The sequence below is a fragment of the Mytilus californianus genome, unplaced genomic scaffold, assembly GCF_021869535.1.
Source record: "Mytilus californianus isolate M0D057914Y unplaced genomic scaffold, xbMytCali1.0.p SCAF_2, whole genome shotgun sequence".
NCBI classification, from domain to species: Eukaryota; Metazoa; Mollusca; class Bivalvia; order Mytilida; family Mytilidae; genus Mytilus; species Mytilus californianus.
Window position 1 is genome coordinate 63,869,472 of NW_026262668.1, and position 144,179 is coordinate 64,013,650.

At 32.4% G+C, this 144,179-nt stretch overlaps 2 protein-coding genes, 1 long non-coding RNA gene and 2 pseudogenes across 5 annotated transcripts; 3 read left to right on the forward strand and 2 right to left on the reverse strand.

Annotated features, from left to right (window-relative positions):
• The first annotated feature begins 14,860 nt into the window (after positions 1 to 14,860).
• On the forward strand, positions 14,861 to 62,442 carry LOC127730221 (TNF receptor-associated factor 2-like). Of its 3 annotated transcripts, none has more exons than XM_052238509.1 (10): positions 14,861 to 14,918; positions 45,163 to 45,213; positions 45,822 to 46,001; positions 47,323 to 47,407; positions 49,013 to 49,111; positions 49,905 to 50,066; positions 51,311 to 51,385; positions 52,571 to 52,639; positions 53,624 to 53,635; positions 56,903 to 62,442. In XM_052238509.1, the coding sequence occupies exons 3-10, from the start codon at positions 45,856 to 45,858 to the stop codon at positions 57,929 to 57,931; spliced, it is 1,677 nt and encodes a 558-aa protein (XP_052094469.1). In that variant the 5' UTR covers positions 14,861 to 14,918; positions 45,163 to 45,213; positions 45,822 to 45,855; the 3' UTR covers positions 57,932 to 62,442. The 3 variants fall into 3 exon arrangements, with proteins under 3 accessions (XP_052094469.1, XP_052094468.1, XP_052094470.1); XM_052238508.1 differs by lacking the exon at positions 14,861 to 14,918 and adding an exon at positions 43,034 to 43,163; XM_052238510.1 differs by lacking the exons at positions 14,861 to 14,918; positions 53,624 to 53,635 and adding an exon at positions 43,054 to 43,163.
• A 6,778-nt stretch (positions 62,443 to 69,220) lies between these two features.
• On the forward strand, positions 69,221 to 78,434 carry LOC127729031 (S-adenosylmethionine-dependent methyltransferase Rv2258c-like; annotated as a pseudogene).
• Positions 78,435 to 86,487: 8,053 nt separating this feature from the next.
• On the forward strand, positions 86,488 to 93,316 carry LOC127729056 (uncharacterized; annotated as a pseudogene).
• Positions 93,317 to 97,590: 4,274 nt separating this feature from the next.
• On the reverse strand, positions 97,591 to 102,605 carry LOC127728801 (uncharacterized). Its single transcript, XR_007994378.1, has 2 exons — positions 102,423 to 102,605; positions 97,591 to 98,021 (listed from the first exon to the last, which is right to left on the reverse strand). It is a non-coding gene; the product is annotated as an uncharacterized LOC127728801 (long non-coding RNA).
• Positions 102,606 to 121,765: 19,160 nt separating this feature from the next.
• Positions 121,766 to 128,908, reverse strand: LOC127730224 (uncharacterized). Its single transcript, XM_052238512.1, has 2 exons — positions 127,094 to 128,908; positions 121,766 to 125,764 (listed from the first exon to the last, which is right to left on the reverse strand). Exons 1-2 carry the CDS (start codon positions 128,692 to 128,694, stop codon positions 123,232 to 123,234), a joined length of 4,134 nt encoding a protein of 1,377 aa, XP_052094472.1. The 5' UTR covers positions 128,695 to 128,908; the 3' UTR covers positions 121,766 to 123,231.
• Positions 128,909 to 144,179: the final 15,271 nt, after the last annotated feature.

A 144,179-nucleotide genomic window follows, 5' to 3' on the forward strand; every position in this document is an offset into this window, starting at 1 on the left:
TTTTGAATAATACAAAAATGTATAATGTTTGGAAGTTTGGCTGTACCTGTAGATAACTTATTACGATTAAGATATCACATCCTAATTTTTACGGTGGTGTTGTTTATAAAGAATGTGAAGTTAGATACGACCCGGGTAAACTTATCGTTCCTTTAAATAAAAGTATCATAAAAGGATATCCATTTAACACTGTAATAAGATATTTGAATATTGATTTTATCGGTACAAACATTGCTTATGTTATCAATAAATTAAAACATACATTCTGTCAATACCTAAATTTTGCCATTGCTATCATGGCATTCGTGCTTCTCACTGACTGTCTATGGGCGGTTTTACACTTAATCCGTTGAATATGTATTGATTGATATTTTAGTCTAAAATACCTGATTTGTTTTATTAGTTGTTATCAGCTTTAAACTAAGTTTCAGTTGCAGCGAGTACTAGCAGATCTGTACTTTATGTCTTACGTCCTTTTTTCATTTGGTTTTGTGTGTTTTTGTTTTGTTTTGATTAGTCAATCCTTCTTCAGCTTGTTTTTAAAGTCTGTTCTTATGTTGTGAAGTTACACCACTGTCTCAGGTTAGGGGTGACCATGTCAAACATGTTTAACCACTCCACATTCTGTATGTGCCTCTCCCAAGTAGGGAGCCTGTAATTCAGTGGTTTTCGTTGGTTGAAGTATGTCATATTTGTTTTTCGTTTAATATTTTGTACATAAATATACAAGGCCGTTAGTTTTCTCGTTTGAATTGTTTTACATTTGTCATGTTGTGGTATTGTATAGTTTGCCATGCGTTTTTTTTTTTTTGCTCATTGTTGAAGGCCGTACGATGACCTATACTTGCTAACTTTCAAGTCATATGGTCTCTGGTGAAAAGTTGACTCATTGGCAATCATACAACAACTTCTTTTTTCATATTAGGTGACTAGATAGACCTGATCGTAATTTCTACTAAATTGTCATTCCTTTGTCATCATAACGAAACAATAAATATGGATCCTTTCAATCGCATTTGTGTTATTCTATATAACTTGACATTACGAACATTTGTAAATACTTTTAATGCTAGTACTAAGCAGAAGTAATCTGTGAGAATATCAATGAACTCGTACTATAAATAATTGGGGAAGCTCAAGTCAATAAGATATTTAAGAAAAGTTATGAATAGTACGCGAGTTGTAAGAAATAATGTTCGTCTTAAGATATTTAATTAAGGAATTTTAGTAACATAAAGGGAACGTGCAGTTAGGTTTGTCTTTTGTCCGTCCGTAAATGTTTTATTGTTAATTGGAATTCAGTAGTATCCAGAATCATCCCAGTACAAATTAAAATTCAGATTTAAACTAATTTAAATCTATAACAAATTAGAACTCGTTTCTACAAGTAGAAATTGGGATATCCAGGTTTGTACCAATGGGATCCTGGGTTGTACTACATGAATGTATGTACATTTTTTATAGTTGAAATTCTTTGTAAAACAGAGAGAACACAAGGATGTATCGTAAAATATATGAAAGAAATTGTCACATTAAGAAAAATTGAAATTTGCAACTTAGTGCGACAGAGTTAAATTTGTTTCATTAGTTGAGGAAAACAGTGCAATTTTGAAGTGTTTGCGTATAAGCAAAGAGGTTGAAATAGACGTAACCTTGAAATAAAATTATCAAAAATTAATGTCAATCTAAGGATTGTTTACTATGAAAAGCATAAGATGACGAAGATATCAAGAGAGCAATCGAAGGCATTTAGCCAAAGTGAACAAGGATCTTGGCCGAAATAAAACGACAGAAAAAGACATTCCTCAAAACACTGTATACAGAAAATTAAGTCCTAAAGACACTGAGCAACACATTCAAACTCCACAAAAAAACAGACTGAACTCAATCGACAGGTGCTCCCGAATCGTAAGCACCATTTCAAAATTATAATTCAGAAGATGATATGGAAATTTACGAAGTTTGTTTCCCTAGACTCAATTATAATGAATTCCTCAACGCTCTCAAAAATTTCACATATTCACACATGTGAAAAATTGTAACTTGGAATTATATTGTATCTGTTGTTACTTTTCATCTGGAACAGTAAGATAAAATGCATTACTTGTCTCTGTTCGAGTATTATTTGCTCAACACAATGTCATAAATATAATATTGTAATATATATGTAAAAAAAATAGAAGGTACTGAAGAAAGTTTATTTCAGACTTAAAAACGTATCTTAAATTTCCTGATTTTGTTTTGTAATAAAGTTATTGGTCGTTGCATTTTATTTTCTTTAATTTCGATTACATTCTTGTCCAGTATATTCCTGAATAAAAAAATTGAATTAAAAAATACGAAAACATAAATACAATACAATCAGGAATCATATTCTTACTATAGCTTTCAGAAACATCTTGGATTCTAATAGAAATTTTAGTTCAATTTAGGATCCTTCTAGTTCAAATCTAGATATCCAAATTTCTACCAGTACAGGTATTACATTCTATTTGGTACTTGATCTAAACTGGTATAAATCAAAATTCCAATTTATATATTCATGTACTTTGTGGATTCTGAATCCTACTGAATTCCAATTTGCACTATAACATATTGTTTTTACGATCGGATGATTAGTCCCAGCTAGAGATTGCTCTGACGTCTGACGGTCCCTTTTGTGACTTGTTGGGGCCATATACAAGTCTCTTCCCAAAATGGTCGTCAGAGGCCAGAACAATCTCGTTCTAATAATATCTAAATAAGGAAATGTGGTATGTTGCCATTGAGACAACTATCCACCAAAGTTCAAATAAAGCTGGTGTAAGCAATTATAGGCTTTAATATAGTTGATTGGCTCTAAAAAAATCTAGTTTATTTCATGATTAATGTATTTACATTGACACACATGGAACTTGAAGTTTTTCAGTTCTGCAAATGCAATAAAACCTAATACCAAAGTTGAAAAATGAATTAGCAGATACATTTGGAGCATATGTTGAAATAAACATGGATATATAAAAACGAAGTATGGAAAACTTACTGACATGCATATGTATTTTGAATCATATTATTACATCGCTTAACATATTGGAAATTGAGCACAAAATAGGTGTGGTCAATATCAAATGGAATATAGTTTCCATCATGAGGTAAAAATTCGAAAGTTGATGAAACCTATAGCCAGATAATATCAAAGAGTTGAAAAGATATGAAATGCTGTAGAAGACTAATTTGATTCAATATTGTATTATTTTTTTATTTTCTGAATGCAACGGAGCATATTACAACTGTGATTTTGAAAGACGTTTTAATAATGACCCCAAGATGTAAAAAAATCTTAAAAATTGTACTTGACAACAAAATCTTGTCGTAACTTTCATTATGCAAAATTGCATGACTATATTAAAGAGATGGTATGAAATCCATTGCCTTCAGATCTAGATATTTGTGTACACGAAAAACTCAGTTGGTAGATCAAAAGATAGACATTCGAAGAGTATAGGTACAAGTACATGTGAAAACCGGTCAGAAATATGTGAAATCAAAGATGAGATTGGTAAAACATATAATTGTATAATAGTATTGATGGGTAGTTTGTGAATGTAATACTTGACACGTGTCAACGTAGTATATTTTTCCTGCCTAACAGAAGTTCCCGTAGAAACTTTTTTATAAACAATGCTTTAATTTTATAACTTTTATTCTGTATAGAACAAATACTGTAATATTATAAATATAATAAATATAACTATAATAAAACAGCAACGATTGAAGAGAATACATGACTATTCAAATGATATGCTATAAAATTCGACTGAATGAAAATACTCAATTTTGTGTACTCTATAAGTGCTGTATACATGTGACTTTTGGATCTATTATTATCACAGCTAGGGAACGTTAGGTAAAAACCAGATGTATATTTTTATGTATCAAGTCAACTATTTATAAACGTGGGATATGAAAACCATAGGTTCATTTTAGATCTTGATCTTGATCTTGATAGGAATACGGTGATACATCCAAGGATATTAATACACCGCGCGTGCGTCAAGTAATTTACTTAAGTGGGGCCCCCCTTACAATTTCACTAAAGGTTTTAGCTGGTTCTTCTGCTGTCTGAATTTTGATGAAGATATCCGGTGGTAGTTGGTTCCAGTCTTTAATGGTATTTGGAATGAAACTGTATTTTAATGTGTCTGTTTTTGTTTGAAGTCTAAGGAAATGTTGGCTGTGCATGTTCTTGGTTGTCCTTGATGGTTTTTTCAGTTGGTCAGAAGGTAAGTTTGCTTGACCGTGTATACTTTTGCAGAAAAGGATCAGTCTGTTTTGTGTACGGCGGTCTTTTAGTGATGGTAATTGCAGTTGGTCTAAAATTGCTGTCATACTTCCTGGTTCGTAGTTGTAGTTTGATGTTATAAACCTATAGCTAGCCGCTCTTTTCTGTACATTTTCCAGTTGGTCTTGGAGATATAGTTGATGTGGGTCCCAGGCAGTGCTTGCATATTCTAGGACAGGTCGTATCAGTCCTTTATATGCCTGGAGTTTAACTTCAAGTGGACATGCTGATAGGTTTCTTTTTAATAATCCTAATGTCCTATAAGATTTATTGCATATCTCCTCTATGTGCTTTCCCCAGTGTAGATCATTTGTGATGTTTACTCCTAGATATTTAATAGATGTTAAAAATTGGAGTTCCGTATTTTTGAGAGTGTATTTAAATGATGTAATTTTCTTCTTGCGACTCAATGTCATCATGTTGCATTTAATTGGTTGAAATCTCATACCCCAATTAGTCGCCCAGTTACCAAGGGTATCTATATCTTTCTGTAGTTCTGCACAGTCATCTTCATTTTTAATTTCTCTGTAGCATACACAGTCGTCTGCGAACAGCCTTATTTCTGATGTTACATTTTCTGCTATGTCATTGATATGGACCAGAAATAGGATGGGACCAAGAACCGTTCCTTGAGGTACACCTGATAGGACTGTCGATGTTTTGGACTTAGTCCCATTCACTATCACACTCTGAGATCTTGTAGATAGAAATGCGTTAATCCAATTCAAGATGTTTTTCGGCACGCCATATTTGTGAAGTTTACTTTTTAATAGTTCGTGCGGTACGGTGTCAAATGCTTTTTCAAAATCCAAAATAAATATATCCGTTTGTTTCCTGTTGTCAATGGCAGTTGCCCAGTCATGTATTACGTTAATAAGTTGGGTTTCACAGCTTTGATAGCAACAAAAGCAACAATGAATAAACAAGTTGCTGTTTTTAAAAGAAAGACAATACGTGAATCTTAGAACTTTTTTATTCTAGTTATTAATTCAACTGAATAAGAAATTATATATCAGTGTTTGCATGGTCATTTGTGTGGAAGATAAAAGTTTCTTTTTATTGTAAATCATTACAATTTTGGCATGTTGAGAGAAGTGTTAAATATAAAGCAATGAGGGAGAAAAATAGATTCCCAGACGTATAATTTCTTAAAGAATAATAATGATTCAAAACATGGGGGACACATGAACCTTCTTCCAAAAATTCATAAAATTAATCTAGAAATAAGTAATGCGGCATTGCGAACTGGTCAGCCAGCTAGCAGGACACATTGATGTTCGTTATACCGACCAATCATCAATAAATGCAACTCTCCCGCGAGAGATACTTACTTGATCTAATTATAAAACCATTATTGAAGAGGCATAAATGTTACATTCAAGATAAAAAGATTCCATTAATAAAAAAAGAGTCGCACGAGGTCAAAAAAGAATGCATTCTTATTGCCTATGGTGTACGTCAAGGTACACAAATATGATCATTGATAATTTAGAAGAAACTGTTATCAATGCATTAGAATTAATTGACACACAGGAGAATATGCTTTAAGGATTCTCAACAAAGTAGATTTAACTGCATTTGTTAAATTAGTTTTTAGAAACAATGAATTTGAGTTTAATGTACGTACTGTTATACAAACACATTATAGGAGCGCTCATGGGTAGTATATTTTCACCAACATGCACAGTTCTGCATCTGTCTGTCCTATTCATTAAAATCTTAGATAAGTTCCAATGGAGAGAAAACATCAAATTACACTGTCAATAGGGATGACGGTTTTGTGGTCTTCACAGGCAAATTAGAGCAAGTTGAAGATTTCTTTAACCTAGCAAACGAAATTGACCATCTACTTTAGTTCTAATATGAGGTGTCGACATCTAGTATGACCTATTTAGAGGGTGGTAAAGGGTTATTTTCGTGCAACGTTTTCGGCATTTTTATTTCACGTGATTTCGTGTTTCGACGTTTTATTTCTCGTTTTCTCGTGTTTGTTTTGACGTGCGTGCTTCGTGTTTTCCCTTGATTATTTTCCGTGTTTCGTGTCGGTACTCTTATTTTCTCGTGCTTGTTCCGCATTTGATTAAAAAGTAAACCGGAACTTATTCCAAATCAGCCCAGATATTGTTTTAAATTATAAACTAATTAACTGGTCCCAAGATATTTATTAATAGCCTATTGTATTTCTATGATAAATCGTATGCAATTAGAGGACGCTAAAAAGTGACCACATGCAGGGTTGCCATGTCAATTTATAATAATGACTGCATGATCTCCAAGAACGGCTGAGTAATAACTTTTGTTACTTTTTTCCTAAATATTTACGATTTTATTCCTTGGCTTCGTTTTCCCAGAGTGTTTTTTTTCGTGCAACGTTTTTGCGATTTGTTATTTCACGTGTTTCCGTGTTCAGACCTGAAACATGCACTTATGAGATAAAAACTCAAAAGCAAAAATACAATGGTTTACAAATTAAAAGCACATATATATTAGGTAAATAACTAAAATTAGCACAAAGCAGCAGAAGCACTATAGTTAAGATAACAAAATAAATTTGCCAAGCTGAAAATAAAGCATTAAACCAAAAATAATGAACAGAAATTAACTGGTTTGGCAGGCAAAACATTGGCATGAGCTGCCAGACCAAGAATTTATCAAGTTCTTGAATTGATTTAAAGATGATTGCTTACGTAGCTCATCTGGCAGCTCATTCCAAAGCTTAGCACCCGCATACCTTAAAGATTGTAGGCCATATGCAGTTGTTCTTACATGTGGTAGGTCGGCTGTATTCTGGTATCTGAAAGAGTAAGTGTTTTCCTTTAAGTGTATTAAATCATGGTGGAGATAAACAGGACAATCTTTCTTTATACCGAAGTGTACAAAGGTGATCGATTCCATAGTAATGGATTTCTTGATGTTAAGTCACGTATATTAAAAACACAGAAGCGTATCAATATTTACCAATCACAAGTGCACATCCAAAACACACATAAATTTAAGAGTATTAATTTACAGTGTGTGGATAATAAAAGAAATAATAGTGACATCAGTGAATTGAATAAACATTTAATTAGCTTACAAGATAACTTAATTGATAGAGAATACTGTAAAAAGGAAACATTGTCTTTTAATATTTTACTTGTTTTATTTTCAGTTGAAACAGATTTTTTTTATCTGATTTGTTAAAATGACAAGTATGCATAAGAAAATTTCGGACCAACCATACAAATATTTCGGACCTAATTTCTATTTCAAAAAACAACGGCAGACATTATCTATTAACCAAGCTCTGTTCTTTACCTATAAATAAATTAAATAAAATTTTAGAAGATTGCAACACAATTTCATATTGCAGTCCTAAGTATGAAAGCGTTCAAATCATAATGGCATATTGTTATTCTAAACTGTTTCCCAAAATTGATCGCCCTGAAGATCATAAAAAAACATTTTATTAAAATAAAGTATGTCAATAAAGGTTTTGATTTTGTAAATATTGCCGGTATTTTTAACGACCATTCTGTTAAAGAACAAATTCCTGGATATTTTGATAATACTGAACTCCCTCTTATTTGTTATATTTACAAGAAATCTACCCGAAAATTTGTGTTTAATTATAGACTAGTCTGTAAAGATGTAAATATCAGTGAAAATACACCTCCGTCATGAAATTGTAGCAATTCCGAATACACTTATGGCCCCATTTCCCATGTTATAACAGGAGACCTTAACATCGTTCGCGACCGAGAGTTAAAATCATTCCTCAGTAAAGGACCTAAATATCGTCCCCCGTCAATTATTAATTGGAATGAGTGTCGTAATATCCATCTTCGCTAGCCAAGGGTTATGATCCACTTCCCTTCTCTCCACCCTTGGCGGATTGAGATAGAATTTCGGAGACACAAGGTAATGATTTTCATTGGTTGCAGTCGAAACTCGCTGCATCCAATCAAAAAGCGCCTATGACATGATCACGTGTAAATGTAGAAAGCGTATGTAAACAATTGCCACGTGCTTATTGTGCAACAAGTCTTTACATCCCTTAACATACGACTATATTTAGTGGCAATTTCAATGTTTTTAATCAACTAATAGAAGTTCCTGTGTATGTTTCTTGCACAAATGCATGAATGTCAACGTATATTTTCGTTTCCTGCTTTACATGTACCAAGTGTGTAGAATCTAGACGCTACCGTGTTTTTACCTCCAAATTGAAGAGTTCAAGTGCTACCATTGGTCAAGAATAATGTATTCGGAATGGGCGTGACTTTAATCTACCGATAGATGGCGCAACATTGTTATCACAAATGTTGGCTTAATCTGCCAAGGGTGGAGAGAAGGGAAGTGGATCGTAACCCTTGGCTAGCGAAGATGTGTAATATCATCCACGACTCACTTCGTGCTTACTGTTTGAAATGGATAAAACGGGAAAAAGCCGACAAAAAATCTTTGGACTCTTTTTTTTAATTCAGTAATGAAGACAGTTGATATACGTATACAACATTTTAAAGAACATTTTACTCTTAACAACAACCATAAAAAATCCTATTTCTCGTATTAAAAATAAACTAAAAGAACTAGCCAAGGAATTTGTTTTTGTCCCGGCTGATAAAGCTGCTAATAATATCATTATAGTTTGACGTAAATTTTACATTGAGGTTCTGCAAAAGGAAATCACGAATTCTCCAACATTCCAACTGACTTCATTTTCAGAAAACGATATCTGTAACAAACATAAACTATTAGCTACTTCTTTACAAGCAGAACCAAATACAATGAAAGTCCGAACTATGTACTGGCTTCCGAAGCTACACAAATCACCTTACAAATATAGATTTATTTCGTCTTCAAGTCATTGTTCCACTACTAAATTGTCTATTCTACTTACTAGTACACTTGGTACAATCAAAAACCTGATAATAAATTGTTCAAATAAGGCCTTTGAAAATAGTGGAATTAACTACTTTTAGAGTGTCAAAAACTCGTCGGAAGTACTTGATAAATTGCATGCATATATTGGTGATTTTGAATCTGTTCAAAGTTTTGATTTTTCTACCCTATATACCACTTTGCCTCATATTCTTATTAAGAAAAAATTCACACACCTAATTAAATTGGCATTTAAAAAGTCGGAATGCGAATACATATGTTCAAACTCTTTTGGGTCATTTTTAGTAGCTACAAACAAAAGAGCTATGTCAATTGGACATGCTTTGATACTATATCTGCCCTTGAATTTTTACTTGATAACATTTTTGTTCGCTTTGGAGATTCCGTATATCGTCAAGTTATCGGAATTTCAATGGGGACTTACTGTGCACCACTTATTGCGGACCTGTTTTTGTATTGTTATGAGTTACAATTTATGATTAAAATCAGCAAAGACCCATCGAAACAACATCTGATACAAAAATTTAAAAATACTTTTAGATATTTGGATGATATATTGGCTCTCAATAATGACGACTTCAGTGTGTATACTAAAGAAATTTATCCTGTTGAACTTACTTTAAATAAAGCTAATACTAACAATGACCACTGTCCTTTCCTCGATCTTGATCATTAACGGGAAGCTTAATACAAAAATTTATGATAAAAGAGATGATTTTTCATTTCCTATCGTTAATTATCCATTTTTAGATGGTGACGTTCCCTTGTCACCATCTTATGGTGTTTATATATCTCAACTTGTACGATTCGCTCGTGTATGTAACAACGTATTAGATTTTAGCGAGAGAAATTTATGTATTACTGCAAAATTATTACACCAGGGTTTTCGATATCATAAACTAGTCAAAACATTTACTAAATTTTATCATCGGTATAAGGACATCATTCGTAAATATAACTCAACATGCAGACATCTTATACGTTCGGGAATTTCACATCCAATCTTTTATGGTAATATTCTTTACAAAGCACAAAAATGTCAGTATTCACCTCAAAGGCTAACAAAACCTTTAAACAGACTAATTAAGAAGGATTATAGTTACGATACTGTTGTCAGGTCATTAAAGATTGCATATTTTGGCTTTAATATTGATTCACTTATAGACAGGTTTTTCCGATTATCTGCCTTAGTTTGTGACGCGACTCCTAGGCGTCGTCGTAGTACGATCGCCATTACAACCGTGAAAAAATATAAACAAGATATAGATCTATATGCCCTGACCGCATATAATTAAATGTAAACACAAGAATGTGAAGTCGTACCTGACCTCGGCAAAATTATATGTGCTATAAATAATAAAGTAATTAGATAAGGATTCTAAGTGTATTGCAGGCCAGGTGTCGTGTCCTTAAAATATAACTGTATTTTATATGTTACACGCGGGACATAATAAATTTTATACGAATACTAATCCCAGGTTACATGTCGATTATAATCATTTGGTAATCATACTATTTATAATTATAACGCATACATAAATAAAAAATAAATAGTCTTGACCGGTCGAATGTGATATATCAGCTAGGGTGCAATTTTATCAAATCATAGAAATTTCTGTGGTCAGACCTATAATGAGACAGTCCTAAAATTTAACAATCCACTAATCAGACGGTCCTACAGAGACGAGAGTTTTGTGCTTTTTGCTTGACTCACGTATAATGCTCAAAATTGAGTGACATTTTCGTATTACTTTGGTGTCCGCATGAATTGTGCTATATGCTATCGATGCGTCGGGCCATATGTAGATATAACTTTGCGATTAGAATATGGGCTTAAGAAGTTTTGAACTTTCACGGCCCATGTATTCCTATAGTTTTTATGTGTTCGATTCCAATTTCTTTTGCAGAAAATTACTCGACATACAACTACTATAGTATGTATAGTATATAACATCATGATCTAGCCCGTGCTTAATATAACTGAATGCCATTAAACCACCAAAGACTCCAATATGTAAATTCAAAGCGATGATAAGTTATGTTTTAGAAGCGTCATTTAGTGTTTTGCCAACTCCCCTCCCAACCACTCCAAAACAGAGGTCTCGTAGATTTTCATCCTTAATCCGTATTAGACTCTTATATAAGTCCCCGATGTCCCTTACTCCTCTGTTAACAATATTTTTGTCTGAGTTAATATTGTCGCAATGTCTGTCCATTTTGCAGCATAAAGATACTAAGAAGTCGTCATGAATGAAAAAAGTTCGTCTCTTCACACTGGGTTGATTTGCTTGCAATTATAACTACATGTAGCCTCGGGGTAGGTTTCATTGTTATTAGCTTCATTTATGGTTAATCCAGACATTTTACCGCTTCCACTACAAAAGTTTGGGGGCACGCGCCCTCCCCCCTTTTTTCAAAATCCTGGATCCGCATCTGATGTCGCGGTGGATCTTCTATCCAAAAAGAGGCAGATGCAATGTAGTCATCGGATTAAATTTTATAGATTAATTTAAGTTTTTAACAGTCGTCGGCCAGTGTTATTTTACTTTCATAATAAGTTTTATTTAAAATAAAAACGGATTGTGTGCAGTGGCGCATCATCCAAAAAAAAAATGTCCGGACCATACAAAAACCTGTTTATGCAAAGTTTTTTTTTATGTTTATACGGCTTTGATCCACTCAGGTTTGTTGGCTCGTCTGAAGGCATCACATAAGACGTATATGGAATCAAACGAGGGCAGTAATTGTGCAACTCGTTGTGTAATTCGCATATTGATTTTTTTCCACACCTGAAGTTTTTTACGGTTATTTGTACAACTATTAACTGCACAAGCAATGCTTCCATGTTTTTTATAACTTTCGGCAGCATCCATAGTAAAATAAATCAGAAAATGAAAGAAATACAAATGTAAACAGAAAATCGATAATGTTTTGATCAATACACGTGCGTTATTTTTCACGGTTGTAATGGCGGATCGGTCACGTGAGAGGTTAATGGATGCGCCCATGTTTTCTTTGTCAATTACAGGTAAACCCGTCTATAGGGTCTTTGCATCGGAATTAAACATATTTATTCTAAAACAGTTGTTGGCACGACACGGGTTATGTTCTTCTCATATATTTTATTATGGTATAATAATAAACCCCTAACAGGAGGGATTGTGCCTGATATTCATATGATGAAGACATAATCTTTCAATCAGTTTAATTGAGGTCTGGGGCTGGCATGTCAGTAACTGCTAGTAGTCTGTTGTTATTTATGTATTATTGTCATTTTGTTTATTTTCTTTTGTTTCCTATTCTGACATCGGACTCGGACTTCTCTTATACTAGTTTTACTGTGCGTACTGTTGTGCGTTTGTTTTTTCTACATTGGCTAGAGGTATAGGGGGAGGGTTGAGATCTCAAAAACATGTTTAACCCCGCCGCATTTTTGCGCCTGTCCCAAGTCAGGAGCCTCTGGCCTTTGTTAGTCTTGTATCAGTTTTAATTTTAGTTTCTTGTGTATAACTTGGAGTTTAGTATGACGTCCATTATCACTGAACTAGTATACATATTTGTTTAGGGGCCAGCTGAAGGACGCCTTCGGGTTCGGGAGTTTCTCGCTGCATTGAAGACCCATTGTGGCCTTCGGCTGTTGTCTGCTCTATGGTCGGGTTGTTGTCTCTTTGACACATTCCCCATTTCCATTCTCAATTTTATAATGATTTTATTGTTACAAATCAAATCCCAAAGCCCACTATAACTCATTATGTCGAAGCCACAGAATATCTAGACACAGATGTTTGATACCATATGCATAGGTCGTTATAATTAAATCTTGACCATTTATCTTTCACTTGTTTATCAAGGGTACAACTGTCAACTTTGCTCAAGTCAGTAAACCCTTGCAATGCATAAAATGTAGCTTTACAATAAATATACATGTTTGAAAAGGATCTATAGATTGTATATTATCATATATCAGATAAGTGAATTAGCGATCTGTGAAAATTCTTTATTGTAATGTTTTAAATATCTTAGATACCCCGTATGGAGGTGCTCTTATTTGCAGGAAGCTAATACAGATAAGATGAATAGGTGTTCCGAATGAACAATAATTTAGCTTCCGAAAATTCCTCCATAGACTATATTTTTAACTAATTTATATGCGTGAACCCTCATGAAGATATTACTGAGACGTTGATTGGTTGGGACAATCCAAACTTAGTAAATGTCTTTCAATCCCGTAGAGTATCGGATTTATACTCTCTATTTTATCAATTAGATTTTGTCTGGTCACCAATTAATCATGCATATCGGTACACAGGTAACATTTATCTATGAATAGCCGAATCTCCTGAAGTTTTGTAAACATAAACGTGATTGTTTCACATTCAATCCAGTCGATCACTGTTACGTACATTTTATACATGAAGAAAACTTGAGGAAATCATGGTTATGATATTTCATGATGATAGAATAAATTGTTTGACAAATATTTAAAGCATTTACAACCATTGTTTTAATTCAACTGTACAAAAATATCGACATCTGATCAGTTTCAGATTCAATCTTCAACCTTGTCTTACTTATGTCACTAAATTTCTCGACCTCATCAAATATCATGAAGCTTAAATAAAGACCTATTCTACCTCTCAATACAAATAATAAGTATATGATAAATGCACTCCCAGATCTTTAGGACAGATTTGGGTTGGGTTGAACGTTGTCTTTAGCTCATAGCAGATGATGAAGAACAGGAGATCCAAAAAATATCCAAAGGGGAATATAAGAAGAATAAAAAAAATACTCTCAGACGATGAAACCAATTATACATGAATACTATCATATTTCAGCAGTCATAGGCGGATCCAGGGGGGGAAGGGGGGGGGGGGGGGGAATTGGTTGATTATATAGGGAATTACTGAAGCATGACTGGAGCCCCCCCCCCCCCCTTCCCTTAGGTCAGTCAGCGGGCCCCCCTTAGAAAAAGTTCATATATGAGTTCGAATCCAACAGAGGGGCCCCTTTTGTGGGAAAAAATTGGTTGATTATATAGGGAATCACTGAAGCATGACTGGAGCCCCTCCCCCCCCCCCCCTTTCCCTTAGGTCAGTCAGCGGGGCCCCCCTTAGAAAAAGTTCATATATGAGTTCGAATACCGGCGAGGGAAGAACAAAAAAATTGCGAATGCAAATTTACAGATCTAACATTGTTGGACTGATATTTAGACGAGTTGTATATATATATATATATATGCTATATGAGAAAAAGAGAAATAAAAGAAAATTATAAATTTCAAATACGATAATACTGTTGCTATTTTAAAAGAACGGTCTCTCACAAAATATTATGTCAATCGTGTGTGTTAAGCTTTGAAGGATTAGTACGAAAAGGACTTATTTGACACCAAACATTAAACGACATACTGCTTCATAACGTGTTTGGTAAAATTTGTTGATTGATTTGCAAGGCTATTCTGAATGAATTAATCTACAAAGCGAGAACACTTTCCACTTTCATCAGCAAAGAGACGGCTAGCTTTTTTAGAAAAGCTATTACTTGTGTTGATGTCATGGTCAATTCTCATGTTCATGTCTATAAATATCACTGGTTATTTTACAGACATCCATTTATTTATAGATCTTTGATAATTTTGAATCTAAAAATAAACATAATATAGTTCATGTCGATCATATAACTGTATCACAGAAATCCTTGGTTCTACTAGGTGAGTATGTATATATTTAATGTTATGATATAGTAAGTATTAAATATTCTAAAATTCGTGGCTTACTTTTTTAATCTCTAGACATAAAACACATAAAGCCTCGGGCAATATATATGTATAGTACATGATAGTGTATATTTTGATAATAATTTTATTTGCAAATTACTGTACACCTGTACACCCATATGGGTGTAGCCATAGGTGTAGCTAAAACAAAAAATATAATATATTGTTAACACAATAGCCAAGAGTTACAAACATAAAACAAAAACATATAATTATGATAATGTAACTTTTGATCGATGGAAATGGACCTCGATCATTTTCGCAACTCTAGATATTTATTGCTTTATGAAATCACCAACTGGTGTCAAAAGTTGAGATTCAGGGGCCGGTTTCACGAAGCTATCCTAAGACCTGTCATAAGATATATCTTAGGACATGTCTTATGATCCTCTTATGACTATCCTAGGACATATCTCAGACCTCTCCTCGAAGCTGTCTTAGGATGATCTTAGCTAAGATATCCTAAACCTGTCGCAAGTTCTTCAAATTTTTAAATATTAACATGGATTCATGGAAAAATTCATGTAAATGTATTATGTGTTTCCAATAAATCACTTAACGTATTGATTAACATTCCAGAATTAGATATTTTGTAAAATTAATATAAAGCATTAGTTTAATTTATATAAATAATCTATTAATAATACACCAATATGCATATAAAAATTCAAATAAAAATTTGAGAAAAAAAAACAATAAGCTGATGATTATTTGATTTTGTACAAGTGAGTTGAATTCAAGTTTTCACTGTATCGGTTATAAAAAGGTTAAAGGATAAAATCGTGCATTTTTGATATAAATAAATCGAATGTTCATTGTTGATAAATCATTGTTGATAATCCGCCAACCTATAAAGATTTTGTTACGAGTAGAACAAGGAGATTAGATAATCAAATAATAATAACATAATTTGCAAAATTAATATAAAAAATAAGTGTAATTCATAAAAATAAACTTATGACTATCCTAAGACCATCATAAGACACCTCTCGTGTAGTCCTAACTTTATGACCAACTTCAAGAGATGTCCTAAATTAGGACCACTTTGTGAAACCCACTTAGGACTAAGATATGTCGTAAGACCATCCTAAGACATATCTTAGTCCTAAAACAGCTTTGTGAAACTGGCCCCAGGATTAAAAGGTTGTTTTTAAGCTTGAAAAGTGGTTGGTTGAGAATTTGCATGTATAACCAATTTTTAAAATTAACTGATCTCTTAGTTCAGTTCAGTTCAATCTAGAAAAAAAAATAGTATTCGTCATCAATATAAAAAGAAGATGTGGTATGACTGACAATGAGACAACTCTCCACAATAGACCAAATGACACAGAAATTAACAACTTAAGGTCACCGTACGACCTTCAAGTTTATAACAAAATTTACATAACCTTTAGTCTCTGGATATTTTTCTAAATCTTTTTATTTCCACTTCTAGGTTATGGTCACTAACCCGAAATTTAGAGACTAACTTTCTAGTTTTAAAATTTGATCCTTTTAATAATTAGTCGTCTATGTTTATCTCAAATTTTATTTGGCTATAAAGAAATAATTTTGAACTGTCTGTAATTTATTTGAGACCTTTTTGTGTAGACATCATGTGATATCTTTTTAAACTTCATCTTTAAGGAATATTTAAAGCTTTATGCTTAATCAGAAGTTTCAAAATCTGCAGCATCTAACCCTGTCTCTTTAAATATATTTAGAACAAAACTATACCAACTATACCACCATTATGCAGGGACTTCTTTAATCCATAGACTTCTTTTAACAGAGGGTTAATATCATGGGTATGAAATCTACTCAGAACTTGTGGTTAAACAAATGAAGCTTAGAAAATCTGCCCTGTTCTGTTTTGGCTGAAATATTACATGCAGTTTTTTCAGTCCTAGGACATATTTACAGTATTTACAATATACTATTTCATTCTATAGACAAAGTATCACAAATAGAGCCATCATGTTGTTCTGAACGTTTAAATGATTTAAAAATGGAAAAATAATTTCCCATTAACCAGACCTCACTATTATATAAAATATAATATATATTATATAATAAAACAGGTTTATGTAGACATTAAATAGTTTGCATGATAAATTATGTGTAGAGTTAAGTATGTATATATTGATATGGCGCGGCAATTTCTCTTTATTCTTAAACTTAAGGGTCGGAGATTCAGGACAGACTTTCCCTGAGGCTGTCCCTCTTGTAAAGTTGACCCAAGTAGATTTTTCCTCTGATATTCTTAACTGTTAATTTTTATGTATTCCAATTTGTTTTTGCTTGTCATAATTTTAGTCTCTAGGCTACATGATGAAAATCATTCAAGAAACACTTACTATAAGCAACCGATGCATAGGGGATTAATAATTAATTTAAATGAATTATTCGAGAGTCGCCATTGTTGAATATGCACATTGATACAAGGATTTGTATAATCTCTATACAAATCCTTGATGGATCCAAGTGATCGAATTCTATAGTTTAATAATGATAAGAATACCTGATTTCGGTTTTGTTTCTGTTTTGTTTTTGTTTAAATTAATTGTCGTTGGTTCATGACTGCCATATTTGTTTTTTGGTAAATTGTTTTGTTATAAATTAGGTTGTTAGTTTTTTTTTTTTCAATTCAACTGTTTCATATTTTTCATGTCGGGGCTTTTTATAGCCGACTTTACGGTATGGGTTTTTCTCATTGTTGAAGGCCGCACGGTTGTCTATAATTGCTTACATCCACTTCTGGTGGATAGTTGTCTCAGAGGCAATCATATCACATCTCCTTATTTTTATATTCTAACACATGCAAATCATCTATATAAATTTTGTTTCCGTTAACACCAAAAATATCATATTCTGTGTTTGTGCTCGGAAATGTTGGTAAATGGGGACAAATGGAACTTCATCTTTAGCATGAAATCTGCAGGGAATTTGTGAAAATTTATTTTTTTGACTTATCTTTTCGTTGGGTGTGTGTTAAAGCAGATTCTCTAATTTTTTCCCACTTCCCACTTTTTCCCTTCTTTTAACGGTTCCCGCACCTTTTTGTCACATATATCCCACATACCACATTTGTACTCATATATCCCACACACCAACTGTTTACCCCTATATTCCACATTCCCCTCAATTATCTTATGTTATGGTTTATTTTTGGGGTCTTCGGCATCTTTTTGATATCATAAAGCTTCCTCAAGAATTAAACAAATCCAAATGTTGGATATTTAAACAATAACAATATTTAATTTATGTTTTATTAAACCTCCGTATGTTTATTTTTAATCAACACAAATATAATCATGTTCACTTATGATAATTTACAAACCTATCTATCTTAGTTTACGTAAGTGTTTCCAAAAGCAGGAGGTCAGTTTGCTCCTCAATTTTTGGCTTTGTTTCATCTTCACTAATTACATTGTGCTTCTTTCGGTGTTGTATGTGTATTCAGTGTTTTATAGAGTCATATATCATTGGGTGGTCTTTCCAATGCTTGTTTAAACGGTGTTCAAAATTCTTTACGTTCTTTGCAGTCACTACGGTGTCTGGTAGGCTATTCCACACTTCCACTACTCTATTCGTAAAGTAACTTATTTTCTTATGTCTAGTCTGTTTCTGTTTATAACCAATTTCATCGAGTTTCCTCTTGTTGTCGAGCTTGTGTTACGCGTAAATAAACCTTCTGCTACTCTTAGGATATATACTCCTGTTGTTATGTTGTAGGTCTCTATCATGTCGCCTCTTAGCCTTCGAAATTTTAATGTAGGAATTTTAAAGTTTTCAATCGTTTTTCGTATGACAGATCTTTGAGGTAGGGTAAACCGTCATTTTTGTTACTCTACGTTGGACGTTTTGAATTGTCTCGATATCTTTCTTATTGTATGGGTTCCATACACTACTAGCATACTCAAGATGAGGACGGGCCAATGCCTCAAATAGTAGACAGAAGCTTTTATAATCTGAATATTTAAATGTTCTTCTAATAATTCCAACTAGTTGGTTTGCTTTGTTGATTTGTGTCTGTATATGTTTGTCGAATTTCAGTTTGGAATCTATAGTCATTCCTACATCAATTATATCAGATAGTTCAAACAATACTTTTGGATGTATCTGGTCTGGTCCTGGTGATTTCGAGGTATTTAAATTTTAAGTAGTTTGTTGATTTCTTTGGTTTTAAAATTCTCATTTCAGGATTCTTCAACTTAAGGTATATTTTCAATAAAAAAGGGTCAACATTATCCTCTTCTACAGTCAAAACGCTATAGTGAAAAAATCAGCCAATACCTCAGCATTTTCTGTATCTGTGCTTGCAACAAAGTTTTGACCATCCCTTTTTTACACGAGGTTCTGATGCGCTACTTTTAGATTTCCGCTTTGCATTAACGTATTTGCATTAACGTATTAACTGTATGTTATACAGTTTGTTTTCGCAGACTCTGCAATTGACTTCTCCCGTTTACTCTTTCTTTAGAAACTGTTGCTTTTGCCTTGTTTCGAGCTTTAGTGTACCCCCGTTAGCTTTTGTATCTTTGTTATGTCTATATTTTTCTCATGCTCTATCGTTTTTATCCTTTTTGAAAGTCTAGCCTCAGCACTAAGAGATGTTTTAACTTTATTCTTTGAAATATGTTTCATTGGTATGTGTAAATTCATAGCATCAGTCAATTTATCCATAAACGTGCTTACCATATTTTCTGTATCTTTATCAGCTAGTAATTGCTCCCAGTTAACATTCATATGTTCCTTTAGCTTGCCATAATTAGCCTTAAAATAGTAAAACTTAACCCTTTTTGAGTTTTCATACATATGTAAGATAGCAGTTCAAGTTAAAAACCGAAACATTATGGTCACTATGCCCTATCGGGTGTTGGTATTCAATATTATATGTATGTAATTCATGTCACCAACTAATACAAGATCAAGTAATGATGGTTCTCAGTGAAATAATTATTATATTTATATCGGCCCAATGTAAAAAAAAGTCTTCAAAATCTAGATCGCCTTCTGAGAGCTTTGATGACCTTCTTTCACATCTTCATCATCCGTTAGGGTTACATTACATTAGAACTATTCTTTTTCACTTCCTGTTAATTTTCTTAAATGTTTGAGAGATAATGCACTTGACAAGTGATGCATAAATACAGAATGTTCTTCAATATACAGACTGGTCAGTATAATTTGTGATGTAGCTCGTTTCCGTCTTTTTAAACCAGTAATATCGGAACCATTACATAATGAAAATAGGAAATTCCTTCCAGTTCAGCTTTCTAATAGAGGAATCGATGTTATCAATATCAGCAACGTTCTTCATCACAAAAAGGTAACATCTTAAATTCCACTTTATTATGAAATCAGTCTGTTGAACTCTGTTCCTATTGTATTCTACAGTTACACTAAAACCATTGCGCCTAAAGTATTTAACTTTAAGCAAGCATTGCCGGACCTTAAATTAGAAGAATATCTATAAAAAAAACTCTGATATGCGACTTGTTTCCACTCGCCTTATATTTACAGACCCTTTGGTCATGTTTTTACTAAGGGATCAAAAACATAATTCAACATTAACATCTCCGAAAAGTGATATCTCATGGTCCTAAGTTCAGAGAACCCCAATAAATCAATTGGAAACGAGAAGAAGTTGAACTGGAAACTTTGTTAGAATGGGTTAAAGCAATCAGGTTTCTAATAAAACGTCGAATCCGAAAGTTGAGCAACTTTGTGAATGATCGACCAAAGTCCGCATCCAGAGACAAAAAACTGTGAAATGTCTATCATCTTTTTATGTTAAATATGTTGTTGTTCCTGCAGACAAAGCTTCAAATAATATTGTTTTGTATGTAAATCGTTCTACTGCGTGTGTCTTGTAAAAGAATTAGGAATAAATGAGCACTCAGGAAATCCCACATACAAAAACATATCATTTGACAAGAATGAGATTTTGGCGAATTATAAGTCCTTCATGGCTTCAATGAACATTACATTGAACAGCCAATCTGAGAAATTACCTTGTTGTTATATAATGACGGACTTTAAAAACGCAACACTAGATTATTTTTTATTGCCATTTTCAGATATGCCATTTTTGTAAAATAAATGTATAATCATTAATTTAATTTATTTATTTATTGTCTAAAAACAGTTTGCAGTTCGAAAGTTGAAATGATGGCGTCATTTTTGATGTTCAAATCATGTGGTATGCACTGAAACCCTGGTTTTCCCCTTATCAATGCATGTATCACCTGTAACCAATGCCACTATGATTGTCAGAAAGGTCAACCAATTCTGTTGGGCATGTTTTGTACCTTCTGATTTTGCCTCTGTCCCATGCATTACAGTGTGTTTTTGCAATTTAGCGGTTTAAAATTTAAGGCTTTAAAAGTTTTCTGCAGTCAATTCTTTGGCATTTCCGTATATGGGAAACATTTTTGGCATGAATTTGTCTGCCATGGCATTCGTCGACTTGATTAGCAGTTGACGTTGCGGCCGTAAACATGTCTCGCAAATGACGTTGCATAATTTTATTGACGTGGCGTTGTCATTACATTTTGGTCTGGTCATTGATGGTCATCAACAAATCCCGTCTGCCTGTACCGTTGTTGTAATGACAGTAAGACGAGTTTATGACGTGAAATTGTCTGGAAATAGGGGCGTTTCTAGGATATTTGAAAGAGGGGGCGTAGAAGTAAATCTTTGGCCGAGGGGAGCGAGGCGAAAAAATTTTTGGACCTTTTTTTTTGCTAAAAAACATGAAATAATTGTGAAATGCACTAATGTAACGTATCCTGACTTGGATCATGTATATTTTATAGTTAAAGTGTCAGGGTTTGACATTTTTTATGCCGAATTCTCTCCATTAATTGTCTATGGTATATTAAAATGATTGGATGGATCTTAACAGCAGTAGACCAATAACGAGAAATTCCAAATTCTAGGGTATAAGGCGTTACTTATCATTTCAATAGTCCTAGGCCAGGATTTTATGAACGGGAGGCGAAATTACGGTTGCCCTGGTAGAGGGTCCATGGGGAAGCTCAGAAGCTCCTGGATTTCAACAATTTAGCATCAAATTATGAAGTAGCCAGACTGATAAATATCTCTCTATTTTAGATTAAGTTCTGGTTTCGTTGAACGACACACATGATACAAGACAAACAAACACTGAAGTATAAAGTTCTTTCGTTCTAAATATTGTAGGCTTAAATGTGGAATACATGATTGAATATGAAAAATTGATGTCATTGTACTACAGTACTAAATTAAAGCAATCATGTCACTGTCTAGTTCCGATAGGTGGTATATGGTACATAAATAAATATGGTGCTTGAACTTCATGGCAAAATGTAGGTCAATGTCATTAGTAACTCACTAATGAATATTGAAACAATATGATACCACCAAAGGCTATCCAGATGGGAAGTAAAAATGCTATACCAAATATACTTGTTACTAGTATAAATGTACCTTAACGCAAAACCTAAAATGAACACAGAAATACTGACGGACTCTCATTTTCAATGAATGGTTAGACTAGAGTGGATTCATTAGAACCATTTTCATAGTAGGTGTTAAATTAATGAATATGATAAATTGCCATATTCAATACAATATTAGCAAATTACGATATTTTTTTTTTGAAAAGGGGGGGGGGGCGTACGCCCATTACGCCCTCACCTGGACCCGCCTCTGTATAATGCTGTGTCAAATATTCAATCACAATCCAAATTCAGAGCTGTTTTAAGCTTAAATGTTGTGTCCATACTTGCTCAACTGTTCAGGGTTCGACCTCTGCAGGAAAATCCGGTTTGCTGTCACCTCTTGTTACCTATATATTATGGGTGTTTGTTTTACTCACACATTGTTGTCAATATAATGGAATTTTATCACCGGCGACTGTCATACATGTGAGAGGTTTAGCTAGCTATAAACCTAGGTTTAATAATTTTTAACAATTTTCTATATAAGGAATGCCTGTACCGTGTCAGGAATATGACAGTAGTTTTCCGCTGATTCGTTTGATGTGTCTGAGCTTTTGATTTTGCCATTTGATAAAGGACTTTCCGTTTTGAATTTTCCTTGGGGTTCGGTATTTTTGTTTTTAAACTTTTTATAATTTAAAATCATTGTTCTTTTTTTTTATTTCATATAAAACTAAAATAATATTGCATATGAATAATCAGAGACATATGACTCTGGAATAATATTTAAAAATTGGGTATAGGTGGTTAAAATAAGAGTTGTATTAAAAGTAAGAGTTAGTAAAAATCAGATACGAGTTGTTCGAGTAAGAGTTGGCAAAGGTACGACTTGACATGAATCTGAGTTGTCATAGACGATTCGAGCTTTCTATTTTGTAGACGGTCCGAGTTGACTCCGGGCCAAGTTTTAATTTATTTCGCACCCGATCGGAATTAGGAGATATAACTGTATTGTATTTTAAGCTTCGACGGCATCATATGGTGATTTGATGGTCGCAAATTTAGTTTACTGGCGATGCGTTAGCGGAGCCAGTAAACAGGTATTTGCGACCATCAAATCACCAATTGATGCCGTCGGAGCTTAAAATACAATATTGTTATCTCCATTCTAATGAAACTGACAGAAAACAACGTCAAATCATACGTCAAATCATACATTTAAAATCTGTCAAACGTATGGCAAGCCGTTGTGGAATTTATTCCCTATTTATTAATATTAAAAAATCATTTATTAATATTAAATATTATTTTTTAATATTAATAAATCGATTTTTTAATATTAATAAATATTTTTTAATATTAATAAATATTTTTTAATATTAATAAATATTTTTTAATATTAATAAATAGGTAATTTTTAATATTAATAAATGGGTTTTATTTATTAATATTAAATATTCAATTTTTAATATTAAATATTCGATTTATTAATATTAAAAAAATAATTTGTAATATTAAAAAATAGATCCTATTTATTAATATTAAAAAATCATTTTTTAATATTAATACATCATTTTTTAATATTAAAAATTCATTTTCTAATATTAATAAATGGTCTTATTTTTTAATATAAAAAATGAATATTTAATATTAAATATTCAGCTTGATTTTTTAATAGTAAAAAAATCATTTTCTAATATTAATAAATACGCCACCTATATATAAGAGTTGTTTGAGCGCTTTTATATACGATGATCATACGTTACTGCAAGCATGTAGCTGAACTAGATCAGTGGAAAATATGAATAACAAAAATATCTACGAAACACCGGCTTTTATCCTGCTATCAACAAATTGTTGCATAAATAACAAGTTCAAAAATAAAGTTTTGTTTATTTTTACTTGTACAAATAAAGCCTCTTGTACTCCACCTCCATATTGAGCAAACGGTAATGAGAATATTTCTGTTTCTGCCGTGACAGTTCAATTTCGATCAACTTCGTGGTCAGCGGTTAAAACTATGTAGATTTCTTTAAAAAATGTAAAAATTCAGACTTGGATTTAAAAACTAACCATTAAAGCATCAGTTATCAGTCAGGATTCTACTTCGTCAAAATTATCTCCCCATTACGCCAGTTCGTAAAAATGGAAGCCATTATAGGGATGACGCGCTGCCAATTTAGCTCTTGAAAACGATAAGTTTATCCGCATAGCACCATTACGATCCTTATATGCCAGTTGTATTTTAAAAGACAAATGTATCGACTAGCTAATGAGCATCAGTTAATGTACTTGTCTGCATTCAGTCAACTTAAAACTGTTGTCTGATCGGTTGTCAGGTGGAATTTTCGGAAATTTATAAACATCTAAAAAAAATCTAATTTAATATTTCGTGGAAGGGCAGACTAAAAATGTTCAGTGGTTGAAGACTATAAACCCTAGATATCACACACAAAAAATGAAGTTTTTTGGAAGATATGCATTTTTAAGATCCAACTTTAAAGTCTGTCGTCAAGTACTTTTAGTAAAAATTTGCTATTCGAACACACCTACTCTGTTTTTGTGATTCATTAGAAAGGTATTTCACTTGACCTATATATTTCAATTTTTTAGTACTGTGAGTTTTCGATGTTATAAAATCAACCTGTAGCTTTGATATATAAAAATGATAGAATCTAAGCGAGATGATGTATCAAATACTTTTGCTTTTTACGTTTTCAAGACAAAATATTCAACTCAAACACGCCCTAACATAAAAAGGTGCGCTCGATTTTCTCTTTTCGATGCAATTGTTACCCATTTTTTATACGACCGCAAAAAAATTTTGTGGTCGTATATTGGTATGACGTTGGCGTCGTCGTCGTCGTCGTCGTCGTCGTCGTCGTCCGGCGTCGTCGTCCGAAGACGCATTGGTTTTCGCACTCTAACTTTAGTTTAAGTGAATGGATCTCTATGAAATTTTACCACAAGGTTCAATACCACAAAAGGAGGGTGGGGATTGATTTTGGGGGTTATGGTACCAACAGTTAAGGAATTAGGGGCCAAAAAGGGGCCAAAAATAAGCATTTTTGTAACTTCCAGACATAACTTGTGTGTTAGTGTATGGATCTCTCTGACATTGTACCACAAGGTTCCATATCACCAAGGGAATGCTGGGATTGATTTTGGGGGTAATTGCCTCCAAATTTTAGGAATTAGGGGCCAAAAAGGGGAAAAAAACAAGCATTTTTTCTAGTTTCATGACAATAACTTGTGTGTAAGTGTATGGATCTCTCTGACATTGTACTGTAAGGTTCCATATCACAAAGGGAATGCTGGGATTGATTTTGGGGGTAATTGCCTCTAAATTTTAGGAATTAGGGGCCAAAAAGGGGCAAAAAACAAGCATTTTTCTAGTTTCTTGACAATAACTTGTGTGTAAGTGTATGGATCTTGATGAAATTGTACTACAAGGTTCCATATCACAAAGGGAAAGCTGGAATTGATTTTGGGGGTAATTGCCCACAACGTTTAGGAATAGGGGCCAAAAATAAGCATTTTTCTAGTTTCCAGACAATAACTTGTGTTCAAGTGTATGGATCTCTCTGAAATTGTACTGCAAGGTTCCAAACCACAAAGGGAAGGCTGGGATTGATTTTGGGGGTAATTCTCTAGAAATTTGAGGAATTAGGGGCCATAAAGGGGCAAAAAAAAAGCATTTTTCTAGTTTCAGGACAATAACTTGTGTGTAAGTGTATGGATCTTTATGAAATTGTACTGCAAGGTTCCATATCACAAAGGGAAAGCTGGGTTTGAGTTTGGGGGTAATTGCCCTAAATGTTTAGGAATTTGGGGCCAAAAAACAAGCATTTTTCTTGTTTCCAGACAATAACTTGTCTGCAAGTGTATGGATTTCTCTGAAATTGTACAGTTCATACATGTGAACCTCCCGACGGGAGTACAATAATCCCGTTTTCAGTGGTCTCCTCCCGACCTTCCGTTGAAGACAAAAAAATCCCGTGTATGAAATATTTCATGAATGAAAAATTTCAGCCCAACATATCTGGTGTAACTGACATTACTGAAGTTATATTTTACCTGTAAATCAATTAACATGCATAATTATATGGCCTCACTTGTCACCTTGGGTGTCAAACATACTGGTAATAAACGATTTTTACCTCAGGCTAACCGCCGTTGTGTAATAAAACTTTGTTTATTTAAAATGAATGTTGGGTTACTTCCCTTGATTTACCCTGTATTAAGTTACTTTCCTTTAAATAATGTAAATTTTTAAAAGAATATAAATAAAATATAAATTGAACAAATAATCATAAAAGGATGGTAATTAAATGATTTTAAATGTTTTAGGACAAATAAAAAAATAATAATTTGAAAATTATTTGAGGGTTCTATACTTCCTTTCAAGGCTTAAATTGAAATTTATATAATAACTATGACCCATGATTACAGTTTGACTGTGTTACTTATCATGCATTAAAAATCTACTTGCATAAAGATAACAATAGAGATCTACTTTCAGATAGATAAGCAAATGTTCTGATTGCAATGAATAATGGTAAAAAAGATATGATCTAAAAAAATTTAAAGAACATACTGAAAAAGAAGAATGTTAGATTGAACAAGTTGAAAGTTTAAAAAGATAGAGAAAATTTATAAGTACAAAGGTACTATAAACATAATACATTCGGATGGAAAGTTGAAGAAAACACACTTTAACAGACAATTTCTACAGCACACGGTTACATTTACGACAGAATTTATGTCGATTAAATACATCCTGATCTGAGTCCTTATCTCCAAAACTCCTGATCTTAGTTTCACAGTCCATCACATGTATGTGTACTGCAAGGTACCATACCACAAAGGGAAGGCTGGGGTTGAGTTTTGGGGTGATGAATCATAAGGGGGTTCAAAAAATTTGGGGGGGGGATTTTTTTTTCCTTTTTTTCTTTAAAATTTTCCATTTTAAATTGGTTATTTCTGATTTATATATAAAAGCAAATAATAATGATATGGTTTGAATAGATAAATTAAATTTTTTTAAGTTCTTAGACCACATTTATTCTGTGTCAGAAACCTATGCTGTGTCAAATATTTAATTACAATCCAAATTCAGTGCTGTATCAAGCTTGAATGTTGTGTCCATACTTGCCCCAACTGTTCAGGGTTCGACCTCTGCGGTCGTATCAAGCTGCGCCCCAGCGGAGCATTTTATTGGAGTTTTTTCTTGAGTCACATAATGGAAGGGCAGAAACGAAAATTAAGGAACAAATAGATTGATATGTTCTCCGTCCGTGGTATTTTTGTTTGAAAAATCGGAGGTTATGCATTTTTTAAATCCAACTTAATAGTCACCAATGTCGTCGACATGATATCTAATTGTTCTGCTTAATCATGTAATAGATAAATTGAAAACTTATGCAAATTGTGTTTTTATGATAAAATATTTCGTAATTTAGCCAAAAACTGTCATTTTATTTGTTTCTATTAACTTTTAAAATTTGAGTTACTACAGTAAACATTACAGTAGGCATTTATCGCCTTCTCTAACAAAGAGCTTCGATTCTTTTGTTCTATTTCAACTGGGTTTCGCCTGTTATAAATTGTAGGATATAAACAATAATGTACATGTCGGAAATACTAAATGTATGTGTACTCGATCGCTACTAAGAAAGAAGAGAAAACCTGGAAAAGAGTTGCTTTTCGTTGTTTCTAAATCTTGAACAAAATAAGGGACTTATCATTTTTTATCTGGGAGGGGGGATGGTCAAAATGCAAGGGGGGTCAAGTTTTTTTCTGTATGTGGACAAGGGGGGTTCAAATTTTTTTATAAATTCAAAGTGGGGGGATCAATATTTTTTGCGCTTGGAAATAAGTAGTTCACATACTTCAAGAGACAAAATGTCAAGAAGAACATTTCAAGAGTCAAATTGAAATATATTTTTAACACCATTCATATACCGGTACAATTAAGTAAGACATCACAAGACTTTGATGATATAGGAAGCTGCCATTTTGTGTCATTTTGTCCTATATAAAATGCATAAGTGCTTCATAATCCGAATAATTCAGTTGTTATATTTCACTCACGTCGATCACTAAATTAACAAGCATTATTGCCAATGTATCTTTTTGTTTTCATTACAAGAGCCCTTTGGGTCCATTTATACCTCTCACTCCCTCAAAATTTGTACTTTTTTGGCTAATAAATCAAAAATTTGAGGTTACTATCACACATTTATGAATGAAATGTGACAATAAATGAGTAACTGAATTGTTCAAGCTGAAAGCATGAACTATCCATATAAAAGTTTAGCGACTCAATGGAGGTTTCAATAAGGCCATACGTAAAACTTAAGTTTAAGCAGCGTTCAAGAGAGGGACATATAAATAATGTGTTGTTACTGTTTCAAAAAGTTTACTTTTTAATGTATATATTTTACAGAGTTACTCAGAATCAAGTTTTCTTTAATAGCCCAATATAGTTAATGAGAAAAAAAAGTCAGAAAAAGCTACTCAAAGCACTGGCTTGCTCTACCTACTAATATTCATGGAAGAGGCCTCATGGAAGAGCCCTATTTCAAGACAATTTTCCCTCAAATAAGTTTTGGGACTCAATCCACTGAGAATATTTCAATTTCAATATTTCCTTGAAATAACATGTTAAGTGATTCGCATGTTAAAATTTTGGCATGTTTAATAGAGGGGGGATCACATTTTTTAAATGTTTTTACAGGTGTGATCAAATAAAAAGTGAAATATTATGGGGGGGATCAAGAAATTTTGTATGTATGATTTCAAAATGACCAGCCCCCCCCCCCCCCCCCCCCCTCCCAGGTAAAAAATGATAAGTCCCTAAGTTTGATTTTAACAGGTAAATGTAATTACAGGTGACCAGATTATCAAAGCTTTACCTGTTATATTCATGATATTGTTAATATTTGACATACGTTTAATTTCAATAAAACTACCCCCAATAAATGGCAAGCTGACATAACAGGAAAAAAGTAATAAAAGTTATTTTTATGACTATTCAAAACAATAAATTAATTCATACACGAAAACGAAATTTTGAAAGATTTATATTCTTACGGTTGCTGTTTTTTTTTATCTTTTTCTCTAATCTTTTATTCTAATAATCACGTTTTACATTGATTTGCATATTTTAACACAAGACAAAAGTCACAATCCAGTGATAAGAAAACTGTCTTTTTTTTGATTAAATTTAAGAAAGGACTTATCTTTTTAGACAATCAGTTGGGTTTTTTTATTACTGAAATCTATAAAACATTTTTTTTAATAATATTTTATGAAAATACAAGTTAAAACATTACTAAACATAAACATATTAATAAAAAGCTGCCCATTTAATAGAAAAACATGGTAATAAAAAAAAGGTCCCAGAAAATAAGCCTTCTACAATAATTATTGTATATTACCTCGAATGTAGGACAGAAAGTCACAGGACAAAAAGTCACGGACGAAAAGTCACAGGACAAAAAGTCACAATTCAGTTTTGAGATTATTTTTTCTCTGAACAAGAAAACACTAATTTTAAAAATAAATTTTTGATTTTTTTCTTGAACTATTATATATGAAGCAACTTTGTAATTAAAATTTATTCAATAAATATCAATGATGATCAAAATAATTGTTATGATAACAAAATGTCAAAGTGGTTTGGCACTTAAATGGCTTCATGGTGCCAAGAAATATATCATTTGCATGATTAAAATTTAATCATTTTTCACTTATCAAGGCTTATGAACAATTTCCTAAACTTAAAAATGAATAAATGTAAAAAAAGAAATTATTTGAAGATCTGTCTCTTATATATTCAAACAATTGTCGACAAATTATTTGTGACTTTTTGTCCTGTGACTTCCTGTCCGTTTACCTATTACCTCTATGTGGTTAGGTGACGTCCCATAATTAATTTAGAGCTCTTCAAACTAGACGAAGAACATTAAGAAAAAAAAGTTCAGTGAAAATGGACTTCACACTAAACTCCAAAACATATGAATAAACTAAAGTTAAAAAGCATACAAGACTAACAAAGGCCAGAGGCTCCTGACTTGGGACAGGAGCAAAATTGCGGCGGGGTTAAACATATATTGTGAGATCTCAACCTAGCCAATGTAGAATAAAGAATACGATATATGCAAAATATACAAGTGTTCCAAGTCTAGACCACACAAGCGGCGACCAAAGACACCGGTCATCGTTAATTGATGTAAAAAAGGGAGAAATAGAAACCATTTCATCCAAAAGGTATAAAATAAGAGAGTTTATCATAAATACATTTTTCAAGGCCATACATTTCACGGCATGATGATACACTTTTATTACAGTTACTTATCGGGGTTATCTAGACGGCAACAGGTATATTTTCATTTTCATCAAACAGCCCAATGAAACATATTCCCAAAAGACAGCTGTACAGTCCTTTTTTACTGCACCTTTTTTATTGCACCATGTGCACTTTTTGTTCCTCATAGCAATTTAAGATTCGTATAAAGTAAGGACATTTCTGTAGATGCTTTGTTTTTGTCCAAAATAAAATTTGATAAAGCAAAGCATATATTGACATTTCTGAAATAGAGATTTAAAAAAATATTATTTCCTTACAAAAAAATGATTATAGGGTCCTTTGTGGTCCTATGTGCTACATTGTGCTTTTTTTTGTGCTCAAAGGAGGTCCTTTGTGGTGTTTAAGAGACAACAAAAAAACATGCTGTCATAGTGAATTGGAATGTAGAAAAATAAGTCTCAGAAAAAAATAACTGTGTAAGATATTTTTTAATAAATTTGGTTTATAATTTTTAAATGTATAAATGATTTGGTCCATAATAGAGGTCATGCATAACTCTACCTCTACCTCTATAACATGGCCCATGTGATGTGGTGAATCACTTACTTTGGCCTGCAGGTGATAGTTCATGTGGTCTTTGAGACACACCAGACACCTCCTACCATATGCTTCAAAACTTTTACAGGTCTAGTGCTATGGGTAATTTTAGAGACCATGCCTACCTCTACTTCTGGTAACCGTGGGCCACATGGAAAATATCTTAGTTTGGCCAGTGGGGAATAGGAAAGTTGGCATATTTGCCATACCAGGATACCCAAACTCCCATTCTTTGCTGACACACACGTATGGGTCTAAGCTTTAATTGCTTTGAGACATGCCAACCTCTACCTCTATTCCCATGGCCCACGTAGAAAATCTCTTAGTTTGGTCAGCAGGCAATATAAAAGTTGGACTATGTAACATTCCGGGTCCCCATTAACCTTTGCTGACAAACTCGTACAGTTGTAGGGTTTTAAATGCTATATTCCATTTTAGAGACCATTACCATTTTCTAGTACCATGGCCCCAATGGAAAATCTCTTAGTTTTCCCAGCGGGCAATAGTAGAGATAAAACAAGAATATGTCCATAGTACACGGATGCCCAACTCGCACTATCATTTCTATGTTCAGTGGACCGTGAAATTGGGGTAAAATCTCTAATTTGGCATTAAAATTATAGATCATATCATAGGGAACATGTGTACTGAGTTTCAAGTTGATTGGACTCCACCTTCATCAAAAACTACCTTGACCAAAAACTTTAACCTGAAGCGGGACGGACGAACGGACGGACAAACGGACGGACAAACGGGCGAACGGACGCACAGACCAGAAAACATAATGCCCCTCTACTATCGTAGGTGGGGCATAAAAATAAATTGAGGATGGAAATGGGGAAAATGTCAAAGAGACAACAGCCCGACCATAGAGCAGAAAACAGCCGAAGGCCACCAATGGGTCTTCAACACAGCGAGAAAATCCCCCTTCAGCTATGTGCCATACCCCAATCCCCTTCTCTTTCCTGACACACTCCTAAGGGTATAAGTGCTATGGAACATTTTAGAGGCCATACCTACCTTTATCTCTGGTACCTGCTATAACTATAGGACATTCAACAAGTACCTGCCATGACTATATGATATTCAACAAGTACCTGCTATAACTTTAGGACATTCAAAAATACCTGCTATAACTATAGGACATTCAACAAGTACCTGCTATGACTATAAGACATTCAACAAGTACCTGCTATAGCAATAGGATACCCAACAAGTACCTGCTATAACTATAGGACATTCAACAAGTACCTGCCATGACTATATGATATTCAACAAGTACCCGCTATAACTTTAGGACATTCAATAAGTACCTGCTATAACTATAGGACATTCAACAAGTACCTGCTATGACTATAAGATATTCTACAAGAACCTGCTATATATATAGGATATTCAACACGTAACTCCTAAATATATAGGCTATTCAACAACTACCTACTATACCAATATGATTTTCAACAAGTACTTGCTATAAATATAGGATATTCAACAAGTACCTGTTATAACTATAGGACATTCAACAAGTTCATACTATAAAAAATCATATTCAATACGTAACTGCTATATGTCTAGGACATTCAACAAGAGCCTACTATACCGATAGGATATTCAAAAAGTACCTGCTATAGATATAGGAAATTCATCGAGTATCTGCTATAACTATAAGACATTCAACAAGTACCTGCTATATTATATATGACATTCAAAAGGTTCCTACTATAACAATAAGAAATTCAACACGTACCTGCTATATCTATATGAAATTCAACAAGTACCTGCTATAGCTATAGTATAATCAACAGGTACCTGCTATATGTAAAGAACATTCATCAACTACCTAGTAATAATATTGGACATTCATCAACTACTAGTACCTAGTAATAATATTGGACATTCATCAATTACCGGCTTGAACTATGATATACAACAAGTTCCTACTATAACAAAAGGAAATTCAACACGTACCTGCTATATCTATATGAAATTCAACAAGTACCTGCTATAGCTATAGTATAATCAACAGGTACCTGCTATATGTAAAGAACATTAATCAACTACCTAGTAATAATATTGGACATTCATCAACTACCTAGTAATAATATTGGACATTCATCAATTACCGGCTTAAACTATGATATTCAACAAGTTCCTACTATAACAAAAGGAAATTCAACACGTACCTGCTATATGAATAGGACATTCTATGAGTACCTACTTTACCAATAGGATATTCAACAGGTACCTGCTAAAGCTATAGGACATTCAACAAGTACCTGCTATAGCAATATGACATTCAACAAGTACCTGTTATAACTATAGGACATTCAACAAGTACCTTCTACAACTATAGGACATTTAACAAGAACCTGCTAAAACTATAAGACATTCAACAAGTACCTGCTATATCTATAGGATATTCAACTACAACATACTATACCAATAGGATATTCAACACGCCTATTATAGCTATTGAACATTCAACAAGTTTGTGCTATATCTATAGGACATTCAACAAGTACCTGCTATATTTATAGGACATTCAACTAGAACCTACTTTACCAATAGGATATTCATCAAGTACCTGCTATTAATACAGGACATTCAACAAATACCTGATATAACTATAGGACATTCAACAAGTACCTACTATATCTGTTGGACATTCAATAAGAACCTTCTATACCAATAGGATATTCAACAAGTACCTGCTATAGCAATAGGACATCAAACAAGTTTTCATACTATAAAAAAGCAAATTTAACACGTAACTGCTATATGTCTAGGACATTCAACAAGAGCCTACTATACCGATAGGATATTCAAAAAGTCACTGCTATAGATATAGGAAATTCATCGAGTACCTCCTATAACTTTAGGACATTCAACAAGTAACTGCTATTACTATAGGACATTCAACAAGTACCTGCTATAACTATAGGACATTCAAAGAGTACCTGATATGACTATAAGACATTCAACAAGTACCTGCTAAAGCTATAGGATATTCAACAAGAACCTACTATACCAATATGATTTTCATAAAGTTCCTACTATAACAATAAGAAATTCAACACGTACCTGCTATATCTATAGGAAATTCAACAAGTACCTGCTATAGCTATAGTATAATCAACAGGTACCTGCTATAGCTATAGTATAATCAACAGATACCTGCTATATGTAAAGAACATTCATCAACTACCTAGTAATAATATTGGACATTCATCAACTACCTAGTAATAATATTGGACATTCATCAACTACCTAGTAATAATATTGGACATTCATCAACTACCTAGTAATAATATTGGACATTCATCAATTACTGACTAGAACTATGATATTCAACAAGTTCCTACTATAACAAAAGGAAATTCAACACGTACCTGCTATATATATAGGACATTCTATGAGTACCTACTTTACCAATAGGATATTCAATAGGTACCTGCTAAAACTATAGGACATCAACAAGTACCTTCTACAACTATAGGACATTCAAAAAGAACCTGCTATAACTATAAGACATTCAACAAGTACCTGCTATATTTATTGGATATTCAACTACAACATACAATACCAATAGGATATTCAATATTTGCCTATTATAGCTATTGAAAATTCAACAAGTATGTGCTATATCTATAGGACATTCAACAAGTACTTGCTATATTTATAGGACATTCAACTAGAACCTACTTTACCAATAGGATATTCAACAAGTACCTGCTATTAATACAGGACATTCAACAAATACCTGTGATAACTACAGGACATTCAACAAGTACCTACTTTATCTGTAGGACATTCAATAAGAACCTTCTATACCAATAGGATATTCAACAAGTACCTGATATAGCAATAGGACATGAAACAAATACCCGCTTTAACTATAGGACATTCAACAAGTACCTACCATGACTATATGATATTCAACAAGTAACTGCTTTAACTATAGGACATTCAACAAGTTCCTGCTATAAATATAGGCATTCAACAAGTACCTGCTATGACAATAAGACAAGACATTAAACAAGTAACTGCTATATCTATCGGATATTCAACACGTGACTCCTAAATCTATAGGCCATGTAACAAGAACCTACTATATCAATAGGATTTTCAACAAGTACTTGCTATAAATATAGGACATTCAACAAGTACCTTTTATAACTAAATGACATTCAACAAGTTCATACTATAAAAAGCAAATTCAACACGTAACTACTATATGTCTAGGACATTCAACAAGAGCCTACTTTACCGTAAGGATATTCAAAAAGTACCTGCTATAGATATAGGAAATTCATCGAGTACCTGTTATAACTTTAGGACATTCAACAAGTAACTGCTATAACTAAAGGACATTCAACAAGTACCTGCTATAACTATAGGACATTCCAAAAGTACCTGCTATGACTATAAGACATTCAACAAGTACCTGCTATACCTATAGGTTATTCAACACGTAACTCCTTAATATATAGGCCATTCAACAAGAACCTACTATTCCAATAGGATTTTCAACAAGTACTTGCCATAAATATAGGACATTCAACAAGTGACTGTTATAACTAAATGACATACAACAAGTTCATACTATAAAAAAGCAAATTCTACACGTAAATGCTATGTGTCTAAGACATTCAACAAGAGCCTACTAAACCGATAGGATATTCAAAAAGTACCTGCTATAGATAAAGGAAATTCATCGAGTACCTGCTTTAACTTTAGGACATCCAACAAGTAACTGCTATAACTATATGACATTCAGCAAGTACCTGCTATAACTATAGGACATTCAAAAAGTACCTGCTATGACTACAAGACATTCAACAAGTACCTGCTGTATCTATAGGATATTCAACACGTAACTCCTAAATCTATAGGCCATTCAACAAGAACCTGCTATACCAATAAGATTCTCAACAAGTACTTGCTATAAATATAGGACATTCAACAAGTACCTGTTATAACTAAATGACATTCAACAAGTTCATACTATATAAAAGCAAATTCAACACGTAACTGCTATATGTTTAGGACATTCAACAAGAGCCTACTATAACGATATTCAAAAAGTACCTGCTATAGATATAGGAAATTCATCGAGTACCTGCTATAACTTTAGGACATTCAACAAGTACCTGCTATAACTATAGGACATTCAACAAGTTCATACTATAAAAAAAGCAAATTCAACACGTAACTGCTATATGTTTAGGACATTCAACAAGAGCCTACTATACCGATATTCAAAAAGTACCGGCTATAGATATAGGAAATTCAACAAGTACCTGCTACAGCTATAGTATAATCAACAGGTACCTGCTATACGTAAAGAACATTCATCAACTACCTAGTAATTATATTGGACATTCATCAACTACCGGCTATAACTATGATATTCAACAAGTTCCTACTGTAAAAAAGGAAATTCAACACGTACCTGCTATATATAAAGGACATTCAATGAGTACCTACTTTACCGATAGGATATTCAACAGGTACCTGCTAAAGCTATAGGATATTCAACTAGTACCTGCTATAGCAATAGGACATTCAACGAGTATCTGTTATGACTATAGGACATTCAACAAGTACCTTCTACAACTATAGGACATTCAACATGAACCTTCTATACCAATAGGATATTCATCAATTACCTATTATAGTTATAGAACATTCAACAAGTACCTGCTTTATCTGTAGGACATTCAATAAGAACCTACAATACCAATAGGATATTCAACAAATACCTGTAAATACTATAGGACATTCAACAAATACCTTATATAACTATAGGACATTCAACAAGTACCAACTATATATGTAGGACATTCAATAAGAACCTAGTATACCGATAGGATATTCAACAAGTACCTGTTATAGCTATAAGACATTCAACAAGTACCTGCTTTAACTATAGGACATTCAACAAGTACCTGCTATAACTATAGGACATTCAACAAGTACCTGCTATGACTATAAGACAAGACATTAAACAAGTACCTGCTATATCTATAAGATATTCAACACGTAACTCTTAAATCTATAGGCCATTCAACAAGAACCTACTACACCAATAGGATTTTCGACAAGTACTTGATTTAAATATAGGACATTCAACAAGTACTTGTTATAACTAAATGACATTCAACAAGTTCATACTATAAAAAAGCAAATTCAAGACGTAACTGCTTTATGTCTAGGACATTCAACAAGAGCCTACTAAACCGATAGGATATTCAACAAGTACCTGCTATAGCTATACTATAATCAACAGGTACCTGCTATACGTAAAGAACATTCATCAACTACCTAGTAATTATATTGGACATTCATCAACTACCGGCTAGAACTATGATATTCAACAAGTTCCTACTGTAACAAAAGGAAATTCAACACGTACCTGATATATATATAGGACATTCAATGAGTACCTACCTACTTTACCAATAGGATATTCAACAGGTACCTGCTAAAGCTATAGGATATTCAACAAGAACCTTCTATACAAATAGGATATTCATCAATTACCTATTATAGCTATAGAACATTCAACAAGTACCTGCTTTATCTGTAGGACATTCAACAAGAACCTACTATACTAATAGGATATTCAACAAATACCTGCTATAACTATAGGACATTCAACAAATACCTGATATAACTAGATGACAATCAACAAGTTCCTACTATTATTACTGTAGGACATTCAACAAGAACATATTTTACCAATAGGACATTCAACGAGTACCTGCTTTAACTATAGGACATTCAACAAGTACCTGCTATAACTATAAGACATTCAACAAGTACCTGCTGTATCTATATGATATTCCACTAGAACATACTATACCAATAGAATATTCAACACTTACCTATTATAGCTATATAACATTCAACAAGTATTTGTTATATCTATAGGACATTCAACAAGTACCTGCTATATTTATAGGATATTCAACTAGAACCTACTTTACCAATAGGATATTCAATAAGTACCTGCTATAACTATAGGACATTCAACAAATACCTGATATAACTATAGGACATTCAACAAGTACCTACTATATCTGTAGGACATTCAATAAGAACCTAGTATACCGATAGGATATTCAACAAGTACCTGCTATAGCTATAGGACATTCAACAAGTACCTGCTATAACTATAGGACATTCATCAAGGACCTGCTACAAATATTGGACAATTATCGAATACCTTCTTTTAATTGAGGACATTTAACAAGTACCTCATTTGACTATAAGACATTAACAAGTACCTAGACTTTATATACACTGGTATATGTGGTTATAATAGACCCCGCCATGAAAAATGAAACAACGTTACTTAGAAAACTAACGGCTTTTTACGAAATAAAATATCATGACAGACAGGAACCAACGACAACCACTGAACTACGGCTCATGACTTAGACAATGTACCGGAGTAAAACATTAAACATGTATGTGAGAACCCATTAACCCATTAACCTTTGACAGTGGTATAACGGCACAACATAAGAACAAACTATATAAACTCTTGTTTAATCAATCATTATTATATTTGTTTATGATGATAACGCTGTGTATCACACACTATAATCAGCATCCACTTCACAAGGTTTTTTTTCTGGGTATGAATTAAGTTTTATGATAAACTTGATGAAATTTGGATACTACGGAATCATATTTGGGACAAACTAGAATTAAAATTGGCATTGAACTTTTGTTTCAAATTCGAAATTTTGACAAATCAAATCTTATTGAAACATCGAATTTTCAACTTTTCAAATCTCGAAATTTTAGCTATTAGAAATTTTGAAATTTCGGCTTTTAGAAAGTTGAAAGTTTTGACTTTTTGAAAAGTCGAAATTTCAGCTTTATAAAGTCAAAATTAAGACTTTAAACTCAAAATTTCAAGTTTTAGAATCTGGAAATTTCAACTTCTCAGTATTTATATGTTTATATGTTCTAAAACTAGAAAACTGAGGCGCTCATGAGTCGTCCTGAATATGCATGGCATATTTTGCCACTTGATTTACCATTGTTTCAACAAGGCAAAGTCGTTGACCTGCTTTTGGGATACCGAACAGGACTTTTAACCCAATCATAAAACATAGGATGCAAAATGTCCTTAGATGTGACGACCCTATGACAGAGTCGTGGACACTAAATAATGGAATATGGGAAAATAACATTATTTTTTTTTCTGTCAACACGCATGCTCCTTCCGAATTAAACTCTTCAATCTTAAATGTTAATCCATATCATTATTAAAGAGAACAAAACTATTTCTGAATATAAATTGACAAAATGTTTGGATGACGCTTTATTTATTTATTTGCGTCCATGTCATCTCCTCCTAAAATTGTAATAGCTGTGTTTGAATACTTATATTAAAGTTGTAATACTTTTTAAAAAAGACGATATTTCAAGATTTCAAAAGTCAAAATTTCAGATTACAGTCAAAATTTCGAGATTTGAAAAGTCAAAAATTTGAGTTAAAGTCGAAATTTTTAGATTTGACATGTCAAAAGTTCGACTTCGAAACAAATGTGCCCATTTTATTTTTTACTATGTCCCTATATTTTTCTTATTGTTGATGGACGAACAGTTGTCTATAATTGCTTACACCCAATTCATTTGAACTTTGGTGGAATAGTTGTCTTATTGGCAATCATATATTACCACATAACACCTCCTTATTCTTTATATTGCTATAAAGAAATATCGTGTCACTGTACTACTAGTTTAACCTAAACACGTTTCAAATTTTTGACAGAAGAAACAAGGTAACTGTATGCATGGGACTAATAGTTTGTATGTTTGCTTAGTCCAGACTCCAGGTTACGGAAATCGTATTACAGATATTTGAAATGTAAAAAATGGAAGGGTTGAAATTCCGTGTCCTATTTGACTAACAAAAAAATACCTACAAATCGATTATGTTGGCCCAAGTAAACAAATCGATCGAGAATTTAGTCAGTGGTAAACATGAATGTGACACTATGTTTTGATTTTTTCATGAACTTAAATATTGATATGAATAGATCTTTTCAAAGCTCTGATAGGGACAATGCAGAATATTTAACCACGTGGCTATCACCAGAAGAGTAAAAAATTTACATTCAGAGTGGTACACTGAATAAATTCAACAACGGCTTGCCATACGAAAGAGTTGCTTAGTCTATATGTTTGCCAAATATTGGTCAATGCTAATTTGTTTTGTTCCTAATACGCTTCCGTAGGATTGAGTCCATTCACATGGATCAAATTATAATTTGAAATTATTCTGGCAAATTTTATGCACGATTTTAAAAGAAAATTTAATTCAAAATTCAATATTTAATGGTTTATAATCATTAAATAGTTCGAACTTTCCTTAATTGCTTCTCTGGGTCGATATAAGATGGTCCGAGTTGACTTAACATAGTCGGTCCAAAATCAAAATTTCTCCGGACCGACTTGTCCAATAATCATCATTAAAGCGTTTGACAGATAAATGATTGGTTTGCCTTATATTAAACGCTAAGGTAACATTGATGTTGATTTTTTAATATTAAAAAATCAGCGTATTATTCAATATTAAAAATTCATTTATTAATATTAAAATATCAGACTGAATATTTAATATTAAAAAATTATTTTTTAATATTAATAAATGATTTTTTAATATTAATAAATGATTTTTTAATATTAAATATTCATTTATTAATATTAAAAAATGACAGTATTTTTTAATATTAAAAAATCGATTTATTAATATTAAAAAATCGATTTATTAATATTAAAAAATCGATTTATTAATATTAAAAAATCGATTTATTAATATTAAAAAATGATTTTGTAATATTAAAAAATCATTTTTTAATATTAATAAATGATTTATTAATATTAATAAATGATTTATTAATATTAATAAATAGGGAATAAATTCCATAACGGCTTGCCATACAAACGTCGTCTGTGGTGACTCAGGACTGTGCTTGTGTAACAGTAAATTCAGTCCGGTAGTAAAATTTGTCCGCCAGACTTTTCTTCCTAGGTAGGCAAGTCCGTGAACATAATTTTACTAGGAATGTAAGTCCCTGGATAAATTTTCCTAGGAAAATAAGTCCATAGCTAGTAAAATATGTGTCTGGCACTTATTTTCCTGGGAAAAGTTTTATATATCCATATTTTTATTTTTTACTATGAAAAAGGTCCCTTTAAAACTTTATTTCTCAAGACATTCTTTAAAATTAATCAATATTAAAATTAAGAAAGGAACATTTGTAATTATGTACATCATTCAGCCTGGATATCACTTTTCCTAGGAAAAAAAGTCCGTTAAATTATCAAAAAAACACCCATATTTTAATAAAATAGTGAAAATCAATGCACAACTGTTAAACGATTTAAAAACATATAAGAATTAAAAATTCCATTGTTTACATGTAAACTATTTCTTGCATTACAAAATTTCCGATAAAAATAAAGGACATGGACAAAACGTCCTAGGAATATCAATACCCTGGACATGAAATCCTAGAAAATTAGTCTGGGCACATAAATTTTATTCAAAAATTAATGCACAACTGTAAAACAACATTAAAACAAAAGAATTTAAAAATCCTTTGTTTATATGTAAATGATTTCTTTTATTACACATTTTCCTAGTAATATAAAGGACATGGACGTTTTTACCTGGGAATATTAATGACCTGGACATGAATTCCTAGGAAAATAAGTCTGGGCACATACATTTTATTAAAAGATTTTAAAATGTACACTGACTATTAAACAACATTTAAACATATTAAATTAAAAATTCCATTATTTACATGTAAATGATTTCTTTTATTAAACATGTTCCTAGTCAAATAAGGTACATGGACATTTTTACCTGGGAATATTGATGACATGGACATAAATTCCTAGGAAAATTAGTCTGGGGACATAAATTACTGACATCGGACTAAATATACTAGTAAATTCTTTAACCATGGACATTTTATACTAGTAATATTTGTCCGCCCGGACACTTTTTACCAGGACTAATTTTTCTCTTACACTTGCGCATACGTTTTCAAAATTATAAATTAACTGTTTACAAAACTTTGAATTTTTGAAATACTAAGGCTTTTCTACCGCAGGAATAGATTACCTTAGGGAGCTACCATTTGATTTTTATGGGGGGGGGGGGGGGGGGGGGGCTAGGATGGAAAATTTTGTCCTGCCTTTTTATGTTTCCCTCTATTCGGTCCTGCCTTTTTGTTTTTCACTCTATTCGGTCCTGCTTTTTTTTTTAGTTGATCCTGACTTTTTTTTTACATAAATTGTCATCCTGCCTTTTTTTTTGCAAATAATCTCATCCTGCCTTTTTGTTTTCTCAAAACCCCTGTCCTGCCTATTTTTTTTTCAAATTTCATCCTAGCCCCCCCCCCCCCCCCCCCCCCCCCCCCCCCCCCCCCCCCCCCCCATAAAAATCAAATGGTAGCTCCTTTAGCTGTATTTGGCAAAACTTTTAGGAATTTTTGGTCCTCAATGCTCTTCAACTTCGTCCTTTATTTGGCCTTTTTAACTTTTTTTGATTCGAGCGTCACTGATGAGTCTTTTGTAGAAGAAAAGCGCGTCTGGCGCAAATACAAAATTTCAATCCCTGTATCTATGATGATGAGTTTATTTGCATCAAATTGATGCAATGAAAATTGGTGACATTATCCAATCAAAATGAACGTTACAAAACGATGTTGCATTAGAATGTTCATTATCTCCCATGACTGAAACTTTTGTACTTCCTGGTTGAAACTTGTGCTGTAAATTGTTGGGAAGAATAACCTACAGGAGCTACGCTTCTTCATTATAACTCAGGTTACATATCAAAAGCGTATCTAATATTCATTATCTCCCCTCTATGGGATATTTTGTACTTCCTGGTTGAAATTATTTTATGAATTTTCGTGAAGTTTCAAGAATAAACATGTAAAGGAGCTATGTTTCTTCATTTTAACTCGAGGTTTCATATCAAAAGCGTATTAGAAATTCATTATTTCACCTCTTTGAAACATTTTGTACTTCCTAGTCGAAACTTTTTGATGAATATTCAAAAGAATAAAGGAGCAACATTTCTTCATTTTAATTCTAGTTACATTTTCTAACTCAGTAACTGTCTAAAGCGTTCTAAAAATCCAAACTGAAAATGTATGACAAGGAAATTATGATATGACTCAGGTGTTTTATCTCTTCTATTGTTTTATATTGTCCTATGGGATTTTGAGTCTGGAGCTTACATTTTTGTATATTTCCAGAAATGTGGGAAAGTCTAAAAACAGAACAGGTAAATCAAGGACAGTTATTTTTGATACATGACTTTTGATTGATTTAACTTATTGTCAAAATTCAAACTGTATAGTAAAGAACACAGGAACAAGACGAGATATTTTTAGAAACGGCAAGAAATTAGTTCAATCATTTCTATTTGTAACTGGTTACAAATGGGTACATAAATTAATGTTAGACATTTGTAGTTTAGTTATTGAGTTATATATATATATATATATAATTCATTCAGAATATTCATTTACATGTATATCTTGACTGGGTTCAACTGGGTAAAAGTATCATTATAACATATATGGCAAAAATAAATTATATGTCAGTGTAGGGTTACCCGACCGACCCTACTTTTGAGCGCCAACCCTAAGTCATTTTATTCCAGTTGTAAAGTGAAAAATTAAATGAACTTGTGTCAAAAGCAAAGTTAGAGTTGCCAATAAAATAAATCAATTTCCTGATACATCTAAATGGTCACAATCATGAATATGACATCTGTTTTAAGAAATAAACGTGACTCGTGTGATGAAATAAACTCTTTGCTGTCATTTTTTTCCAACCAATAACCAAGGGAAATAATCCAATCATTAAAAATATGGACAAATTCAGTCCATGGACACCTACAATGTAGGACCACAGCAAGACGGACCACACGACTCAAAATCATGTTGCAAAATACAAAATGAAAAAATAAAATAAAATGGAAATTCTGACCTACCTACCCTATTTTTTTAAATGATGTATCCTTAAACAGACATATATATACATTTTGTTTTTGCCTAATCAAAGACATCTTCATATTTTTATATAGAGGTTTGTCTTTACAACTGGTTACAGATGGGCAAGCATTAAATGCAAATTCAAAATATCTGAATTTATAACTACTACATTGTACACGAGAATGGTTACACTTGGTAAAAAGAGTAACATTCACCATTTTATGTTTATTTTACTAATATAATCATATATTTTTTCAAAGAATCTGCAAATTGCTGGGTTACAATGTACATTGGTTACTGTGGATTCATTTATTTTCGTGGGTAGCAATTTTCGTGGATTAAGGAAAACTTACATGTTTGTGGAAATTTAATTTCGTGGTTTTACCGAAGTCTGCTAACAAGCCTATAGACATTTTGTTATTCGTTGAACATTTAATTTCGTGGTTAACTGGTAACCACGAAATCCACGAAAATTGGTATCCAACGAATAATAATGAATCCACAGTACATTCTCTTTTAATGTTTAATTACAATTTTTTTTTTTTAAACAATCTTCATTCAAGTTACACGGTTACAATGGTTACACAATGCATATGGTAACACTTGGTTTCAATGTAAATAAATAGAATCTGCTAATTGCTGGGTTACATTGGTTACATTCTCTTTGAATTTTTATTTTTTAGAAGTACTTTTTTTTCAAAACAGGCTTCATTCCCATGTCCAGATACGGGAAAAACAATGGTTATAATTTAGAATAGAATCTTGAAACTTCTGGATTACATTGGTTACTTTCTCTTTTATTTTATATTTAAAAACAGGCTTCATTCCAAAGTCCAGGGGTTTATAGCTGAAAAATAGTACTTATAGAGGTGAGTAGAAAATGACCATATACATGTACAAATTTACATCTGATTTTCACTGAAAGATCCACATACATGTAACACTAAATGTTAACCCATGTTTAATAATATAAGAGTGTTCCTGATTATCTCTGTTTTTGTTCTTTTATAACTGTAATCTTGAAGAAAAGGTAACATAACTTAATATCACTTCTTTTAGTACATTAAATGCACTACTTACCGGTAAGTTAGTGATTTCAGACTCAAGAAAAAGGTAGATAACTCCTATTTGTAATCATAATCACTTATTCAAATAGTTCCCCTGGTTGTTTAAGCATATTACTTACCATAAATGAATAAGATTGCGTGTACATGGATATCCATTAAAATGAACTGCTTTAAAATGGTCTTTAAATCAATTGGCTTGCAGATTTTCATAGAATTATGCCACTCTTGTCCTAGTTCAATATCGCCACGATATAGCCTTGTTGTGCTAATGCGGCGTAAAGCAACCAACAATCAATCAATCAATCCTAGTTCAATACAGAGTACTCTAAAAAGGAGTGGCCACACAGTTACAAAGATTGGTTTTCATGCTTAAATCAATCAAATTATGTATTTGTTCTTCATTGTTACAGAAAAAAGGAAAGACAAAAATAAAGATACCAAGCTATGCAGGCAGGTTATTCCAGAGATGTATTCTCCTCAGGATTTGATACCAAGTTCCTTTGTAACTACTGTGGTAACATACTAAGGGACCCAGTACAAAGTTACTGTGGACATAGATTTTGCAGAGCATGTATACAAGGTCTTGTAAGGTAAGTCAAAATTCTATATTTGCCTGTTTTTTTTCTTCAAAATACAGACTATTTACAAGTCCACAGGGAGCCTTTTTGGAGTTCTTGACTTACACAGTTACTTATCACCTGTGTGCAGTACATGTATATTGATTATTTTGTTTAGTTCATGAGATAAACAATAAAAGGTTGAGTTATAATTCAAAATCTTTTATCTAACAAGGGGCAAAAATGTTTGAGGCTTGTTTTGGCTTACCAAAACTTGAGAATTTCAAGGGTTGTAAAAAAATTATTTGTGTCTATTAAAAGTAAGTTTTTGTAGAAACATAATGGGAGATTACTCAAATCTTGACAACCAAATTTAAATCTGACAATTTTACTTATACATATACAAGTCCACAAAAGTAACGATACACAAGTTTGAACTCCAATTTATCATAAAATATAATGAATAGGAAAAACTGTTAAATTATCCAGTGAAAAACATTAATTTGCAAAGCAAATGCATATGATTAAAGAATCTGATCAAATTGGAAAGTGAGAAAATACCGTGTTATTGAACACAGGAGTCAAATTTATTTTGTGGAAAATGATGACATAATTATAAGTCTGCACTTAATTTCGAAGATGAGAATTAAGTATTCAAATATCTGCAAAGGCATTCAAAATTTTAAGCAGACCATGTTCAACTTTAAAGTTTTAAGTTCAAATATCGATTTTTGAATATTTAGGTGAAAATACGATTTTTGAAATAACAAAAATTGCAACTACAAAATATTCGCGTATTTGCCTTAAAACAATGGTTTTGATAAGAAAATAACACTCTGTAAATATTAGACGATTTGGGCAAATATTTACCTTGGTACAGTCATGACCGTGTATCCAATTTCATTATATATGGAAAATACATTGCCTTGTATCTTTTCTTTTGTTGACTAGTATATTATACAAGCAAATATTATATCTTCAAGTATATGAAAGATATTTGTATAAGTATGAACATATGACAACTTGGACTAAAGACAAGTCGGACCAAGAAAGCTTGGACCAATTTAAAGACAACTTGGAGCACTTTTAAAGACCCCTCAGATTCCATAAGTATTACCATTGAATGATATAGGAATCACTGTGTTTGTCTGTCCATGCGCCTTGTCGGTGCAACTCCTTCTAAACAGCAATACTTCAAGTTGTTAATAGTTATGCAAGGGTGGGGTGTTCTTTTGAGAGGTCACTTACAGTTCTAATGGCATTTAATGGCATGTGTGTACAAAATATATGCATTTAATAGAAAAGCACAATTTGTACTACTAGGATTTTATTATTTATATGACCTTTTTTGTAGCTCTGGAGATCAAAGAGTCCAGTGTCTTCAGTGTTTACAAGAAGGAAATGCAGATGAAGAATACAGTTTCATCAACCAAGATCAGGTATTAGATTGTGTTTCGTGTGGTTGTGTTAGCTGTATCTAACCACATTATATAGCATTCAAAAGACTCTAAATGATGCTACTCACTTTGTATATTTATCAGTTCCTTTGGGGAACCAACTTATCTTGTGCAGTTTTGATTAGTGTGGGGTCAAAGTAATGCATTAAAGCAAAGGATGGAATTAAGGCTAATTAAGCTCAGTAAGGACGATAAAAGAGATATTCTAAATATACTTACAACTTGTGTCCATTAACTATCGAAGAAGTATGTTGGTAGGGGTAATGTTTAATTTATATATTATATATATGTCAAACTATAGCAAAATCTTTGGCTTAAATTTCGGAAAATTTGGTTTTACTAACCTCAGGTGAATTGAATGCTTAGATACCCGCTAGTGAACTACTGACTTTCTAAATAATGTAAACCCATTTGGGTATTTATGTAAAATGAGAAATATTTGTAACATAATAAAAAAAATGTTATATTATATTGGGTGGAGAGGATAACAAGGGTTCACATGGTCATAGTTCACAATTGGTAACTTAGCTTAGTGTGATTGAGTAAATCATTATCATGATTATTGCCAGGTGAAATGTGGTAATAACATTTTCAGTTACAGATGAAGAAGAGGTTGGGTTGACATTAAAACAACATCATAATAACAAATTTTCATGAAAAACGATATTTAAGAGGTCATGAAATAATTGTAGTTTCATGAAAAAAGTCAATAGCTAATGACAAGATTTTATTTGAATAAAGGGAACTGACATGTACACCAGTTCTTTTTAGATAAATTGTATTAAAATCTCTATCGGTAGTTAAAAGATTTAATTTTGTTTTTGTAAGTCAATGACATACATGTACATGCAGATTAGAAAACTATACCAGAAAATGCATTATGAGAGATATTCATTGTTGTAAAAAACTTATAAATTTGTTTGATCTTGTTGAATCGTCCAAATATTGAAGAATGTTTCCAAACCTTACCAAAAATTTGCTTTCGTTTAGGGCTCTATGACTATGCATTTTTTTCCTCCAAGCAGGTCAAGTTTGATTTTCATTGTTGTAAGAATTACTGTTCTACACTTGCCCAACTTGAATTGTCTAAAAATGGTACAAACAGTTCTAGTAACTCAAGTTTAATTTGGAACAAGAATTTACATATGTTACTTTGCAACATAACTTCCTACTATTTGAACTGATTAACTTCAGGCCAGGTTTGAATTTCACTGTTACCATAGTAACCAATGGTGACATTTGTTTATTTTAAAATGTTGAAAAAATTTCAGGGAGATGTTATTAGTTTGCTATGGGCTATGAAGGATCACACAACTTTCTACTCTAAAATTCAGTCTAAAATTGATTTATCTCTGGTATATGCTTATTTTTAGATATAATTCACTTTGCAATGTCATAAAATATTGAAATCCTCAAGCAGATTTATTTTTTTTATATCAATAAGAATTAATGTAGATATTGTATCCCAGACTATTTATTTTAACATGGATAAACTAATTATCATTCTGCTGTTTGGTTGGGTTGTTGTCTCTTTGACACATTCCTTGTTTCCATTCTCTATTCTTATTGTTATGATCATATTTGTAGATATTTCCAGACATGGCTGTCAAGAGAGAGATGTCTAGTATTGAATCTAAATGTGTAAATCCTGGTTGTAGCTGGAAAGGAAACTTCAAACACTATGAGGTATATATTATCTGTATTCTCATAACACATCTTAACACACGACTGTGATGTGTAGGACAAGGTATTGGTTAAATGTCAGTTAAAACAGCAAGTCAAAAATAGCATTAAGGATGTTAGATGATAAATACAAAAATAAGGTGCCTATGAGACAACTATCAACCAGAGTTCAAATGAAGTGAATGTAAGCAATTATATGCAACTCTATGTCCTTCAACAATGAGAATACTGTATAGTCGGCTATAAAATTTCAAAATTCAGAAAGTGATAAGATGTGAATCAAACATTTATTTCCTAATTTCCTAAATCAGATAAGATTTATAGTGATTATAAAACATACCAAGGTTCCTGTAAATTTAGAAAATTTCTAAGTGCTTTTATTTGTGATTGATGAACAATTGACAAATATTTGAGATTGATCATTACGATTTCAGGAAATGCTGAATACAAATAAAGCTATTAAAATTTAAAATGTGACTGTGCAAATATTTTTATTTGCGAAACTTATTCTGATTCAATTTTTCGCAATAATAAAGTCATTGCAAAAATTTCTGAATTTAAAGTATTGGCAGTCTTGAACCACTTAAAATTGATAATTCAGAAGTTTAAGTTTAAACATATTTTATTGTCCAAAAACATTGACAATAGGATCAGACACAAGTTTTGCAACTTAGAGAGTCTTCTCCATGACAATTCAGAAGAAGTGACATTGTATGGTTATCAATCATCAATATTTTGTATTAAAGGAAAGGAAACTGAAATTTTTTGACTTTTCAAATAACATTGTGTTTGTTAGGCACATTTCAAAGAATGCAAGTACCAAGCCAGTCCATGCACCCAATGTGGGAATCTGATTACTGCATCCAAGTTAAATGACCACATGAAAAACGAATGTCAGATGAGAAGAGTTAAATGTAAACACTGTAGTGCAGAGGTTGTTCAACAAGATTTAGAAACGGTATGTAGGAACAAGTTGTAGGTGAGGTTAAGTACACACTGTGATATTCCTAGATAATTAACTGTCATATTCTTCATTTTTGTCAAGCCTGCAACATTTAGCCAGTCATAGTGATTCTAGATTCCTTTGTTGGCGGCATCAACATTTTGGTTAAAGTTTTTTTAGACATCATCATCATCATCATATCTAACAGGGCTTACGCTACTGGGCAACTGGGTTGAAGAAGTCGCTTTCCCCTTTGTAACTTGGCTTTTTTTCGATGTAAAAATAATAGATATATCATGAATGTATATTATAAATTTCCTGTTGTTGCTTATAATAAGTATTTATCAGAATTCGCTAAACTTCAATTTTTTCTGTCAGACCAAGGACTGACAGAAAGCAAACTTTCCTGGTCTTTCCAAAAATTTGGTGGTCCTTAATTTTTTGGAAATTATAGACTACTTTGTTATGTTAGATATTATGATGGAAAACATTGGACAAGGAAATTAAGATACAAAAAGAACCATTTTTGAGACATACACATATGTATGTTAAGGGTTTAAGGGTTTCCTTTTTATATGTTTTCGGTGCTGTAGGTCAGAATTTTAATATACTTTTTGGAAAAGATTGGTTCACTACAGAGAAAAAAAGGTATTTTCACCGAGTCTGGTTCCGGTATTATAATAATGTTCGCCCTTTACAATATATCAATGAACAAAATGAATGCAGTTTTTCTCAAATGGTCTTTCACGAATTTCGATTATATAATTAAGTGTTTGCAACAAATGAATGGTTGCCGAAAAGTTTTTGAAGAAATCCTCACACAAACAATATGGTCCGAGCCATACTATGTAGTTGGTTAGAAAATCATGAACACACAATTGTTCTTCCCATTATCAATATTCAAGATCTTTAACGTATTTCAGCTGTTTTCATTTTCATGTGCATACGACAAAAGTCACCCACAACTCTGCCATTGAAATTACTTCAACTGGTTCTAAAGTTATGATTTCTGATCACAATAATGCAAGGTAAACCATTGTCCAATGATTTGACAAACTACCAATGTGACGGAACAAACCACAATGACCCTTTTTGTCTGTCTGACAATCTGACCGGTTCAAACGTGAAAAAATGGCGGACTTCGTAAAGTTTTGGCGGTCGGGATCGTCAGGATTTTCACAAAGTCAGTATTTATCAGTGAAAAAAGAAACATAAATATATGAACTTTTTTAGGATATAAAATGTGTATTATTTTGCAGACACACCAAAATGAGTGCCCCAAGTTTCCTCTGAAGTGTGACTCTTGTGGAAAAAAGAAAATACCTAGAGAAAAGGCATGTATATGTTATATAGGTGTATTTTGAAAATTATAAATGTGAAAAAATCCTATCTTTCCTTGCTTAGACCTCACTGGAATAAGGTAAAATATATATAATTGTTGATGTGTGTTAAAGGTATCTCATCCTTAACTTTTGAATAAGTGTTTGCCAATTTTTTCTTGAAAATCCTACATTCCCTTCCCTATCAACAAAATGTACATAGAAAACTTGGCTCAAGTAGGATATATGTATTTTGATGTTTGATTGGACAGATATTCTAGCTACATTTGTTTTAAAACTTTTGATTGGACAATTAAATCATAGGAAGTTGGATCATGTGCATTCATCTTCCACACAATAACTTTTATATATGATGTTCCTAATTGTGCTTGAACAAAAAAACTAACTTAATTCTCATTTGTACTGTGAAGGCCATGTCCTATATATTTTATTTGACTGTCAAATTCATAATAAACGTGACATATTGCATTTATGTAAGGCTTTCAATTTTTTTCCTTAACAACAAATTCACAAATAATTGCTTTCAAAGTATTAAATTTACTTTGATGTGCGTTTTGTGAGGATGCCCTTTTTCCGTGACAATTTTGAGACGCACAAATTTAATATTGGTTGAAAGGGCACATCCTCAGCAGTAGATATTTTTTCTAACAACACTTTCAAATAAACTATAAATATACATTATAAAGGATATTTGGGATAAACATCATTGAGCAAGCAACCTAACAACACAGCAAACATAAGATACTCTTTTGTAAACATATACAAGCGGGGGGGGAAAGATACTTGCATGTAAACAATTACAAGAAGACAAAAAAGATACTAACTTGTTAACATTTACAAGGAAACAAAAAGATACTCACTTGTAAACATAAACAAGCAAACAAAAAACAGATACTCACTTGTAAAAAAGTACAAGCAAACAAAATATACTCATTTGTAAATATATACAAGCAAACTAAAAAATGCTCATTGTAAACAAATGTTTCAAAAATTATACAAAGAAATTCTACTGAACAGTATATTGTCATTACATTAATGATGTTTGCTATTAGTTTATAAAGAGGACGATATCAAATGTAAGAAGTAATATGTTGTGTAAATGACTAAAATATGTAAATATTATAGTTAAATATATCTTAATAAAGCGTTAACTAACTCGTTCATACTTATTTTATGCAGATGCAACAACACATTGACAAAGAGTGTGCCAATCAAAAAATACAATGTCCAGTACCAGCTTGTGAAAAGGTAACTAAAAATTTCATGACTTGAATAAGTGAAGGGGAAAGCAATGACCAGTAAAATGATATTAAAAGTGTGAATCTTATATCTTACGTTCACTTTGTGGCTTTCAGTAACTAGTTTATAACAAAACTGTCAAGTGTTAGACCATGATTGAAAAAAAAAAATTTCCAATATGATTTAAATAGCAACATCATAGTCCTTGATATGTATGATTTTACAGTTCAAATGAATTCATTTCAAAAGCAGTTTGATGGTACTTTTTCACAATCAATGCTGGAGATGTTGAGGATTCACTTCGGCATATTTCTCTGTGTAATCAATAAAAGGTATATAGTGTTGTTAATCAGAGTATTGTTACACCAAATTACCAACAGTCATCTTGTTTCACAGTGATTCATTGAATGCAAACAACAGTCATGACAGGGATTTTTTTAGTTCCTTCCATTGATGCTCTGAATTTTTGTGACATGGGATATCTGTATTCTTCCTTTTTTATTGACATGGTCATTTTACATTTTGAAGGTTATTAGATGAAAACCTTTAATGGCCATTGTTCACACTAGGCTTAAATCTTGTCTGATGGATATGGACTATATCTGGTTTTTGGATATATGATAGGTTAATTTATTTAAATATATGGTAAAGTTTACACTATTTCTAGGCATACTTTGATATGAAAATTATAGGGATATGAATACCAGTTACCCATTTAGCCTGGCTTATACATAATTATTGTGAGTCCTATTAATTGTCAAGTTCATAGATCAAAGGTCATTATATATATAACTCAACATTTAAGATAATCATTTGAGTTTTGTATTGTGCTGCAAATAGAATATTTCTTTAGCAGTATCCTTTATGCATGATTTGAATCAACAATTTCAATATATGAAAATTACTTTAGAGAAGATATTTTTAATAAAGAAGATCAATTAAGTAGAAATGTTTATGTATTATTATTTCCATAAAAAGTAAAATCTATTTCAGCATATAACCAAGGTAATAACTTTATCATGTCCTCTAAACCTTTCATAAATGCTTCATATAATGTCAAATGCATTGCATTTCATAATCTTCTCAGTGAACACTTTTTATTCAACAATTTAGACATCATAACTATAGGGAAAGCTCCTTCTTAACAGTTGTTATTAAGACAGCAAAGTGTCAAATTGAAAAGTGCAAAAAAAAGTTCATCATTGTAAAGATCACAGAGAACAGCATTGATTTATTTTGCAATTTTAACCAATCTCAAGTTTGTCTTCCATTGAAGAAAGTAAAAAAAAAATCAGCATCATAGCAGAAATATTTGACATCACAGGGCAAAAGTGATGTTTTTGTAAATGTCATTAGATCACCTGGCACAAAATTGAGGTCAATTTGAGGAATTTTTTTATGACTTTTTTTCAGTTTATATTAAAAAAATAATTTTAATTCTGTGTGTAAATGTTGACATGGTTACCAATCAATTTATTTCATCTTATGTCTGAAATATTTCATGGCTATACTTCATTCAAGCTTCATCCTCACTACTATTTTTCTAGCTGGATTTTAAACTTTTTTCATGAAGTCTTATGAAAGCTGGTATGTTAACATGACATTTCTGGATTTTGAGGATGAATAATTCTATGATTCTCTATAACTCCAGTATGCTTATGTATATACGACTTTCACATTCAGGTATTTTCCCTTTACATTTCCTAAGTCACAGTGCTTATTACTACATCACAGTAAGATTATATTGTTGAATGACGAATTTTAAGTTAATTGACCTCTGGTCAACTGGTGTAACTCATTTAAAAATAGAGAACTAGAAAATGGTCTATGAGTGTTCACTAATAGATTACTAATAATTTAAATATTTGAAATTGGCCTTAATCAGTTTAGCATATTGTAAAATGAAATTTGCTTGTTAATATCGCCTGTAATTTTTATGCATCCTTCAAACATATCTAACAGGGCTCACACTACTGGGCAAATGGGTTGAAGAAGTCGTTTTCCCCTTTGTCACTTTGATTCAATAACTTAATATGAAAGTATGGTATGCTGGTATCTGTATGTCTGTCTGTTGGTTCAATTACATCTAGTGATAAATCAAGTTTGCTTTGTCAGATTCTAATGTTACAAAAAAAAAAAATTCCTATGAAGACAAGTTCCCTTTTTAATTAACACGATTTCATATTGCCATTCCAAATTTTTGTGGATTTGAATGTTAAACACGTCACAATTCTGTGCATGTCTCATTATAACTCAAGTGTATGTTAACAGATCTTTTAAAAAGTTTTTACACAGAGTTTAGTTCAATAATTTTAAGCTTCCTTTCAATTTTGAATAATATCATATCAATAAGACACTCTCTTTTAATTTTGGTTATTTTCAAAATTACTGTTCCTATTTTATTTTTTTCTTGCATCGTCTGCAAAGCCCAGTTTTATCTCGCCCAATCCCATGAAATTTAATATCAACGTAACTCTTTCGTTTTTTATATAAATTAAGACCGTTGGTTTTCCTGTTTGAATGGTTTTACACTAGTCATTTTTGGGGTCCTTCATAGCTTGCTGTTCGTTGTGAGCCAAGGCTCCGTGTTGAAGGCCGTACTTTGACCTATAATGGTTTACTTTTACAAATTGTGACTTGGATGGAGAGTTGTCTCATTGGCACTCATACCACATCTTCTTATATTTATAACAAGTAAAAGTTTCCTCTTACTCACATTTTTAGTGTTTTCAAGTTTGCTGCTCTTGAGTTATGGTACTTTTAAAAGGTTGAAGTTAGGGGAACTGGTGTATAATCAATTTCATTAGCATGTGAACAAGGCACAAAGCTTTTAATTGTATTCTCCTCCTTCATAGGAACATAAATTATTTATTTATTTTATATAGTTGTCTTTAGATTTCTAAATACAAAACTTAAATAATGAAATGACTGTTTCATTTCTCACTCACCATATTAAGATTAACTAAAACACTATTTTAAGATCTTAGCAGGCACAATTACCATTCAATTGTTAATCAAATGTTAAAATAGTAAACATCAAAATAGATTAAGTCCATACAAACAGAATAAGTCCTCTGTTCAAATACAAGTAATATGTCACACTATTACTCTTAAGAACAATTTACAAAAGACAAGCAAATTATGTATACGATAGATTGGGTAAAAATTTAAAACGATAGAATTTTCTAATACTTTGTTAAAATGGAGTTCATATTATGCTTTATAAATAAAAAATAAGTATAGGTAAAAAAGAGAACTATTTAACAATTTAAAGGTTTTACAAAATTGCCAGATTTTCAATTGATAATACATGAAAAAGCACTTTTTATACGACCGCAAAAAAATTTGCCGTTGTATATTGGTATCACGTTGTCGTCGTCAGCGTCGTCCAAAGACATTTGGTTTCCGGACAATAACTTTAATAAATATAAATAGAAATCTATGAAATTTAAACACAAGGTTTATAACCACAAAAGGAAGGTTGGGATTGATTTTGAGGGTTAAAGTCCTTACAGTTTAGGAATAAGGGGCCAAAAAGGGGTCCAAATAAGCATTTTTCTAGTTTCCAGACAATAACTTTTGGAACGGTGTATGGATCTCTCTGAAATAATACCACAAGTTTCCATACCACAAAGGGATGGTTAGGATTGGCTTTGGGGGGTTATGGCTCAAACCGTTTAGAATTAGGGGCAAAAAAGGGGGAAAACAAGGGTTCACAGGACTCATTTTCTTGCCAGAAAACAAATTGGGTAAATTAACTGAACATTCTTATAAAAAAATGAATTATCTAGATTTATCTTCCCTGATATAGCTAAGTTAGGTAAATTGAATTAAACAAGCAAATATTCAGTATTAGTAAAAACAGACTTTATAAAATGATAAAATTCTTTTGTTTAAAATATATACTTTAGTAAAGCTGCCAAAAAATATTTGGAGACTTGTAAAAAAACAAGTTTTTTTTTTAACTTTCAAATCAAATGCAACTGTTTCATATCTAGGTGTGTTCAACTTGTTATATAATAGAACTATCATATGATAAAATTCCTCTGCAACATACATAAATGTACATATCTAATTGTTTCTTCTTTGAAAATATCTCTCATACATTACTCTCTGTTTTTCAATTGCATAAGTTCTTTCTACTTATATAAAACATATATTGGAATTTGTTGTAATTATTTTAGCAAAATATTTAACTCTACATTTTGAAATTTTCAAAATATGTATTTGACTGGATAACTATAATATTACCATGTATTAATTGTCTTGCAGGTTGATAGAAATAAATTTCAACACCATGTTGAACAAAAGCCAGGGTTACATATTGTTCACAATATGGAACAAGTTAGTGTTTTAAGTGAAAAAGTTGAACAGATTGTGGCTCACATTGGAAATAATGAATCTGCAAATAATGTAGGTGTAATATCAGAGCTGAGAAACAAAGTACAAGAACAGGAACAAGCTATCAGATCGATTATAACAACAAGCGGAGGAGGAGGATCAGGATCAGTTGCTGGGGCCGATGTAGGAAACATGATGCAAAAGTTTCAGGCCTTAGAAATCAAGACTGGTACATATGAAGGGATTGTAACAACACTGCATAGAGAAATAGAGAGATGCATCACAGCCATTGAAAATATGGAAAGACAGCGACAACAGGAAAAAGAACAAGTCAACAATGATGCAGAAAGAATAAAACAGCTTGAAGCAAAGTTACACATGAAAGAGGTTATTATTGCAGAACATGCACTGAAAATATCTAACCTTGAAACTACAGTCTATGATGGAAACCTAATGTGGAGGATACCTGAGTGGACAAAAAAGCGCAGGGAAGCAGTAAGTGGGCAGTGTACCAGTATCTATTCAACTGCATTCTACACATCTAGGTCAGGTTACAAGATGTGTGTCAGACTGTATCCAAATGGTGATGGGATGGGCAAAGGAACGCATGTATCTATCTTCTTTGTCATAATGAGGGGAAATTATGATGCTTTATTAGGATGGCCTTTCGGGCATAGAGTCATCTTCAGAATGATTGACCAAGGACAAAATGGTAATCACCTGATTGATTCTTTCAGACCAGACCCATCAAGTACGTCTTTTAAAAGACCGACCTCAGAAATGAACATTGCTAGTGGTTGTCCATTATTTATGCCGTTATCAAAACTGGATGATCCAAGTGTTTCTTATGTTAAAGATGATGTTATGTATGTCAATGTTTGCCTAGACATTTCTGAAGGTAGGAGGAACCCAGCACTTGATCCTGGAACCGGACCTGACCGTAGTTTAAAGAGCAAATAAATTCTATGACAAAAAAAACATTAATTGTTCTTTGAATCTAAAAATGAATTCATATTGAAAATCATAGATTTGTGTAGATATATATGCTTCTTTATTGTAAATATTTATTTTTATCATTTACCACATATAGTAGTAACTTTCCATCTTATTCTCTATTCATTTAATTCTTCTTGATTTTTTACATCCAGCTTGAGAGAAGAAAATAAGTTTAGATTGATGCATATGAAAAAGTAGAAGAGAGTCACTATTCAGAATACTGACAGATAATAAGGTTTAAGTTCAATATGAGGTGTTGATGTCACATGGCATGTATTGTGTTGTAATTTTGCATACATGTCACATTTGTGAATTTGCCACAGTTACATGTAGTACATTTTTTTACCGCAAAACTTTTCCTTGACTTATATGTCAGATGCTCTAAAACCATACATAACTGAACAAGTTTCTGATCAGTTTCAAGTAAACTTGATTAGAGAAAGTATAACAGTCGTCTTCAGAACTTGTCCATCCAAACTTTTTTCCTGAAAATAAAATACCTTTAATAATGCCAAGTATATTACAGAGAAAGGCTGTCTCAATTAGGGACTATGGTTCTTATTTGTATATCTTAGGATATTAAATACAATCAATGATAAGATACTTTAAATGTTTTTTATTTTTACTATAAGTAGTATTTGCTTAATTTCTTTTATATTTATTTATGCTTGTCAAGTATATATATATATAAAACATAATACGTTACATTATCATCCTTTACGACGGACAAAACATAGCTGATTTTAAAGATATACCATCCTACTTGCCATTATACATCATGTACTGTGTTACAATCCTAGATAAAGCCTATGAGGAAAGGCATTACTCGACTAACGAAGGCTATATTTTTATAGCCTAGTTGGTCAAGTGGTCTGGGGTTCTGGACACAGTGCAGACGGTGTTGACATGTCACAGAAGCAAGGATTAAAAAAATTTGCGAACACAAATTTACAGATCTTACATTGGGACAAATTGTATATAAATTATAATATATTATAATTTTGAAGTTAACTACAGCTTAAACTGCATTATTTCAACTACAGCTTGAAGTTTTAAGTGCATTATCTCAATTAGACCTTGAAATGCATTATGTCAATTAGAGCTTGAAATGTTTTATGTCATCTAGAGCATGACATGCATTATGTCAATTAGAGCTTGAAATGTATTATGTCAAAATTTACTTAACGTTTTTAGGAAAAAAATGCAGCTAAACTGAAGTTGGTAAGAAGTGTTTCCTGTCAACAGGTGAAAATTTTATTAAATTTTTTTGCTCATAGTTGAAGGCCCTACAGTGATCTGTAGTAGTTAATTTCTTTGTCATTTGGTCTCCGGTGTAGAGTTTTCTCATTGGCAATCATACCACATCTTCTTATTTTTATATTATATAAAGTTAATCCATTTTTAAAGTTTTTTGTCAAACTTAGAATTCCAAAATATAGAAATACAGCTTTCAAAATTTTGTGAAGATTTATTTCAGAATTGAAACAAAGGGTACAGGGAAAATATGTGAACTTTTGTATAATGCAAAAGTTTCTGAAAGGTCATGATTCTAAATGAAAAAGGGAAGATTTATGTTGTAAAATTCGATAATTTCATGATGCAAAGTTCTTTCTTATGATGGCTGTTGAATAGAGAACTAGAAAATAAACCAAATAGAAATGGAGGTTGGCCAGAAGAAAGGTTTACATGACCTTTACAAATTAAGAAGACCTGCTTTTTAGCTCACCTGACCTGAAAGGTCAAGTGAGCTTTTCTCATCACTTTGCGTCCGTCGTCCGTCGTCCATAAACTTTTACAAAAATCTTCTCCTCTGAAACTACCGGGCCAAATGCACCCAAACTTAAACACAATCATCATTCAAGTATCTAGTTTAAAAAATGTGTCCGGTGACCCGGCCAACCAACCAAGATGGCCGCCATGGCTAAAAATAGAACATAGGGGTAAAATGTAGATTTTGGCTTATATCTCTGAAACCAAAGCATTGAGAGCAAATCTGACATGGGGTAAAATTGTTTATCAGGTCAAGATCTATCTGCCCTGAAATTTTCAGATGAATCGGACAACCCGTTGTTGGGTTGCTGCCCCTGAATTGTGAATTTTAAGGAAATTTTGCCGTTTTTGGTTATTATCTTGAATATTATTATAGATAGAGATAAACTGTAAACAGCAATAATGTTCAGCAAAGTAAGATCTACAAATAAGTCAACTTGACCAAAATGGTCAGTTGACCCCTTAAGGAGTTATTGCCCTTTATAGTCAATTTTTAACCATTTTTCGTAAATTTTTGTAATCTTTTACAAAAATCTTCTCCTCTGAAACTACTAAGACAAATTTAACCAAACTTGTCCACAATCATCATTAGGGTATCTAGTTTAAAAAATGTGTCCTATGACCCCGCCCGCAAACCAAGATGGCCGACATGGCTAAAAAATAGTACATAGGGTAAAAAGCAGTTTTTGGCTAATATCTCTGAAACCAAAGCATTGAGAGCAAATCTGACAAGGATAAAATTGTTCATTAGGTCAAGATCTATCTGCCCTGAAATTTTCAGACCAATCAGGCAACACGTTGTTGGGTTGCTGCCCTTGAATTGGTAATTTTAAGAAAATTTTGCAGCTTTTGGTTATTATCTTGAATATTATTATAGATAGAGATAAACTTTTAACAACAATAATGTACAGCAAAGTAAGTTCTACAAATAAGTCAACATGACCAAAATTGTCAATTGACCCCTTAAGGAGTTATTGCCCTTTATAGTCAATTTTTTACAATTTTCATAAATTTTGTAAATTTTTGTAAATTTTTGCAAAATATTTTCCACTGTAACTACTGGGCCAAGTTCATTGTAGATAGAGATAATAGTAAGGAGCAAGAATGTTCAGTAAAGTAAGATCTACAAACACATCACCATCACCAAAACACAATTTTGTCATGAATCCATCTGTGTCCTTTGTTTAATATGCACATAGACCAAGGTGAGCGACACAGGCTCTTTAGAGCCTCTAGTTTAATGTAAAAAAAGTGTAGAATCTTTTTATATTAAGGTTTGTGTATATTTTACAGTATTGATAGTTCTATTGCAGTACATTTTTATCAATTAATATGATGTGTTGAACAAGGAATTATTAATTTCTTTGACACGTTAATAAGAAATTCCCTGTACATTGTTGCAACAAGAACCTATTACCATAATAACCAAATATTGCAATGTCTTACAGCTGTTTAGTTTATAATTGAGACCATGAAGAAAATGTGCATAACAGGACCAAAGATTACAATCTTTAAAAAGAAATCAGTGTTTCCAATTATTTCAATTAAGTGAAAGTTCTATCCATGATTCTCTCTCTTTTCACTTCACTGTACAAAATAAAAAGTCAAAATGATTAAAGTATTTGTGTATATGTCAACATGTGCTTTTAATAATGTTGTCTGAAGATATGTAGCTTTGGCTTATCTAAAACATTATGTGTTTTTTGTTAGTTTGTTTTCTCTGTTTATGTTATCAATTTTATGTTTTTGTAAATATTGTGCTTAATTAGACTTTTTAACTGCTTTGTACATATATTTGGATTATACTATGTTATGGGTTTGTTATTGCTATTTGTCCACTAATATGGATAAGTTGTTCTTGATTATTTTTCTAAATAATTAAGGATGAAGATTTAAAATTGTCTTGTTTTCATAGAAAAAGGTGGTAAATTGCCATTTATTTAAACACTGAATCAATTATAGAAATGATAGGGAATATTAAAAGCAATTTAAATTCAATTAAAAATCACCAAGCTGAGGATGGAAAATCACAAGACATTGTCATACCATTAAAATAATTAAAAATTCTCTGTCATCAATAAATGTTACAATGTACCTTCATATTCTCTTTCTAAACTTTTCTTTGGCAAGTCCTTTACGGTGTTTTATTCTTTTATTTGTTTTCTCGTAGGATTTCCTTAAATGAGACTTTGTAGATATCAGACAATCTAATAATTTAGATAAAACTACATTTGGACTCATCGACTCTTTTTGTTATGAATACCAATTCTATCCATAAAGTGCACATATTTATTTTAGTTTTGTGTCTGGTACTTTAAATTTCAGCAAATATTTAGAAAATAGCTCATTAGTCAGTTTGCTTTATTTTAACTTGTAACTTGAAAAAATATTTATTCAGCAATATAACAAGGTTAAATGCATGTCTTTGTAAACAGTTGTATCCTTTAATTGATAAAAATGTTTTAAAAGACATCATTGATATAATTTAAAATAGATGTAACAAAAAAGTAAATGTATATAGCACACTTAGTCAAATGATAGTTCTATCATCTATGTATCATATATTATAGATGATAATATTTATTCCCAAACTGTTTTTTTTTTAGATTTAATCAGGTGGTGTTAAACTAATAGATATTGTGCATTTTTTTCATGCTTATTATGTACTTGCACCGAGTTTTATAAAATAAATATATTGATGTTTACTGATACATTGAGATTTTTTAAAGGGTTTAACCTGTTGGCAACTGTTTTATCACATCTGAAATCTTGAATACAGTTTTAGTAAGAGCTTTACTTACTTTCAGGCTCAAGAGTATAAAATGTTGCGAGGACAAATACGGTCAATACTTAAGCTACATATTGAAAACTTATTGCTGATGACATTGGCTCGTCTTGACTTGCTAAATATGACCTTTATTTGGGTTATTAAATGTTAATGTTGTCTTATTTAAAAATAACATTTAGTTCCTTTCCGTTATGAAACTATTATTTAGTTTCTGCTTATTAGTCCCCTACCGACGACACATTCCACATTTATTTGTCATTCTTGAAGATATTCATTTGATAATTGGTATATAGTTTAATCATGACAAGTTACAGTTTAAATTTGAATTTTGTTTGGGTCTGATAATTTTGTGCAGAGTTATGGTCTGTCCATCCGTCAGTCGGGCAAATCAGTTTTCCACACTTTTTTTCTTCATGATTGAAGATATTGATTTGATATTTGGTGTTTTGTATTATCATGACAAGTTACAGACCAAGTTCGAATTTTTATTTGGTCTGATGATTTTGTGCAGAGTTATGGTCCTTGGACTTAGAAAATTCACTCAAATGATAATTTTTCCTCACTTTTTTTCGTCATGCTTGAAGATACTGATTTGTAAAAATTGGTATATAGTTTTATCATGACAAGTTACAGATCAAGTTCGAATTCTGTTCAGGTCTGATGATTTTATGCAGAGTTATGGTCCTTGGACTTAAAAAATTCACTCAAATAATAAGTTTTCCACATTTTTTTTTGTCATGCTTGTAGATATTGATTTGAAAATTGGTATATAGTTTTATCATGACAAGTTACAGATCAAGTTCGAATTCTGTTCTGGTCTGATGATTTTGTGCAGAGTTATTGTCCTTGGACTTAGAAAATTCACTCAAATAATAAGTTTTCCACACTTTTTTTCGTCATGCTTGAAGATATTAATTTGAAAATTGGTATATAGTTTTTTCATGACAAGTAACAGATCAAGTTAGAATTTTGTTCCAGTCTGATGATTTTGTGCAGAGTTATGGTCCTTGGAAAAAAAAATCACTTAAATAATCAGTTTTCAACACTTTTTTTCGTCATGCTTGAAGATATTGACTTGATATTTGTCATGAAGTTTACACCATGACAAGTTATAGATCAAGTTAGAATTTTGTTCCAATGCAATGAATTTTTAACCGGTAGGGGACAATGTATTGCCATGCAATACTCACAGAATGCTTGTTGAAATATATGATAGGAGGTAATTATAGGGATGGTGTTATGAAGCTATGCTGTTTGGTATTTATAACAACCTTTCTGATTGACGTAATTAATTTATTTTACTGCAACTTGGTTCCAAGAAATGGGTCCAAAATTTTTTTATAGATGGGTCAAATGAGCTTTACTATCTGCTTGATGTCCATTGTCGTCGTCCGTTAATGTTTACCAAAATCTACTACTCTGAAAGTACTGGGCCCATTGCATCCTAACTTGTCTACAATTATTAGTTGGGTATCTAGTTTAGTAATTGTTTTGATGATCTTCCCTTCCAACCAACTTGGACGATATTGCTAAAAATAGAACATAGGGGTAAAATACAAGCATTGTCTATCATTTTCAAAACATCTAAACAAAAAGATAATCGAACGTGACAGAAATGTTCAAAATGATAAATTGTTCCTACTGTCCGTTTACACCAAGACTTTTAGACGACTATAGGAGTTACTGCCTTTGAATGATAATCTTTACCAGTTTGTTTTGCCTATTATCTTGAAAACTATAATAGATAGAGAGAAATTTTTAATGCTAAGATAAGCAGCAAGACATGATCTATGAATAAATCAAACATGTCTGAAATCATGGGTAGACTCATTATAGGAGTAATTGCAGCTTACTGGAAATGACGATATTTACCTGATTTTTTGCATGTTTGCTTCTTATTTTAAAAACTATAACTAATAAAAAGTAACTTTAAATAGCAAAAATTACCAACAGGACAAGATCTACGAATTTATCATTTTGCCAAAATCATCTGTCAACACTTTCTAGGAGTTTTTGTCCCTTAATGACATTTTATTGTATTTTTGGCTAAATTTAGTAGATGAAGAAAAACTGCAAAAAGCAAAAGTCAACTACGGCAAGATAGCAGAAATTGTCTGTTGACTCCTTGTAGGAGTTATTGCTACTAAATGACAATTTTTGTGGAGCCTGCGACTTCTGTCACAGAAAGCGAGACATAGGGATAGTAATTAGGTGACATTGGCAGCGTTAACTAACTACTTAAAAGCTTAATATTTCAGAAGACCTGGATGCTTCATACTTTGTATATAGATGCCTCATGTAATGAAGATTTTACAAACACAAGTAAATAAAGAGAAACTGAAAACTGAAAAAAATCAGCAGCAATTCAAGATCGACAAGAAGGAGATATTAGTCATTAAAAAATCCAGGTGAGCAACACAGGCTCTTTAGAGCCTCTAGCTTGGTTTAGTTGTGACATGTTGAACTTGTCATTTTAATATCACTGATAGCAGGTCAGTCCAGGTGTTAACATTTTGATTTCAAAGTTTTCTTTTAAGCCATATATCAGATCTTGACTAACTATTTCCAGATATTACCTCTGCAGGATTGAACGGCTATATAACTTGGGTTCTAAAATAAGGGCTAAAAATTAGTCATAACAACTTTAGATAGACTGGAAAACGCGCTATCAGTATCATACGTGATATATTTGTCACCTTGCATATTTAAATGCCAAACAGTCAAACAGTAGTTTTGTGTGTTGAGTGGTATAGTGCATGCATAGCAATTGAAGCAACCGGTGACATCCTTTTTTGAGTTCATGCGATTCCCGCAAAGCTTGTTTTTTCTTGATTTGTATATTCTAGAAAGATTTATGCAATTCACTCATAGGTTATATCATGACTGTTGCGTCAAATTTTTCATATGTCATTTGGGAAGAAAGTTTCTTTACTTTTTTAAACGACTGTTAATGGTATGACGTTGTCGTTGTCATCGTCCAAAGACATTTGGTTTCCAGACAATAACTTGAGTATATGTGTATAGATATCTATGAAATTGTACCACAAGGTTCCATACCACAAAAAAGAAGATTGGGATTGATTTTCGGGGTTATTGTCTTAACTGTTTTAGGAATTAGAAGCCAAAAACAAGCATTTTTCTGTTACAGGATAACAACATGTGTATAAGTGTATGGATCTCTATGAAATTGTACCACAAGGTTCCATACCTCAAAAGGTATGTTGGGATTGATTTTGGGGGTTATAGTCCAAACCGTTTAGGAATTAGGGGCCTAAAACAAGGATTTTCTGGTATCAGGACAATTGCTTGAGTATAAGTCTATGGTTCTCTATGAAGTTATACCACAAGGTTCCATACCAAAAAGGAAGGTTGGGATTGATTTTGGGGGTTATGGCCCTTATTGTTTAGGAAAAAGTGGCCAAAAACAATACGTTTCTAATACTTTGTATAAATTGCTTATTTTTTACTAATTTCAATGGAGTTTAATTCAAAGTCTTGAATTCTTGGGGTTCTTTAATATGCTGAATCTAATTGTGTATTTAGGTTTTGGACTTTGGGTCCTTTTTTTTTTAAATTGGTCCCCATTAAAGTCCAAAACATTCGTATGATTTCATCAAAAATGGAATTATTGGGGTTCTTTGATATGCCGAATCTAACAGTGTATTTAGATTTTTGATTTTGGGCCCGGTTTTCAAATTGTCCATACTAAGGTCCCAGGGTCCAAATAAACATAGTTTGATTTTAACAAAAATTGAATTCTTAAGGTTTTTTGATATCCTGAATCTAAAAATATATTGAGATTTTTTATTTTGGCCCCAGTTTTCAAGTTGGTCCAAATCGGGGTCCACTTTGTTTGATTTCAACAAAAAATTAATATGTGGGATTCTTTGATATGCCGATTCTGACCGTGTATTTATTTTAGTTATTAGACCTTAAAAGGTAAAGGTCCAATATCAAATTTTAAAGGTCTTAGACCACATTCACTTGATTCAGAAACCTCTGCTGTCTTAAATATTTAATCGCAATCCAAATTAGAGCTGTATCAAGCTTGAATGTAGTGTCCATACTTGCCCATACTGTTCAGGGTTCGACCACTGCGGTCCTATCAAGTTCAGTAAAATACAGAATTTAAAAAAAGAATCGAACTTTTTCTTTCAAAAGTTGCTATTTCTTGGTCTTGAAGATTAGCTTCTGTCCAAGTTTCTTAACAATTCATGAAGGTTTACAAATTTATCATGTCAAAAAAAAAAATTGATCCCAGACTGTCTGTAAATGTTAACTGTAAAAAACTCAAATCTATCTATCAAAAAAATACTATAAATGAAAAAAAATATATTTTCAAAAATTTGCTTCAGATATTATCTCTTAACACTAGCGGATTTAGGGGGGTTCGGGAATAATTTATCTAACATATGTTCAAATATTAATAATTTACTACCAGGTAAATTTCCGGAAAAGTAATAAATACAATTTCTGGAAACGTATACTTTAAGTTTCCGGAAACGTAGTATTGAAACTTTGAAAAATTATCGGAAATGCAATACGCCCAAACATTCACATAATTACATGGCCTGGGGGGAATAATTAGAGGATCAAAGGATTTAATTAAGACAATCCAAGACTGCTATCCCTATATTTCATTATTTTGTTGGTTTTATAATTAAAATGACGTTTTCTGTAAGCTTGAATTTAAGAAAAATACTTTCTCACCCTATCATATCCATAAGAATTTTTTAAAGAAAATTCTGCAACTGCTGAGACACCTGCTGAATCTAAGGATATTGCAAACTTTATTTTCACATCTGTACCTAGTGCTCAAATGTTTAGCATTCTAAATGAAAACTGAAAACCACATAGTTCTTTTCCTTTTCCTAAACGAGAAATGTACGGGTTAAAAAGATGTTTCAAATATGCGTGGCTGCACTATTTCCCATGGTTTGTCTATTCAACTTTACAGGATGCAATTTACTGCAAATTTTGCGTTTTGTTCGCTACTGACCACAACCTCGGACAGTTTGTTAAGAAACCAGTTCAGAATTGGGTAAAAGCAAATGGTTTATGTAAATCACACGAAAAAAACAAAATGCCACCAAACAGCCTTTTTAATAGCACAAGACTTTACTCACACACATGATAAGCCGGCTAGTGGAATAGACGTAAGGGCTGATACAGCAATTGCAAAACGGGTGGATAAGATCTGTAATTAAATAATTAAACTACTCTAAAAAGTTAAGTTTGAGTAACTATATGCCGGATGAACAAAAAGTGTGCCAATTTTGAAAAACATAATGTTTGATATAACAAGAAAACCTCTATAATGTTCAAAAACGTTTCTATGAAGACCTGTTGGTGACCTTCTGCTGTTGTCTGTTCTATGGTCGGGTTGTTGTCTCTTTGACACATTCCCCATTTCCATTCTCAATTTTAAATATTTAAGGTGGAACTGTAGTTTTTCATGTGCCATAGAGATAATGACAGCATTTTTAGAATGTTCACCACTTTCTAACACTGACCCAGAACCTACATACACAGTTAACTGAAGTACTTTTATTATAAATTTCTACAATTCAGAAATAAATGTATGATGACCGTTTACCAATTCTGCTATCTTTATAAACTAAGACCACTAGTGCTTTGTAGCCTTTAATCATGCAAGAAATCTTCAAAAATTTATTTTCACCTGTATGTAAAATCATATCATAATTTTCTACACCTGATTCATCCACCAGCTTGAGGAAATTCTTTCAGTAGATGCTGTATTTTTTGTTCAAACACAGTGTTTATACATGATCATACATTGACCTAAGTACAGTTACACAAAAGAGCAACCTAGTTCCCAGAAAGTAATAAAAAAAACTACCGTTCTAACTTAAACAACCACAGGGTACATATGGTTAGCATCCCCCGGGTTTTCCAAATAAGACAAAGCATGAATAAATAATCTGATTCCATTTGTTCTCAATATTGTGAAATTACCCTCATTGGGAACATCCAGTGCTTATCTAATTTAAAATAAAGAAAGTTTAAAGGTGAAAAAATATAAATGTGATGAATAAGAAAATTAAAATCAAACAAGACAAAAGGGGCTAAGGTAATATTTACCTGAAAGAGTAAGAACCTGAGTATTTTTAATAGTCCAGAATCTATCATGAACTGAGAAAAACAAATGGACTATATTATCAACGCGCAAAAACTCATCAAATATCCCAGGCTTATAATTTGGTACACCAAACGCGCGTTTTGTATACATAACACTCATTTCTTGTGCTCAAAACAGTTTAAAAAGGAAAATCAAGTACGACGTTGAAGAGCAATTAACTGGGCAACCAAAAGTTCCGAGAGTTGTACAATACGGCTGAGGAAAACTATGCCTGGCGGTAGAAAACGTTAAGTGTTTTGAATAATACAATATTTTATAAACTTCAGAAAACAGAAAAATATATAGAAAATGAAAATTTCAATATTTCATATAAACACAAAAAACAAATACTGACAAAAGTGTTGTCTTTTTGAAATGGCTGGTGAAGTCCTCGGAGACAAACGTCAAACGATGAATTGCAATGCAATAGTATTATTTAAAATGGTTTAGGAAATATGTTTTATTTTCGTTGGAACTTTTAATCATAACATGTAAGTATTTTTACTTTTAAACGCCTTTTTAGCTAAGAAAAAGTCATTGTCAAGGTCAAGTTTTATAGTACGCGCCAGCTTGAGTAAATATTTTTAGAATACACATTCGTTATTAGCAACCTCCTGCATATGTGTGACACAATGGCGGACGATACTTTTTGCGATGTTGAAAAGATGGTAAATGATGGTTTACATAGTATGGTACTTGCAATAGGGTACAAAGTTGGAATTGTTACTGTAATAATGGATTCAGTGGAGCCATGTACTGCAGAAGAAATCAGCATTAAGGCCAATTTAAACAAACGGTGAGGATAATGCATTTAAAATTCACGAAAGGGGGGGGGGAGGGGTTGATCTGTAATATTTGGAATATCTGAAGCGTTATGTATTGCAATGAAATGAATAATTGATAACCTCATAGAATTTCCATTCTCTTATCGCCTACTTACATAATTATGAATATTAATATCAACAATGGGTCGATGCAACAGGAATATATTAATACGTCTACACACAAAAAAATATTTTTTTTTAGTAGATAAATGTTTATCATTTCAATACGTTTAGATTTAACCAAATTGAAATAGCAGTTTTCAGGAATAATAAAAATGAACAAGAGGGCTGTCCTCCAACATGTCCAAATAAAAGTTTGAAAGTTGCGCATCATCTAGAACAAATACCTAAAAATTTATTTGACGGTCAGTCAACTGCACAAGCGAAATTATATTGCAAACTGTAAGTCCTTGACCCAAGCAGATGAATGATAAAACTGTCATCCAGATCGTCATACGATGGCAGCTAATAATATTTTTTTCTAATATGGCCGTATTAAACCGCTTTTCAAATGATTTACTTGATTAATTTGATTGACGAAACATAACTGAAAATGTAGTAATATGGTGGTCAGGGTGAAGGTTGTTTCGAAACCTGAAAATTCCGTCCAAGATCGATTCGAACCTACATTGAGACGTTTTCTACCTTTCATATGTTTTACTGAGATTTTGGAACCTCAGAACATATTGAGCATTCACAGAATCCAACTAACTTAGTTATCATGACTCAGTAGACGTATATATATGTATGTCTAAATAAAAAAGCGCTTACTTTTAAAAGCAGCTCTTTAACTCTCCCGCATTTTACATGAGAAAACATATGTTGGCTTGGGTATGAAATATGGTGAACCTAAACTGACAACCGGCAATAAAACCAATACTGCAGGGATGTCAGTGGGGCTGAACTGGATGCATAAATATACTCAGCTTAATCCGGTCGCCATATGGACGATCAAATTGTGCAGGATGAATGCCTGGCTTTTTACATGTTAGGGTAGCTTTGCAAAAACTCTTTGAGGGGTTCGTTGCTCGTATTTGCATGGCAAAATTATGTTCAACCTAACATACATGTATTCTAAATTGTATTTGACAAAAACGATGAAATTTGAAAAAAAATTTGCAATGCATACTATTATTTTTCAATTTTAAATCTATATCTCCAAATTGTCTACCTATACTGACATAAATGTTAGTTAATTGAAATTCGAATGGATGTAGCAAGTTCTTGCAATATTGATATTGATCAAATATAATAGAGTTTTAATAAAGAGATTTTGATATTTCATTAGGTATGTGGAGGAATGACTGATTTGTATGACTGCCAAAGGGGTTGTGAAAATAGATGATGGAAAATATTATTTTCCAAATAAGAAACAGATTCGTGAGGCTGCATTTATATCCACAATGCTGCCAATATTTGCAGAATGCTTCCCCGATTTGGAAAAAGTAATGAAAAATAAGACAGAAAATAAAGGTACTTATTAATCATGTAATTTTTCCATTTGTGTATAATATGTCCATCAACCAAGTTATATTATATACATTGTTTTGTATTTTCTAAATGGATTAATGAGATTTAAACATCGGTAAACAACTATTGCCTCTAATTTTTAGCAAATATACTCATTCTCTTAGTTTGTCATGAAACCTCTAACACTGAATCAAAATAGCGAATACAAATTGGGTATATGGTCTATGGCGAAAATAACTAAGAACTTGGATATTTTGCAAGAATTATACCAAGTAATATACCAATTAACCATTTCAAAAATACATATGAAAACTATTATTTGATAAAAAAAAAGCAAGGATGCATCAAAAATAAAAAGTCAATGAAGGAAAAACATTAACACAAGTGTCAAAAGGAATATGACGAAAATTGAAACGATAGCCCCTAATACATCAAACTGGAAACTGAAAAATTATCAATACAAAACCCACCAAGAAACCATAAAGAGGTGGGGATGATCTCATGTTTCAGAAAGGGTAAGCAGTTCCATTATCGGCGGTCGTCGTCCCGCTCATTATTAGTAAAACACTGATGATTAGTCGTATTCGGTGATAACTCATACGGGTTACCATGGAGTAGGGGACGATATTGTGGCTACGACAACATATCCAAGGTCATCTGATAAACCGTTACTATTGTACGGCAAACCAGTATATTGCAATGTTTGTTCGAAAAAGTTGACTATGATTTTATGTAATTATTTAGACAGCCTCCCTCTATCAAGAAAATCCTGATAGGACTTTTGACACAAAATCTCTGGAATGTCTTATCAACTGATATATTTATAATCCAAATGAAGTACTTGCCTATAAGTGGGTACATCCCATTGTATTATGGCAGCCCATACACATGTATTAGAATTTTATATTCTTATAAACTAAGCCCTATGTTAAAATTGTCCAATATGAGCCGTAGTTTAAGGGTATGAGTAAAGTACTGTACGACTTTAATTAGTTAATTTCTTTTTGCATTTGTTTATCCCTTTTTTTTTTTTTTTTTTTTTTTGCATAAATATCTTATATACAGACGCAAGGGTTCGAATCCCGCTGAGGCAAGAACAAAAACATTGTTTGGCTAAATTTGAGACGAATTATCTATATATATATATATATATATATGGATCTTAATAATTAAGATCCATTTTGTTACATCTGGTGATCCGATTATTTGGCAACCGCCATGGCAGTCAGCAGTGTTTCAGAACATCCGTTGTTCGACTTGTTAGTCAAATGCGTTTTGTTAAAATATACTTTTCACTTTTTTGATATTTTGGAAAATGTTGTTTGTGCTGTATTTAGACCCCTCTACCAAGAAATTTGTTTTGCATGCACACGTATAAAAATTGCGGTTTTTATCCAACGCAATCATAGGTTTGAACGTTGTTTTCAGTTTATACTTGTTTATATTTTTTCGTTTGGGCTTGTATTATATTTGCCTTCGGGTTTATATAATCCGTTCACCCTATTTCGACTCTTCAAAATTCAAGAGTCTACCGTTTCGATTCCTAACATCACTGAAGAGACATTAATTGTCGAAATCCGGATATGGTGTACCAATTTTTGTACCTCATGTTTGCGGTATATCATCTTTTCCGCAAGTTTATTGTTTTCTGTTTGGTATTAGATTAATAATCAAGATCCATTTTGGTACATCTGGTGATCCGTTTATTTGGCAATCGCCATGGCAATCAGCAGTGTTTCAGAACATCTGTCGTTCGACCTGTTAGTCAAATGCGTTTTGTTAAAATATATTTTTTTTACTTTTTTCGGTTTTTCGGAAAATGTTGTTTGTGCTGTATGTAGACCCCTCTACCAAGAAATTTGTTTTGCATGCACACGTATAAAAAGTGCGATTTATCCAACGCAATCATAGGTTTGAACGTTGTTTTCAATTTAGAATTGTTTATATATATATATATATATATATATATGTATACACTTTTTTAGTTCTTTCTTCGAATTATAAATAGAATAGAATAGGAAGATGTGGTATGAGTGCCAATGAGACAACTCTCCATCCAAGTTACAATTTATAAAAGTAAACCATTATAGGTCAAGGTACGGCCTTCAACACAGAGCATTGGCTCACACCGAACAGCAAGCTATAAAGGGCCCCAAAACATTACTAGTGTAAAACCATTCAAACGGAAAAACCAACGGTCTAATCTATATAAAAACGAGAAACGAGAAACACGTATGAACTGCATAAACAGACGACAACTACTGTAATCAGATTCCTGACTTAGGACAGGTGCAAACATTTGCAGCGGGATTAAACGTTTTAATGGTACCAAACCTTCTCCCTTTTCTGAAATAATAGTATAACATCACAACATAGAAAAACACACTATAAAATATCAATTGGAAGGCTTAACTCAATAAAAAAACGTAAATTAACACACAATGAACGAATAAATTTGACCTGTGACACCTGAATGCAAATACACAGTTAATAAAAAATTACAAGGGATAAAGAATACTTTTATTGAATTAAAAACTTTTATTATGTCGCTGTGATTTTTTGTTTATCCTCTTCCGAATCATAATATTACGCATTATAAAGTTATATTATAAGTGTTACCTTGAATGTTCATGGATTGATCAACTCGTCTAATTTGACCATGTCTTGAAAATGGAACAAAGTCTAAAGCTGTCAGTTTTCAAGTTCAAGGACAGTAATATAAAGACATGTAAACAAGGCATTTGTTGTGTTAATCTTCATGTATTATATATAATACCGAGGTTGAAGCCCAATTAAGTATATTTTAATTATTTACACCATGCTAATATGGTTTATGCAAAATGATACCTTAATAATCAAGAAAGGGGGAGGGGTACATTTAATTTGAGAATAAATTCAGTTACAATTTAAATAGAATAAAGGATCTTGCAACTGAGTTTTAGATACAGTTGCATTTTACTTAAGAAAAATATGAAAATAAGATGATGTGGTATTAGTGCCAATGAGACACTCTCCACCAGAGACCAAATGAAGAAGTTAACAACGATAGGTCAGCGATAGACCTTCAACAATTAGCAAAAACCATATCGCATAGAAAGCTAAAAATGGCCCCGAAATGACAAATGTAAATCAATTCAAACGCGAGAACTAACGGCCTGATTTATGTAATAAACAATAAACGAAAAGCAAATATCATGTACAGCAACAAAAGGCAACCACTGAATTACCGGCTCCTAACTTTGGACAGGCACATACAGAATGTGGCGGGGTCACACATGTTTACTGGCGCTAACCCCACCCCCTTAACATGGGACAGTGGTGTAACAGTACAACATGAAATCAAAGCATGATATCCGTTAGCATTTACTGACATCATGGTGAAAGTCAAAAGTCAAAAACAACGACTCTCTTATTTCCTACTTAAGCGAATAACCTTTTGTTTCAATTTTATGTATAAAAGCTGGAATATGAGTGATTATAGTCCAAACATAATTACATACCTCAAATCTTATATATTATACGACACAATTTTTGATACACGGAACATAAATTTTACACGTTACTATATATATACATACCAATGAAAGGAGAATGTAAATCAATACAACGATTAAAAGCAAAATATTTTAGAATTCAAACGTCATCAATTGCAAAAATAGAAAAAAGATCCAACAGTTAAGCCTAATCCGGTTAAGAATTTATAGCATTACCTGAGATGCTTATCCTCAGTTTCGCTTAGTTTGCAATGTACTTTATGTTCTTAACAAAATCCATATGTTTCTGTAAGCATGCAGACAGTTCTGAATTATGGTAAATATCTAACAGATTATTGAACATTTATAATAAATCCACTTTTGATCCACCCGATAATTCATACGATTTTGTTTCGATATAGTACAATTACGTAAATTCCTTGATTCTATGGAGTATACATTCTAAATAAAATATACGATAAATCTTTGAGAACATTGCATCTTTAGTAAGTAAGAAGATGCAAAGGGCAAGGGGCAATCAAAAGCACAGACAGCATGGCCAGAATTCACAGATTCGAAAAAGGCAACGAGCAATACACAGTCTACAAAACACCACATCGAACACTAAAGATTGAGTAACACGAGCAACACCGAAACTTGTGTTGTGAGTGATCAAATATTAGAGTCTTAACTTGAACAAAAGAGGATTTTTAAGAAAGACCGTTACCTACAGAAACAACATAGACATTGAAAACAAAAAAGCATAAATACAGTAAAAAAAAAAACCTTAAACATTACAAACGGTATACATATCAACTTTTATGTTGTCTTAAGATCTAAGACTTCGAGAACATGTTGCTCGTTAGTTGAGACACAGACATATTGTATCGGTCAAGTAAGTCGTGAAGTGTTGCATTAGTAAACGCCATTTTTAATTATGTCACTATATTGTGAACATACAAGCGCTTAAAATTTCCATTAAAATATGTAAATGCCATACGATTGCCAGAGGTTTTGTTACGCAGATATATTCTTTTTTTGTGTTACTTTGTAGTTTTTTTGTCAACTTGATAATCATAATGATTCATAGTCGATCATGGCAAACTAACGTATATTTTGTTCGATTTGCGAGAAATTGAATGCTGCGGTATGGATGAATGGCATCATTTCATTTAAGATAAGGACTTTTTAGGAAATATTGAAAGTTTCGGTCCTGTCCAATTATTTTCTATGATATCATATCACAAACAAGGATGTAGCTGTTTCAGCCACTACATCTACATACAATAAAAAATAGTTTCCAATACTTCCCATGTATATGTCAATACGCATTGGTGGCCTATGGAAAACGAAGTTTTATGTTAAGAGTTGGTGAGCTGAAGTATGTATGTCATTAACTTGCTTGCTTGGTTATTGTTTTTTAAGTATGTGGGGCATTGATACAATACAATTAAGATTGACATGTGTGACGATCAGCAAACAATTATAGACTAAAGTGGAGTTTTGATTGACCTAGAAGCCGATATGCTATGCAATATTTCAACTACACATGATATACAGTAACTGCAAAGATAACTGTTTTCCTGCCTTTTAAAAAGAATCTTTATTTTGTAATTTTCTGTTTAAAAAATGAATACTTAAAACAATAAACTTAATCTTATCAAAACATATTGCAATTTTTTCGAAGACTCAAATATGATTTGAAAATATACTCACAAGCCTTCCAATATATCGATCTGCCAGTGATTTCGATCCCTTTCATTTATCCAGCTTCAGTGTTGTTGACATATCGACAACTTAAATTTCGATGGACACTATATCTTGAAATAAGAAAACATTCCAGGTGGCGTTGTTTGAAAGAATGACGTCAGTGTATTGACAGAGATGTCGTTTGCAGCGTTGCAGGAATATGTATAACCTTATACTTTTTTTTCTTTCGACCATTTAATTTCTTGTATTTTGGCATATTCAAATAAGATTTGAATTGTAAGTGTTAAGAGTACGAAGCAATTTGTTAGACTATTTTTTTAACACTGACTGCTTGATGTAAATGAATAATAAAAGACGGGAGAAACTATATGATTAATAATATTTTATTCTAGGCTATCCATTTCCCCAAAAAGCATTAGTATGGGAAGGACAGTATAAAGAACTTTCCAGCTTTCATGATGTTACATGGCTGGAAGATAATATCAAACCTGTGATAAATGCATACTTCATAGATAGGAAGAGTAAGTAGCAATGTCAAAAACATTATAAAACAACTGTTAAAACTTACATGCTGTATAAAGCAGTAAATTCCAATAGTTAGTGTAGTTGTTTAAAACATCGCACGATTTTCTTACATTATTTAGAGAACGATGAAAAAAGTTATGATAGCTTAATCAAAAAAATAAATATTTATGTAAATTAGAAAACAAATGTTACACAACATAACTTAATTTTAAAAAAAATACTTTAAAAACAATTACATTTAATGTCTAATAAACAATTGAAAATTTAATACTTTCAATATTTTTGAAGAAATGAAATGACACTTTTCAAGCTAATGTTATATCTAGAAAAGAATATATTTCTTCGTATATTGGTACCACCAAAATTTTTGTTTGAATTAATCGCCTGGACACACTTTATGTATAAAACTTGTTCTTACGTGTATACGTATTGATATTTAGATTTTCTTTTGTAAAAGCAAGACTTTCTTAGATGATTTCGGAAGTTTTAAAAAAAGTAGCTTAATATTAACGTATTCATTTTTTTTGTAATTTGTTTAGCCTTAAGTTTGATTTTTTTAAATCCGGTATGTTTTTGAAAGAAACTTGTGACATTACTGATACATAATTTATACTATTTAGATTCGGACTATAATGGAATTGTAATGGGCGACGGAAAGTGGTTCAAATCTCCTGTTTGCTAATACAAACTCAGTTAAAAATATCTAAAAAGAAAAAGAAACATAAATTAATGAATTAGTATAGTAGCTCTTCAGGTCGTCTCCAGTAAGTATGCAGAAGATGCTCCATGATAAAAAAAACTGTCTATGAATATATGGCTGCTTCATAAACATTGATCAGTCTAAACCACATTGTTAATTATTCTTTCACAGTAAACGCAGAGACTTTCAACATCTTAGATTTTGGATGTGGATATGGTAAACTAGCTTTTTCGTTAGCAAAGACATACAGTAATGGTTTGATATGGGGTGTAGACATAGACGAAGTTGCAATTGATGCTGGTAGGAATAAAGCCCAGAAGAACTCTTGTTCAAATATTTTCTTTGAAAAGATTGTTGGAAATATGCCAGATTTTTGGAAAGACAAATTCGACATTATTATTATGTCAGATGTATTACATGATCTACCGGATCCGAACACAATTATGGCTAATTTCAGAATAATATTGAAACCTGGTGGTTATGTTATAACTTTTGATCCACCTGTTTACTCTGATCACAAGAAAAATGTTGGTTATAACGACGCAGTAGAGTTCATGCCCTACAGCGTATTCACATGTTTACCCAACAGTATGTCAGAAAAGCCAGCGATTGGTCATGGGATCGGATGGGGCTTAGGAGATAGATTAAAGTATATTGAAAGTCAAGGATTTCAAGTTTTGGCATTAGATGGTGAGGATGTCAAATTTCCAAAGTGGAGAATTGTGTTCAAAAAGAGTGTTTGAAATGTATTTTTACAAATGATATTGGAACGGGGACACTGTTAGTGGCAATTCATTCTTTTTATATTTTTTAATGTAGTTTTTTTTAAGCGATATTGTATTCACCGTAAAAAATCTTATCAAAACTTTTTTTTACCACAGTTGCTTTTATCATCATGTACACATTGAGAAAAATAGAGAAACACGTTTTGGTTGCCAGTGAGTCAAATATCCACCAAAGACCAAATGACAAGGATGTAAGAAACAGTATAGATCACTGCACGGTCTTTAATAATGACCAAAACCCTTACTGTATAGTATGTTATAAATAAACTCATCACAAATACCAGGCTTAAAGCTTTGTACGCCAGACACGCGTTTCATTTACAAAAGACTCACCGGTAACGCTCAAATCAAAAAAGTCAAAAAGGCCAAATAAAGTAAGAAGTTGAAGAGCATCGAGGACCTAATATCTCGAAAGGTTTTACCAAATACAGCTAAGGTAATATATTCTTGGGGTAGAAAATAAGAGGCCCAGGAATTACAAAATGTGAATGATTCAAATGAAAAAGCTAACGGCTTGACTTCAGTTTATAACATTAAACTAAAAACAATTATGATATACGACAACCACTGGATATCAGGCTCCTGGCTCTGGACAGACACATACAGAATATGGCGTGGTTAAACATGTTTGTGAGCGTTCAATCTTCATCTTAAATAACAAATATGTACAACATGCGTATTTTTATGCCCCCGCAGCGGGAGGGGGGCATTAAGTTTACCCTTGTCCGTCTGTACGTCCGTACGTCCCAAAAATGGTTTTCGTTCTCTAACTTTAGTTTGCCTCAACCAAATGTTATGAAACTTATACAATATGCTTATTGCCACAAAACACAGATCAAGTTTGAATTTTGGTGGCGTCATTTTAACCGTTCTAGAGTTATGCCCCTTTACAAATGGAAAAATTGCCTAATTTTTAATTTCCGTTCTCTAACTTTAGTTTTCCTCAACCAAATGCTGTGAAACTTATACTCAATGCTTTTTACCTCAAAATGCAGATCAAATTGAATTTTCGTGGTGTCAATTTAACCGTTCAAAAGTTATGCTCCTTTAGAAATGGAAAATGTCTAATTTTTCGTTTCCGTTCTCTAACTTTAGTTTGCCTCAGCAAAATGTTATGAAACTTATACACAATGCTTATTACCAAAAAACACAGATCAAGTTTGAATTTTGGTGGCGTCACTTTAACTGTTCTAGAGTTATGCCCCTTTACAAACGGAAAAATTGCTAAATTCTTCGTTTCTGTTATCTAATTTATGTTAGCCTCAACCAAATGTTATGAAACTTATACACAATACTTATTACCACCAAATACAGATCAAGTTTGAATTTTGGTGGCTTCACTTTAACCGTTCTAGAGTTATGTCCCTTTATAACATTAAATGCAAGCGGGGGCATCATCTATCATCTGAGTCCCATGGACACATTCAACCAAATGCTGTGAAACTTATACTCAATGCTTTTTACCTCAAAATGCAGATCAAATTGAATTTTCGTGGTGTCACTTTAACCGTTCAAAAGTTATGCTCCTTTAGATATGGAAAAATTGCCTAATTTTTCGTTTCCGTTCTCTTACTTTAGTTTGCCTTAGCAAAATGTTATGAAACTTATACACAATGCTTATTACCGAAAACACAGATCAAGTTTGAATTTTGGTGGCGTCACTTTAACTGTTGTAGAGTTATGCCCCTTTACAAACGGAAAAATTGCTAAATTCTTCGTTTCTGTTATCTAATTTAAGTTAGCCTCAACCAAATGTTATGAAACTTATACACAATGCTTATTACCACCAAATACAGATCAAGATTGAATTTTGGTGGCGTCACTTTAACCGTTCTAGAGTTATGTCCCTTTATAACATTAAATGCAAGCGGGGGCATCATCTATCATCTGAGTCCCATGGACACATTCCCCATTTATTTAACATATAATGTCTTCATTAAAAAGATTCAGAAAAATCTAGTTTTGGCTTTCCTTCTTCGCTATTTATTTGCGCAAGACAAGGGTGCCTTGATAATCATGTAAAAACAAAGCACATATGTACCAACATGTTCATTTTGATAACAAATATAACGTCTTGGATCAAAAGATATAAACAAATCGAACGTTGTATTTTCGTTTTTGTATAACATGAAAATACAAATATAAAAATGAAAAAATATGATAAAGCAGAAGTCAAATTCACATTGCACAAAAAGACCGAAAAGACTTCATTTTAATCTTTTGTTAATACACATATTCGTGTATAGTCTTTGTCCATCACATGAGTTCCAGATCCGATATCATTCCTTTTATTTTTCCTGCAGGTTTTTCTGCAAATTGATAAGTTCCAGTTTTTGTTGTCTGGTTATCGTATGTTACAGTTGCATTTTTTGAAGAATGACCGACTTTTATCTCTACTGTATTTTTATCGAAAACTGATATAGTTGACAATGTTTTCTTTGACACAGAAGGGACATTTACTGTCGCCATTGAAAAAGACAATACAATATTCTTTATCTCTCTTAATATTGCCTTGCGCGTATTCTTAAGTGAACATATAAGATTGCCTCACATTTGCATCCGACTTCAGATAATTTTCATGAACTGACTTGAATCTGTGGATGAAACAATCAACACATTTCGTATGTTATGTTTGCGAAAATACAGATAATAAACGTTTCAGGTAGGATAAATTAGTTTGGTGAAGATACGTTCTACACTTCAACTTTGGCAAAATAATCAGATTTTCTAATCGTTTCTTTTTTGTGTTATTTTGTAACTGTTCAAATCATTTATTTGTATTGCCCTCACGTTGTTTTGTTTTCATCGTCAAAGTAATAAACTGCTGGTAATAGAAGGAATACTCAGACCCTTTTTGTATCGACTTTTTTAGATATACAAGTAAGGAGATATGGTTTGATTGCCAGTGAGACAACTATCCACCAAAGTTCAAATGAAGTGGATGTAAGCAATTATAGGCAACCGTAAGGCCTTTAACAATGAGAAAAACCCATACCGTATAGTAGGTTATAAAAGACCCAGACAGGAAAAATATGAAAAAATTCAATTTAGAAAACTAACGGCCTAATCTATACCAAAACAATTTACGAAAAACAAATATGACAGACATGAACCAACGACAACCACTGAACTACAGGCTCCTGACTTGGGACAGGCATAAACGCTTATGCGAAGGGTTACTGTCAGTCACCTAACGTCAAAACCGTAGCACTACGAATAGTGTATACAAGTTAATGTAGTCCCAACCAAAACGGTAGGTCTAAATACCTAAAAGGAAACATTGTAATTGAGCATGTATGTGCGGTAAAATAATTTGCTATACATTCAGCGCATTAAAGTGCAATGTTTCTTGCTTATCAAATTCAATAGAAAATAGCCTGTTATCTGCACGTAAGATTAATTCCGACAAAAAATTGGAGATTAAAATCGCCGATGTTATTACATGCCCCGTGCCTCTGTCAACACTTTCTAGGAGTTATTGTCCCTTAATGACATTTTATTGCATTTTTGGCTAAATATAGTAGATACAGAAAAACTGCAAACAGCAAAAGTCAACTACCAGATAGCAGAAATTGTCTGTTGACTCCTTGTGGGAATTATTGCCCCTAAATGACAATTTTTGTGGAGCTAGCGACTTCTGTCACAGAAAGCGAGACATAGGGATAGTAATTAACTAACTACTTAAAAGCTTAATATTTCAGAGGGTAGAAGACCTGGATCCTTCATACTTTGTATATAGATGCCTTATGTTATAAAGTTTCCGTCATATGTCCATTGTCCTTGACCTCATTTTCATTGTTCAGTGACTACTTGAAAAAATAGTTAAGATTTTTTGTAATTATATTTGGTATGTGCGTACCTTGCAAGGACCTCGTGCCAGTCAGACAGTTTTCACTTGACCTCGACCTCATTTTATGGATCTGTAAACAAGGTTAAGTTTTCGTGGTCAAGTCCATATCTCAGATACTATAAGCAATAGGTCTAGTATATTTGGTGTATGGAAAGTTTATAAGGTATTAATGTCCAAATGGCAGATGTCATCTGACCTTAACTTCATTTTCATGGTTCAATGGTTAACATCACCTACTTTGCATGATGTCTCTATTAATGACTTGCTGCCATTTATACAAAAGCCGTTAGGTATTCATCACATTCGCACGAAACTGTATTCATTACCCCTTTCAAAACTTCACTGTTCAATTTATTTTTGGAAACCACTGTTACAAACCCTCATTCAAACCAATACAAACTTACAGCTATCATTTCGGATATTGCAAGTCACAGACTTTTCAAACCAGTTCGCATTGGAAAAGCTGAAAAAGAGAAAAGATCTCTTCTTAAACTTTCCTTTGCCAACAAAGGTCTCGATGGCGTCAACTTAGGCAATATCCTTCATCATAAATTAGTTCAGTCGAAAATACCTCCTTATTTTAAAGATCAGTCTGTACCAATAATTTCTTATACCTATACAAAACCAATTGCAACTAAAATTTTCAATTACAAACACGTTTTGCAGGATCTCAACATTGACGACTTCAAGTTTAAACCTCCTGATTGCACCTGTGCTAGTTCCCAATTCACATATAATCCGGCTAGCCACACTATTACCGGAGACCTCAACATTGTCAATAACACTTCCCTGCGAAATTTGTTATCCAAAGGTCCGAAATATCGTGAGCCTAAATCCATCAATTGGAAATACAACTTCAAAATACTGATTGATTCATTCGAGGATTATGCCAGGCAAGGGGCTAAACGCGAGAAAGAAGACGTAGATACTCTTTCCGAATGGATTAAGGCTGTGAGGTCGTTGATACAAATCCGAATTGAGAAACTAAATGGGCATATCAATACCCACGCTACATCAATTTTTAAAGACCTAAATGTTGCAAAACACTTGTCCTACCTCCATGACAAATATGTTGTTGTCCCCGCAGATAAAGCCCCAAACAACATCGTTTTTGTGTGTACATATCATTACATAAACTGCTTGATAAATGAATTAGGTATTGACAATTCACTTGGAAACTCAACATATACCCTCACGACACTTACCAAAGAGGAAATCCTGGATAATCATAGGTCTGTTCTATGTTCCTTTGGAATTACAACCAAAGATGAAGAACTGGATCTTCCATCACTGTATTGGATAGCTAAACTACATAAGTGTCCTAACAAACAACGGTATATTGCTGGGTCTTCCAAGTGCTCCAAGAAACCTCTTTCTAAATTATTAACATCTATTTTATCAGCAATTAAAGCCGGGCTCCAAAGTTATTGTGAAACTGCCTATTCTAGAGGTGGCGTGAATCAGATGTGGATACAAAAAAATTCCAAAGATCTTTTAGAGTACATACAATATAAGACTCTCTCATCTTGCAATAGTATTAAAACATTTGACTTTTCTACACTTTACACAAGTATTCCCCATTCCAAACTAAAAGACAAATTGAAAGAGTTGGTATTAGTTTGTTTCATTAAAAAGAATGGCGAACGTAGATACAAGTATCTTGTCTTGGGGAGGGATAAATCCTACTTTGTAAAGAATCACTCTGATTCAAACAAAAAATTCTCTGAAACTGAAATTATCAAGATGCTTGATTTCTTGATTGACAACATATTTGTTACGTTTGGAGGACGTGTGTTTCAACAGACTGTCGGAATTCCAATGGGAACCAATTGTGCCCCTCTTCTTGCCGACTTGTTTCTTTATTATTATGAGGCTGACTTCATACAGGAACTTCTGAGGAAGAAAGATAAGAAGTTAGCAATATCCTTTAACTCTACGTTCAGCTTTATAGATGATGTTCTCTCACTAAATAATACAAAATTTGGTGACTATGTTGAACGAATCTATCCCATCGTACTAGAGATAAAGGATACTACAGATACAGTTAAGTCTGCCTCATATCTTGACTTACATCTAGAAATTGACAATGAGGGTCGGTTGAAAACAAAACTTTACGACAAAAGAGATGATTTCAGCTTCCCAATTGTGAACTTTCCATTTCTATGTAGCAACATTCCAGCAGCGCCTGCATACGGAGTATATATCTCCCAATTGATACGATATTCCCGGGCTTGTGTTTCCTATCATGATTTCCTTGATAGAGGATTGCTGCTCACAAAGAAGCTATTAAGCCAAGAGTTCCAAATGGTGAAGTTGAAATCATCCCTTTGTAAATTTTACGGACGCCACCACGAGTTGGTTGACCGTCATGGAATAACCGTTTCACAGATGATATCGGATATGTACCTTATGTCGTAACTACAATACCCTTCCCTTTTTCACGAATGTGACTTACCGAATTAGACTATTTACCGGATTTGTAATAACATAAGCAACACGACGGGTGCCACATGTGGAGCAGGATCTGCTTACCCTTCCGGAGCACCTGAGATCACCCCCAGTTTTTGGTGGGGTTCGTGTTGCTTAGTCTTTAGTTTTCTATGTTGTGTCATCTGTACTATTATTTGTCTGTTTGTCTTTTTATTTTTGGCCATGGCGTTGTCGGTTTGTTTTCGATCTATGAGTTTGACTGTCCCTCTGGTATATTTCGTCCCTTTTTTTTAACGTTAAGTTTTTGTGTTTTGGTGTGTTTTTCTAATACTGTATGCAACAGGTCAAGCTATTTGGTGTATTGGAATATTTAACAATGTACATGTCAGTCTGGCAGGTTTCATTTTTCCCATGACCTCATTTTCACGGTTCATTGTTCAATGTTAAGTTTTTGTGTTTTGTCTGTTTTTTCTTAAACTATAAGCAACAGGTCAATTATATTCGGTGTATGGAATAATTGTAAGGTGTACATGTATTTCGGGCGTGGTTTATCTGACCTTGACTTCATTTTCTTTGATCATGTTAAGTTCATGTGATACTTGTAGTAAAACTTTATTTTTAGGACTATCAACATAAAATCAATGGTCAGTTAGCAGGCGAGACATTTCAGCATGTGTACTCTTGTTGCATGTTTTGGTAAAAATATAGTAGATAAAAAAAACACAGCAAACAATAAAAATTATCAACAGGACAAGAACTACAAATATATCGACATTTCTAAAATTCTCAGGCACCTCCTTATAGGAGTTTTTGCCCTTTAATTATGATTTATGCCCAATTTTTGCAAATTATGCAAACATACCAATGATAAAGAAATATGCCGATTCGGACCGTGTATTTATATTTTGGTTATTGGACTTTAAAAGATAAAGGTCCAATATAAGATTTTAAAGTTCTTAGACCACATTCACTTGGTTCCGAAACCTCTGCTGTCTTAAACATTTAGTTGCAATCCACATTCAGGGCTGTATCAAGCTTGAATGTAGTGTCCATACTTGCCTCAACTGTCAAGGTTCGACCTCTGCGGTCGTATCAAGATCAGTAAAATACAGAATTTAAAAAAAAAATCAAACTTTTTCTTTCAAGAGTTGCTATTCTGTGGTCTTGAAGATTAGCTTCTGTCCAAGTTTCTTAACAATCCATGAAGGTTTACAAATTTATCATGTCAAAAAAATTTGATCCCAGACAGTCTGTTAATGTTAACTGTAAAAAAGTCAATCTATCAAAAAAATACTATAAATAAAAAAAATATATTTTCAAAAACTTGCTTCTCTTAATCATAAAAAAGCTTCTGTCAAAGTCTCATAAAATTCTATAAAGCTTTGACAAAGTAATTGATGTGAAACAATCTTTAATCACAGAAAGTATCTATATATACTTGTTAATTGTAAAAAAAAACTCAGTCCATTTTTTGAAAAATACGGAAAAATGAAAATAGATATTTTCAAAATTTTGCTCTGGATATTGTATTTGGTCATAAAGAAGCTTCTGTCCAAATTTCATTAAATTCCATGAAGGTTTGACAAAGTTATTGATGTCTCAAAAAACTTTAAACAACAGACTGAACCTAAATATTGACACCGCCGACGCCGACGCTGACGAAGGAAACTAGGATCGCTATGTCTCGACTTCGCGCCATATAAATGTCGTAGGTTTGACAAAATGTTCAATTTAACAACAATGATTTTTATGTGAAAGATATAGAAATGAAGACGAAAATTTAATTTCATTCGACAAGAAATAAGTTTCAATCATATGTGCATTATACCAACCTGCTTGAAATTCATGTCTGTATTATTCAAAAGAGGCAAAAAAATTTAAATTGAAATACTGAAACATTTATTGACAATTGAAATAGTTATAACTATGTGTACTTTTGTGCGATAGACTAATTCGATTTTATATCGATTTATGAGAACTACTGTTGCCTAAATTTATAACATTAAACAATATGCAAATCAGTTCATTGAAGTGAATTTGTTATCAATATATCATAATGGCGTTCTACATTTGTACGTTGCACTTTCTTTACCTCCCGTCCAAGTAAGAGCATGCATGTCTGTGTGACGTTTCTCAAATCACTGAGGGAAATTCATGAATGAAGTCCGTGTTTTGAAAACTTCGTGAATAATATGAGGCTATTTTCAGGTAACGGGTTTTTTTTGTGTATTAAGTACAAATGATTTGAAAATTTATAATAATTTATACCAAAAAACGAGGAAGATACAAAGTCGATTTATTGTAAAACTTCGTGTATCAGATAAAAAAATCTACCTGATTCAGATTAAACAGGTGTCTTTTTTTCCGCAGAGATCGTTTTGTTTGCTATGAAATTGTATTACTAGACTCAAATTATTATGTACACAAACAGAATAACTCAAAAATATTCGTCCTTATATGAGAAGTCCTCGTTAACAGTAAGAAAATCAATCAAACGAAAAATAAATATAAAAATTAATATACTAATGATTCCAATATTGTTAACTTTTTTTCGCAACAGTTGCACTTGCGCATTGCGAGGTACAAGAGTATTGAAGACCAAGATTTTACAATATATACAGCGAAGGAAATCCTTAGTTTTTTGAACGATTCAAGGTTTTGTAAACAGTTTATTTATAATTATGACCATGCCAATGACAGAATTGCTTACTACTTGGCTGGTGATGCCTTCGGGGAAGAAACCTCCAGTAGCAGTGGCATCGACTCAGTGGGTGTAAAAGAACTCCTGATATGCCAGACGATCGTTTTATCTACAAAACACTCACCAATGACGCTCGAATCAAAAGTTAAGAACAAATTTGAAGAGTTAAAATTCACTGTTTTATTATAAATGGAAAAGGAAAGATAATCATGGTGTATCAATTCACAACCCACTATTGATTCATGCACACGAAAAACAACAAAATAAAAACAAACAGCGAAAAAATTGCTGTTCTTCATCTCAAAGTTACAAGTAAAAAGAATTCATCTCTTTCAAAATTCAAAACGATACCTAGCACCGGTTTTGCCGGAATTTTCTGCTAGATGTCGATCATACTAATCTGTTCACTGAAGAAGACTGCTGCGGGGTTATGTCAACAAATAATAAATTGTATCCGGCTTAGAAATCAAACAAATACTGTTATAAATTACCCGATATTCTAATATTGCAATACAAAAACATATAAATATTTAAGGTGGAACTGTAGTTTTTCATGTGCCATAGAAATAACGACAGCATTTTTAGAATGTTCATCACTTTCTAAAACTGAACCAGAACCTACATACACAGTTAACTGAAGTACTTTTATCATATATTTCAACAATTCAGAAATAAATGTGAATATGTATGATGACCGTTTACTTATTCTGCTATCTTTATAAACTTAAGACCACTAGTGCTTTAACTGTAGCCTTTGATCATGCAAGAAATTCTCAAAAATTCATTTTCGCCTGTATGTAAAATCATATCATAATTTTCTACACCTGATTCATCCACCAGCTTGGGGAAATTCTTTCAGTAGATGCTATATTTTTTGTTCAATCACAGCGTTTATACATGATCATACATTGTCCTAAGTACGGGTACACAAAAGAGCAACCTAGTTCCCAGAAAGTAAAAACAAATTACCGTTCCACATTAAACATTAGCAATCGCCGGGTTTTACAAATAAGACAAAGCATGAAAAAAATAATCTGATTTCATTTGTTCTCAATATTGTGAAATTACCTTCATTGGGATCTTCCAGTGCTTATCTAATTTAAAATATAGAAAGTTTAAAGGTGAAAAAATATAAATGTGATGGATAAGAAAATTAAAATCAAACAAGATAAAAGGGGCTAAGGTAATATTTACCTGAAAGAGAGTATTTTTAATAGTCCAGAATCTATCATGAACTGAGAAATACAAATGGACTATAGTATCAACGGACAAAACAGTTGAGCTATGTACTGCCGAAGAAATCAGTATTAGGGCAAATTTAAACAAACGGTGAGGATAATGCATTTAAAATTCACGGAAAAGGGGGGGGGGGGGGTGGTGGTGGTTGGGGGGTGGGGGGGTGATACTGTAATATTTGGAATATATGAAGCGTTATGTATTGCAATGTAATAAAATAATTGACCCAAGAAGATGAATGATAAAATAACAGTTTTCTAATATGGCCGTATTCAACCACTTTATAAATTATTTACTTGATTAATTTGAATGACGAACCATAATTGAAAATGTAGTAATATGATGGTCAGGGTGCAGGTTGTTTCTAAACCTGAAAATTCCGTCTAAGATTGATTCGTACCTACATTGAGACGTTTTATAACTTTCATATGTTTTACTGAGATTTTGGTACCTCAGAACATATTGAGCATTCACAGAATGCAATTGACTTAGTTAACACGACTCAATAGAAGTATACATGTATATATATACTAGTATATATGTCTGAATGAAAAAGCGCTTACTTTTAAAGCAGTTTTTTAACTCTCACGCATTTTACGTGAGAAAACATATGTTGGCTTGGGTATTAAATATGGTGAACCTAAACTGACAACCGGCAATAAAAAAAATACTACAGGGATGTCAATGAGGCTGAACTGGATGCATAAATATATGGACGATCAAATTGTGCAGGATGAATGCCTGGCTTTTTACATATTGGGGTAGCTTTGCAAAAACTCTTTGAGGGGTTTGTTGCTCGTATTTGCATGGGAAAATTCTGTTCAATCTTACATATATTTTTTGCATACATGTATTTTAAATTGTATTTGACAAAAACGATGAAAAAATCAGCAATACATACTATTATTTTTCAATTTTAAATCTTTATCTCCAAATTTTCTACCTATACGGACATGAATGTTAGTTAATTAAAATTCGAATGGATGTAGCAAGTTCTTGCAATATTGATATAAATCAAATATAATAGAGTTTTAATATAGAAATTTTGATATTTCATTAGGTATGTGGAGGAATGGCTGATTTGTATGACTGCCAAAGGGGTTGTGAAAAATAGATTATGGAAAATATTATTTTCCAAATAAGAAACAGATTCGTGAGGCTGCATTTATATCCACAATGCTGCCAATATTTGCAGAATGCTTCCCCGATTTGGAAAAAGTAATGAAAAATAAGACAGAAAACAAAAGTACTTATTAATCATGTGATTTATCCATTTGTGTAGAATATGTCCATCAACCAAGTTATATCATATACATTGTTTTGTATTTTCTAAATAGATTAATGAGATTTGAACATCGGTAAACAACTGTTGCCTCTAATTTTTAGCAAATATACTCATTCTCTAAGTTTGTCATGGAACCTTCAACACTGAATCAAAATAGCGAATACAAATTGGGTATATGGTCTATGGCGAAAATAACTAAGATCTTGGATATTTTGCAAGTATTATACCAAGTAATATGCCAGTTCACCAAATCAAAAAGCGAATGAAAACTGCAAAGAATTGCTTAAAAGCCAAACAAACCGAGGATGCACCAAAAATGAAAAGTCAATGAAGGAAAAACATTAACACAATGGTCAAAAGGAATAAGATGAAAATTGAAACGATAACCCATTATACATCAAACAGGAAACTGAAAATTCACCAATACAAAACCACAAAGAGGCGGGAGTGATCTAATGTTTAGGAAAGGGTAAGCAGTTCCATTATCGGCAATCGTCGTCTCGCTCATTATTAGTAAAAATCAGATGATTAGTCGTATTCGGTGATCACTTATACGGGTTACCATGCATGGCGTAGGAGACGATATCATGATATATGGTGACTATGAAAACATAACCGGGGTCATCCAAGACACCGTTACTATTGTACGGTAAACCAGTTTATAACAACGTATGTTCGAAAAGTTGACTTCGATTTTATTTAATCATTTAGACAGCCTCCTTCTATTTACGAAATCCTGATAGGACTTTTGTCACACAATCTCTAGAATGTCCTATCAACTGGGATAATTAAACTCCATATGAATTACTTGCCTATAAGTGTGTACATCCCATTGTATAACACAGTGTGACAGCAATTACACATGTATTCGAATTTTATATTCTTATTAATTAAAGCCCTATATTAAAATTGTCCAACATGAGCGGTACTTTAAGGGTAATGTGTAAAGTAATGTACAACTGTAATGGGTTGAGTAATATTTGCATTTTTTCATCCCTTTTTTTATTAGCATACATATCATAATAAATATATATATACTTCTTTAGTTCTTTCTCCGAATCATATTTTTTTTCAAGAATATATTTTCCGAATTATAAACTTTTATTATGTCGCTGTGATTTTTTGTTAATCCTCTTCCGATTCATTATATTACGCATTATTAAGTTTAATTATCAACGTTCAACCTTGAATTTCATGGATTGATCACCTTGTCTTATGTGACCATGTCTTGAAATTGGAACAAAGTCTAAGACTGTCAGTTTTCAAGGACAGTAATATAAAGACATGTAAACAAGGCGTTTGTTGTGTTAACCATTTTTGTATTAGATTGTATTCGCCTTTGTTGTGTTAATCCTTATGTATTGTATATAATACCGATTTTGTAGCCCAATTAGATACATTTTAATTATTAACACCATGCTAATATTGTTCATGCAAAATGATGCTTTAAATAATCAAAAAGGGGGAGGTAAATTTAATTGAGAAATAAATCCAATTACAGCTTATATATAATAAAGGATCTTGCAACTGAGTTCAAGATCCAGTTATATTTTATTTAAGATAAATATAAAGATAAGAAGATGAGGTATTATTGCCAATGAGACAACTCTTCACCAAAGACCAAATGATGAAGTTAACAACAAAAGTTCACCGCATAGTCAGCGATAAATAGCCCCGAAAGGACAAACGAGAAAACTAACGGCCTAATTTATGTACTTAATACTTAATGAAAAACAAATATCATGTACAGCAACAAAAGATAACCACTGAATTACAGGCTCCTGACTTGGGACAGGCACATACAGAATGTGGCGGGGTTAAACATGTTTGCTGCCGCCAAACCCTCTCCCTAACCTGGGACAGTGGTGTTACAGTACAACATAAAAACAAAGCATGATATCCGTTATCATTCAATGAGTTCACGGTGAAAATCAAAAGGTAATTCACGGTCTCTATTATTTCCTACTTATGCGAATAACCTTTTGTTTTAATTTTATCTATAAAAGCTGGAATATAAGGAAGTATATTCCAGACATAATTACATACCTCAAATCTGATATATTATACGACATTTTTAAACAACGGAAATAAATTTGACACATTACTATATATAGTAATGAAAGGAGATATACGCAGAATATAAATCAATACAACGATTAAAAGCAAAATATTTTGGAATCCAAACGTGCATCATCAATTTCAAAAATAGAAAAAAGCCAACAGTTAAGCCTAATCCGGTTTAGGATTTATAGCTTTACCTGAGTTTCGCTTAGTTGGCAATGCACTTTACTTTCTAAGCAAAATCCATATTTGTTTGTAAGAATGCAGACAAATATTTAACAGAGTATCGATCAGTGATAATGGAATCACTGTTGAGCCATCCGATAACTCAAACTATATAGTTTCGTAAAGTACAGTTACGTAAATTCCTCCTTGATTCTTATGGAGTATACATACTAAAATGGAGTACATATTCTAAACAAATAACCGACAAATCTATAAGAACTTTGCAACAAAGGGTGCAATCAAAAGCACAGACAACACCATGGCCAGAAGTAAATTAATCGAAAAAGGCAAGCAAGGAGCAATACATAGTCAACAAAACACCACATCGAACACTAAAAATTGAGTAACACGAGCAACACCGAAACCTGTGGAAGATCAAATATTAAGTCTTAATTTGAATAAAAGTAGGATTTTTTTTTTAAAAGAAAAGAATAAACAAGCCCGTTACCTATAAAAACAACATAAACATTGAAAACAAAAAAGCATAAATCCAAAAAAATTTAAACAATGCAAACTGTATACATATCAACTTATATGTTGTCTTAAGATCTAAGACTTCAAAAACATGTTTCTCGTGAGTTGAGACACAGACACATCGTATCGGTCAAGTAAGTCGTGATTTTTAACGTAATACATCCACTTTAACTTATCGAAGAAAGATCACCCTAGGTTTTTAGTGGGGTTCGTGTTGTTCAGTCTTTAGTTTTTAATGTTTTTTATTTTTTTTTTATTTTTTTTTTTATTTTGTCTTTTTTTTTCTTTGCCATGGCGTTGCCATTCTTTGCCATGGCGTTGTCAGTTCATTTTCGACTTATGAGTTTTAATGTCCCTTTGGTATCTTTCGCCTCTCTTTTGCATTTGTACATTAGTGTTTAATTAAGCATTTAATTTGATATGGGGTGTAGATATAGACGAAGCTACAATTGATGCTTATAGGAAGAAAGCCCAAAAGACCTCTTGTTCGAATGTTTTTTTTGAGAAAAAGGTTGATGGAAATATGCCAGATTTTTTAAAAGACAAATTCGACATTATTATTATGTCAGATGTATTACATGATCTGCGGACCCGAACACAATTATGGCGAATTTCAGAACAATATTGAAACCTGGTGGTTATGTTAAAGCTTTTGATCCACCTGTTTACTCTGATCACATGAAAAATGTTGGTTATAACGACGCAGTAGAGTGTATGCCTTACAGCGTATTCACATGTTTACCTAACAGTATGTCAGAAAAGCCAGCGATTGGTCATGGGATCGGATGGGGCTTTGAAGATAAATTAAAGTATATTGAAAGTCAGGGATTCCAAATTTTGGCAATAGATGGTGAGGATTTTAAATTTCCAAAGTGGAGAATTGTGTTCAAACAGAGTGTATGAAATATTTTTATTTGTACATATTTGATAATGCAACGGGGACACTGTTAGTGGCATTTCATTCTTTTTAAATTTTTAAATTATCAATATTTAAAATCCATTTACTCTTACTAAATAAATTCATTATAAATACAAGGCTTAAAATTTAGTACGACAGACACGCGTTTCGTTTACAAAAGTCCCAGCAGTGACGCTCAAATAAAATAAGTTAAAAAGGCTGGGAAGTCGCCCGGGTTAACAAGGTCCTCTTTTGCTGCACGGAACACTGTAGCATTTGATTTGTGTGTTCCACAGGAATATCCTCCGGGATACCCCTGATTTGACGTACGTTCAGCCAGAAGGTAATTACAACTTTAAAAATTCAGATACTTTTCATAAATTAAAGCCATTTTCCGTTTATATTATAGACTGTTTGAATACACCTGCTACGAGTGAATCAACACCTATCATTTCTTCTTGTAAACACAAAAAAAAGGAAAAGGAGCACGTGTAAGACATGTAAAATGTTAGTCACGACTCCTGATTTTACCAGTTATTTAACAGGATAAACGTATTATACTAAATCTTTCGAGCCTCTGGACTGTTCCACGGACAATGTCGTGTACGGAATTGAATGTACTTTGTGTGGACTTCTTTATGTTGGTGAAACTCGACAAACTTTGCGTAAAAGGATGAATCAACACCAGTCTGATAATAATGATCCGCAATTCAGGGTTCTTTATAACCATTTAAATCAACCGGAACATGATCCTTCTTTATCTATGAAAGTACGCATCATCGAGAAAATTTATCACCACACAAATAGTCCTGTACTTAGTACTCCTTGCCGAAAGATAGAGAAAATTTCTGGATAAGGGAACTAGGTACTGCAATGCCATATGTTTGCAATGATAATGTCAAAAGAGTAGGAAATTTGTCAAAACCAGCCTGCAGTGGTGTTAATGTAATGAGTTTATTTAATACTACCTTACGAAACCAACGTAGTCATGGGCAAAAACATTACCATCAGCCTAATGTAAAAAAGTCTTCCAAATCTAGATCGCCCTCTTGGAGCTTTGATGACCTTCTTTCTCATCTTCATCATCCGCTATGGTAACATTACATTAGAACTATTCTTTTCTACCTGTTAATTTTCTAAAATCTTTGAGAGATTATGCACTTGACAAAGTATGCATAAATACATTTTCTCCAATATACAGACTTGTCAGTATAATTTGTGATGTAGCTCTTTTCCGTCTTTTTAAGCCAGTAAGATCGGAACCTTTACATGAGGAAAAGAGGAAATTCCTTCCTGTTTACCAATAGAGGAATTGATGCAATCAACATCAGCAACGTTCTACATCACAAGGAGGTAACATCTAAAATTCCTATTTATTTTCAAAATCAGTCTGTTCCTATTGTATCCTACAATTACACCATAACCATTGCACCCAAAATATTTAACTATAAACGAGCATTACAGCACCTTGATTTAGAACAATACCTAAAAAAAAACCTCTGACATGTGACTGTTCCCACTCGCCTTACAATTACAGTCCCTCCAGTAATTACTGGGGATCTAAACATAATTAAACATGAAAATCTCCGAAAGGTGATTTTTCACGGTCCTAAGTTTAGAGAACCCCAACACATCAATTGGAACCATAACTTCAAAATAATTATGGATTCCATTGAGGTCTACGACATAGCATGGGCTAAACGAGAAGAAGTTAAACTGGACACTTTGTCAGAATGGGTCAAAACAATCAGGTCTCTGATAAAACGTCGCATTCATAAGTTGAAAAAACTGTGTGAATGATCGATGTCCGTTTTCAGAGAGAAAGAGGCTGTGAAATGTCTATCATCTCTTCATGATAAGTATGTTGTTGTTCCCGCGGACAAGCTTCGAATAATATTGTCTTTGTATGCAAATCGTATCACTACGAGTGTCTTGTAAAAGAATTAGGAATAAATGAGCACTCAGGTAATCCCACATATAAAAACAAATCATTTGACAAGGATGAGATTTTGGCGAATCATAAGTCCTTCATGGCTTCAATTAACATTGCATTGAACAACAAATCGGAGGACTTTCCTTGTTTGTATTGGATACCTAAACTTCACAAATTCCGTACAAACAACGGTACATTGCCGGCTGATCTGCAAGTTCCACTAAAGAATTGTCCATTAGATTGACTTAAATTCTGTCCGAAGTGAAAGAGGGTCTTCAGAAATACTGTGAAACTGTTTACTCGCGTAGTGGTATTAACCATATGTGGATTCTTAAAAACTCTAAAGAACTTCTGGATAATTTTAAATCTCGGTCTTTTTCTGAAATTAGTTCTATCAAAACTTTTGATTTTTCAACCTTGTATACCATCATTCCCCATGTGAAATTGAAAAACCGTCTAAAAGAAATAATCCACAATTTTTTTCAACATAAAAATGGTAGCATACGCTATAAATTTATTACTTTGGGATACCATAAGGCATATTTTGTTAATAGTGAACAAAAGGGTAAAACATGCTACACAGAGGAACAAGTGATCAGTATGCTGGAGTTTCTTAATGACAACATATTTGTTGAATTTGGAGGTAGACTTTTTCAACAAATTATCGGCATTCCTATGGGAACGAACTGTACGCCTCTCCTTGCTGACCTCTTCTGATTTTCTTATGAATCGGAGTTCCTTCAGAAACTTGTCAAAAACAAAAAGATCAAAGAAGCCAGGTTGTTTAATTTCACTTTCAGATATATTGATGATGTTCTTTCCATTTACAATCCGAACTTTTCTGATTGGGTTCCATTAATATATCCCCCAGAACTAGAAATTAAAGAAACAACAGACACGGCTTCCTCCGCCTCATTTGTAGACTTATACCTCGAATTTGACATACACAGTCATCTCAGTACCAGAATCTATGACAAACAAGACGATTTTAATTTTGAAATTATCAATTTCCCCCACCTTAGTAGCAATATATCAACTTCACCTGCATATGGGATATACATTTCCAAACTTATTCGGTATTCAAGAGCTTGCAGCTCCTACTCAGACTTTGTAAAACGTCACCAGTGTCTGAGTAGAAAGTTGATGAACCAGGGGTATGTCAAAGAACGTCTCGTCCTTTTTCTAAAAAAAGTTCATCGGAAGGTACCAAGACCTTGTTGATAAATATTCACAAATAATACACGATGATCTTGAAGAATAGATTCTGCGTACTGACGTTGTTTATCATCTTAATAAAGTGTTATAGTATTCTTTTATTTGTCTTTATTAATATTACTTTTACTGTTAAGTCTGTTTTTTGTGATATCCATTTGACGTGGCTCTGTACTTATGTACCCCATCATACTTTGAACGACAAAATAATTTTATATCTACCTGTGTGACGTCAAACGCGCGATTCTACGCCAGTACTTAAAACCTTCCATCCTTTATGGGTGGATCTTACATAGATAAATAAAATCGTATAATCAAAAAGCAAAATGAGGATGTTAAATCTGATGTATGCCTTTCTGTGCTTCTTTGTTTTATATTTGTTTGTTTTTATAGTGATTAAGATGATAACACAATGTTGACTGCTGTACCCCTATTTTTGACATTTTTACCTATTGTGTCTGTTTGTTTTGTTCACGCATCGTTGTCAATATAATGGAATTCGATGCGACTGTCATACAAGTGAGAGGTTTAGCTAGCTATAAAACCAGGTTCAATCCACCATTTTCTACATAAGAAAATGCCTGTACCAAGTCAGGAATATGACAGTTGTTATCAATTCGTATGATGTGTTTGAGCTTTTGATTTTGCCATTTGATTAGGGACTTTCCTTTTTGAATTTTCCTCGGAGTTCAGTATTTTTGTGATTTTACTTTTTTCTAATAAAGTAAAAAAATTGAAGAGCATTGAGGACCCAACATTCGTAAAGGTTTAACCAAAGACAGCTAACGTTACATATTCTTGTGGTAGAAAATAAAAGGCCCAGGAATACCAAAATTTTAACGATTCAAATGATAAACCTAGCGGCATGACTTCAGTGTACAACATTAAACTAAAAACAATTATGATATACGACAACCACTGGTCATCAGGATCCTGGCTTTGGACAAACACATACAGAATATGGCGTGATTGAACTTGTTTGTAAGCATTTAATCCTCAACTTAAATAACACATATATACAACATGCGTATTTTTTGTTACAAAAATAATGACATTCAAGCGTTGGCTTTCCTTCGTCGCTATTTATTTGCGCAAGACATGGGTGCCTTGATAATCATGTACAAACAAAGCACATATTTACCAACATGTTTAATTTGATAACAGATCTAATGTTTAGATATAAACAAATCGAGCGTTGTATTTTCTTTCTTATTTAACATGAAAATACAAATATAAAAATGGAAATGTATGCTAAAGTAGAAATCAAATTCACATTGCAGAAAAAAACCGGAAAGGCTTCATTTTAATCTTATGTTAACACACATATTCATGTATAGTCTTTGTCCATCACATGAGTTCAAGATCCGATATCATTCCTTTTATCTTTCCTGCAGGTTTTTCTGCAAATTGATTAGTTCCAGTTTTTGTTGTCTGGTTATCATATGTTACAGTTGCATTTTTTGAAGAATGGTCGACTTTTATGTCAACTGTATTTTTATCGAAAACTGATATAGTTGATAATGTTTTCTTTGACACAGAAGGAACATTTACTGTCGCCATTGTAACTGAAAAAAAATAATAAAATATTCTTTATCTCTCTTAATATTCCCTTGTAAGTAAACCTATAAGTTTGCTTCACATTTACATCCAACTTCAGATAATTTTCATGAACTAATACAAACCAACTAGAATCCGTGGGTAAAACAATCAACACATTTCGTATGTAATGTTTGCGAAACTACAGATACTTAACTTTTCGAGAAGGATAAATTAGTTTGATGAATATACGGTCTAATCTTCAACTTTTGCAAAATAATTAGATTTTCGATTCGTTTCTTTTAGTGCTATAAAAGGTCCCGACATGAACAATATGTAACAATTCAATTAAGAAAACTAGCTGCCTAATTTATACTAAAACAATTTATGAAAAACAAATATGACATATATGCACCAACGACAACCACTGAACTACAGGCTCCTGACTTGGAACAGACATACACATGTGGCGGGGTTGAACATGTTTGAAGGCGCCAACCATCCCATAAACTGAGACAGTAGTGTAACAGTACAACATAATAACAAATGTTAAGAAAGTAAAGGATGATTCGAAAGAGTTCTACTTAACCTCTCGTTCTTCTGACCTCGCACCAAAATTGTAATTTTATTCCGTCGAAATAATCGTCACACAAGAACATACTTTTAGTCATAAGCAATATTATCAGATATAGGTGATAATTAACAATAATATATCAACCATATAAGTAACAACCTCACCAAAGAGATAATTTGCTATAAATTGTTTTTAACGCAGACGGTGATTCTCTATTATATACAATTTATAGAAAAGCATGTTATATACCGTGATGAATAATTAGTTGTGAAGAACTTTGACTCTATATATTCAAAAACTAAACCGAAAAAAGGTGTTATGGCTATATTTAGATGATTAGAAGCACATTATAAATGGCTCCATTTTTGTAAGATTGCTAAACATTATCTCTCTTTAGAAAACACGGATTTACAACTACTTAGAAATCAAAAATGCAAAATACTGTTATGAAAACAATAATTTGGTTCAGCTGCCTTTACTCAATATGTAAAAAATGAAAAAAAAAACTACGGTCACCGAAAGGCCTTAAATTAGAGATCAAATATAGTTCATCATTTGAAAATTTCACTATATATATATATCATATAAAACATTTAAAAAAATATCCTTAAGTCTTTTCCTGTATGAATTGAATGAAATATTTACCATTAAATATAGAAATGTCTGCAGGTAAATTTACTAAAGCAAATTTAATTTAAAGACAAAACAGAGAAGATATTAAAGAGATATTCAAACTCATAAGTCGAAGACAAATTGAAAACGCCATGGCAACAAAAAAGTCAAAGCCAATAAAAGCTGAGGCAAGGAGAAGACAACTATTACTGTTTTATTGTTTCTTTTTAATTATTTATAACTAAATATCATTTATGCAAAATTAATATGTTTGAATACAAATTACTCTTATGTTATTATGTTTGGATATAAATGAAAACAATCACAGAAGTTTACTTGTATCAGGACTTACATAAAAGCAAAATAACACCCAACAATTGTATGAAAATAAGTAGATGAGGTATGATTGCCAATGAGACAACTATCCACCAAAGTTCAAATAAAGTGGATGTTAGCAATTAAAGGTAACTGTACGGCCTTTAACAATTAGAAAAACCAATACCGTATAGTCGGCTATAAAAGGCCCCGACATGAAAGGTATGAAACAATTCAATTTAGAAAACTAGCTGCCTAATTTATGCCAAATTCTTTTTAACGAAAAGCAAATATGACATACATGCACCTACGACAACCACTGAACTACAGGCTCCTGACTTGGGACAGACTCAAAACGAATGTGGCGGGGTTAAACATCTTTTTGAAGGCGCTAACCATCTCCTAACCTGAGACAGTAGTGTAACAGAACAACATAAAAACAAATGTTTTGAAATTATGTTTCGAAAGAGTTCTACTTAAACCCAGTAAATTATAAAGTGTTCTTTGTAAATAATCGAGTGTTTAATTATTTTGTTCCTAATTTTGCTGACCTCTCGTTATTCTGACCTCGCACCAAGATTGTAATTTCTTTCCATCGAAATAATCGTCATTCAAGAACATATCTTTAGTCATAAGCAAATTCTTTTGAGTAAAATAAAGTCGTACATTTCATTAACAATATACTGTTTACGAACAAACTTTGCACGAATCACATTAAACTGATATTTTCAACAAAATAGCAAAGAATGAATATAACTTTGTGTTTTAGAGGATACAAAACACAATATTATCAGATATCGGTGATAATTAACAATAATATATCAATCATATAAGTAACAACCTTACCTAAGAGATAATTTGCTATACAATGTAAATTGTGTTTACGCAGACGGTGATTCTCTATTATATACAATATATAGTAAAGCATGTTATACACCGTGATGGATAATTAGTTGTGAAGACATATGACTCTAAATATTCAACTACTAAACCGAAAAAAGGTGTTATGGCCATATTTAGATGATTAGAAGCACATTATAAATGGCTCCATTTTTGTAAGATTGCTAACATTATCTCTCTTTAGTGAACACAGATTAAGAATTACTTAAAAAAATCAAAATGAAAAATACTCTTATGAAAACAATATTTTGGTTTAGCTGCCTTGATTTAATATTGAAAGGATGAAAACGTCTACGGTCACCGAAAGGTCTTAAATTAGAATTTAGAAATGGCAAGAAAAATTCAAAGCCAATAACAGCTGCGAAGAGGGGAAGGCGACTATTACTGTTTTATTGTTTCTTTTTAATTATTTATAACTAAACATCATTTATGTAAAATTAATATGTTTTAATACAAGTTACTCTTATGTTATAATGTTTGGATATAAATGGATACAATCACAGGAGTTTTTCTTGTAACGGGACTTACATAAAAACAACTCCCAACAATTATATCATCTGTAAGCTCTAAATTATACGAATGTTTGACAATAATCCCATGGGAAGAGTTAGTCAGACAAATTCGATACTTCCTTGCATATACATTGATTAATTATCAGTGTGATGTATGAAACAGTGAAGGTATTTTATTTGGTTTGCAATTAATAAAACAATGTGTTTATTATACCAATATAGTTAACGTCGTCGTTTGCATTGTTAATGACGCGCTGTTTTCAGAAACTTCATCTAAAATTCCGGCATTTTGATTGCTTTTCTAATCGTCCTCTCTATGACAACACACTCATTTAATAGGCTATGCGGTTCTGATCATCGCTTTTACAATTTGTGGTCTTTGATTGGTAGTCCAGAATCAAATGTCCAACAATTGGAGGTTACTTTGATTTTAAGACAATACAAATTCTTTTACAGTCTTATACTAGTATAATGCTTATCGAGGTTTGTCGAAATTATGTAGTGTTAAAGTTTCTCATTCAATGTTAGGACGACATACAGATACTCTTTGACAATTTTCACTTATGATATTCATACGAAAAAAATGTCACGGTTCTTTCTATGTGACGTCATCATATATTGTCGCTTTTTTCATATCCCACTATGCGAAACCAAAGGACAGACGTCACATTTGATTACAATCTAATGAAATAAAAACTATTAAACTCATTTTGATTATCGCCAACACAGAAAAGATAAAAATCTGTCAAGGACTGGAGATATTAATTTTTTATTCTTAACCTTAAGTGTATGATTGTCTTGTTTACATGTTGTCATAAAACATCTGCCTATTTTGAAAAGAAGGTGCGTCAAACATACATGATGCAGCACTGTATAGGTGAAGCCAAATAAAAAAGGCGAGAAGCGAAGGACAAATGAACTAAGCCATTCAAACATATACAAAGAAAGTAGAAGATACTCCAAAATGTATGAGAAAGGAAACCTGCTCTAAATCCATTATTAAGATGTCAGTACAAAGCTATAGGTACATAGATTGACTCCTTCCCAATATGTTAGAAAATATAAATTTGAAGGGATCTAATCTCTCTGATAAAGTGAGATAACAAAGGGGAAAAGTGGCCATAATCATGAAAACTTTATTTTCTAACGAATTTGATGTGTAAGAGCTTTTGATTTTGCCATTTGATAAGGAACTTTCCGTATAGAATTTTCCTTGGAGTTCGGTATTTTTGTTATTTTACTTTTTACTCCTTCGTCATACTAGTATTTAACTATCTCAGCTCATTTCCTTTCCCATACATATACAAATTTTCGAGTTTTTTTGTATTTGTTTTTACATAAAAACAACGATGTTTTTAAATATTTTGTTAACTGTGATATTTATGATAAAGTGCATAATACATTAAACTGAACGACTGCATTTTTTATAAGGAGCTGTATCCAAATATTTTGGGGGATACCTTTTCTACAGCAAAAAAAACAAAAATAATAATGAAATATATGAGATAAATATTTACCTTTAACGTAATAGATCACAGTATCAAATCCATTAACAGTATCTATGTTTGTATTGATTGTAGTATACAGGTATAGTATATTTTCCAATCATATCTGTTGATTTATCAATTCTCATTTGCTAAAACCATAACAGGTTTAATTGCATGTGATGCTTCCGCATCGTTGGTATATATGTTTAAATGGATGCACGAAATAATGCTTTAATGAATAAAAGGAGACTTGCTGAATAAACGTCGACAATTGGACAATTATGATTCAGTTTATGGTGTGCTTTATTTGTATATCTTGAACAGAGTCTAGTCAGACTTTGATTTTATATTGTAATAGATACTTTAAAATCCTATAATTACACAACTTTTTTTAACGATGAAGTCATCTCGGGATCCTCTGGTTTTGTCGGAATAATACAGACCTTCAAAATTTGAAGGCTGAAATTTCATTGGCTGGTGTTATTATTTCAAGAACAGAAAGTAAAACGGAGTGTTGTAAGATCCTTGTAAGTAAAGCTTGGACGCAGGATCTGTATCTTAATCAGATTGCATTAAAGTCATCCATTACTAATATTGTAGGTTATTCTCATTCAAAAATTTGGTAGTCTTGTAATTGATGTTTCAAACTGCATTTTTTTTTCTTAAGGATGTCATGAAATACAATAGATTAAGATTGGAACACTTAGCATCACAATAAAAATGTCGAAAACAAAATGAAAAGATCTTTAATCATAATGACAAATAACTAATAAAAACACTTTACCATTCTTTAATAAAAGTACATAAATTACCAATAAACTCATCATAGATACACAGAAGTGCTGAATAGAGATGAAGTAGAAAGGAATGTGAGATAATCTTAAATAAGACAGCAATCTAATAACATAAGTTAGCCATTCTTAACAACCAGATGCCACTATACAGAATTGACAATTAACAAGCTCGCGCAGCATATGCCAAGCTTTAAATTTCCTAAAGTCTAGTTAAATACGTTTTAACCGTCACCCTTTTTATTTAGGTTGCAGAAAGAAAGAACAGAATAATACAAACTTTTGATAACACCCCTTTTCCGACGTCTCGGCAAGCAAGATTTATCCTACCGAATTAGACTTATCACCGGGGTTTGTACTTAGATGAGAAACACGACGGAAGGCACATATGGAGCTGGATCTGCTTACCCGCCCGGTGTACCTGAGTTCACCCCAAGTAGGTAGGTTCTGTAAGAGGGACGTCCGGGATTACGGTCGGAGAAATTTAGACTGCCACGGGAATTGAGGGTATATTGGAAAGGGACAGAAATTTAGCCTTGCAACAGGTCACCTACGGACCCCTCAAAGAGTTGTTGCAAGGGTTCTTAACGTGCAAAGAGCGTGGCACTCTCTTTACATGAGGCATCGGATGTAACGTCCCCATTCTGACCAGACGTGGCTGCAAATTTGTACATCCCGCACAGCCAAACGGACGCCCCACTTTAGCAAGGGTTTTACTGCAGGTCGGAGGAAGACCAATGGTGACCATACTTCTATTCCCCAGTCACCCTGGTGGGGGGGGGGGGGGTAGTTAAAAAGAAGTTATTCATTTTAATATTTTGTATTTTAAGTTTTAAGTCTTTTCTTTCTTTTATATAGATAAATCATTGTGCAGCGTAACTGTATATTTTGAAGATATTCGATCTCATATGGGACTTTTATGTATCTCTCATTAATCCATACGCTCTTTTTGACCTACACTCTGGCATTAGGTTTTGATATTACATGCAATTGATATTTAATTTATTGGATTTAGCTTCTAATTGATTTTTCTGATTTTCTGTTAGATTTGCTTTTTAATTTCCATTAAATTTTATTGATCAAAAAATTGCCAACTAGAAGTTGAAAACAGTCCATCGAGCGTCAACTTTAATAAACTCTTGTCATCATTCACCTAATTTAAATAATATGAAAATAAGAAGATGTAGTATGATTGCCAATGAGACAACTCTCCACCAGATATCAAATGTCAAAGAAGTTAACAACTATAGATCACCGGCCGGCTTTCAACAATGAGCAAAACTCATACCGCATAGTCTGCTTTAAAAGGCCCCGAAATGTTAAATGTTAAACAATTCAAACGAGAAAACAAACTGCCTGATGTAAGTACAAAACAATGAACGAAAAACAAATATGATATACAGCAACACACGACAACCACTGAATTACAGGTTCCTGACTTAGGACAGGAACATACAGAATGTGGCGGGGTTAGACTAGTTTTTGGCGCCAAACCGTCCCCCTTACCTGGGATTGTGGTGTAACAGCACAACATAAGAACAAACTATAAAAATCAGTATTTCATATCTGTTTACATTTCTTATTTGAAATTCAAATCTTATGGTGTTATTGTCCGTATTACTATTCTAAACAACAGGTTCATCGACATGAATGGTTATCTTTTTCTTTTCTTGTTTTATTAAACCCCGTTTCCCACAATTATAGAGAGAGCGTTATGTGTTTTCGGTGTGTGCGTCTGTACGTCTATTCGTCCCGTATCGGGTTAAAGTTTTAAAAAATTAGTAACTCATGCAGTTGAAGTCACAACATCTTGAAAATTAGTACATAATCATGTTTATCATCAAGATATGCAATTTTTAAATTATATACCAAATTAAGGTTTGACTGACTTTGAGGTTAACTAAACATGTGATAGTGTGAGTCACTGGGCATGGTGTCCTATTTTTGTTTATATCTGTTTTACGTATATCTTATATGAAGCTCGCAATTGTTATAACTTATAGTCTTTATTTAACCTGGTATTGCTCGTACAATTACAATTTTATAGGTGAAGCAGTTGATTCATGCGGCCCTCTCTATTTTTATTTTCCACAAGATCATACAACTGCCTGCCTCCGGTACGTTTTGTAATATTTTGTTTTGTTTTATATAAATAAAGACATCTATGAACAACAAAACCACCTCTGCAACTTACTTATAAATTATTGTTTTGTACTTCAACAGATAAATGTTTCTTTTGTAGTGTTATTGGGGGTTAAAAGCGTTGACCGAAGCAAACTAAGTATGTAGCACGAAAGAAAAATTCAATTGCATGCAATTATTGCTAAAATGTGAAATATTCAATTGGTTTTGTTTTGTTTTGTTTTGTTTTTATTTTGTATTGTTTTGTTTTGTTTTGTTTTATTTATGTTTTGCTTTGTTTTTGTTTCGTATTTTTTTAAAGGGAAGGGAGTAGTATTCGCTTTATCATTGAGAACACGTGCTGTCATTGATATTCAATTGTTTGAGGGTTTTCTTCTAATTTTATGATAGTTAGTACTCATTTTGATTATCACCAACACAGGAAAGATAAAAATCTGCCAAGGACTGGAGATATTAACTTTTTATTCTTAACCTTAAGTGTAGGATTGTCTTCTTTACAATCATAAAACATCTGCTTATTTTGAAAAGAAGATACGTCATACATACGTGATGCAGCACAGTACAGGTGAAGCCAAATAAAAAAGGCGCAAAATGAAGGACAAATTAACTAAGCCATTCAAACATATACAATGAAAGTAGAATTCATTCCAAAATGTATGAGAAATGAAAACCTGCTCTAAATCCATTATTATGATTTCAGTACAAAGCTATAGGTACATAGATTGACTCCTTCCCCATATGTTAAAAAAATATTAATTTGAAGGGATCTAATCTCTCTGATAAAGTGAGCTAACAGAGGGGAAAAGTGGCCATAATCATCAAAACTTTTTTTTCTAACGAATTTGATGTGTATGAGCTTTTGATTTTGCCATTTGATAAGGGACTTTCCGTTTAAAATTTTCCTTAGAGTTCGGTATTTTTGTTATTTTACTTTTTACTCCTTCGTCATACTAGTATTTAACTATCTGAGCTCATTTCCTTTCACATACATATAGAAATTTTCGAGTTTTTTGTATTTGTTTTTACGTAAACACAACGATGTTTTCAAATATTTTGTTAACTGTGATATTTATGATAAAGTACATAATACATTAAACTGAATGACTGCATTTTTTATAAGGAGCTGTATCCAAATATTTTGGGGGATACTTTTTCTACAGAAAAAAAAAAAAATAATAATGAAATATACGAGATAAATATTTACCTTTAACGTAATAGATCGCAGTATCAAATCAATTAACAGTATCTATGTTTGTATTGATTGTAGTATACAGGTATAGTATATTTTCCAATCATATCTGTTGATTTACCAATTCTCATTTGCTAAAGCAATTACAGGTTTAATTGCATGTGATGCTTACGCATCGTTAGTATATATGTTTAAATGGATGCACGAAATAATGCTTTAATGAATATGAATAAAAGGAGATTTGCAGTATATACGTCGATAATTGGACAATTATGATTCAGTTTATGGTGTGCTTTATTGTATATCTTGAACAGAGTCTAGTCAGACTTTGATTTTATATTGTAATAGATACTTTAAAATCCTATAATTACACAACTTTTTTGAATGATGAAGTCGTTTCGGGATCTATTGGTTTTGTCGGAATAATACAGACCTTCAAAATTTGAAGGCTGAAATTTCATTGGCTGGTGTAATTATTTCAAGAACAGAAGGTAAAACGGAGTGTTGTAAGATCCTTGTAAGCAAAGCTTGGACGCAGGATCTGTATTTTAATCAGATTGCATTAAAGTCATCCATTACTAATATTGTAGGTTACTCTCATTCAGAAATTTGGAAGTCTTGTAATTGATGTTTCAAACTGCATTTTTTCTTAAGGATGTCATGAAATACAATAGATTAAGATTGGAACACTTAGCATCACAATATAAATGTCGAAAACAAAATGAAAAGATCTTTAATCATAATGACAAATAACTAATAACTGACGTTGCCATAAAAGCGGGAGGTTTGGCATGCCACAAAACCAGGTTCAACCCACCATTTTTTTTCTTAAAATGTCCTGTACCAAGTCAGGAAAATGGCCATTGTTATATTATAGTTCGTTTCTGTGTGTGTGTTACATTTAAATGTTGTGTTTTTGTTGTGTCGTTGTTCTCCTCTTATATTTGATGCGTTTCCCTCAGTTTTAGTTTGTAACCCGGATTTGTTTTTATCTCTATCGATTTATGAGTTTCGAACAGCGGTATACTACTGTTGCCTTTATTTAATAAAACACTTTACCAATCTTTAATAAAAGTACATAAATTACCAATAAACTCATCATAGAACCACAGAAGTGCTGAATAGAGATGAAGTAGAAAGGAATGTGAGATAATCTTCAATAAGACAGCAATCTAATATTATAAGTTAGTCATTCTTAACAACCAGATGCCACTATACAGAATTAACCATTAACAAGCTCACGCAGCATATGACAAGCTTTAAGTTTCCTAAAGTCTAGTTAAATACGTTTTAACCGTCACCCTTTTTATTTAGGTTGCAGAAAGAAAGAACAGGATAAGTTGAAATGATATCAAAAGAGACAAACTTTTGATAACACCCCTTTTCCGACGTCTTGGCAAGCAAGATTTATCCTACCGAATTAGACTGATCACCGAGGTTTGTACTTACATGAGAAACACGACGGCAGCCACATGTGGAGCAGGATCTGCTTACCCGTCCGGTGTACCTGAGCTCACCCCAAGTTTGGTGGAGTTCATGTTGCTCAGTCTTTGGTTTTCTATGCTATGTTTTGTGTACTGTTCTTTGTTTTTTGTTTTTTTTTTCTTTTTTAGCCATGGCGTTGTCAGTTTATTTTCGACTTATGAGTTTGAATGTCCCTTTGGTATCTTTCATCTCTCTTCAACTCTTCCATCGTCTAAACAAACAAGACTTTTATACTTTGAATTATGTTAACATTTATTTTATTGAGGAAAATGCAATGTTAATTAAAAAGAAGTTATTCATTTTAATATTTTCGTATTCTAAGATTCAAGTCTTTTCTTAAATTGTTTCATATAAATCTGAGGGCTTGAAATGACTGTTTTCAAATTTATATAGATAAATCATTGTGCACCGTAACTGTATATTTTGAAGATATTCGATCTCAAATGGGACTTTTATTTTTCTCCCATTAACCCATACGTTCTCTTTGACCTCCACTCTGGCATTAGGTTTTGATGTTACATGCAATTGATATTTAGTTCATTGGATTTAGCTTCTTATTGATTTTTCTGATTTTCTGTTAGATTTGCTTTTTAATTTCCATTAAATTTTATTGATCAAAAAATTGCCAACTAGAAGTTGAAAACAGTCCATCGAGCGTCAACTTTAATAAAGCCTTGTCATCATTCACCTATTTTAAATAATATGAAAATAAGAAGATGTGGTATGATTGCCAATGAAACAACTCTCCACCAGAGACCAAATGACAAAGAAGTTAACAACTATAGATCACCGACCGGCTTTCAACAATGAGCAAAACTCATACTGCATAGTCTGCTTTAAAAGGCCCCGAAATGTTAAATGTAAAACAATTCAAACGAGAGAAAAAACGGCCTGATGTAAGTAAAAAACAATGAACGAAAAACAAATATGATATACAGCAACACACGACAACCACTGAATTACAGGTTCCTGACTAAGGACAGGCACATACAGAATGTGGCGGGGTTAGACTAGTTTTTGGCGCCAAACCCTCCCTCTTACCTGGGATTGTGGTGTAACAGTACAACATAAGAACAAACTATAAAAATCAGTATTTCATATCTTTTTACATTTCTTATTTGAAATTCAAATATTATGGTGTCATTGTCCGTTTTACTATTTTAAACCACAGGTTCATCGACATGAATGGTTATCTTTTTCTTTTCTTATTTTATTAAACCCCGTTTCCTACAATTATAGAGAGCGCGTTATGTGTTTTCGGTGTATGCGTCTGTACGTCTATTCGTCCCGTATCGGGTTAAAGTTTTAAAAATTTAGTTACTGATGAAGTTGAAGTCACAGCATCTTGAAAATTAGTACATAATTATGTTTATCATCATGATGTGCAATTCTTAAGATATATACCAAATTAAGGTTTGACTTATTTTGAGGTTAACTAAACATGTGATAGTGTGAGTCACTGGGCATGGTGTCCTATTTTTGTTTATATCTGTTTTACGTATATCTTATATGAAGCTGGCAATTGTTATACCTTATAGTCTTTATTTAACCTGGTATTGCTCGTACAATTACAATTTTATAGGAGAAGCAGTTGATACATGCGGCCCTCTCTATTTTTATTTTCCACAAGATCATACAACTTGCCTGCCTCCTGTACGTTTTGTAATATTTTATTTTGTTTTATATAAATAAGGACATCTATGAACAATAACAAAACCACCTCTGCAACTTACTTATAAATGATTATTTTGTACTTCAACAGATAAATGTTTCTTTTGTAGTGTTATTGGAAGTTAAAAGCGTTGACCGAAGCAAACTAAGTATGAAGCACGAAAGAAAAATTCAATTACATGCAATTATTGCTAAAACGTGAAATATTCAAAAATGTTTTGTTTTGTTTTAGTTTTTTTTTTTTAAAGGGAATGGGGGTAGTATTAGCTTTGTCATTGAGAACACGTGCTGTCATTGATATTCTATTGTTTTATGGTTTTTTCTAATTTTATGATGATTAGTAGTATTCGATTTTTCATTGAGAACACGTGCTTTCGTGGATATTGCGTTTTGTCTGTATATAAAACATCACTTTAAACACTTCGCGATTGTTGTCTAAAAACAAAATTGTTTAAATTGGATCCTTATTAAACATGTAATGTTATTCTTAGATATAATTTATTTTCATTTACGTAACATTCAGTATGATTCGATTTGTTTATTTATGTGTCCGTCCTGAGTGTTCTTGCGTTTAGTAGTTTTCCTGTCACGTGGTGTTGTCATTTTGGCGGTGTTTTTAACATTGCCATATCAGCGAGATTTTTGGCTAGCCATAAAACAAGGTTTAACCAACAATTTTTTTTCTTAAAATGTCCTGTACCAAGTCAGGAATATGGCAGTTGTAATCAAATATTCCGTTTCTATGTGTATTGGCGGTTGTTTTTTATTGCGGTTCGGTGTTTATGTTGTTCCGTTATTTTCCTATTGTGGTTGATGTGTTTCCCTCGGTTTTGGTTTGTGACCCGGATTTGTTTCAGTTGAATCGATTTATGACTATTGAACAGCGGTATACTACTGTTGCCTTTATTTAATGTAAGAATAGGAAGATGTTGTATGATTGCCACCAGAGACTAAATGACATAGAATTTTACAACTATAGGTCAATACGGTTTCTTTTGAGTGGAATACATAAAATATTCTACATTTTAAAGTTTAAAGAATTATATCTACTGCATTGAATTATTTTGTTTGATAATTGGGAAAGATTGGGTTTGTATCCTTTCATCTATATATTCATTTATCTTTCGGAAATCAAGGGAAAATTTATGAAGATCAGATTGGTAAAGTAGAGGCTCTCAAGAGCCTTTGTCACTCACCTGTATCTACTGTAGTTTTGGAAATCGTGTAAAATAAGGTTAAAATCATAATAAATAGTATAAGATACACTAAAAATTATTGAGTCCAAGTTTGGTTTCATTTGGCCCAGTAGTTAAATTAAAAGCAAGTCATCCCATTGTAGTCTTACACTAGTTACTGAAGACCCCTTATCATTATTTAAATTAATTTTCAAGTTGTGACCATTTGAATTGTATTTTTACAACTTTCCCATAGACTTCTATAGTAAACCTTTATGTTCTATTTTTAGCCATGGCGGCCACGTTGGTTGGATGACAGGATCATCGGATACATTTTTCAATCAAGATACCCTATTGAAAATTGTGGCTAAGTTTAATTCTATTTGGCCCAGTAGATTAAGTGGAGAAGATTTTTGTAAAAGATTACAAAAATTTACGAAAAATTGTTAAAAATTGACTATAAAGGGCAATAACTCCTAAAGGGGCCAATTGACAATTTTCGTCATGTTGACTTATTTGTAGATCTTACTTTCCTGAATATTATTGCTGGTTACAGTTTTACTCTTTCTTTATTAATATTCAAGATAATAACCAAAAACTGCAAAATTTCCTCAAAATTACCAATTCAGGGGCAACAAACCAACAACGGGTTGTTTGATTCGTCTGAAAATTTCAGAGAATATAAATGTGTACCTGATAAACAATTTTATCCCCTCAGATTTGCTCTAAATGCTTTAGTTTCAGAGATATAAGCCATAAACTGCATTTTACTCCTATGTTCTATTTTTAGCCATGTCGGCCATGTTGGTTGGCAAGCGGGGTCATCGGACACATTTTTTAAACTAGATATCCTAATAATGATTAATGCCAAGTTTGGTTAAATTTGGCCCAGTAGTTTCAGAGGAGAAGATTTTTGTAAAATTTAACGGACGACGACGGACGCCAAGTGATGAGAAAAGCTCACTTGGCCCATTGGGCCAGGTGAGCTAATAATTGTTACAATATTAGAGATAAATATGGTATGATAAATATGGATAATGATAGACTTTTGAGAATTTTTACCCCCAAGAACCTACATACTCAGTTAACTGAAGTACTTTAACTAGAATATTCAGAAATAAATTTGAATCTGTATGATGACTTTTTCTGATATCTCTATAAACCTTAGGCTACCAGTGCTTTTAGGTTTCAATCATGCAGAGAATACAAAACTTTAAAAAAAGAATCTCAAAAATTTATTTTCACCTATATGTAAAATTATTTCATATTTCTCTAAACCTGATTCATCCCTAAGCTCGGGAAAGTATGTTCAGTATACTGTGTATTTTTTGTTTATCAAATCAAATCAAATCATTTCATTTCCTAACTGAATGGCCCGTAAGGGCATATCAATTACAAACAAGAAAATAGTAGACAAACATGTATATATATCATTTTAGACAAAAACAATCATTAAACATTATTTTATGATTAATATAACATGTACATAGATAAACAATGTGTGAGAGAGCCAGCTGGGTGCAAGAAAGATAACTCCAATCTATATAAAGACACTAAGAACAAAAACCTATATTTAGGTGTTTCAATTTGATAAATTCATTTTGCAATTTTTATTTTTCTAGTTTCAAAATTTATGTTCAGGTAATTGCATAAAGATGTTATAAAGCTTTTGTCATCATTTGACATAATCCAAATGAATACATCTCCTATATTTAGTATTCTCAAATTTGGATACTTAATAAATAGACCATCTAGAAAAACTTGTCTTGATGCTGCATATAAAGGACATACCAATATAAAATGGAACTCGTTCTCAATTACATTCAAATTGCAATAATTACAAAATCTTTCACATCTTGGAATATATTCCAATTTACCTGAAGAGTTGACCCTGCGTTCATAACGGCCAGTTTCAATTCTTAATTTATGATTACTCAATCTCAAGTTTGTGAGAATTTTCCAATCAGTATGTGCAAAGGATAAATAGTTCTCTCTAACAAAGGAGAATTTGAATTTAAAATATGTACTTAATTCGCCTTTGTCATGTAAATAAGAAGACCTTATTTTCTTCCACGTTTCTAAGAAGCTGTTTTTTAGACAGATTTTAAGTGATTTCTTAAATTTATGTTTACTCCAGTTTTTATAAGTGGTCAGATCAATGTTTAATTTTTCACTATAAAAGAGTAGGTTTGTGAACCAAGAGTTTATCACAGTGTTCAGATACATTGACTTAAGAACAATCTAAATTCCGGACTGTAAATACTACCGTGCCACCTTTACTGTCAACTAAATTATTGAAATTGAAATAATAATCTACTGTTTATCAAGATTTTCATGTGTATAACACTTCACACCGATGTCGGAACACTTTTACTGTATACTGCATAAATTAATTGGATATCGAAGTGAGTATGATGTATAATTCCAAGGAGTTAAAAAGTATTATATTATTAGCCTTCGACACTTATGGTATTGAGCGCAACACTCGAACGAACAGAAATTGGAAACATAATTATAAAGATTTGAGCCGAATAAATACTTTCAAAAAGTCTTTTGAGACTGAAGATATTTATTTAGTCAGTAGAAGATCGTTAAGGACTAAATCGCGTTGGTATAGATCACAGTTTAAACCTTTCAGAATTTTCACAATTTGATAATGTTTTGATTCAGTTGATCAAGTGCAACTACTGTTATCTTTTTTTTCTATTTTCAAATGCATTGATAGTCTAAATTTTGTACCACATTTGTTAGAAGGTAAGATGATTTTCTAAGCAAAGACGATGAAATTGGTACCATAAAGCCTACAGAAACAAACGACGAACCCATTTACAATTCTAGATGGAGCATAATGTTTTTCTATCTGTTCGTCTGTCCGTCGGTTCTTCCCAATCAGGTTTAAGTTTTGGTAAGGTAAATAATTATGCAGTTGTAGTCACATCATCGTGAAAATTAGTACACATGTTTATTATTATGAATTGCAATTTTCATAATTTAGCGTGTTCTTGCTCATATCATTACACTTTTATAGGTGAAGCGGTTGATATATGCTGCCCTATATACTCTTATATTCCACAACTGATTGCCTCCGGTACGTTTTGTTAATCATATTTTCTTCAAATAAAGACTTGTATGAAGAATAACAAAAACAACTCCTTTTTTTCAATAAACTGTACAACATTTAGGATTATTTTCATAAGTAATTAATTTCAAGTTGGTTAATACTGTACACTGTTAAGGAACAAAACATATAGCTTTAAGTGATAACGATTATTCTGTACTTTCGGAATTGAATGTTTTTTTTAAAAACGTTGAAAGCACAACACTAAGTATGAAGCGCGGAAGAAAAATTCAGTTTCATTTATTCAATCTTTGGGTGTTTCTTTAAGTATCGCTATCATTTTTTTAAGAACATGTGCAGACATTGATATTGCATTTTATCGGTATATAAAACATCACTTTAAACACTTTGCAAATGTTGTCTGTAAATAAACATGTTATAATTGAACCCTTTTTAATCATTTATGTAATGTTATTATTCTTGAGGTATAATTTGTCTTTATTTATGTTACATTCAGTAGCATTGACTGTTGTTTATAAGGGTGTGTTGGGGGGGGGGGAACCAGGAGACAATCTATATTTTGCCATGGCGTTGTCAATTTATTTTCGACTTATGAGTCTGAATGTCCCTTTGGTATCTTTCGCCTCTCTTTTAAAGCTTAAAAAATGACAATGCGTTTAATAATATTTATTGCAGTGAAGTATTTTTGTTTAATAATTGGGAAAGATTTGGCTTTTTATGCATTCATCTATCTATTTATCTTTAGGAAATCAAAGGAAAATCTTTCAATGATCGGATTGGTGATTAAGTGTTACAATATTAGAGAAAAATGTGTTATGATATTTAGCAACCAGTTGACATTTTGCTGTCATGCAGGTGGTAAGTTAACAGTGTGTTGCCACGTACATGTTATAACTATTAATTAACGATATACAGAATTGGATATTGGATCCGACTGTTAAAAGTCAAACTGATTGAAAGTTGAAGTGAAAACTTTTCTTCAAACCATAAACTTTAAGTAATCTAGGAAATGTATACCTATAGATATCTTACAATTCCATAGAGTAAATAAGAGTATTGATATATCTGTGATGAATTGGTATTGAATGTGTAAAGTGATTTTTTAGAAATTTATTTGAATTGAACTGATATTTTTGAATTGTATTTGATATCTTTAACTAATTTAGGAAATTGGTATGTTATAGATTTTATTCAAATTAGCTCACATTGCTTTAGTTTGCTTTTCAGATTCACAGTTATGCAAACCCTTCCTTTTACAATATTATTTCAGACACTGGCTCACTTGAAGATGAACTCAAAAATATAGATGGAACGTATAAATTGAGCAATCATAGGTCCAATTAAAACAGTCAACACTCAGGTCAAAAAGAAAAACTACGAAAAGAAAAACAACAAAAACATTCTGTTGTCTTTAGTTCACACAGAAAACGAGACGATAACGTAAATAATGGGTTGTCGGTCCTCAATGTTTAAACATTCAAGAAATTTCACATTCATTTGATTATGTTTTGTTTCAGTTGATTAAGTTCATCCACTGATATATTCTTTCTATTCGGCTATGTATTGGCAGTCTCAATAGTCTACCACATTTGTAAGAGGGTTAGATGATCCTCTAAGCAAGGACGATGAAACTGGTGCCATAAAACCTACAGATACAAACGACGACATGCCTTTTCAAAAATACATTTTCATTGAAACAAGATTGCTTTGCTGTAGCGAAATGTCCCATGCTACTGTGTAAATAATGAATAAAATGGTTGGTCACAAGGTGTTGTTGTACGGTTGTCAAAATATAGCGAAGACTGGTAATACCAGTACGAAGTCAGGAATATGACAGTTGTTTTTCATTCGTTTGATGTGTTTGAGCTTTTGAATTTGCCATTTGTTAAGGAATTTTTCGTCTTGAATTTTTCCTTGGAGTTCGGTATTTTTGTTATTCTGCTTTTTCCCATTACTCAAAACGCAAAAAGGGTCAAATCAAAATGACAGCATGATATGTTTATTTACATTTGATGGCAAATAATCCTTAAAGTATTAGAGCTTTCTGCAAAATGGTCTAAGAGGAGTTGCGATCATAAGGTGTCAATTCCACAATACTACAAAAGAATAAGAAAAGTCTAATAACTCGCGTATTTTTTTTCAAATCAAATAGCGGTTCATTATGGTCAACTACACATGATGGCAAACAATCCTATTCAGTATGAGAGTTTTCTGTCAAACGGTATCAGAGGAGTTGCGTTCACAAAGTGTCAATGTTACAATACTCCAAAAAAGTTTCAAATTCCCATTAATCCATAAAAAATGTCGAATTAAAATGGAGGTAGAATATGGTCCACTTCACATGAAGGACAAAAAATCCAACTAAGTATAAGATTTTCTGTCAGTCGGTCTCAGAGGGGTTGCGTTCACAAAGTTTTTCGGACGGACAGACAGATACTATAACCATATACCCCGTGGGAGCATGGCGGAGGACAATTGAATATTTGAAAATTGAGACTTCCAAAAACATAGCAGTGCATGTAAAATGATATATCAAAATTATTTTATGGTAAACATCAGTATAATAAACACCAATGCAAAATAAGATTTCAATTGCCCAACTTATGTAAATAAAATTTAGTATAAAAATATATGAGATAATGTTTGTGTCTATGGCTATTCAGTGTCAATTAAAGTATAAAAAACAGCTAACGAGTTTAAAAAGGATTAAGATTGATGATGTAGCATCCAGAGTAACTAGTGATGGTGTATGTCTTTACTGTCTTCTTATCAATCCTCTCTTTGTAGACCTAGTTTTCTTTCATGTTATACTATGTATAGAATATTACAAAATCGGGTGCATTTACCGGAAATCTATCCAAGTTGATTGAGAACACAGACTCCCGAGTTCCTCTGAAAATGCGAAAATAGGATGTGATATTTTTCATTTTTTCAATTGCAAATAATTCCACGCTGGTAGTGCAATGACTTGTGTAAATGTATTTACTCATGTTATTTGATAAAATCATATTTTATAAAGTTCATTCCAAAAATCTAAAACAAATTGCTGCTGTTACTACTCAAATGAATGAACAAAACTTTTATTTAATTTCTCTCTTATTTTAATTACATTAACATTATTTTATTAATCTCTATTGAGCACAAAAGGATCTTAATTACTTGGCTTCAGATTTATGTTGACACAAGTTCCCATTTTGTCTAAAAAATGAAAACAACACGTTATTAATTTCATGCGTCCGATGTGCTTTTCTTGATTAACCTTCATTCACAGCCGAATATTTGAAAGCCAAGGATGTATAAGAACCGAAACAGTTGAAGAGATACATAACCAAAAAGGATCTAAAATATAACAAAATCCATCTAAGGTCAACTTTGCCTGAGGGAGTTGAAACCTCAGTTTCTTAATAATTTCAAAATTTATAAACGGACAAATTTTGAAAGGTTTGTTATAAAACATGTCGTACCGAAGTACTAACTACTGAGCTGATGATACCTTCAGGGACTGATAGTCCACCAACAGAGGTCTAAGTTTGATACTGTCAACCTGAAAAATTAAACTAGTGGAGATGGAATTTTTTTCTTTTGTAATTGATAGGTAAAGTGAACATGAAATCATGTCGTCTGCGTATATATTCATTCCACACAGCCAAACGATAACTCCAACAGCTATAGTCTTACTGTCGGTTCCATGCCCAAAACCTTCTTTGAGAAGATTTTCATAAATTGACAAATATTTTACTGATTATTATTCTTTTCCTTAGTTTACAGAGATTTTGTATATCATAAATTCCTTCTATTTTGTATAACTTTTTTTCTCGAACGTTTACCTGTAACTAAGGGCATAAGAACGATGGCAGTAAATATGTACCTTTTTAAAGTCTGAGTTATGCCGCTTAATCCAACGAACATTATTTTTAAGATCTAAACCCGATGTCTAAAAATATGTGTTTGGTGTAATTGTTTTTCGATCTTTTATTAGTGAACGTGTTTATTTTGTTCTTTTAAGTAATAAATAAATTTACATATCATTATGAAACAATAATAATCCTTTTACTTTTAAAAATTAACTAAATTCCGAAGTTACTTACAAAATATGTGGTATGCATTTGAACTAGACTATCATAAATATCACAGGAAATTCTTGCTCTTTCGACACTATGCGTTAATCTCAGTATTAATTGGTTTGTGATGTCCAGTCTTTAATTCTCTGTTAACTGTTTTCCTGATTGTTCTTTGATTGTTTGTTTTTTTGGGGTTTGTTTTTCTTGTTGTTTTTTTTTTGGGGGGGGTGTCCTAGTAGAACTTAAGATGAAATTAATGCATTTTTACACCACAAATTCTGCATACCAGTAAACTATTTTTCTAATTTTGTTTCGTCTTCATTGATTTGATCGATTCAACAAGTAAATTGAGATGATGGTTTCTTACGTATTGTACCAGTAACTTATTTATGTGTTTTTGCTAATGGATCAATGTCGACACTTGTTTTGGTCACATTTTTGTTTTGTGTTACTACATTTCATTGATAAAACGTTAAAACTTTAAATGCTGCACAACCCATCATATTTCATTCATTATTACCACTTGGTCACTAATGTTAATGTATTTTACACTAATGTAGTGCGACAAGTTTACAAGGGGTGTGAATCAGATATTGGTTTTAAAATGCATAAGACTATGACATCTTCATCCTTCAATAACAATTACAAGAGCGTCAAAATATTTAGAAAATCGTTTTCTTTTCTTTTCTTCCAAAAAAGGAGAGTGTACATTGTATTTTGTTTGATAAATAATTAATTGACAAATAGTTAATCTGTCATTACACCTTGAGCACTAAACTACATTGTCATATTTAAAATTTACTATCTACTACACCATTTTTTTGCGTCTATGTTAGATTAATTTGTATGTTTGTTTGATTTTTTTTTAGTCAGTTGTGTTGTATATCTGTGTTGTATGTTTACACAGTTGTGGCTGCTGGATTCCTACTACTGTCACATTATGTCTGTTTGGGTTGCTTTCCCAATTTTGTCAATATAAAGGAACTCTAAACAACTTTCATACAAGTGTGAGGTTTAGCTAGCTATAAAAAAAGGTTAATCCACCATTTTTGTCGGGAAATGCATGTACCAAGTCAGGAATATGGCAGTTGTTTTTCCACTTGATCGGTTGGTTGAAAGCTTTTGATTTTGTCAGTTTTTAAGGACTTCCCCTTTTTGAATTTGCCTTGAGTTCGGTATTTTTGTTATACTTTTGTACAACTATCCGCTGTAGTAAACCCTTTCGAGTTTTTGCCGTAGACAAATATTTTGTCAAATATTCTTGAAAAATGAAGAATAAGGTTAGTCGTATAAAATCTCGAAAAATCAATCCAGATATGAAATATAACTTCAAAATGACAAAAAGTAACACTAATGGTAATGTACAGGTTAATTTGCACATATATGGAGTCCAACGATTGAAAACACAAATATCATGTAAAATTATGTAGGAAATAACAATTTACTGCTTAAAGGAATATTAACGATAATTAATTAAAACAAATGATATTTCTTGATGTGAAATCAATTTTATACAACCAACTGTTACTATATCCTACGAGCAACAGATGGAACTTAAAATCAAGATGAGCAACAAAAACTTTCTTGGTTTATTGAAGCAAATAAAATGCATTAGATTAAGATTGAAATTATTCTGATTACAACAAATATATTAGGGATGGTCGGTTCGATAGTCTTTTTATAGCATGCACATGGTATCTATTACCTAAATTCAATAAAACCTGTTACTTCATTTTTAAATTCTAACTTTAATTGAGAATATGTCATTATTCTCTATACATAAAATGTTCAAAGTAGTTAAAGTTTTTTTAAACTTTATTTTTATGATTATAAATCAGAACACAAAGAAATGTCGTGAAAACGTCAATGCAACTAAAATCACTAAACAACAAAAATATTATGAAGCCACAATAATAATCAATTATAAAAAAATACTTATATCATATCAGTACAATGACTACAAACAAGACAATAGTAATCAAATGTGGACTTTTGACGAGGTCAATACATTATATATGGACCAGTTCAGATTATATTGACTGAGAACGAAGTCCGAGTGTCAATATTATCGAACCTGTCCAGATATGACGTATTGACGGAGTGAAAGCCCTTAATTTAACTATTATTTATGTAAATAGTGTATCATGGAAATGGACTCCAAACTCAGTAAAGACCCATCTAAATTGCATTTAATTGATAAATTCAACATCACTTACCGTTATCTGGATATTTTTTCGTAAAATAATCAAGAATTTTCTAAATATAATGCCAAAATTTAACCTAAGGAACTTACTTTAAATAAACCAAATATAAACGGTCACAACTGTCCTTTCCTAGATTTAGAAATTTCAGTTTTACACGGGAAACTATAAACTAAGATCTCCGACAAAAAGGACGATTTTTCGTTCCCTATTGTTAATTTTCCTATTTTGGACGGTGATGTACCTTTGGCACCATCTTACGGTGTTTATATATATCACAACTTGTTCGATATGCCCGTGTCTGTTGTGAGGTTTTGGATTTCAATGAACGTAATCTATGTATTACTGGTAAATTATTCAGTCAGGGATTTCGTTACCACAAATTACTTAAAACCTTTCCTAATTTCTTCCATAGATATAAAGATTTGGTTTTGAAGTTTGGTTGTACCTGTAGAAAACTTATTTCGTACGGGATAGGATAGCACATCCAATTTTTTACACAGATGTTGTTTACCGAGCCCGGAAATTTAGAAATGATCCGGGTAAACTTATCGATCCTTTAAATAAACTTATTCTAAAAGGTTACCAATTCAACACTGTAATTAGATCTTTGAATATTGTTTTTATTGGTTTTTTATATTGATTTTGTTATCAGTAAATTAAAATCAAACTAAATATTATTTTTATATACATGTGCAAATTAATGGCTCTACTATATGTCGATACCTGCATCTTGGCATTGCACAAGGTCATGTTTTTCTCTGACTGTTAATGACGTCTTTACACTAAATCCATTGGATGTTGGATGTGTACTGATTGATATTTTAGTCTTAGTTGCATGATTTTTTTTATTAGTTGTTATTGGCTTTGAACTAGCTCCCAGTAACTGCGAGTACTCTCATATCTGTGTTTAGTGTCTTTTTGTTGTGGGCATGTATAAGTACCCTGCCACGTCCACTCTGTGTTTTTGTTAGAAGTATTTCTATTTGTATCCATCTGATGAGTTAAGCCTTTTTCAAATGATTTCTATAGTTTGTTCTTATGTTGTACTGTTACACCACTGTCCCAGGTTAGGGGAGGGTTGGAGCATTCAAACTAGTTTAACCCCGCCACATTCTGTATGTACTGTCCCAAGTCAGAAGCCTGTAATTCAGTGGTTGTCGTTTGTTGTTGTGTATCATATTTGTCTTTCGTTCATTATTTTATACTTAAATTATGCCGTTAGTTTTTTCGTTTGAATTGTTTTACATTTGTCATTTCGGGTTCTTTTAAAGATGACTATGCGGTATGGGTTTTGCTCATTGTTGATGGCCGTACGGTAACCTATAGCTGTTAATTTCTGTGTCATTTGGTCTCTTGTGAAGAGTTTTCTCATTGGCAATTATACCACATCTTCTTATATTTATATTCAATGTCCTTTCTGTGTAATCTAGTTTGTATTTAGGAATTTTTTTAATATTGGCCGTCAATATATGTATATAGATATATGTAGAAACAGAGCGTCCATATACTTTTTTAAAAAACAAGGCTTAATGTATATGGAATACCCTTGAATCACGTGATCATAATAACCAATGAAAACAGAAGAATGTTACACTTTATGTTATATAAAATAATATCCAATTCAATCATTGCTGCAGTCACTCACTGAAAACTACATGAAAGTGTGTCAGATGCTTATGAAAATCATGTCATTATGATTTCAACATCGGCAGGTTTCACACAGCAACGTTATAACCTTCTTTTTTGGCAAGTATTCAAGTCTGAAGGGGAGTGCGAATCGAAATGTTATAGATTCATGTTCCATTTCATTACCAAACTGCAACACTGATTAATAAAACAGTCGAACTTCGTCATGTCAAAGTCAAAGGAACCGTATTTATTCGACTTATCCGAGGTTCGACTCATCCGAGGTTGAGTGTGTCGTCATAAATTTGGAATGCATGAAATACGGTATGAGATTTGTGTAAACTAGATACTTTGAACAGTGTGTCTTTTTCGATATGACACTTTATAATTGTGTATTCAATTTCAGTATTGTTTGGTCTTTAATAATCATTAAACACACAAGTACAGATATAAAACATTCACTATAAATTATGTATTCGCTCGCGGAACGAAATAAGTTCTGAACGGTCTCTCATGAGGTCGTCTGCTTTGCATTAAATTATTATCAATTTACCATAATTGTCTTCATCCTTTTTTTTTTACTGTAATTAATGAATTTTAATTCTAAAGATTCATTCAATCTCGACTTGGGTCATTCAAATTCGTTTCGGTTTTTTGTGGGGAGAAATATGTTCAACACACTACCGTTCCGCTTGGACAATCAAAAAGGGTTTTAATTACCGGTCACCATAAATATGTCATTTTAGTTGTCATACAAACAAGTATGTTTACACAGCTTTTATCTCTTTTGAAAATGATTTGGTAACATCCGATTTGAATTTTTATCATAAGGTCTGCATCTTTCGAAAATGCTTACTTTTGAACTTCGAGACATCAGTGTCAGTTTACATTAATTTTACATCTACAGAATTATAAAATTTACTCGACTTAACCGAGTATTCGAATCAACCGAGTTTGACTCATTAGAGGTAAATATGCATTGATCAAAAGTGGAATTTTGCCGGGACCCAGAAATTACTTCGACTCATCCGAATTCTTGACACAACGAGGTTCGACGGTATCTGTATTCGCATGAAGCACTTGCTTTCAGAAATCTGTAGCAAATCTATCATATTGTTTTCCTTGTGCGTTGCGAATATGCCATGAAACATGCATCCGTTAACTTAGCAATGTATATATGACATCTTATATTATTTTCAGCACATTATTTATAACTTTCAATTATCTAATTTTGTTCTAATAGTTATTCATTCATATGAATCTCTAAATAAGATGTCACAATTCTTACTACAGTTTATGGTCACGGAAAACATAAATCTTGAAAGGAAATGAGCAGATATTAAAAGCTACGATTAAAACAACATGGAAACTTCAATGTAAATTAAGATTCACTCATTTGACAAATTCAAAAAGTAATTACAAAAAATGTGGCGTTCTTTCACAAAGCCGATGTTGGCCAACAGGTGTAAACTTGCACATATCATACTTTGCAGGTGACGTATCGTCTGAATATTCATGAGAAGTTGTTTGAATTTCCATATGTGATAAACAATTCTGTTGTACTCTGTCACAATCACGCCAGTTACTTGGTCTACTTTGCCTGACCTCTTCGATATTTACATTTTGAAGAGGCAAATCATACGGATGTACATTTTCAGGAAATATAGTCTGGTTTTTGAAATACGACGACGTTGCAGATCTTGGCTGGCAAAATTTCTGGCTATATATCACAGGTTCTCTTCTCCTTTGATTATGCCGATGATTATTTAATGGATATCTACGGATAAAGCGTTGATTTATTGACATAGGACCATCTGAAATCGGCTGTTCCTGTAGTGTTCTTGTAGGATATGTCCGGTAATTTGCATAAGGAATAACTGGTCTTATATTGCTCTTAGAATGTATTCCATCGGAAATTGTTCTGTGCGTGCGTCGTGATAATGGAAAATTTGCTCTATCATATTCATTGCATGTTTGTTGATCTTGCAACATGATACATGAAGGAAACCCATGTTTATTTTCATTAATTTTGGAAGTAAAACAATCGGCAATTTCTCTATTTCTTTCATTGATAACATTATATTGACCGATTGATAGGGGGTACTGTGTATGATTGCCTAATTGATGAGTGTGTATGCAGGTCCTTTGAGCTGATTTCTCTGATCCATGATTAATGTATTCTTTATTGTAATTGTTTTGAGAAGGATTCAATGAAGTCATTCTTACACCCTGATGGTAGCTTTCATTGTTAGTCGCCAATTTTGTCAACAGTCTGTGATCATTTTTAACGTCGACTCTGTTGTCCACGGGAAACAAATTCCGGTAATGATGTTGCTTTTTTCCGGATATTTGTATTCCAGGATATAGCTTTTGTGTACATTGCTTTGTTTGTATATGGTAGGTGTTACCCTTACTAATTGATTTGTAGTTTGCGTTTTCATTTTTGTGACTGTTTATAACAGCTGGAAGTTGCGGATATACGACAGGCCTAATTGGTTGAGATGTATATCCAGAATACATTATCTTGTTATCAACAGAAGTACCTTGATATACAACCTCATCAATAAAATGTTTGAAATGTTCTTTACACGGGTTCGTTGAACCGACGAAAACTTCCTGCTTGCGTAAAGGTACCAGTGGCGATTTTCTCATTGAATTGCAGATCCTTTTATTATCCGTACACATTTCATCAATAATGAATACGTCATCGTCTGAAGACTGTATTTTGGTTTCATCGTTAACGGCATGTTTATCGCAGGAAGAACTCACAGCTATTAACTGTTGTGTTTTCGATAAACGACAGTTTAATTCTGGTTTGCCTGTTACGGGCATAATTTTAGAAGTTGTTGGCTGAGCCCCATTTGTCTTTTTAGGAGATTGTTTTGTTTGATATAATGATGGATCATGACTATCAAATGGTGATTGAATATCTCCTGTTACTTTGTCAACGTTTTTTATATAGCTGATGTTAAAACCAGTTTTATTTGAGTTAATAATTTTTTTCTTTGACTGACTTGATTCTCCTACATTTGTTTTTTCAATTAGTTGTTTGGTTGTTGCAAGAAGTTCTCCGTCTTCTGATTCATTTGGTTTCGTGGAATGACAATCTAACTTTTTGTTTAGTTCCTTTTTGGTAATTTTCTCCTGTAGAGTATTCTGAACGGCATTATACAGATTTGTATCAATAGCTAGACACAAATGTACATCATCTATCAAATTCCTAACAATTTCTGATTCCTTACGCTCATTCATCTTTGAATTTAAAGTTACAAACAAATTCTTATGTTTACTGTTTAAGTGATCATCAACGAAAAATAATGCTGGCATATTTTCTTTGCATCTAGAGCAGATGTATATCGCTGTCTCGTTGGCGTACTTGTCGTTTCTTATGTGGATATCTCCAACATGTACTTCTATTAAGCGTAATCTCTTCTTGCTTGCCTTTAGTAAAGAATAAAATGTCTTGTGTGGTAAATCTTTCGTCATTAAAGGTTTTGCAGTTTCTTTGAATCCGAGGATACTCTCATTACACTGGTTTGTAGCATTGGGACTTCTTTTGTAACACAAGGAACAATCAAACAAATTTTTGATTTCGATTTGTGTAATATGTAGAAGGTCAGTCATGTGAGACAAAAGAAGGGGATCAACATTACAAGCACTGTACGTACATGACTTTGACGACCATTTTCTAGAAAAATACTGACTTCTGTCAAATACGTTCTGTTTTTCACTTGTTTCCTCGAACCTTTCTGGTTTGTGCACATCATTTAAAGTTTTTTCGTTGGTTTGTATCGATGTGATGCTCGGACTCTCACCTCCTTGCCACAATATGTTATCAATGTTACTTTTGGGATGAAGACTCATAACATCAACTATTCTTATGCCAAGCGCATTATTGAACACCGCTTCACCTGTTAATTCATTCAGTGCATTATGAATGGGGTTGTCCCTGCAAAATTTAATTATTGATTATTATTTATTGTGTACAATATAGATAAGGGTTTTAGCATTGCACTTTACAAAATATCTGGACGTGTAGAATCTAACTATTTAACTGAAAGACTCGCAAAGTATAAACCTGATATCTTTGATGAGTTTTTTTTTTTTGTGAAGTTATTACTTCATTTTGAAAACTAAATGTTGACAGCACGAACCCAAACAAAAAAAAAGGATAAACTCAGTTGCTCTGCATTTTTAAATATGAAGTTTTATATATTTTGTCACATAATTTTCTTGTTACATGATTAATTAAATAATGTGTACAAAAACGAATTAAACATCAATAAAACAATAAACTACAATATGCTAATGTTATTAAATAAGGGCGAGGATACCAAAGGGGTAAGTAATATATAGTATATTAACTGAAGACAACTGACAACACCCTGGTAAAAAGAAAAAAAGGATGAACAGAAAGAATAAATAATGCAATTAAAGTACGCAGGACGAAAATAGAACTAGAAATATTGAGAATTTGAGTGCTTCAGATTACGTTTGATAAAAACTGTTCATTAGGCAGTATATTCATTAAGTTTTACGGATGCCTTCAAAAGTTTGTTGGCCGTTATAGAATAACTGAGTCATAGATGACCACAAAAATGTTCCAATTGTCGTAACCACAATCCTGTCCTCGTTTTCTCAATTGTGAAATCATCGAACGAGGCTTATCACCGGATTTGTAATTAAACAAGACGGGTGTCATATGTGTAACAGGGACTGCTAGCCCTTCCGGAGCACCTGAGTTCTACAACGTTTTGATTTAAACCACATGATTCATACCACTGCTGATGGACTGTTAGTACTACAAAGAATTGTTCGTCTAATAGTCCATAAATCAGCACTGTCCGTGAAATATAAATGAAATCTGCATTTTGAAAAAAATGCCGGTAGATAATTTCTGTAATTGTTTTAACGAAACTGACACTCAAGAGTCCTCGTGTCAAAATTAACCTTAGTCTAACAGTTTTGTTGATATATTTTATACTTTTTTTCTACTTCGTTTATCAGATTATGTTTCGTGTGATGGTTAATCCGGCTTAAGTAATATTTGGTGAAGCATATTTTTCAATGAGTCACATATTGGTCTATGGACTGAAAATAATGCATTCAATGTACAGTTAATTGTCCGGAAATTATTCACATTCTAGGATTACGAAAGAAAAGAACAAATTGTTTTCATTAGTTACGGAATGGAAGACTTGTAAACGCGTTTCATTTACATAAATTTATCTATTTACTTTTCATAACTAGTAAACAAATTCAAAGCCGCCAAGCTTACCTTTTATCTCCTTTCTCTATTCCTTCATTCGGGGTATTTTTATCCGGTTTTTTTTCCGAAATTTCTGTTCTGTCTTGTGTCTGTTCTTTTACAGTCGGAAGGAATTCTTCCTGTTTATTTTTAGTGAAGTCATAGTTATTCCGCTGAACTATTTCGTCTTCTGTAACTGTACTGTCTGCTTCAGTGCTAACGACATAATCCCTATCAGAAAAGCTCACTTTATTACAAGTTCTTTGGCTATTTTCATTTTGAATATATTTATCCCTTCCCTCATGTGGCTTGATGTTGGCATTTCTAACATTATAGAAACCTGAGACCTGTCTGTATTGAATAATCTGGTCCGGATGTTCAAACTGGAAATGGGGAATAAGTCCTTGTTTGTAGCCATGAATTGTTTTGTCACATAATAAGCAAATGTAGAGAACGATTTTATTGTGGGTTTGTTCTATGTGTTCATTTATTGAAACAAGACTTTCCTTTGAAAGGTAGCAATAACAACAACAGAAGCATTCGCTTCCTTTCTTTAAAGCTTCGAAATCCCGTATTCTTGAAAACGATTTTATTGTTTGGTGTGATTGTTTCATTTCATTATGATAGTCTTTCTCTTTCACTGGAAGAAGAGCTATCAACTTAGAGTCCTTTTCAGCATGACAGTGTCGTGAATGTCGGAATGCAACATTTCTGGTCGGAAAGATTACTTCACAATCCGTGCATTGAAATGGAGTATTTAAGAAATGAATATCAATGGGTGACTCCGTGAGATTTTGCTTTTGAGACCTAAAAGAACTGTTCTTATAATCACAGCTTAATGTATACTCTTTTGGTGGTTCACAGCGCTGCAAAGTTATGTCAGATTCTCCGGATACAGAAATATTAGCATGATTCAAATCACAAAACATTTCAGCAATGTCACTACTTTCTTTCAGTAGAGAATAAACTGTCTTGTGGGGTACATCTTTCGTCATTAACGGTTTTGTAGTTTCTTTAAATCCCATATTACACTCATTTGACTGACTTCTTTTGTCCACCAAGTTTAGTGTATGTTTCATATTAAGTTGATCAAATACTCTTTCGCCTGTTAAAACCGGACCATGACTAGCCATTTCTGATTCAGATATTTTAGACAATTTACTTTTCTTTTGATAAGCTTTAACATATGATACAAGCTTTCTTCTTTTTATCCTGCATTGTCTTTTCATGAAAATTGACTTTAAACTGTTGTACGAAGACGCCAATTTGTACAAATATTCATTTTTGGTAAATATTCTATTCGAAGATTTTTTCATTGTTTTCTTCTCAGAAAACTTTTTATTTATGACGCTACTCTTCTTTCGCGAATAGGTGGATTTTGATTTTGGTATTTTGTCATTTTTATCTTCAAATATTTTCCCAGCTTGTAATAACTTTCTCGAACCATCCCTCAAATCACTTTCAGAACATTTCATGACGTCAGTAAGAGTAACAGAGCATGGTTTACATTCAAATATAAATCTCAGGTATTCGTCCTCCGGTTTGGACTGTATACAAGGAAGTAGTTTACGTCGATATTGCCTTTCCCATTTTCCATTTCTTCCTTTGAAAAGATAAAGACGGTTATCCATGCTTGCTTTTACTTAGATAGTATTCTCGTTATGTTAAGTTAAAAGTGAACATCAACACATCAACAACAACAACATGAAACGAATATCCAAGGACGTTAATGTTTCCATCCATTACATTAAATCATGTTCATTTTCACCTGTAGTAGATTATATAGAGAACTTGTAAAATTCTCTCAATCCATCATTGACGTCCTCCATCTATACATCTTATTTTCTGCACATACTTCCTGGATAGAAAGAACAAAGTTTTGAGTTATTGATTTTAAAAAAGGATTTCGTAACAGAAATATTTTCAATGTGTCACAATAACATGTGTTGCACTTGTCATTTTTTCAATTGTCAAATAATAAAATTTATTATGTATAACAGAACATATATGTTTATCTTTATATAATATTTATTCATATGTCACAATAAAATTTAATTCTGGCATTTATTTCCTAGTTTCTTCAAACCAAATATGATATACAGCAACAAACACTGTGCGGGACAAATTTGCCATTCCGGAATTGGCAAATCCGACTTTGTTGTTTTACAAGATAACAGAAATATTTTTTGGCCAAGTGATAGATAATTGAAAAAAAATAATTTTTCCATATGTCCCAATATGTCACTGCTCTGTCACTGGTGTCACAACAGCTGATCAAAAGTACATTTCTCATTGGAAATTTAAGAATTCCCATTGGAGCATAAAAAGTTCCCATGGGAAAAGGTACATAGGAACTATAAAGTTCCCATGGGAAAACAAGAATACAAAAAGTTCCCATGGGAATTTAACATTTATACCTTCTATGTGAACAATTTTGTCTTCCCATGGGAACATATAATTTACAATAGGAACATTTTTTATATTTAATGTTTTTCTCCTAGAAAAATCAAAAATTGTTGAAAAACAGGATTTATGTTTAAATTATTGCAGTAAGCAGGTTTTCAACAAAAATTAGAAATTGTTGAAAAACAGGATTTATGTTAAATTATTGCAGTGAGCAGGTTTTCAACAAAAAAAGTATGCCACCAACGATATTTGAAAATAAATATGATTAAGAGGAGATTTCGGTATAACGAAACCGCAATCCAACAACACAAAATAGCTTATGTAGTCGTTTCAAAAATCAGCAAAGTTTAAATAGATACTATGACAAAGTTTCCATCAACTCTAAATTCACTAAATAAGAAATAAAACTTTAAAACATGGCAAATGATAACCCTGGTTATCACTGGCAAAGTTCCAGGTTGGGGACAGGACTATAAAGATACGTTGAGGTTCAACTTATTAAAAGTTGATTCTTAAAGGCAATGTAGAGGGCTTGATAATTATATAAAGAAAAATGTTCAAACAAGAACAATTTGATCTAATCTCGCAATATGAGAAACAGCAGTGACTGTATTTTTCTCCTTTTTTCAACTTTCTGGTGATATACAATGAATCTCTTAGTTTTCTTCTATCATTGTCTATAAGTTTAATTACAACAAATTGTAAGTTGTAAAATAAACAAAATACTTCCACATAGCAGAATTTATTACACAAAATGTAATTCATACTGGCATTACAGTTATATTGCACATTAGTTTCAAAATTATATATTGTCCTTATCTTTAACAGTCTTTAACTGAGAGATTTGAATTTTGAGTTGGTTTTTTTTTCGTCAGCACGAAATGTCAAATCCCACCCGTCCAAAAAAAGCATGCATTCTCATTTATACTTTTTTACAGTCTTAAACTTGTTTCATACAGGGCATATTCTAGTTTAAAATTCGAAAGTAATAAAATTGTCAGGATAGAAATTCATGTGTTTGGTTGTCGTTAGTTCGTGTCGTCATGTTTGTTTTTCGTAAATTGTATTGTATAAATTAGGACGTTAGTTTTCTCGTTTGAATTGTTTTACCTTAATCTTGTCGGGGCCTTTTATTATAGCTGACTATACGATATGGGTGTTTCTCGTTGTTGAAGGGCGCATGGTGTCTTATAATTAATTTATCTTTGTCATTTGAAGTCTGGTAGATAGTTGTGCCACTGGAAGTCATACCACATCTCCTTATTTTTCTAGATTAACATTTTTGAATTGAGAATAAATAAATTTGAACCATGCAAATGATATGTATTTCTTAGTACCATGAAGCTAGTCAAAACGTCCCTTTGATATTTTGTCTTCCTAATAAAAATGTTTAACTATTGATGTTTTACTACAAATGTATTCAATATGTAAAAGTTTAAGTAGATTCTATTTTTAAATCTTTGTAAAAAAATTATCTAAAAACTAAATTATTACTTCTTGACCTTCAATTTTTCCTGTGACCTTCAGTCCTACCTTCTTAGTGATGAATGTAGGGATAAAAGTCATCGGAAAAAGTCACAGAAAAAGCCATTGAAAAAAGTCACAGGAAATAAAGTCAAAATAATAAATTTATAAGTTATTGTTGAATTATTTTTTTACCATGTATTCTTTTAAAAAAACATTACAACCTTTAAAAATGATTGATTGTATTTAATTTGTATTTTATTACAGAACTTACCGGAAAATAGATGAGAATGTATTCAAAAACAACTTTATTTCCAGTGCATAGAAATGCCGCAATTTTTTATTTTTTTAATACAAAATACAAGACCCATAAAACAAAAAAACCTAGAACGTGCTGAAATAATGTATACATGTTCAACCTGTATACACGTGCGTAATAAACTGGTCCTGGTTGAATGAACAGGAATTTCAATCGATTACAGGTGACAATCAATTGATTGTGGCACGTGTCGATAAAACATTATATAACTTCGTAATCATGGTAATTACTCAAAATATGATTATAAAATTTGGAGTTATTTATTTATTTTTTTTTTTTTTAAATAATGTAGTTCTATATTTCATGTCATCCCTAGTGCGAAATCCGGTTCTAAGTGCAAATGCCTTTGCGGTATTTCAACGGGCCCCCTTATTTCAACATTTTAATTTCTTCCGTCTTATATTCTGTATACAGGCAGTTTATGTAGATGATTGACAGGAAATAAAAAAAAAATATTAGTAAATTGAACTCATATAATAAGTCTTCTCTATAACTTATGTTCTTAACATAGCACCACTTTTACTGGGCCAAAAGACAACTAAAACACAAACGCATGTTTGTCGGCTAGCTTGATGCTTGTATATTTTCTGAGCTACCGATTTTATTCAATAAATATATACAAACGTGTCACATCAATACACATTAAAACTGTGGCAATCATAATGACTTCTTATATCTTCTACTTATATCTAATTGTTTCGTGGCCGACCAGGAACAACTACTTTTAGTGTCCTTTTGTCAATGCCAGGCGAAACCCTAAGTGTTGGACCTCACATGATATAAGAACGTTCAAAAAACATTAAAGAAAACATTTAAAAGCAAAAAATCTCCTATCAGTCAAAAGACTGTGGCTATATGAAAATATTTTGAAGGCAGAAATGAGCCTGAATAAATAGATTAGAGTACGTTTGTATAGCCATACGACCTTATATATAACAATTTTTTTTTTAACTTTAATGCCAATTTGAATACACTTTTAAATTATTAACGTTAAATAACGTACATGTTAAAAGATTTGATGTTCACTCGAGTAAAGCAGAGCTAGAAATGACCATATATACACCTATCATTTAACACAATAATTTTTCCCGCCCAAAAAATTCATACGCCTTCGAACTTCTACGTGAGAAGACAATTAATTTCCTTTACACTACATGCCACGGAAATTAGAAAGTCTCTGTTATTGTTTTAAAAACTATAAATGGACATGGACTAGTAACGTTTTCTGTTCCTTTTTTTTCCTAAATATACATGTACCAAATGTAACGTGAAAGTTTGTTACTTTTTCATGTGACCATTTTTTTACAGTGAATTATTTCCGTTTACCTTGTTGATACATTAATGGCGTACATTTTGTACATATTCCGGCTTGGAGTTATGTGTTAAAGCAATACCGTATGATGATTTTAACTTATTTTAGACTGAATTATGTAAAGTTATGTGTATTCATATTCAATTTATTCAGCACTATCAATACGTTTTGTATTACATAACTTCCCAGATATCAGTGTCATCACCTTCAGTCCCTGTACACTCATATTAATTAGCTGTGAATTGGGAGTTTACGGAACAATTTCAATTCGTCAAATGAAAGTAAGGTATTGATTGATTGATTGTTGGTTGCTTAACGACCAGTGACAAATAGTTCATGCATGATCAGAACAACATGATATTTGAAATGCAAACACGCAAAATTGAGTAACAATTAATTCAGTAGAACAATAATATTGTAGCACAAATCAACCGATAAACATTAATTGTCCTATCAACGTACATAAAATTTGGTCTCAGTTTTAAACTACAACCCCCTCTTTTTCCGGCTCTATCAAAATGTTTGGGCAGTTTAAAATTTGCAGACTCGCAATAAATCTGATCAAAATACTGATACAATGAGAAGCGTGCAGACACAGGCTGTCTGTATTTCAATCAGTTTAACTTTGAACTAATTGTAGCAACGATTGTTTTCAAAGAACCGATTGTAATGCTAATATAAATAAGAAGATGTGGCATGAGTGCCAATGAGACAACTATCCATCCAAGTCACAATGTGTAAAAAGTAAACAATTATAGGTCAAAGTACGGCCTTCAACACGGAGCCTTGGCTCACAACGAACAGCAAGCTATAAAGGGCCCCAAAAAGACTAGTGTAACACAAAACTGTTTCTATATTTGATCTGTCATGTCGGAAATTACTGGATGACTTTCACAGTCGGATCATGTGCAAGCAATTAAATCCCGACATTTCACAATTGTAAAATATGTAAAATGTAACAATTACTTACTACCAACATCGACTGTTTTTAGAAATAAGAAGATGTGGTATGAGTGCCAATGAGACAACTCTCCATCTAAGTCACAATATGTAAAAAGTAAACAATTATAGGTCAAAGTACGGTCTTCAACACGGAGCCTTGGCTTACATCGAACAGCAAGCTATAAAGGGCCCCACAATGACTAGTGTAAAACAATTCAAACAGGAAAATCAACGGTCTAATCTATATAAAAAACGAGAAACGAGAAACATGTTTATACAAACCTAAACCACTATTACATGAAGGGGTTGACACTCTTTTGGGATGTGGGATAAAGGGGGTAAAAGAGAGTGGGGATGTGGGATAAAGGGAATAAAAAAGTGGCAATGTGGGATATCGGGGTTAAAAAAGTGGGGATGTGTGATAAAGGGGGTAAAAAGGGTAGGGATTTGGGAGATTGGGAGGGAAAAAAAGTGGGATCTGGGAAAAAGAAGGGAAGAAAAGTGGGAAGTGGAAAAAAATTACCAAAAGCAGGATTTAGGAAATTAGCACACTCGTGTCATCTAACATAACAGTTGATATATGTAAACTAACATCTAACATACTAACATCTAACATAACACTTGATATATGTAGACTCGATCTCAGCCAAGGGTTCTGGTCTATATTCTAAGGATGGTGACTATCAGTAATTCACTGTCGAATCCTGTGTTATTACCCATAAATTAATACACACAGTATATGGTTTCGTTATAATTGCCAAATGTACAAAAACGTGTTTCAGAGAACCAATGCAACAAATTAATTTTAAAGGATTAAGTTTTACATTAAAACCTGTTCAAGAAATGCAATGCTGGACAAGAACAAGTTAAATGTAGAAAAAAATCTTACATCACGAAATTTGCTGAACGAATAGTACCAAACATGTGACAGAGGATAGCGCAATTGCAGCCGACTTGCGGATATTTGTTTGCTTAACGTTCAGTGGCAAGTATTTCATGCATATTCAGGACCAAACTCAGATGGACAGACGACAAATGCGAAATGGCGACAAAATTTATTTCCTAGTGTAATTTTTGAATTAAACACGTTCCAGTAATTCATATATGTATGACTAAACAAAAACCAGATTATTTTGGAAATAAATCTTACTCTTACTTGTTAAACCTAATGAATAGGTCAAAACCGAAAGAAAATAAACCCGGCGTAAGAAACTTTTATAACGAAGTCGATTTAGGAATACAATAATAATGTATTACCTAAATACCAATTTAAGAATGTTTCAAAGGTTCAAAGGTTCAATTGTTCGAAAATTCACAAGTATAATTTCTACCCTGACGAGTATGAATTCTGGTGGTGAATGAATTTCTAGCCTACTCACGACAGAGGAGACCTGGTGGGATCCTCTCTCTCTCTCTTTCATAGTATTAATATCGTCTGTGTTTTTGTTTGGCATTGTAAAAGGTTATTGATTGCCGCGGGATACATGTATCAGCGTAATTGAAGTCAAATCGGATTGCATAACAAAATGTATAGTCTATTAATGAAATACACAATTCTCTGTATGTAATGAAATACTGTTACAAATTGTGCAAATTGTGTTACACTTTGAAAGAAAACTGGAAATAAATGGGAAATTAAAAAAAATTATTTATATACACAAACAACTTTAAACTTTCCATCTAATGAAAATAATGGTGATATTTTCCTGGCCAAGTGTAATTATAGAAAAAATTGCAAAAAGTTTCTTGAAATATGAAAACTTATATCGAAGAACATTTTTTTACCTTCTTTTTTTGGGGGGGGAGGGGGGGGGTGCTTATCTCGCCCTCTAAATTTTTGTCTCGCCTTGACGGAGTCAAAAAGCGAGACATAGGTATGCTGTTTCCGGCGTCGGCGTCAACAATGTATTAGTTTGTGATTAGGTCTAGTTCATGGTGAACCACTAGTGGTAGGTCAATGATATTTGGTATGCAGTTGTATTAGCATTGGCACATCTCATTGCCATGGAAATTATTTGGCCCCGCCCCCTCAGTCAAGGTCTATTGACTTTGAAACTTTGATTAGTTTACATGTATTAGTTTGTGATTAGGTCACTTTATGGGGAACCACTAGTGGTAGGTCAATGATATGTGGTATGCAGTTGTATAAGCATTGGAATATCTCATTTCCATGGAGATCATTTGGCCCCACCCCCTCATTCATGGTCTATTGACTTTGAAACTTTTACTTAATTTTCATGTATTAGTTTGTGATTAGGTCAGTTTAAGGGGAACCGTTAGTGGTAGCTAGGTTAATGATAATTGGTATGCAGTTGTATAAGCATTAATACATCTCATTTCCATGGAGAATATTTGGTTTTAATTTGTGATTAGGTCTAGTTTGTGGTGAACCACAAGTTGTATGTCAGTCATATTTGGTATACAGTTGTATTAGCATTGGCACATCTCATTTCCATGGAGATTATTTGGCCCTGCCCCTCAGTCATGGTCTATTGACTTTGAAACTTTTGCTTATTTTACATGTATTAGTTTGTGATTAGGTCAGTTTATGGGGAACCATTAGTGGTAGGTCAATGATATTTGGTATGCAGTTGTATTAGCATTGGCACATCTCATTTCCATGGAGATTATTTGGCCCTGCCCCCTCTTCATGGTTCATTGACTTTAACATACTTTACAAATTAATGTTTGTGTTTAGGTTTGTTTAAAGGGAACAACTTATAATAAGTCAATGATATTTGGTATGCAGTTGTATTAGCATTAGCGCATCTCATTTACATGGAGATGGTTTAGCCATGTACCTCAGTCATGGTTCATTGACTTTGAATATAAGCCTAACTTGTTAAGTATTGCCATTTTAATTTCAACATTTGCATAATCAAAATTACAAAAAAGCAAGATATATCTCTGTGATAACAGTTTATTAAGCATTCAAATGAAATGTCAACGAAGGATGATTTCTCCTGACTATATGTAGATTTGTCAAATGGCTTCATTTAAAACAAACAATACAAAAAAAAATATTGAACAAGGTCTGCCAAAAAAATAATTGTGAAAATATTTTGATATTTGAAAGAAACCGATTTTTTTTTTTCTTGTGTTTATAGCAAGCGGCGTTTTGCATTTGCGCCAATCTGCACTTCATTTGCGCCAATTTATGTTTTCATTTGCGCCAATAATATTTTTTCATTTGCGCCAATTTACAGGTAAACACAAGTCATGAGACATATAAGTGGTACATAATTTATTTAATAACAAAAACAGTACCCATTCCGTCTGTAATCTGCCTCCTGCTCACCACGGGGAGTGAAAGTGGGATTTCGAGCAGGATAAATTTATTGTAAAAGTTTCTAAAACTATATACATCACACGTAAAAAGCACTTTTTTAATAAAATAGTAACAGTTTGACGTCAAAAGCACATTTGCATATTTACAAGTCTGTCCTAACTGAGTATTTGTGTGCAACACTTCTGATCTACTGCGACCTTGTTATATCTTTTCTACAATACATCCGATACTTTTCACTAACAAATTCCATTTTTCCATTTCATGTTTTCTTACGGCTGCTGGCATGTCGAGAGATCTGACTTTTTACATAAGTTAATTGTTGCCTGGATCCATAAAAATGTAAATATTCGGGTGGTGTGAGAAAAACTGCCCATTGTAGTGCGAGTGCCGTTGTTTGTTCTTTTATAGTTTGAAATGTATCAGATCTTACCTGTTCAAATTAAATTGGCGAAAATGAAAAATTAGTTATTGGAGCAAATGAAAACTTTGTTTTGGCGCAAATGAAAAAGTTATATTTTCAAAATTGGCGCAAATGTCATACATCAAGCTTACACATATGTGTATATAACGGTCACAAATCACTTCTAAGCATCAAAGATCAACGATGTAACACGATGCATTACTGTTTTATTAAAAATGATCAAGATGCGCTAATTGCGTAATTCTTAAAAAATTTATCAAAACTCATAATGCATCCTTTTATTAAAGACTGTCTAAGTAACGTGTTTTTTCTTTGACATTTTAAGACCGTATCTCACTGCTGAAAGTAATCTAAAAAAAATAATCTTTCTTTGATGATCTACTTTACTATCCCATATATTTTTGGTCTATTTTTCACTTTCTGTATTTTAGGGCCCATTTCTGTGCTGCATTGGCCCATTATTCACTATTCTTTAAACTCCCATCCAGACCCTCTCTAATTGCGTGATCCTTCTTAACACTTGCAATTTTCGATACAAATTTGCCGATTGAAGACAGTGACAGATAGCCGCGCCTACGTTAAACTGATGTCCAATCAACTGCCTTCAGAAACATAGATTACATTAAACATGTTAAATCAAATATGTACAAAGTTCCAGAGATTTGGTTGTGTAATCAATATTTGAAAAAAGATTATATAGTTATTATTGTGTAATAACACGTCCAAAAATAATTTGCGGAAACCCCCACCCCTTTTTAGACTTTTTATTTTAACAGATAGATACGAAATCTGACCGTACTTCAAGTTTCGCGATTTTACAAAAGAAATTTTATACATCGACGTGTAATTTGTAATTCTCGGGATCGTCATATTTTAAGATTTAGCAGAGCTAGAAAATAAAATTTCCACCTACCTAGTGCACAAAAAAATCACCAAATTCAATAACATTTGCAAATTGGAACAATTTGGAATAGTTCTATATCCGTACCAGAGACATATAAAAATCCTTTCCAAATAAAAATCCCTTGAAGTCTAGTTGCAAAGGACGAATAACGCTCTTTCAAACTGTAAATTATTAAAAGACAACCTGAAGACAGCCTGAGGGGAAAAAACAAGTGTGTATATATACTAGTGAACAAAAGAAACGATACAAGGCAATGTATTTTCCATAGATGATGAAATTAAAGGTAAATAATTGCCCAATTGGTCTCATATTTACAGAGTCTTATCAAAACCATTGATACGCGAATTTTTTTTTTGCAATTTTTGTAATTTCAAAAATCGTATTTTCACCCAAAAATTCAAAAATCGATATTAGAACTTAAAACTTTTAAACTTAAACATGGTCTGCTTACAATTTTGAATGCCTTTGCAGATATCTGAATACTTAATTCTCATCTTCGAAATTAAGTGCCGATTTAAATCATCATTTTCCGCAAAATACATTTGACCCCTGTGTTCGATTACACGGTATTTTTTCACTTTCCAATTTGGTCAGATTCTTTTAATCATTTGCATTTGCTTTGCAAATGGATGTTTTTCATTGGATAATTTAACAGTTTTTCCTATTTATTATATTTTATGATAAATTGGAGTTCAAACTTGTGTATCGTTACTTTTGTTGACTAGTATACTACCCTCAAGGGAAATAAGTTTTCCATTAAGTATTTGATCATTAATTAACATCCGTACTTGTACGTGCAAAGCTCTGGATTCATTTTTGTCGAGCCTTCGACTTTTGTCGAAAAAGCGAGACATATATATATAGCGATTCTACATTCCGTCGTCGTTGTCGTCGTCGTCGGCGGCGGCGTCCCCAAATATTCACTCTGTGGTTAAAGTTTTTGAAATTTTAATAACTTTCTTAAACTATCCTGGATTTCTACCAAACTTGGACAGAAGCTTGTTTATGATCGTAAGATAATATCCAAAAGTAAATTTTGTAAAAAAAAAAATCCTTATTTTCCCTATTTTACTTATAAATGGACTTAGTTTTTCTGCCAGGAAACATTACATTCACTCTGTGGTTAAAGCTTTTGAAATTTTAATAACTTTCTTAAACTATCCGGGATTTCTACCAAACTTGGAAAGAAGCTTGTTTGTGATAATAAGATAGTAAGTATCCAGAAGTAAATTTTGTAAAAAAAAAAATCATTTTTTCAGTATTTTACTTTTAAATGGACTTAGTTTTTCTGCCAGTTAACATTACAGTCACTCTGTGGTTTAAGTTTTTAAAATTTTAACAACTTTCTTAAACTATCTTGGATTTGTACCAAACTTGGACAGAAGCTTGTTTATGATTAAAAGCTAGTATCTAGAAGGAAATTTTGTTAAAATTTTGTTCCATTTTTTCCTTATTTTACTTATAAATGGACTTAGTCTGCAGTTTAAGTTTTTAAAACATTTATTAGATTCATAAACTATCCTGGATTCTTACCAAACTTGGACAGAAGCTACTTACAATCAAAAGATAGTATAGAGAGGAATATTTTTATTAATTTTTTTCCTCATTTTTGTTGAGCCTTGGATTAACAACAAAAGTAGGCGAGACACTGGGTTCCGCGGAACCCTTACGAATTTTTTGATATTTACCTGAGAGATCATAAAAGACAAATCTAACAAGACTTTCGAAGGTTTTTGCGAAAATGATTTTTTTTTTGTAGACAAGAAACAAATTGAATTATAAAATGTGATCGAATGAATGAAATAAACTTTTTTTTAAAATCATGATCAGTGCACATCTTTCTAATTAAAGTGGCGAAAAACAAGCATATCGAGTTACGTAGATGAACACGAATAATTATATTAATAATAATAATAGTGTCCATTTCATAAAGTCAAGGATTATAGCTAGAAAACGACCGAAAATACGATTCATAATTTCCAGTGTACATAAATTCATGCAGATTTATCAATTTTTATCTATAAATTACATTCCGAAATACACAGACTTGGCTCTGATCGTTGACCGTTCAGCGAACAATATTACATGAAATGCGGGATAATATCAATCGAAAGTAGAAGAGAAAGATTCAATGTGTAGATTCAGAGCATTCCTTCTTCCTCTCCCTGAGTTCGGGAGGTTTTTTGTTCAACAACCCAACACGCTCAATCGAGATTGGTATTATCTTTTTTTTCCACAAGCACGCAGTGTTAATGAGTAAAATTGGAACATAGGTTTATTTGGCTCGGATTCACAATACTGTCTTCTGGTAGCCATAAACTATTGCCGACATACGCTCACCCTAGAACAAAGCAATGCATATTTTTGTCACTTTTGTATGTTCCTCAACACAAATGTAAAAATATGTGAATTAAAGTTTACAATAATATCATAATGAACTGCATTTTCACTGAATCCAACTTTAATTTTCTTTTGAATCTGTTGACTATCTATTTAAGTGGTTGTCGATGTGTAATACTTACCGCTGGACATTATATAGTAACCACTTTAAGTTTACGCCGATAAAATACAATTAATGTATTTTTATCAATCATTTACTTACAGTAAAAGAATTTTGAATGTAAATTTAGTATAATTGCATTTTGTTTTTCGAAATGAAAATGTTATAAACTGCTCCCGGTTTTACATCTTCGCTAGCCAAGGGTTACGATCCACTTCCCTTGTGGAGAGGAGGGAAGTGGATCGTAACCCTTGGCTAGCGAAGATGCCGGTTTTAGTACACGTACGTTATTATAAATTCTTTTACAAATTCCGAAAAATCACAGAGGAAAAATAAATGTTCAAATAGGAAAAATATATGTTCCCATGGGAAAAAGAAATGTTATTTTCTCATGGGAAGAAAAAAATGAGTTCCCTTGGGAACAAAAATTCCCTCTAGGAAATTTAGAATTTCCCTTGGGAATAAACAATTTACTAATGTTCCCATAGGAAATTGTAGTTCCCATGGAAACTTTAAAATTCCCATGTGAAATGTACTTTTAATCAGCTGTAGTGACAACAATGACATGTTGGGACATATGGGAACATTTTTCTGGAATGGCATATCTATCCCGCACAGTGTAAGCTACAAATGACAACCACTAAATCACAGGCCCTTGAGAGACACATACAGAATGCGGCGGGGGTTAATATAAATAAGAAGATGTGGTATGAGTGCCAATGAGACAACTATCCATCCAATGTGTAAAAAGTAAACAATTATAGGTCAAAGTACGGCCTAAAACATGGAGCCTTGGCTCACACCGAACAGCAAGCTATAAAGGGCCCCAAAAAGACTAGTGTAAAACAATTCAAAATATGTTTGGTGGTGCCAAACCTCTCCCTAACTTGGGACATTGGTGTAACAGCACAATACAAATCGGATGAAAGCGGATTCACTTATCATATCGACACAAAACAAACCAAATAAAAACATCTGACAAAAATACTCAAAACACAAAGTACCGAGATCATATCTCCTTGTACTGTTTTTGATGTTACTAATCCATTTGAATAGAGCAACCGATATAAATTGTAAAACTGCATGTTTTTTTCTACAGTTTAAAGTCATTGGAGCATGTTTTCAGTAACAAATTGACAGTAATGTGAACTGTGATGTGTAGATGTACTATCCGACTTTTGAATGTTCAAAATGACTGCCGTTACCATGGAAACAGCAGAACAATAGTTAGGGCCGTTTTTGCGACTTTTTGTTAGCATCCTAACACATGATTACTCAAGTTTGTTTTGTGTTTTTATTATATTATATACTGATCAAGATTAAATAAGGGAACAGTTGTTTACCGATGTCCAAATCTCCTAAATCGGATAAGACTATACAAGTCAAAGGAACAAACACCCCTGCTGTGAATGCATAACCCGTCATCATAATATATGTGAATACACACTCTGTCGAAATGTCACGACCGGGAATAGGATACAATCGGTAAAATTACAAATTAGACTACATTCTGGTATCCTTAAAAAAAGAACACATTTTGTTAGTCAGTTGAGACACAGACACATCGTATCGGTCAAACAATTCGCACCTCCCCTAAAATGTTGCAGTGGTGTAAAACACAACATCAGAACAAACTGTAAATTAGTTAATTGCAAAGAAAATAAGGATTCACTTCATCAGTAAAACATATTGAAAATGTGAAAAATAGTTTCGATTCCTTTCTTAATCATAAAAAGGCTTCTGCCGAAGTTTCATAAAATTCCACCAAGGTTTAACATAATTATCGGTGTCTACAAATAACTTTAACCCATACTGCATCTAAATGATAACTGCCAAAAAAAACTAAATCCTTTTATCAGAATAATACGGGAAATAATAAAAAAATAATTTCAAAATGTCTTTTGATCATAAAAAAGCTTTTATCCAAGTTTCATAAAATTTTATGCAGGTTTAACAAAGTTATTACTGTCTGAACAAAAACTTTAATGTATTTTAATGTTAACGACGAAAACACTTGAACCTTTGACTGTAAACTTCGAAAAGTCCATTTATCATACACGAAAAATGAAAAAAAAATCTCATACATTTCCATGAAGTTTTGACAAAGTTATTGATGTTTAAATGAACTTAAACTACAGACTGAACATAAATGACGACGCCGACTGACTGTAGGATCGCTATGTCTCGCTTCCGTAACAAAATGCGCAGGCTGGACAACAAAACAAGTAATTATGTAGACGGCAACGTACATGCAATCTTCAACAATGGACAGGTTTCTATACAATTTGGCAAGCTCTAAATTGCCACAAGTCTGTAAAAGTTGTAAATAAATAAAACAAACAACTTGAATCAACGATCTGTCATCATTTTCATGTAGCAACAAAAGTATAGGAAAATACCATCGTAAAAAGTCCATAATAAGTAATAAAGAATTTTAATGCAGAAAAACAACAGAAATAATTTAGTATTAATTAATATTATGAATAAGCGAAAGGATATTGATCCAAAAAGATGTCAGCCGCAGCGATTGAACAAAAACTGTATAATAATGAACATTTCCTAAGTGTCTTCAAAGACAAAGAGTACGTTTAAATTTGAAAAACATTTCCTTAATTTGTTACTTTATAAATGATATTTGCGTAATTAGCTGGATGCAAAATATTCATTTTATCAAATTCCTACAGGTGGTATCACACCTCCACCAGAAAGCTAGTAAAATTGATACGTTTAGTAAATGTTTTGTCATGAAAAACCAGCACTTTACGTAGCATTATTTAGCCAATGCATGGAAAATAAAAACATTGATTTGATGTCACCAGTTGCGTCCCGTTAATAGCAAACTTGTTCCTGTATTGTCGCGAATCACAGTTTATGGCTAAACTCAATAAAAATCCGTTTACATTATAGGTATTTGATTTAAAAAAACACTTACCGTTACTTTGGTGATATTTTTGCTTTAAATAATCAAGAAATTTCTAATTTTTCAACAGAAATTTACCAAGGGAACGTATTTTACATCAACCTAATACAGACAGCCATTTATTGTTTTTTTTCTAGATTTGGATAGTTTAGTTTCACGAAGTTTCACAAAGGGAAACTATACCCAATAATTTACTTCAAAGGAGACGATTTTTCCTTTTTGGACAATGATGTTCCTTTGTCCCATTCTTAAGGTGTGTAATGTAAAATCACAAATTGTACGAAGTGCCCATGTTTGTAGTCGCGTTTTATATTTCAATAAACGTAATTAATGTATAATTGGTCAAGTATTAAGTCAGGGATTTCGTTACCACAAATTGATTGAAACTTTTACTAAATTCTTTCCTAGATACACAGATTCTGTTAGGAATTTTGACTATACCTATACTGTAGAATTCTTATTAAAACGAATATTACAAGTCATCCTAATTTTTACGGTGATGTTGTGTATAGAGCCCGTACATTTGGTTCGATCCATGTAAACTCTTTAATCCTTTGAATAAAATTATTCGTAAAGGCTATTAATTTAACACCGTAGTAAAATCTTTATTAAATAATGTTGTGTCGGTACTAACATTGC

Coding starts and splice junctions, on each gene's coding strand:
- LOC127730221 (XM_052238509.1), top strand. CDS start 45,856: ATGCAGGCAGGTTATTCCAGAGATGTATTCTCCTCAGGATTTGATACC. Junction 49,112..49,904: donor GAAACTTCAAACACTATGAG/GTATATATTATC, acceptor TGTGTTTGTTAG/GCACATTTCAAAGAATGCAA. Junction 50,067..51,310: donor TTCAACAAGATTTAGAAACG/GTATGTAGGAAC, acceptor ATTATTTTGCAG/ACACACCAAAATGAGTGCCC.
- LOC127730224 (XM_052238512.1), bottom strand. CDS start 128,694: ATGGATAACCGTCTTTATCTTTTCAAAGGAAGAAATGGAAAATGGGAA. Junction 125,765..127,093: donor ATAGAGAAAGGAGATAAAAG/GTAAGCTTGGCG, acceptor TAAATTTTGCAG/GGACAACCCCATTCATAATG.